Below are 142,146 nucleotides of genomic sequence, written 5' to 3' on the forward strand. Positions count from 1 at the left end.
GACGGACGACTGACTTTATAGATCACTTCGAGTGTAAAAAAAAAGGAAAATGTCATATCGTACCCCTAAATAAAAGAAATAATTTAATTTTGAATAAAAAAAAAACAAAGTACATTTTTACAACCATTATTGTAGACATACACAATTATTTTCATCACTGTATTACAGTAGTTCATGAAACCATGAACAACAATACGGTTTGAAGTTAAAAACACCTAAATAATGGATTTGTTTCATGCAGCTTTTCATTTCACAAGTCATGTGGATTACTTGTAGATTATTGTGATGTTTTTATCAGCTGTTTGAACTCTCATTCTGATGGCACCCACCCACTGGTGAGAATATTTTTAAAAACTGAAACTAATCTTAGATGGCCTAAGGACAAGTAAATTCTTTGGTAATTTTAATTTTTGGGTGCACTATTATTTTAATGATGAGAAATTTGTGGGAAATGTTTAATAATTGTCATAAAAATGATGTAATTACTCAATTTAAGCAAAACATTCATACATTTCTTATTATTTTTCGATTAAACATGATTTCATTTCTTCATGTGATTCACACAGAAGTAATTCTCAACACTGCAAAACTAGACAGACATGTCATTAGAAGAGGCTTCTGCAAGACTAAAGGACAGTCTTTATCTCTGTCTCGTAGTCCAGTCAGCATCTTCCTCACATGTTATTATGTGTGTCCTGTCATCTCTGCATCTCTGTCATGCTGTCCATCCTGCCAAACATGTCTGGCTGGTGAACAATTTTGATTTGTAAGGACTCTGCTTCCTAAATGATACCATTGGCTACTGAAAAACAGATCAGATGTAAGCCAGAGAACTTAAACTAGTAGTATAAAAAAAAAAAAAAAGGCATTTAAGTAGTCAATCAGAGCCATGTGATTTTTTAATTCTCTATAAGGGTGATGAAGTAAGCTTTGCAATTAATTAGAAATAAATATAGTTTTGTATGAGACCAAGGGCACATTTATGTTAATTAATCACACATTCTTTCTGAAATTAATCAAGATTTATCACAATTAACCTCACCTAACATTAAAGTTTTTTTAATATACTTTTACAATAATTTCACATTCAATCTTCAAACTAATGTAGAAACATTTTTAATACATGTTAATTTTTTAAATGACTGAAGGTATCACTGATACCAATACTACTGATGTCTCTATGAAATTATTTTTTTCCTAATATTTAACCATTGACTATAGCCATTCAACATTACAGTATAATAGAGAGCTATCAATTTAAACATTTATTAGACTTTACAAAATAACTTCTAAATTTAAGTGAACAATCTTCACATGAACCCATTATTTACCTGTGCCCTTTAGCAAGTATTAAATATACAGAAATTGAATAAAGTTATCAAACACTAAAATAAATATAGATGAATCCTTAAAGCTACAAAAGTTATTGATTTCTTTTTTCTGTTGTTCTTTGATTAACAGACATCACAGCAGTTGGGTTATTAGGTTATTTGGCTGCTATTACTTTAAGAGCTGCCACTACTGAATGTGGCGCGGATCTGACACGCATACTTGTAGTTTTATTCACGCTTTCTGCTACAGCCACCGTATTTGTGTGTCTGAAAACTGAAAAGTCTCCCAGTTGATGTGGTCGTATAGATGTTCTGTGACTAAATAAACACACTCCTTGTCAAAAAAAGAAAGAAAAAAAAGAGAAGCGTTTGTGAGTGGGGTGGTCAACTCTAGCCCTGCCCCTGATTTAAATATTTTTAATGCAGTTAACCTGGGAAAATAAATCATCTGCGCTAATTTTGACAGCACTAGTTCTAACCAATACAAAACACATTAAGGCTACATGAAAGGGGGGAATAATCTTGACCTTTAACCTATTTCCAACTCCCTCCTGACTCTTAGATGCCTGAATATTGTTGTTCATTTAAAACAACAAACAGAAACTTCCTGGAATTTTTAAACCAGGAAAAAAACAAATCAAGGAAGGCCAAAATGCAAGGTAGGCGGGGTGCGGTTTAAGTTATAACAATTTAATGACGCTGTTTTTTTTCTATTTATTAAGTAAACACACTTACAGATTACTGCTGGAGTCTAAAAAAGAAGGTGGAAGTGGCCAGCATTTCTGTAAAAGGAAGAGAAATGTTTTCCTTATTGAGTTTAATATTGTACTTAAATTAGTCTAGTAGCATAAATTAATCCCAGATAAGATGAGAATGATAAGAATACAGTGGCACATCCTTATAAAGTAGCATAAATTAATGACATACTGAGGTGTGGTTCTATTTGCTTTATGACAATAACTTCACTCTCAATTACAAAAACAAAGCACTTACTATGGATAAAAGAGTTTACTGTCCATATTGATGACTTGAGTTCAAAATCTCATTTTATAATATAAAAACTGGGCAACTAGGAAGAAAGTAAGTAGAAAAATTTGAAATGTTGCCTTCGCAAATAATTTGGTTCTAAAATTACTAAAATGAAAATTAAGTTTTACCACTAGTTTACATACACTTGATTTTTAATACTGTGTTGTTACCTAAATGATCCACAGCTGTTTTGTTTTGTTCTGTTTAGTGATAGTTGTTCATGAGTCCCTTGTTTGTCCTGTACAGTTAAACTGTCTGCTGTTCTTTAGAAAAGTCCTACAAATTGTTTAGTTTTTCAGCAATTTTGTGTATTTGAACCCTTTCCAACAATGACTACATAATTTTGAGATCCAGTTTTTCACACTGAGGACAACTAAGAGACTAATATGCAACTATTACAGAAGGTTCAAACACTCACTGATGCTTTTTTCAGAAGGAAAAAGGATGCATTAAAAGCCAGGGATGTAACATTTTGAACAGAATGATGTTTTCTTATTTTGCCTAAATATCATATTTGTTTCATTTAGCACTGCCCTTCAGTAGCTACAGAAGATACTTGCATGTTTCCCAGAAGACAAACTCTGTTTAGTTTAACTCTGATCTTCAAATTCAAAAAGTTTTCACCCCCATCTCTTAATGCAGTGTGTTTCCTTCTAAAGCATAAGTGAGCCTTTAACTTTATGCAATAGTTGCATATAAGTCCCTCAGTGTGAAAAAATGGATTAATATTAACATCTTCTGCAAGGTGTGTGTAAACTTTTGACTTCAACTGTACTATCTTTCTGCATGAGAACATTCCACAATGCCTTGAGCCATAAAAACAAGAGTGACTAAAGCCCGGGACACACCAACCCGACGCAGATCCATGCCTGGCAGATAGTTTTGATATACATTTCAATCACATTTACGGCACTGCAAGATATCCGAGGGTTATAAAGAACCATAAAACGTTTAATGAGAAGCCAGTGGGGGACTGAACAATGAAACTGGAGACATTTTATGATGAAGGCAGTTCTACTGGAACATACTGTCCAAGCTGAAAAATAACCGACAACATATTTTATTAAATTGTGTCCTGCGCTGTCCTTACAACCAAAATAAATAAATAAAAAAGACACCAATGTGCTTTATGCAGAAACCAAATGTCATATACAACATGGGACATTAGAGAACAGAAACTTAGAAGATACTGGTCCCACGTGTCAAATTAACAGTTCATGGAGTTCAGTAACCTCTGGAGATTATGAGTAAAAATAAATTAGGCAGCTTCTTCAATAAGCAGCCGCAAAAGCATATAGTACAGAATGTCAAACACGAGAGCTTGACTGACAAGTATGTGATGATCGATTTAACATTGGAAGAACGGAAGATGTTTCTGTGTATTTGGTATGTGTGCGAGAGAGACTGTGTGGAGATGAAGCGGTAGCTTAGGGATTTGGATGACCGGTCATTAGTTACGTAATACCAGTTCCCAAAATGTGTTCCTGTGTATTTGTGTGTGTGTGTGTGCTAAATGTGAGTCATTAGACTCCAAAGACACGTTTGCACGTGTTGCACAGTTGGGTCAATTCCACAAAAGTGAAACTATACTGACACACTACAAATACTGAATCTGAAATCTTTCTTATAATGCATTTTAGAGAACTGAACCAATTTAAAAATTAATCTCAACTGATTTAAGACTATACATAAACACAAGCATATCACAATAACATCAAAGACAACATAAACACATCCCTTTACAAAATAGAAACAGAAGAAAATAGGAAAATTATCAAATATCGAATAGTTCACACATAAATGAAATTGTGATTAAAAATGACTCACCCTAAGCAAGGCCAAGATACAGAAGAGTTTGTTTCTTCATTGGAGCTGATCTGGAAAAAATTTAGCATTACATTTTGTATTTTGAAGGAAACAATGGTTTAAAGTTAAAATATATATTATTGATGGACTTGTTTCTTACAGACACACAGCTTTTTGCTTCGCAAGACCTTAATTGATGGACTGGAGTTGTGTGGATTTCTTGTAGATTATTTTACCAGCTGTTCAGACTCTCATTTTAATGGCACCCATTAAATTAGAGGTTCACTTCCAGAATGAAAATTTCCTGATAATTTACTCACCCCCTTGTCATCTAAGATGTTCAATCATGTCTATCTTTAGTTTAAAATAAGGTTTTTGAGGAAAATTTCCCAGGATTTTTCTCTATACAGTGGACTTCAATGGGTCGAAGGTCCAGACAGCAGTCTAAATGCAGCTTTAAAGGGCTCTACACAATCCCAGCCGAGGAAGAAGGGTCTTAACTAGCAAAACGATCTGCCATTTTCTACAGAAAAAAATACACGTTTATATACTTTTTAACCACAAATGCTCATCTTGCACAACCTCGACTTTGCACACTAAGTCACATTGGAAAGGTCACGCGTGACGTAGGCGGAAGTACCAAGCACCAAACATGCAAAGTAAGTCAAATGGCCTTTACAAACAAGGTAAAACAAGGATGTTGGGCGATTCTGAAGTTAGAGAAACCAAAGTTTTTGAACCCAAGTACACAGAGGAAAAGCTAATTGTGCGTGCGTGATGTTTCCAATGTGATTAGGTAATGTGTGATTACTTCAAGAGCTAGTGCAAGACAAGCATTTTGTGATTAAAAAGTATATATATACTTTTTTTTTTTTTTTAAGAAAATGACCGTTTTTTTTTTCGTTAGATAAGACACTTATTCCTCGGCTGGGATCGTTTATAGCCCTTTGAAGCGGCACTGAAACTGCAATTTGGAGCTTCAACCTGTTGGGCACCACTGAAATCCACTATATGGAGAAAATTTCCAAAAACTTTTTTTTTTGCGACTGAAGAAAGAAATACATGAACATCTTGAATGACATGGGGTGAGTAAATTATCAGGAAATGTTCATTCTAGAAGTGAACCTCTCCTTTAAGGATCCAATGGTAAGAAAGTGAAGTTATGCTAAATTTGTCCAAACCTGGGTTGTGCCGATGGATAAACAAATGGCCTGAGGGCGAGCAACTACTCAAATGAATTTAACAAATACTAAGTATAGAGGTATTAAATGTAGGCGAAAAAGAAACAATACATGACTAAACAGATCTCCAGAAGATGACAAATTTGTGTTCAACATTTTTGAGAAGTAAAAAAAATAGATTGCGACTGTGCAATGTTTAAGATCCGGCCAACCTTAGAAAAAATGCTGAAACGTTTATCCTGTTATAGTATAGTCCAAGCAGCTTCTTTGTGAGGCATAAAGAAGTCTGTAGTCAGTTGAGATGTATACTTCAAAACAGGTGCACTGGGTTCAACATGTTTAGGGAAGTTACTGTACCGTAATGTCATTCTGCAGTCCAGCGACTTCCATGCTTTTCTGGTCAGCACAAGTTTAATGGCCTCTCTCCCGTTTTCCACGAGGTAAGACAACTGAATTGTTGAATAACATCGCCCTCTGGCGTAATTAGAACAAAATCGCAGGGTGGATTAAATGAACTACAACTACAGCGACACCATCAGGTCATAATATGTACGCCACACTGACTACATAGCAGCCGGAGAGAGAGGTAGACCACAGTACTTGCAGTATTTAAAGTTTCATCGACTTTGCTTTTATATCGTACGGTTTTTCTTCTTGTCTTTTCTAACATAGCGTATGCCTGTTAACGAAAAGTTACTTATCGACACTCTGAGGTGAGGAAAAAGATTGCCGAAACCCGGGATCGAACCAGGGACCTTTAGATCTTCAGTCTAACGCTCTCCCAACTGAGCTATTTCGGCTTGTGATGTAACGGTTTTTAGTGTTTGTATTTAAGGGCTTACAGCATATGTGCTCTTACTGGAATATACAAAATTACGATAACTAATAATATTAAGTACACAATATTCATATTCATAATATTAAGTAAACAATATTCATATTTAGTATTTTACATGGTTTGTTTGACGGAACTAGTCCACTCGTTATTTATGTGTATCTTAGTATAGCAAAACACCTTACTAATGACTGAAGGGCGATGATTGAAAGAAAATCTGATTGATTGAAATCTGTTTGGATGCCATTTTGCGTCTTTTGGTATTAATGTATTCCCACAAGAAACGTACAAGCATTTTGCAAGGGTTAATATAATAAAATAAGGCCATATGAACAAGGAAAACCAAGAGAAAAAGTGAATAAATGATACGAAAACTAAGAGGTTAACGTTTAGATACTGAATCTATGAGCAACACACATGGGAATGTGTACTTGATGCCTGATTCAGACAACATGGGATTCATCCTTCTGCTAGTTATTCCACCCACACGAATCTCTCTCTCGCTGTCCCTCTCTCTCTTTTCCTGTCCTCCAAGGTGACTTTCCCCTTGCACAGGCAGATCTTCTTTGTTCTTATGCAAGTCTATAAAAGAGAGGAGTGAGGACAGAACGAACGGAGGGAAAGCAAGGCACAGTCAGTGATAAAAAGAAGAAAGCTGATGACAGTGAGTGGAACAGATGAGATTAAAAAAGATGCATGTGTGAGAGAGAGAACAGTGAGGGAGGAAGCAAGAGAGAGAGAGATATTTTAATGAATACATGGCAGTATTTTCATGTTGCATACAGTAAGAAAAAAATATTTCCCACCCACCCTCGCTCTTCCTCCTTTCTCTGAGTGCTCATGAAGGCACACAAACAGAGGCATCCATACTAATCAGCATGCTTGAGTTTTGAAAATTAAAAGAGGAAGAGTATCAGACACAAACAAGCAGGGAGATGAGAGATGAGAATAAGATGCTGATTATACTACTTAATATGTAATATGTAAATTTGATTAAGCACATCACTTTTCCTCATTTGAAAATAAATGAATAATTCCAAATAGGTCATTTGAATGCACCCATAATAACTGCCTTAATTAGATGTGGACATATGTGCATTCTCACATTTATTTTTCTGAAATTAACTGCTGTGACTATACTTATTTTGCACATTTTGCATAACCTCTCATTTATTAGTACCTACAGTATGCATGAACACTTACTAAAAAACTATGGTATTTTAGAAATACCTTGGAATAAAGAGTACACATCTATTTATTTATTTTATTTTGTACTGCCTTTCAGAGGCTACAGAGGACACTTAAATGTTTTCCAGAAGACAAAATAAGTTTAATTTACCCTTCTCTTTAAATTCAAAAAGTCTGGAAAAACAAAGAATTTGTGGAACCTGAAGGATTTATCTGAAGAACAGCAGGCAGCTTAACTGTTCAGGACAAACAAGGGACTCATAAACAACCATCACTAAACAAAAAACACAACTGTGGATCATTCAGGTAACAACGCAGTATTAAAATCAAGGGGATGTAAACTTTTGAATGGGGTCATTTTTATAAATTCAACTATTAACTATTAAACGTCTTTTATATGAAATATCTTATTCAGGTCAGTACTAAATAAACAATAACATGCATTTTGTATGATCCCTCTTATTTTGGTAAAATAATTAACATTTAGCAGATTCTGAAAGAGGGATGTAAACTTTGGACCTCAACCTGTAGCAGATCTGTATAGGTGGAGCTGCGGAGGTGGAGGGTTTCAGTGGAACTCGGAAAGCGTGCTGCAAAATTCTCTAGTCATTTGAATGTAAAGCAGCAAGCTCATTGGCTGTGTATGCAACATGAACCAATCAGCTTGTGCCAAGTAGTTTAACACTGAATATAATCAGTTTGTGTTAATGATCTATCAGCCTGCGCAATCTGAAGTTTAATGACAGAACTTGCCATTTTTTATTCAGCAAGTTAATCTAAGGTGATGTAATGACCCAAAACAATGACACAGTATGTCCACAAAATAAATATTATAATACATATTTTCGGTGACAGGCTGATGCAAAATAATTGTAATTCAATTATGGAAAAGTAGAAGCAAGCTGTTATTGACCAGCATTAACCTGTGTGGTCAGACTTCTTCACATGTCCATTAAGACAGGCATCCACATCTCTGTGCAGGGCCCCGTCCCCTTTATTGGCCCTCCAATTATTAGGCTCCTGCAAATGTCAGCGTGTGTCATCAAACATTAATAAGTGTTAATACGATCAGACTTCACAAGTGGAGTGCAGCTTCTATCACCGATAATGAGGAACGATAGTCTACCATTCTCTACACACATATTGGCTGAAGCGCAACCAAGTCTTTAAAGATTAATAACATTTAAGGTCTCTGAATCAGGCACAGAGAGAGTTTGAAAGGCTACCATTTCACTGATTGAACAGGTACTTTATTGAGTATCTCTCATATGGCATTTGATCTTCTGTGTGAGACTGCAAACGCTGACAGAGACACAGGAGGTTCTTAATTGCCTGTTTGACTTTTATTCAACTGGGATGAAGTCAGTCAACCTTTCTCAGCATGGACTAATTGTATATATTAAAGCAGCCTGCACTTCTTAATGAACTCACGAAATGAAACGACACTACCATACACCAATTAACTTTCAAGTGGCTAGACTGATATTAGTCATTCAGAACAGCAAACTTTTTTAATCAGGATGAATCATATATACAGATTAGTTTTAACATGTTCAGTCCGGCCTAACAAACACCAGTTTCTTTGCGTGAGTCAGAATGGCATGATTACAGAATGCTTTGCCTTCACTTGTTTTAAAACAATTTTCAGTGGCAGAGAAAAACGAATAGTGTTTTCACGACGCGTCATCAATCGGCCAAATTGCCGGCACTGAATGTAAACAATGCCACTGAACCAAACAAAACTCCATATTTTGCTTATTACTGCTGATGAAAACAGTACATTTTTGTTATCTTTGGGGCTGTACTAATTGATTGAACAAAGAAAAACATTCAGAATGCTATAGACTGCCAAATGTTATAACAAGTCAAGAAGAAAAGTGCAAAAAACTGTCTGAGGGACAGTCGTTTGTGGTTGGCCAAACTGAACCAGCACTTCCAGCGTAAAAATCTTGACAACATTGGCTAATATCTTAAGAAATCTTGCTTGTACGTATCTTTACCACCTTTTAACTTTAGTTTGTCAAAATATTGAGCCTTTACCTGCTTACTAAGTCCTTCTCTATATGATTTAGCAGCTTCCACACCTTTTTCTTCATGGTTTAGACAGTATAAATTATCAGAACAACATATTCAGTAGTTCATTAACCATGCAATCCATGCTGTTGTTTACATCCAAGTAGAGACCTGCAATCCCGCGGGAGTACCGCGGGACCCGCGGGACCCAATGCAACAGAGTGCGGCGCGGGACAAAACTTGGTGGGCAAGTGCAGGTGCGGGCGGGTAGAGACTCGTGTGTGTGCGGGATGCGGGAAAATAAAATGATTCGCGGGACTCCCGCAAAATAGAAATATCTAAACATAAAATATCTAAAAACAAAAAATTGTTATTCATCTATTGCACAAAAGCAGCAAGAACAACATAAATATGCTCAGGAAGCGCAAGAATAGGCAGTTTCGATTTAAAACTTGTTTGCAGTGTGAGCAATGTAGCCATCTGCTGATTTCTGGAACGCATCGCCAATCAGTGGTGATAAGTTAAAATCCACTCACTGCTAAAAAGTATTGAACAGTGCTGAATATTGGGTGCTTACAAATTACAACACTCAAAGTGTAGACATGTATGAAAGATTAATTGTGCATAATATCCATTGTGTTTTAAGAGCTTTATGAGATCGCGTATGTAGGCTACTGAGATGTCAGCTTTAAAGAAGCTTTGTTTGCATTCTGCCGTGGATGCACGCAGTAGCTTATGTTTGCTTTTTTGTTAAGAATAACAGTGGTTTGTGAATGTTGATGCTTAGCCTAAATAACAAATATTTTATCCAGAGCGTTTATGCTGGGGTCTAGTGGAACTTACCAGATGTTACAGAACTGTTTCATGTAAATTCAATCAATGAACTGAAAAAAATCTATATAGGTTAATTTTATGCGGGCTTTTGCGGGCGGGAGCGGGATAAATCATGAATGTCGCGGGCGGGAGCGGGACGAGATAATGTATATTTCTGCGGGAGCGGGCGGGCGCGGGACACAATCTTGCGGGAGCGGGCGGGAGCGGGACTGAAAAATCGTTCCGGGCAGGTCTCTACATCCAAGTATGGCCGTGCCGCGCATCCGGGTAACTGACCAAATCGTAGCGTGAGTGCGAACACTCTATTTCCAATGGCAGAGAAAAAATAATACAAACCGGCCAAATGAACAAATATGAAATGCTAGTTATATTAAATTCAGTACATTGTATGTTGTTCATTGCATATGTTGTTTAAAAGTAATCCTTGTGCCATTATAAAAAAATTTAATAAAATAAAAAATGTGTGTACATGCTTTTCTATCCACATTTTACCTTAACTGATAAGCACAGCCATGATAGATTCTTTCTTGCTTTTGGATTCGTTTGTGTTCCATGAAATCAGATTGACAGAATTAATTAAACTGAAACGTTTTCAGTATAACTAAATATAAAATGTGTGCAGGGTTAAGTAACAACAATACAGTTAAGGAGCTGACTTGTCTGACTTGTTATATTTTCGGCTCGGAAAATATGTTAATTTGACTAGCGTTCCGCACAGCTGAGGTTGGGACAAACAAAACAAACAAGCAAAGAGGCTGAATCTTTTTTATTACTGTAATTCAGACTTATTGCTCCTCTATTGTAAAGTAATACAATAACCATCTCAAATTGAAATAATATACAGCACTGACAATATATACATACAGTATATGGGACACAAATAAAATAATTTCAACTTTGTAAAAGTAGTTTTGTCAGTATTTTCAGAAACTGATTGAACCAGTTACGCATGCCCTTGGTAGAGCAGAATTCAAATTGGCTGCAGTTTCAAACCACAGAAATATTAGTGACTATTTACATCCCTGATCATATACATTAATAAACACAAGGATAAATCTATTGCCCTCTAGACTATCAGTGAGAAGGACACTGTAAAATATGTGCACACGTATGTGTACTGCTGGATAGATGGTTACTTTTTTTACACCACACAATGAATGCCGATAAGTTGGTATTAATTTATATGGAAATCATGCGATGCAAAACCTGGATTTGGAATTTATTGCACATGGCCTCTGGCAGACTCACACCTGTAGGTACGCTCTCTCTCAGTCTCGCTCTTTTCCCCTAGCACCATGGGAATATTTGTGCTCTACTGGTTAATTAGACAGTGCCCTGTTGACCTCAGAGTTCAGTGTGCTTTAGAAACCCTGTGCTGATTAGTTGCCAATGATACTACACACTCGTGGACAATAGAGACCTACCGATGTATTTTAATTTTCGAGTCACACATAACATCTAACACATCTAACACATTAATGGTTTCCTGCACACACCTTTTTACCTACAGTCATAAATAGGCCCAGGCGGAATCTGCTGACTTTCTCTTTTTTCTTTGACATTTTCTGCACAGATTTGTGGGGGACCGTAACCACAAGTCCCCTCTGTAATTAGATATGGTCTAACCTCAGTATTAGATATCATTGATGCTGTTCTGCTGCACTCTATTACTACTCCTCTGCTTGTTGGTAGGATGACAAAAAGTAACATTTTGAGACTAGTCTGCCTTAGCGTACTAACAGCGCTCATACATGTCAAAATAATTGAGATGTCCAATCAAATCAACTTTATTGTTTACAGAAGATGAGCGCAAATTCCATCACAATGGGGGCGAAATAGTGTGAAGACTTAAGTAGCTAATAAGCTAAACAAGTAATCAACAACTGTTTTGTTAATTTCGCTGTTCTGAATTGAACATTTAGGCCATCATTTACCTGATTCATATAAATCATAATTGAATGTGACAATACAAGAAACATTAACCGAGCTGTTTTCTGCATATTAGGCAGACGAAATTAAAATAGTTTTTTGGCTTTTCACATTTCACCATGTCCATGCGCAGCCTGAATTTTGTGTCGGCGGTTGTATGTAGACAACAGCGCATATGCGCATATTTCAACCTCTGAAAAGATTATGTTTGTGTGTTGAAAGACTTGTGTGCCTTTTTGTATCTGGGCCTTGAGTGAATTTGTGCCTATTAAATTTTAAAATGAAATATTTGCAAATACTTTTCAATAAATTCTAGTTTTTTTTTGTTCCCTTAAAGGGACAGTTCACCCAAAAATGAAAATTACCCCATGATTTTTCATAGTCAAGCCACCCTATGTGTGTATTTTTTATTTTTTTTTATTTTTCAGATGAATACAGTCAGAGTTAAAAAATGTCCTGGCTCTTCCAAGCTTTATAATAGCAGTGAATGTGTGTTAAAATTCAGTAATCCAATAGAAGTCCAATAAAGTGCACCTATCCATCATAAAAATACTCCACACTGTGGATATAAACCAAAATCTCACGTATCCACTAATTGTCGTACGTGCATTCATGAGAGAGTAAGCATGTTTACGTTACAGATTTGCGCAAAACATTGGCGATATTTTATAAATGTCGATAAAAAGGTACTGTGAAATTACACCGTTTCCATTAACCAATGTTGTGCAACTAAAACGTGGCAATGGATTTTGGTGGGATTTTGACGGATTTTGGCTATATTTAATCGAAAGAGGCAAACGTTTCCATTGCAGTTTTGCAAAAGATTCCTCTTTTGAATTGCCTGAAAAACCACCTCATGCAAACCTTTTTTGCAATATATAGAACAGAGGTTTTCAACTCTGGCCCTCGAGGTCCACTTTCCTGCAGAGTTTAGCTCCAACCTTGATCAAACTCACCTGCCTGTAACTTTCTAGTGATCCTGAAGGCCTTGATTAGCTTGTTCAGCTGTGTTTGATTAGGGTTGAAGCTAAACTCTGCAGGAAAATGGACCTTGAGGGCCAGAGTTGAGAAACCAAGATATAGAAGGTTCTGCAAAATTGACACGTTTCTCGTATTTTCAATTCGAAATTTTAGTATGTGCAATTTTTTAAGCATAATAGAAACGCTGCTAGTGGCGTTCCAGCGAATGATGTAGGACGTAGCTGAAGCATAAGCTCTGGTAATTCATATGGGGGTTTCTTTTGTTCTTTTCACTATGCTTCCACATTTGTCACTTCCAAGTTTGTCAACTTGTTCGCCTATGTCCTACGTCATCCGCTGGAATGCCATTCACTTGTAAACACGCATATAACAGTTAGTAGAAGCTAGAGATTATGATTTGTAAAGTTTTAAATATATTTTTCTTATATAGATGCTTTGTTTCACTTTAGAAGGCGTTTATTAATCACCCGGGGCCATGTGGATCATTTTTTATGATGGATGAATGAACTTTATTGGCTTTTACTGGACCATTGTATGGGTCAAAATCATTGATTTTTCTTTTATGCCAAAATCATTAGGATATTAATTAAAGATTATGTTTCATGATGATATTTTGTAAATTTCCTACAGTAAATATATCAAAACTTGATTTTTTTCTCAATATTTAGATTTTTTTGCACCCTCAGATTCCAGATTTTCAAATAGTTGCATCTCGAGCAAATATTGTCCTATCCTAACAAACCATACATCAATGGAAAGAGCTTACTTATTCAGCTTTCAGATGATGTATAAATCTCAATTTAAAAAAAAAAAACTGACCCTTAAGACTGGTTTTGTTGTCCAGGCTCATAAATATGGTTACGGCCTTGGATTTAAACATGGTGAAATATGTTAAAACGCAGCTGAAAATATTCATATCAGCAGCTGAAAGCATAATACAAATATCTAAAATATTTATTAAACACGCAAGAAAATGACAGACGTACACAAGCAAATGAGCACTCAGATTCCGTGTGAGCCTACTTATAAGTCACAGACACGCAAGCACTCACTCTCGAACAGCCTCCGTCAGGCAGCGGTCAGTAGCGTCGCTGCAATCTGCCCTGTGTTTGCGGCGGATCCTGGTATTAGTGCGAATACGAGTCTGCGTGTTTTGCGGCCGCAGCCTGCGCAGACGGGTATGCAGAACCTTGCGCAGTTTTTGCCGTGTGAACGCGTACAGCAGCGGATGTAGCACAACCGTCCAATAAGCGAGCACCAGGAAGCAAAGTCTCAGGCGTTCCAGCCAATCAGAGGGCCCGATGGCCAACATGAGAAGGGGCATGATGGAAAGAGGTGCCCAGCACAGCAGAAACGAGAGAATGATGATGACGGACATGCGAAAGACTCGCCTTTGACGTTCCCGCCGATCTCGGTGGCGGCGAACCGCTCGACGCAGAGCCAAAATGGCTGATACTGATGCACCCACGCCCATGCTGGGCGGTCCGTGGACAGGGGCGGGGCTTAGCTGAGTGGTTACTGTGGACACAGTGGGCATGGGGCTCAAAGGCGCTGAGGATGTAGCAGGAGTGGGGATGTGGGGGCTAGTTATGACGGACACAGATGGGGTGGGACTCAAAGGTGTGGTTACCATTGAAGCAGTGGGGGTGGGGCTTAACGGCGAGGTTATCACAGACACTGTAGGGGTGGGGCTAAGTGGTGTAGTGAGTAAGGGAGTGTTCGTCTCAGTGTTGATGGTTACTGTTGTAACTGTATCTGAGGCGATAAGCGGCCCGGTCGAAAGCGGCGGTGGGGACATCGGTGTGTTTCTGTTCGAGTGATCCGGCGACCTTCTTGACTTTTTACGCCTTAACCACAGGCGATGCACAGGCCGTTTGCTGTCTCGATGGGGCCTCGGCGTGCGTCCGATGCGGATGCGCAGTGCCTGGAGAATCCGCGAGTATGTAAACAGCATCACAGCGAGAGAGCACAGAAACACAGGAACCTGTAGCAACAAATGAGCCTGTAGAGTTCCTCCCCACTCCGAACAAAGCACAGTGCTATTAGAGTGCACAAACAACCCCTCGCCTTGCCCTGAAACAAACCCCGCCTCAACGAACGGTAGGAGGGGCATGGCTAATGAAACTCCCCATACTCCAATAAGTAAAACTGTTGCTCTTCGAGGCGTCAGCAGACGATTAGCTGGTCGGACGCTGATGTCATAGCGATCTAAGCTGATGAGCAGCAGATTAAGTGCGGTGCCCACACTGGCGAAGCTGGCTGCTGATTCGTGGAGACAGCAGAGGAGGGCGTGGTGAGGAACCGAGGCTCCACCCAGGATGAGAAGCGTGGCAGTGATCGGCAGGCAGAGGAGACAGAGTAGCAGGTCAAGGGTGTGCAGGCTGAGCGTGACGGCATGACTGACGGACTCCAACAGGCTGCAGTGACCACAGTACAACACCAGCACGGTCAGATTGCCGCCCACCCCTAGGAGCAGCTCCAGGAGCAACACAGCACTCACTGTAGCACGGAAGCCGAGCCACGTCCCTTCCTGCTGCGCGAGGCCGGCCCCCACGCTATCTTCAGCCTGTAAGAGGGACAGACCGTGGCCCCCAGTGAAGCTGCCATCTGTCTCCATGGACACCACCGCCTCGTGCCTTCAGGCATAGTAACGCCAGCCACTCCCACTGGCCATGCTCCACCTACTCAGGTGTTTTCTTGGGGCGTTGATGAATGATTGAAAGCTCTAGATTGGGAAGACAAGAACAGAATGATAAACGTTCTTTAATGAGTGGGCCAAAATGTACAGTTTTTAATGGAGCAGGGCACAGTGAGATCCACTGTGACCCCTTTTCCACTGACAAGGTGCCAGACTTTTCTTATATATTATGTATACTTTTATTAAAAACATGTATTTTTTATAAATAATAATAAATATAAAAGACAATACTTAAATACATTTAAAATAACTGATTTATTTTTTATATTACTTTAACAAAATTATTCAAATGTAATATATGTGACCCTGGACCACAAAACCAGTCATAAGGTTAAATTTTACAAAACTGAGATGTATACATCATATAAAAGCTCAATAAATAAGCTTTCTATTGATATATTGTTTGTTAGGATAGGACAATATTTGGCCGAGATACATCTATTTGAAAATCTGGAATCTGAGGGTGCAAAAAAATCAAAATACTGAGAAAATCACCTTTAAAGTTGACCAAATTAAGTTCTTAACAATGCATATTGCTAATCAAAAATTACATTTTGATATATTTACAGTAGGAATTTTACAAAAAATCTTCATGGAACATGATCTTTACTTAATTTCCTAATGATTTTTGGCATAAAAGAAAAATCAATAATTTTGACCCATACAATGTATTTTTGGCTATTGCTACAAATATACTCCAGCGACTTAAGATTTTTTAAGGTTTTGTGGTCCAGGGTCACACATATATATATATATATATATGCATATAATTAAAAAATATATATATGTTTATAGAAATAAATCAGTAATTTAAGATTTTAAATGTTATTTTTATATTACAAATTTTTTTAATGTATTTTTACATTTTATATACAGTATAGATACATAGATTTAAATATTTTGTCAAAATAAATTACTAATAAAACTAGAAATAAATTAACAGGCATTTATACAAACAGGTATTTATATATAAACATTTTATAATATATATTTAATATAAAACATCTTAAATTACTGATTTATTATTTAGTGTTTTATTCTGCATTTATTTTGACAAAATATTTAAATGTGTTTGTCATCTGTCTATCTACATATCTGTCTATGCATGTAATTATATATATAATATACATTTTAAAATATATTTAAAACTATTTTTATAAAAATACCTTTAATATATATATATATATATATATATATATATATATATATATATATATATATAATTTATAATATATTTTATATTAAATATTTAAAACATTTAATGCTTATTACTGTTTTATCAAAATTTTGTTTTGATAAAATAATATCTGAATTTTAATATTGATGCATCCCTACTAGTATCATAGTGAGTTACGTCATCGTCACTCATTCAAGTCAGAGCAAACGCAGACTAGGACTAAGAGAGATTGACAGACGCAACCAACTGAGCACTGGCATCATTTCAGTGGAATAGGGGTATGACTTGTCCTTCTGAAGTGTAATAAGGTATTGATCTACCGAGACAGGACAATAAAGAGGAGTATGATGTACACGTGAGTGATCGTGTATGTGTGATCCTGCAAGTTTTTGTGTCCAACGAGAACTACTCAGACAGATGAATTACATCACAGAATGATCTGTCACGCATGACCAAGGACACAAACGACTGCTGAAACCTTGATGAATTTGGCTACGGACACAGTAGTGTACATACTCAATGTCTGAGTCAACGTGTTAAAGAAAGACTCATTTTTTCGAATAAACTCAAAATCTAAAATATATGGCGTCAAAACAAGCAGCTCTCAAATTATAGGCTGCACAATCACAGCAGCCTGTCATTCCTCTCCCCCAAAAAAATCATAAATATATAAATAAATAAATGAGTTCGACTTGAGACTGATCCCATTTCCAGGATGGTTGTTACTATGGCAACTGGTCTACAGTTTAAGAGTGGTCAAAATACAAAATTTTGAGTTTCTGCATCCGTGGCTGTTCAAGTGGGGCTCAGACTTTGCTTCTTGAGCACATCTGTGATAATGACCGCAGGAGGAAAGTTTTGATGGTTAACACAATGAGACTGAAGAGGGGGGAGGGCCATACGGCTGGCGTGCCGATGAGTCCCATGCCATGCTGGTAATGAAAAGAGGTCACTGCGGCGGAAATTTTGACTGACAGCGGAAGACATAGATTTAGGATTCTGGAGTATGAATAACTGAAGCTTGACATCTTATGCTCACACAAGTGAGACTGAGGCAAAAATAAGCAAGACTGACTTTTGTCAGAGATGGCAGATCACGGCGTTGCACGTATAAAACTAAAGAGTAGTGAAAGAAAAAGAGAGGGAGAGAATGAGATGAGTGGGAGGTGCAGGTGCACAGTGTGTTGTGAAATCGCTGGAGGAGTTTGTTTTTACCTCCTACCCTCTATCCATTACTGTGCTATGCTTGAGATCCATCCATCTTTCTTTAGACTAACCACGCCGTCTCAGCTCTTTCTGCCATTTATCAGACTCTATTTCATTATCGTTGTTTTCCAAGCCAATTTGGCCTGTCCACGCTGGTTTGTAGCCTGCCTGTTAAAGGAATAATTCAGCCAAAAATCAAAACTCCAAAACAGAATGTTCTGCGGAACACAAAATATGCTCTTCATGGAGCTTTTTTCCATACAATGGCAGATTATAGTGATCCTGTGTCAAGCTCCAATAGCAAAAGAATACTATAAAAGCATCCATGTAAATCCTTTGAAGCCGTATGATTGCCTTGTAATAGCTTCGTTCGACAGTTTGGGATCAGTATGATTTTTATTGTTTGTTTGTTTTTTAAAGAAGTTTCTTATGCTCCTCAAGGCTGCATTTAGTTTTATCAAAAATACTTATAAAAACTGTAATATTGTGAAATATTATTTAAATTTAAAATAACTGTTTTCTATGTGAATATATTTTGAAATGTAACTTATTCCTGTAATGCAAAGCTGAATTTTCAGCATCATTACTCCAGTCTTCAGTGTCACATGATCCTTCAGAAATCATTCACATATGCTGATATATTATCAATGTTGGAAACAATTGTGCTGCGAAATATTCTTTTATACTTTTTTCAGAATTCTTTAATGAATAAAAAGTTAAAAAGAACAGCATTTATTTAAAATTTAAATATTTTGTAACAGTGTTTACCAAGGATGTGTTACATTTATAAGATTTCTATTTTGAATAAATGCTGTTCTTTTTAACTTTTTATTCCTCAAAGAATCTTAAAAAACTATCACAGGTTCCAAAAAATATAAATTATAATAAAAGTAATAAATCAGCATATTAGAATAATATCTGAAGGATTATGTGACACTGAAGACTGGAGAAATGGCTGATGAAAATTCAGCTTTTAATCACAGGAATAAAATTATACTTCAAATATTAAAATAGAAAACCATTATTTTAAACTGTTATAATATTTCACAATATTACAGTTTTTTTTTTTGTATTTTTAATGAAGTAAATGCAGGCTTGATGAGCATAAAATGTATATCTATATCTAAAAATAATGTATATCTAGAAACACATTACAAATTTACTGATCCTAAACTTTTGAAAAGCAGTTTATTGTAGTTTTTATTTTTGTATTTTCTGTTTTCAAATTAATTTATTCTAGAGCTGTAAAACGTTTAGTCACGATTAATCAATTTAAAATAAAAGTTAGTGTTTACATACTATATGTGTGTGTACTGTGTATATTTATTATATATATAAATACACACACACATACATGTATGTTAGATTTATATGTAAAATAAGGCCTATTTATATTTACATATAATGTAAAGAATGTATATACAAGTGTTTACATACAAATACATGCAATACATACAAATATATATTTTAAAATATATACATATATGTGTGTATTTATACAAGCATAATAAATATACAGTGTACACACATAGTATGTAAACTTTTATTTTGAATTGATTAATCGCGACTAATTGTTTTACAGCTCTTTTTTATTCATCAGTTTTGTTTGTGTGTTTCTGTCATTTCTATTGTAGTTTTTTAAATATGTCTATAGTTTTTGTAAAACCAGTTATCTAAGAAATTATGCTTTGGCTAGCTGAAATAAATATTTTTTTTAAATAAATTGACTTTTTTTTTTAATGTTTAAATATATATATATATATATATATATATATACACACACATATATGTGTGTGTGTGTATATATATATATATAGTACAGACCAAAAGTTTGGACACACCTTCTCATTCAGGTGTGTCCAAACTTTTGGTCTGTACTGTAGATATGAATTCAACTGAAAATAACTTGTGAAAAAAAATTCTTTCAGGTGGTCAAATAGCAAATAGTGGAGCTCTGCAGCCACCTACTGGTAAAAGTTATTTGTAGTTTTGTTTTTTTTTACTTTTAAAACTGGATTTTCCAAAAGATGGGCAAAAATCTTATACTAAACCATGTGAAATTATCCATGTTATCCCCATGAATTAAAGTTAGAAATGTGGGTCTTTTATAAAGTGAATTTTACATAAAAAAGCAGTTTTTGTATAAAAATCCATTTAAAAAATATTTATTTATTAATTTATATATATTTAAAATATCACTAACCCACTGAAAACTGCACAAATGTAGAGTAAAAACTTTAATAAACAGAAAAATATACAGTACAGACACAAATGGACACAAACTTTTAGTCTGTACTGTATATATATATATGTATATTTTTCTTTTATTTAAATTTTCAATAGTTCTAGTTTTTGATAACTATTGCTTTTTAGTCCAAATATTAAAGCTGCCACATTAAGATCTGCCACCTGACATCAAATCTGTAAAGCCTCATCAAGATTTTTCCAAATTTCTCCACTGTTTCACAGAAAAACAACAACAACAACAACAATTTTGAAATGACACACATGTGAGCAAACAGTCACAAAATGTTCCTATTTCTTATACAACTGCACATTCATTCAAACCACACATGAATGCAACAAATTGCACATATGCATGTGATAATAAATCTGTTGCCGTGTCTCGGTGGACAAAAGGGTCCTACAGTTGTGTGGAGTCCAAATTGATTTATAATGAGCTATATTAATAGTGGAACAAATATGCAAATACACTAAATTTGTTTACAGATCTTTTGGAAATGAAAGAGCGTGACAATATGCGAAACTACTCTCACTACAGAGTGAAGAACCAAAATAACTCCACATCTAAGGAGCTAAAATAGCTGATGATCTAGATTCCTCTTTCCTTTCATACACATTCCCAGGCTACTTATATACCTGCTCCACACTCCATTGTTCCTCACTGTTGCTTCTTGTCCTAAAAAGCAGCTGTAACATTTAATCTTATTAGAAATATACACACACGGTTTCATACATCATCTTCTCCCTATTCTTCAACTGGCATCTTGCCGCCTGATCTGAAGTGCATCTGAAAATCCCTTTGACTGTAATCAGTGAGAATGTGCTTGCATGTGGGAGCAAGATGATGATGATGATGGGTGTGATGAATGTCAAATGATTGACGCAGGCGTATTTAACTTTTTTCCCCTCAATAATTTGCCGGAGTCACGTGTCTCTGAGCATGTGCATGTGTCCAGTTGTGTTTGAAAGCATCAGAGAGCCCTTATGCAAATTAAACTGTCATAATAATCAACTCATAAGCCTGGGAGTGCACTGTGACTGATAATAATGGCTGTTCAATCTAATGAAAAAACAATAATTTGCAATACAGCTATTTAAATGACATCTTGAATTTAATATACACGGGCTGACTGCAGATTACAGGCAACACATGGATTTGCTCGGTAAACAAATCGTCCGTAGTGGCGACATACCCCGCATATGACATTGCTGCCAATCTTTTTTTTTTTTTTTTTTTGCAGTGTAAGGAATATTAGTAGTCGAGATCAAACGACACTGCTGATTGTTTCTCATCATCTATTCCCAGGCGCGCTCTGCCAAAATGTACCACTTAAACAGACGAAAACGAATGGAGAGTGATGGTGAAACGGAACCGAATGGCAATTAAGTGAAAAGATCAATAGCCTCGTGAGTAGTGTGAAGATGCATCAAGGAGGTTTTTACTCACCTTGCCCCGCACGCCGGGAATCCCCGCTACATTCCACTGCGGTCCGTTCAGCGCACACGCTACTCTCTCTCTCAGCACACTCTACTAGAGCGCGAGATTCCTAGGGGCTTCAGGACAGTCCGCTGTCAGGTACGTGCCCGGAATAAATGTTGCACCTTCAGTGGTGCTAAACGGTGATAGAAATCGCCACTGTGCTTCTGTGAGTACCCATGAGTGCCGCTACCCTGTGTACTAGACGTACTGAACCCGCTCCCGCTGCGCCAACGCGCATCCACACACACACACACACACACACACACACACACACACACACACACACACACACACACACACACACACAAACTGCGTGCTTGGCGGGATTTATTAAATATGGGATCTGTGTGGACAACGCGGTATAACTGTATTCTATTATTTGAGTTCTTTATTTTATAATTCGCATTACATTAAAGGGATAGTTCAACCAAAAATAAAAATTCTGTTATAAATTACTCACCATCATGTTGTTCCAAACCCGTAAGACCTTCGTTCATCTTTGGAGTACAGATTAAGATATTTTTGATGAAATCCGAGAACCCCGACCCTCCATAGACAGCAAGGGTAACGGTCAAAGAACAGAAAGGTAGTTAGGACATTGTTGAAATAGTCCATGTGACATCAGTGGTTCAGTCCTAATTTTATGAAGCTATGAGAATACTTTTTGTGCTTAATGAAAACAAAAATGACGACTTTATTCAACTATTTCTTCTTTCCCCGACAGTCCTTAGCCATTATCGAGAGTACCATAACACGCATATGCGTGGTACTCTCAAAATGGCGCGGACTGTTCGGGCAGAGAAGAAATGATTTACAGGGGTGCCCAAACTTTGGCATACCACTGTATTAAGACACAAGTTTTAATACCCAGGGTTCTCTTTAAGAAGCAGGTCCTTTAAGGCTTGTCGGTAATTGGCCACTGTTACGATTGTCTAACCTCATTGCATAGGAAACAGTATCAACGCCCCCTTTGCTATTGCATTTTACTTACAGTTTGCAATGCAGCTGCAGTCAGATATAGTAACGCTTCATCTTTTAACAAATGCTTCTTTGTGAACTCTCCATGACACGTGTCTCGTTTATAAAAAACTAAATGCTTCAATCAATCCTCAGACTTAACCGAGATCCCATTAAAAATAAACAATCCACTTGTTTCTTACGCTGGGATCCTTCTGATATCTGTACAAAGACGTTAATGAGCTGTTTAAACCAAACACGTCAAAGCGAACATTCTTTTAATCTATTTATCCAATTGACAACCTATGGGGCCCATGGTGAGAAAATTTGTCGATCCTTTGCTCTGGAGGCAGAGTTTATCCGAATGTGCCACTGTGATGTCATCTTGCACCTCATATCCAAACAAGCCATTTTTTAGCTCTTTTTAAATAAATGCTTTCTTTATAATGACGAGGACATTTTAAGCTATGTTTTAATGGTACAAAGACCTCTTATATACCAAAAGATCCAGGCAAATGTCATGACCCCACATTACTTCTTTCAGTGCCGATTCTTTGTAATAATTTGTGAAATTTCCAAGGAATTTGTAAATGAAAATGTTTTTTTTTTCAGTGTATACATGTTTCAAGCTCAGCACAATAATGAAAGGGCAAACTGTGTTTCAATGTCGAAATCAATGTCACCCAATCTTTCAAAATGCAATTAACATACACCTTCCTTCCCAAGGATATTTAGTAGATATGGAAAGGGCAATTTAAAAGGCATATGCGGTGATCTGAGATGAATGAGGAATGCATTCACATGAAAGCTAATTTTTCCAAATATTCACTGCACTCGAGGCTTGATTAAAACATGATATAGATTAAGACATGGTTGACCTCTAGAGCACCACAGTGAATTTGACGCACAGTTGTCACTGACTGACATTACAATAAACTCATTAAAAGGCACAGTGATGGGCTCATCTGAAGAATGAACAGAATAAAAATATAGACTGGCACTCAAACAATGTTATTAAGCAGGCATGAGAATATAAAACAAAGTAACCAAACAGATGGACTGGCTAAAATGCAGTCAATGAATAAATATGAGTAGAAATGAATATGAAAACAGTGTTTGAGTGACAGCCCTGGAGGAGTAGTAATGACTGTATGTTGGCATCTTAACAAGATGGTCCAGAGTCATTACTGAATCATCAGACGTGTGACTAGGATTGATGCGCAAACAAACCCCCTACCCCACCCGCCTCCCAAAAAGACAACATAACATTAAAGACAGAATAAAAAGACTATGTAGTTCAGGTTGAAATAAACTAGTCAAATGTACATGCACTTGTTGTTGCACTTGTTAATATTCATTGTTAAAATGAGAGACTTGTTCATCACATTTAAATTGACATTTTCTCTTGTTTCATGTTTCTTTTTTCCCTTATACATTTCAATGTTTATTCCAAGCAAATACTGAACACATGAAGAAAAGATCACTTTACAATGTATGAATGTATATTTGAAAAATGAGTACTTTTATGTGCTATTACAACCGGCAGATGGAGTGTCTTGTGCAAAGAAAACTGTAAATTGCTCCAACATCACTTAAAATGAACAGGACTGTAGAATCCTTATACTATAATGGAAATAAACACTGAATATAACGAACGGAATACATGAAAATATTAAAAATCAGTCAACAATATAAAAATATCTTTAAAAATAGCACCGTTTGTCCAAGTAAACATGCAACATCTGATAATACAAGAACATTCATTCTCATTTTCAAGCAGATAAAAATACAGATCTACATTTACAGTACAATTTTGTACAGCATAGACTCATTCTACGAACAAGTCTAAGATGAATTTGGTAAGAATATTACAATGTGTGTTCTAGTTTCTGTTCTTAGCACCTGAGAAAATGTCAGTGGGTGTAAATAAGCGACATCAAGGATTAAGTGAGAAATGAAAGATAATGTGGGATGCTGCTACTGACTGGACTAATGTACATGTGTTAAAGCAATGCAGTATGCGTGTTTGTATATAACAATGTATGTAGAATCCAGATTGACAACAGATGTTTGGCAGCTCAACAGACAAAATAAATAAACAAGGAAAACCTTAAAGGTCTGATCAACATTTAAAATTTGCTTGTCCCGTTGAGGAAAAGGTGTTGACATCAATCTTTACCTTGATCTCTTGTGCATGATGGCAGTGTTCAACACTGAGGTTTAGGTTTTTTTATGTTGCCGACGCGATCCTCTATTTACAGTCAACTCTTGTCTTCAAGCTAAAACACAATTCTGTAACATAGAATAGATGGCACTGTGTGAGTTATACAATAGAGATAGATATATACAGTTGAAGTTGAAAGTTTACATACACCTTGCAGAATCTGCAAAATGACCTAAATAAGATATTTCACATAAAAGACATTCAGATATAGTCCACAAAGGAAATGACAGTTAAATTTATAGAAATGACCCTGTTCAGAAATTTACATCATTCTTTATACTGTGTTGTTCCTTGTTTGTCCTGAACAGTTAAACTGCCTGCTGTCAAGTCCCACGAATTCTTTGGTTTTTCAGCATTTTTGTGTATTTGAACTCTTTCCAACAATGACCGTATGATTTTGAGATCGATCTTTTCAAACTAAGGACAAGAGACTCATATGCCACTATCACAGAAGGCTCAAATGCAAACTGAGGCTCCAGAAGGAAACATGATGTGTTAAGAGCTGGGGGGTGAAAACTTTGAATTTGAAGATCAGGTTAAATTTAACTTATTTTGTCTTCTGGAGAACATTATCTTCTGTAGCTTCTGAAGGGCAGAAATAAATGAAAAAAAAAATGATATTTATGCAAAATCAGAAAAATGTACACACCCTCATTCCGTTCAAAAGTTTACACCCTTAGCTCTTAATGCATATGTTTTTTCTTCTGGAGCATCAGTGAGCATTTGAACCTTCTGTAATTGTTGCATATGAGTCCCTTAGTTGTCCTCAGTGTAAAAAGATGGATCTCAAAATCATACAGTCATTGTTGGAAAGGTTTTAAATACATCAAAATGTTGAAAAACCAAAGAATTAGTGTAACCTGAAGAACATTAACATTTTGCAGAGTATGTAAACGTTTGACTTTTGACAACTGTATGAATAGATACAGTGCAAAAATCACATCTTTACACATCCATTTAGAAAAATGCATTAATGCACTGTGTTAATGTACCTTCTTACTGTTGTAGACAGAGTTTCTCACATTCTTCCTTCTGTAAAAAGCGGTTAGCGTTTCCTCCACAGCCACTGTAGATAAAAGGTCTACAGACGGCCACGTCAGAGTTAAAGTACCAACGCAGAGTAAAGTGGGAACAATTACCCTCTTCCATTGGCAAGATGCAGGACTCTAAAAACACACATTATAGAAAAATAATTAAATGGCTGAATGGTAAAGGACACTCACCAATCATTTTGTTCCACAGAATACAATACTATTTAAAACCTCTACAGTATACTGAATTACTGCACCCGAACAATATGGCAAAAGACATTGCTGAAATTCACAAATGCACACAAGGCAGATTCAACTTTTAAAGTTGTCATTATGGCATCTCTCTATAGTTCAGAGTGCCGCAGAGATCTGTAGAAATGTCCAGCTATTTTCTGTGGTGGGACAGCTGCTTACAATCTCATACTCAGAGCTGTCATACAGATGAGTCAGCGGGTTGACAGCATGCAGAAGATACACAGAGAAACAACAGGAAGAGAGCACAGCAAAGAACAATAGTATGCGGCAATTACAGAGAACAAAATTATGATAATCCATCATCACAGAGTTTTGTTAAGGGTTTGAAAACAAGGACATCAACAAAAGTTTAATTCATTCCTACAGATAGCATTTTTAAAGGATTAGTTCATTCCAGAATAGAAATTTCCTGATTAAAATTGATTCACCCCTATGTCATCAAAGATATTCATGTTTTTCTTTCTTTAGTTCAAAAGAAATTAAGGTTTTTGAGGAAAACATTCCAGGATTTTTCTCCATATAGTGGACTTCAATGGGGATCAGTGGGTTGAAGGTCCAAATTGGAGTTTCAACGCAGCTTCAAAGGGCTCTACACGATCCCAGCTGAGGAATAAGGGTCTTATCTAGTGAAACGATCTGTCATTTTATTGAAAAAAAAAAATCCTGAAAAAAAAAAGTATATACTTTTTAACTACAAATGCTCATCGTGCAATAGCTTGACCTCATGCATAACGTAGGTGGAAGTACCGACCCAGTGTTTACAAAGCAAATGTGCAAAGAAAGTCAAACCGCCTTTACAAAAAAGGTAAAACAGCGATGTCAAACAATTTTGAAGTTGGAGGAAAAGTTTTTCGCCTGATCGTTTCGCTAAGTAAGACACCTATTCTACGGCTGGGATTGTGTAGAGCCCTTTGAGGCTGCACTGAAACTGCAATTTGGCCCCTCAACCCATTGAAGTCTACAATATGGAGAACAATACTGGAATGTTTTTTTTTTCAAAAACCTTAATTTCTTTTTGACTGAGGAAAGAAAGACATGGACATCTTGGATGACACAGGGTTAGTACATTATCAGGAAATAAACTAATCCTTTAAGAATGTTTCCAACAAGACATGGAAATGCAGTGAAAATGTGGAGAATAAAATCTGCACCATCAACAGTGTTATTTCCACAGTAACCATATAGCCAGGCTCCAACATACTCATGCGAAAAGATGACTCAGTGGAGTCTTTAATCTCCATGATGAATCAGGAGTGGTGGCTTACCTTCACCTTTCACCTCAAATTTTGTCCTTTCAGCTTTTACTGAATCAAAGGAGACAGTTTGACCTGCCAAAATGTCCATACATTATACTACGTCTGCACACACGGCTACAAACAAACTGTTTTTCTACAGGGGAAAAAAATGCACATACCCTGGCTGTTATTGACAGTGGTGTCATAGTCAGCAGTCTCCACCATTGGAGCATCATCATCATAGGTCTCTATAGAGTAAATGTGCTCGTAGTCCGGATCATTTGTGTTCATCACAACACGCAGCTTTTGACCTGCAAAAAAACCAAGCGTGCATGGATGCACAAAGAAAGAAATGTGAGGGCTACTGGAAAAAAGAGTTTTGAATGCTGGGATATCATACTTTGAAAGCTATTGATGTACATGTGCAACTGGATAATGTTAAATACAAGCATGTATTTAACATATCCCTCTTATGTTTAAAGGTTAAGTTTACTTCCAGAACAAACAATTACAGATAATGTACTCACCCCCTTGTCATCTAAGATGTTCATGTCTTTCTTTTTTCAGTCGTAAAGAAATTGTTTTTTGAAAAAAATATTTCAGGAATTTTCTCCATATAGTGGACTTCTATGGTGCCCCAGAGTTTGAACTTCCAAAATGCAGTTTAAATGCAGTTTCAAAGGGCTCTAAACGATCCCAGCTGAGGAAGAAGGGTGTTATCTTATCTAGCGAAACGATCAGTAATTTTCTTAAAAAATCAATATTTATACACTTTTTAGCCACAAATGCTCATCTTGTCTAGCTCTGCAATGCACATGCGTACTCTGTGCGCTCCGTTCAATACAGTTAGGGTATGTCGAAAAACTCTCATCTCATTTTTTCCTTCAACTTCAAAATCACCCTACATTGCTGCAGAAGTACCGACCAAGTGTTTACATAGTGAATGTGCAAAGAAGATCAAACGCCATTCACAAAAAAAGGTAAAACAGCGATGTAGGGCGATTTTGAAGTTGGAGGAGAAAATGAGATAGGAGTTTTTCAACATACCCTAACTGTATTGAATGCATGCGCATCACAGAGCTAGACAAGATGGGGCATTTGTGGTCAAAAAGTGTATAGTATTCATTTATTTAGGAAAATGGACAATTTTGCTAAGACCCTTATTGCTTGGCTGGGAGTGTTTAAAGCGAAGCTGCATTTAAACTGCATTTTGAAAGTTCAAACTCACAAACATTGTTGAAGTCCACTATATGGAGAAAGTTCCTGAAATGTTTTCCTTAAAAAACAATTTCTTTACGACTGAAGAAAGAAAGACATGAACATCTTGGATGACAAGGGGGTGAGTACATTATCTTTAATTTTTTTGTTATGGAAGTGAACTAATCCTTTAAGGCAGAAACATAGTTTCTGTTTAAAGAGGTAGTTTAAAGAGAAAAAATTTAATTCTGCCATCATTTACTCAGCCTTGTTTCAATCTTGTATGACTTACTTCTTTCCACAAAACATGATATTGAGATGTTCTGTAAATGCTGACAAAAAGTTAAAAAGAACAGCATTTATTCAAAATAGAAGTCTTTACTATCACTTTTTATCAATTTAACTCGCCCTATAAAATTATTAATTTTCTTCAAACAAAGAAAGAAAGAAAATAGTTACTCACCCTAAACTTAGGATTGTAGTGTATATTTTTTTACCAAAGATTTGATGCTGTTCTTTAAATTTTTAACATCAAAAAATCCTGAAAAATCAGGTATCACAGGTTCCAAAAAAATTATAATATAAAATATTAAGCAGCACAACTGTTTCCAACAATTGATAATAAATCAGCATATTAAAATGATTTCTGAAGGATCATTTGACACTGAAAATTCATCTTTGCGTCACAGGAATAAATGAAAAAATATATAAAAATAGAAAACCACTACTTTAAATTGCAATAATATTTCACAATAGTACTGTTTTTTCTGTATTTTTAATCAAATAAATACAGCCCTGATGAGCAGAAAAGACCTCTTTAAAAAACATAAAAAATCTTACTGATCCCAAACTTTTGAACAGCAGTGTATGTAAGACAACACATTAAAAAGTGTACTTCTTCAAAGCACAACAGAAAAAATGCTATGGACAGTATGCCACAAGTGCACATTCAATGCAATTAAGCACACTTTTCATTTTCACAAGTGCAAGATATTAGTTAAATCATTCTTCAACATATCTTTTGTGATCCATGTATGAGTAAATGAGTAAATGATGACAGAATTTGTATTTTTGGGTGAATTGTTTCTTTAAACTAGCCCTTTCAAGAGTCATAAATAGAAGAAAGAGTGACAGGAGTTTTCAGTTTAGAAGAAAGCAGGATAATCAGAGAATGAAGGATGAGCTGAGGATAGGACTCACCCTCCTCCTCCCCTCGGTTTAGTGAGCGTTCAGGGGACGTGGAGGAGCTTCGGTAAGTCTGCACTTCTACAGTTTTCTGAACTTCCTGAACACCTGAGAACACGCCCATAACGAATCACACAAACGCAAGACAGTAAAACCCATCAGTGAACACACTCACACAGGCATCCATGTGTGTAAAGATGTACTCAAATTTCATGCACTACATCAACAATTTAGCATGCACAAAAAACCCCAGAGTTTAGCCATGTGGACACACACCAGAAATTCTCACGAACATACTCAACAACAAGGTTTATACAGACTGAGATCACACAAGCCTACTGTTAGTGTACTGTGTGCACATGATTTGCTGATGCAATGATAGGAAAATGTCTAATGGCTATATTGAGGCTATATAAGTCATAACTTACCTCCACAAGCTTAGGGAAAAAGAGAGAAAGAGAGACAAGTGAATTCAAGGACACAGAAGAGAAATTAAAATCAATCAGCAATTGCAAACCATTTTACTTCTATATAATGTATTTCTAAGTGAAAAAAGGTTGATTTTATTCCAATTTTTAATTTATTCATACTGTTCCGTTTGACATTGTTGCCAGACCATAAATCGAGTTTGCTATTCATGTGGAGGACAGTAGTTTTTAAAACACTGTCTAAATGCTGTAGTGGATTAGTTTGATTTCATGACTTTTAAACGTGAAACAATCATTGATGATGATAAAAAAAATTGTTGCAGTAAGAGATAAATGACGATTATCCACTCACCACAATGAAGGTTCATCTCACTTCGAACATAAGTTCGAATCTCATCCTCCTTTAAGAGTAAAGAGAGATGCAAGCAGTCCTTGTGTCATTGTTACTTATCTTAAGACTCGAGCAGCAGGATAAAATATGCATGATGACATTACAATAAATCATGAAATACAAATGTCTATTTGTTCTGACCGTCATGCCTGGTTCTCCTCTGTCTCCTTTAGGTCCATCAGAGCCAATCTCACCCTGATACAAAAACACAAAGAGACACATTTAGTGATAACAGATGTACAGTATGGAGAGAAAATGCAGAGGACAAGTAGGTGTATAGAGTTACCTGTTCTCCTCGTTCTCCTGGGATCCCAGGGATGCCACGTGGGCCAACCATAGCAGGGCCTGGAGGACCTCTTTCTCCCTACAATAAATATTCAATAGCTCACATATGATGAACTAACCATGGTTACTTGTGCATATGAATCATAGTTTCCTGAAGTGCTATTCAGGCACAGCACTGCACTGCTGATGATTCTGCTGCTCTAAATCAATACAAACCATATCACAGCAAAAAGTAAAATAAAAAATGAAATAAGACTAATGAATCTGTCAAATTAATTGACAAATCAGTCTGAAAAGAACAGAGTAAATGGTCTGAATCATAGACTAAATTGGTACGACAACTCACATCCTCAGTGAATCGGCTCTGATTACTCACTTGTTCGCTGAACCACAGGTTATGACACAAAATAAGCCCAGAGCATTCCTGTGCTATGTGTATTTTTTTGAAAATGTAGAAAATTCACATTCATAAGGTTAGTGAAAGTTTAATTACTTGCTGGTTGTCCATATGGCAGCGTTACTTATGAGATACTCAGTAAGTTTACATGGACAACAATATTCTGATTTTAACGCGATTAAGACAATACTCTGATTAAGAAGCAACCATGTAAACTAATATGTTTGATTAATTTAATCCGACTAAAGTCATAATCGGAGTAAACACAAATCGAATTAAGACAGGTGGAGTATTCCTATTTTAGTCGCATTATGGAAGACATGTACACACCTTAATCACACTATTCCCCTTGTGTAGGACTTTTTGCACATTTTGCGACAGGATACACATTAATGCTGCGTTCCAGGCAGGTTTTTGAGCTCGTAAATCACCACTTCAAACCACAACTAAATGGCTTAAGCGCATTTATCATTTTTATATTATTAATAATTTGATTGCAACGTTATATTGCCCTAAACTCTATTTTTCCACCGTGTGCCACTTGCATAAAAACCACAACCCTAGAGACTGATATTGTTGTTTCTCGGGCTATGTTACGGCAGAACTCGGAACTTTGATCTAGTACGAGTTCACGGGTGGGAATTCACGGCTTTGACTGCCTTTCCAGTGCACTTTCAGGGGTAGAAGTTTGGAAAAACACGGGTAACGGGTTGCCTGGAACGCGGCATAACTCTCTCAGTTGGTCGCACGTGCATATGCTTTGGTTTCTTTTTTATTTATTTATTTTTTGCTACAACATGGGATTAATCAATGCTCATTGCTGATAAATATTTTGTCTGTTATCATAATTTATAGTTTATGGTAACATAGTTAACATTCAACCCGTTCTTTTTCATTAGTATTATTTGTGATTTTAATTTTGTGAACGGGATTTCCGCTATTGGAATGTCTTGGGATGCTTTTCACTTTTACTTTTGAATTCATGATCTTGGTTTTGCTTACATATATAGGCTACTCCAATTTTAAGATTAAAACAAACTCCTAAAAGATGGATTTGTTATTTTTAATTAAACAGCACAACAAGAATAAAACAAAACTAGCTTATATAGCATTTATTAACAAAAACTAATAAGACGAGGCATGGACTCCATCACATGCTGTGTTATATGCCGACTAAAAAAATTAATACAGGGCGCGCAAAGACTGAGCAAGCAAATTTCTTAATAAAAATAAAAGAAAGCCTCTAAAGCGTAATGTGAGGTAAACGGCAAAGATAACAGGGTTTTCAAAATGAAAACAAACAAAAAAGTAAAACTAAACTGGCTTTCGGTGACCGTGCTTGCGTGATTTTTATTTTTTATTTTTTCCTTAAAACTGACTGGCTCTGAAACTCTCACTGTAGAGCAGACGCTTTGGAGCAGAACAGCATGCACTCGCACAAATGTGACCACGGCAAATTTTAACTCACATATTCTCAAAAATGTGTTGCATATGTCAGAGCCACTCCAAGCTTTTGTAAAATTAAAACGGAAACATTTAAAAGTCTGTAACAAAGATGAACTGATAGCGTTGCGTGTCGACGTAATGATGTCATTAATCGATCTATGTACTATAACATGTACAACGGGAACATGAAAGGAATATTCTAAAAGCAACTCATGTAAACACCTTAATCATATTATTGTCTTATTCAGAATAAGGTCATTAATTAGATTACTGGTGTCCATGTAAACGTAGTCACTGTTATATAAATACATCTGCATCAGAGTTTTGGTTTAACTTAAAAACCTGTTATTATTTTAAAAAGCATGTTGTGTGCTCCAATGTCAATGACACCCCTTCTGCTAATCTTCAAATTAATGTAAAAACAACATAAACACAGTATATCGTAACATTTGATATTTTATATCTTTTTCATGACTAAAGGCGAGTATCACTGATAACAATACTACTGATGTCTCTAGGAAATTGAGTATATTACAGTGTAATTGAGAGCTATCAATTCCAACATTTATTAGACTTAAAAAAATATCAACTTCTAATTTAATTGAACTTAAAACAATCTTCACATAACACATATACAGTACTATAAAGTAAGTTTGATACCTTTTGTCCTTGCAGGCCTTCTGGACCTTTACCTCCAGCAGGTCCTTGAGGACCTGTTAGACCAGGAGGTCCATCCACTCCTCTTGGACCAGGAGAGCCAGGGATACCAGCTTGCCCCTTAAGAAAGCAAAAGGAAGATGTTTTAAAGTGGTCAGCGGATGCAAAATTCAAAACATAAATGTGTGTTGGCAGTGTGTGTACACAACCACCCTATAATGCTAAAAATCCACCCAGTGCTTTTAATTGAAAAAACTCCCAATCATAATCATCACTTTCTCAGATCAGGCTGTTCTGAGATTCCTGGCAGAATGACGTAGTTCTGCACATAAGCATTTATTGACGCCATTGTTTTAACGCCGGAGCAGGAGTAGACAAGAATGTCTCCAAAGTGATTGAGGTGTATTGTTGTTGGATGTAATAATAAACATAGTAGTCGTCATTTACTCCCGACATCCGAGCCGCTGAAGATTACTTTTTTGAAGGGAATGCCGCAGATCTGCCTAAATGTGTCTATGTTAGTGCAAATCATGCGTGATCCAGCTTCACCTACAGAAGAAGTGAGTATAAGTTTTTCTTATAAATCTTTGCAAATCGACTTTCCTAATAATGTGCTAGTTTACTCTCTTTTCATCACCCCACAGAAGAGAGGGGTGGGGTGAGCAGAGCTCATTAGCATTTAAAGGGACATGAACCGAAACAGAGCTGTTTTTGACAAGGTAAAAAGGGTGTTGTTTTACACTACCACTGAGAAATTTTAACCAAAGTATGGTATAGACTTTTCATTAAGACCCTAAAGAATCAGCTTGTGGAAAATGGACATCGGATGACACCTTTAAGGTGGAACATTTGATAAGACTCTTTACTGAGATCAGCAGTGTTGGGCTTAAAAAGCAGGGGAGCTAAAGGAGTTGGTATACTCACCCGTTCACCTTTCTCTCCTTGTGATCCCTTTGGTCCTGAAACTCCATCAAAGCCTCTGTCACCCTGGGCATCAACAGATGAACATTACATGGTTTGTTTAAAGTTAAGACCTTTGGACCTTTTTTTACTTCTTCTTTGAAATAGGAAGGATTGCAGAGTATGTAGTCCTATGTTGCAGTAAAACTGTTCATTTTGTTGTCCGCTGGCTTATTCACCAATCAATCTTAGGCAACATGTAATTGTTTTAATTATTTACACTACCAGTCAAAAGGTTTTGAACAGTACAGTTTTTATTTTTTTAAAGAAGTATCTTTTGCTCACCAAGCCTGCATTTGTTTGATCCAAAGTACAGCGAAATATTTCTACTACTTAAAATAACTGTTTCATATTTGAATATATTTTAAAATGTAATTTATTCCTGTGATCAAAGCTAAATTTTCAGCATCATTACTCCAGTCTTCAGTGTCACATGATCATTCTAATATGCTAATTTGTTAGAAAGACAAGTAGGTTAGTTTGTTAAAAAACATTTGTGTACATTTTTTCAGGATTCTTCGATGAATAGAAAGACCCAAAATCAGCATTTATCTGAAATAAAAAGCTTTTGTAACATTTCTGTAACAGCTTAGAGTCAGTATAATTTCTTTCTTTTTTTGGGAAAAGAAATTATAGAATTTAATACTTTTATTTAGCAAGAATGCTTTAAATTGATCAAAAGTGATGATAAAGACATTTATATTGTTACAAAAAAATTCTAATTCAGATAAATGCTGTTCTTCTGAATCAAAGAAATCTGAAAAAAATTCTACTCAACTGTTTTCAACATAATGATAATAATTATTATTTTTTTTGAGCAGCAAATCAGAATATTATAATGATTTCTGAAGGATCATGTGACTGGAGTAATGAAAAAAAAAGATTCAGCTTCAGGATAAAAAATCAGAAATCACAGGAATAAATTCTATGTTTAAATATATTTAAATAGAAAACAAAAATAGTTTAATTGTAAAAATGTTTGAAAAATTTTGAAAATTGTACTGTTTTTGCTGTAAGTGAGTGAGCAGAAAAGAAAATCTTATTGTAAATAAATCTATAAACTTTTTTGGTAGTGTATAATAATGTTTAGATGATTTTTTTTTTATGTGTTTAACAGGATATGTTTTATTAATTATTTCAACAAGTACAGTACAGCTGCAAATTACAATTGCTCTTACCTTGACTCCAATAAGTCCCTCCTTTCCTGGACTTCCTGTGACACCTGGAGTCCCGACTTCACCCTGAAATAAAATATGCCATCAAAGCAAGATAACAACAGGAATCATATACATGCCTCAACACATAAATAAATGCATGTGTACAAACCTGCTCTCCTTTCCTCCCTGGCAATCCCGGTCTGCCATTAGTCCCAGTATCCCCCTAAGAACAGACACAATTCTTCACTTCCAGCAAAACATGGCGACACAACAAAAAATTTTCCTCGAGCTCTCCTTATAACTCACCTTGTCTCCCTTTGGTCCACTTGGTCCACATGCTCCCTTGGCGCCTCGATCTCCCTGTAAGCCATTAAAGCTCAGTCAAACTGTCAATCACTCAGTGTTACAGGGAGCAATGACACTAGAGAAAAGCTCCCTGGGAGGGACTATTTAGAAAGAATAAAGCACCATTCATGTGTCAGTCATACACACGAGCACACAAACTCACACACACCCTTCAATTACTGTCTGTCTCATTAGTGACAACAGATAGAGGTCTATCTGGGATGCTGAAGCCAGATAAAAGTTCTTATCTGCTGTGTGAGTTTGCGTGTCTGTGTTGCCGCTGGTTGAAGGGCAGCTAGTACTGTCTGCAGCGGCCCATGTATCCCTGAGAGGAATGATTCATACGCAGGAGTCTTTCATGTGCCTCACTGCACTTGACAAATCAATTTCTCAGCACATGCACGCACACACGCGCACACACATATTCACACACAAAAACTTAATACGGTGGCTCTGAGGTACATATGCAGATGAATGTCAGACACAATGGCCTGGAATCCAGACTGTGGCGGAATTATAAGCAGCGTGATCATCTGGTCTGAAGGGCTACTCAAGGTTACCGATAAAGCTTGCAAGAGTCAGCTTGAGTTTTAATCAAAGAGACAACCATTAAAACACACACACATGCACACACCTTGAGGCCTCGTGAACCTACGGGACCAAACTCTCCCTTCTCTCCTCGCATGCCAGGCAGACCATCTTTACCAGGTGTTCCCTGTAGAGGACAGATAAAAAAAATAAGAAGTAGTCATGGGGAAACGGCTGAGTCTGGGGACTGTATGTGCCAGTCATGCGCTGATGTTATAGGCATATGAATAAGAATACGCACAGCTTCTCCTGGGACACCTGGCTGCCCTGCTTCTCCCTGCAAATGATAAGCAAATATTTGATCAATGTGACGTTCACGCACATGCAAACACTCCCAACTGTATTTAGGTATATGTATTTGCTTATTCTTGCTCATTTGTAAGAAAAGGGAGATTATTTTTACCTTCTGACCACCAGGACCACGGGCTCCTTGGAAGCCAGGGGAACCTCTCTCTCCTGCCTCCCCTCTCAGACCCTGCAAATATGACAGAAAAATCACAAATGAGATCTCTTGAATATCTTTGTCATTCCTCTCAAACAGCATTGAGAATAGAGGGGGAACAAATTGAATCTCTTGCTTCTCAGATTGTTCTGCTAAAGATAAGACCTCAAAATGTCTTCTCTAGAATTTTAGAAGAAATCGCAACGTCTGTGACCAAAAGTAAGAGATTTCAATATACTCAAACATTTCTCATCAGATTCTTTAAAGGAATAGCTCAACCAAAAATGAACATTCTGTCATTAATGCGTCGTGGTACTCTTGTGAGCGCGAGTCAAAGACACGGAAGAGAAGAAATAGTTTAATAAAGCCATTATTTTTGTTTTCTTTGCACACAAAAAGTACTCTCGTAGCTTAATAAAATTAAGGCTGAACCACTGATGTCACATGGACTATTTTATCTATGTCCTTACTATCTTTCTGGGCCTTGAAGGTGTCAGTTCCATTGCTGTCTATGCAGGATCAGAAAGCTCTCGGATTTCATCAAAAATATCTTAATTTCTGTTCAGAAGATGAACAAAGGTCTTACAGGTTTGGAGTAATTAATGACAGAATTGTTATTTTTGGGTTAACTATCCCTTTAAAGACCAAATAGTCTGAGCTAAGCCATCCACATACATTTTATAGCTCTATCCTCTAATTTTTTTCTATATGTCTGACCAGTGCTGGAAAATCAGTCAGAATAAGCAAATTTTCAAAAACGAGTTATTTTCACATTTCACATTAAAATGACTGAGCTACAGCCGTTTAAAGGCAATAGAGTCAGCAGAGCTGAGTTAAAGTTTTCTAAAGATTCCAATGTAAAATCACCAAGGAATGTTGGATATTTTCCTCCAATTCTTTTCTTAATTATAATGACTATATTATTCATTACAATATAGCTATTTTTATCTGTTATTAAAAATAAGAACAAAGATGCAAATAAACAGCAGTTTAATCAAGAGCAGCGATTCCATCTTTAAATGTTTGATTAACATTGGGACAGACGTACTGTAATGCGTGGATCTAGTATACCGTAATGTTACACATCAGATTTTTCCCCAACCATTAACTAAACGTTCATGTAAGACATAACATATAACATTTATGTGAATCTCACCAAGACATGTTTCGCAACAATGTACTTTATATGGATATGTTTAATTACTATTTGGAGCACTGGGATCACTAGAGGGGGGCCTAATGAACTCATTTTTGTGAAAACCTCAAATTCGACATTTTTAACATTTTTTTGCCTGTAGCTCAAATTAGACTGTGCGCATTTCAAATTATTTTGCCAGCACGGGTCACATTTCATTCTCCTGAGCAATTTTATGAGACATCTGAGACAAAGAGCAAACTTTAAAAGAAATTAAAAGAGAATAACCATTTTATTTATGGATGCACCAATATGAAAATTGTGGGTAATAGCAATAAAATTATATTTTTATTCATGTTAACTGACTGACTGATAACTTATAAGCAGTCCATACTATTTAAATATTAAAAAAAGGTCAAATAAGTAGCCCTAAATGCCACAAGTGATTAGAATCACAACATTATATTGTAGTTGTATATTATGTAAAAATAATAAACGAGGAAAAATATTTATTACCTGTTCTCCTGGTGGTCCTTCCTGTCCCTTTGCACCCTTTTCACCCGGGCCACCTTTAGGTCCTCGCTCCCCCTGAGGAGAGCAGCGATCAATGGAACTGATTAGCTTACATCGACCCAATAGATCTGCCTTTATCCTGTTGCTAACTGACTCCTTAACAATCTATAGATCCTGAGGCAGACACATGAATGCTTTATGACCAGTTCTCATAGGCACATGCTCTCAATAGATAAGTAGGCGGCTGCATATATGAAAAAAGAACACATAACCCAAAAAAAATTCTAACAAAAGGTTCCGCAGCTGTTTTTTGTAGTATTAGGTGTCCTTAATAACATACTAATAGTTTACCAAAGTTTGACCACTAGAAAGGTGTCATTTTCAAGATGGCGTCCAAGATGGGCAGAAAACCCTTAAAATATCCTAATTCCTTCATTATTTGACCTAGGCAAGTAATCTTGGTATCTAACCCCATGTTTTCTGGGTCTATAAATCCATTGGACTTGTCTAAATTCCACTACATACTTATGGAATAAATGATTTTGTGAGATTACTGTAAGGTTTTATCTTTGTTTGGGGTGAACCAGAGATGGAAACGATTTAGCCTATGTCATGGAACTTCTACTCAGTACGTGTTTTTGGACACAGACTTGACATTCAATGTAAAAGTTATTGCACCCAAAAATTCCTTAAATTGGAGTTGTATAACTTTGATCATAAACAACTCTGAATTAGCCCGAACAGAGGCCTGTGTGTGAACCCTCTAAAATGGTCACTCATTTCAAATTGCTTTAATATATATTTGTACTTGTAATCAGTTACAGGTGCATCTCAATAAATTAGAGTGTCGTGGAAAAGTTAATTTATTTCGGTAATTCAACTTAAATTGTGAAACTTGTGTATTAAATAAATTCATTGCACACAGACTGAAGTAGTTTAAGTCTTTGGTTCTTTTAATTGTGATGATTTGGCTCACATTTAACAAAACCCCACCAATTCACTACCTCAACAAATTAGAGTACTTCATAAGACCAATAAGGTCTCTTGTTTCTCATTTTCCTCTTGACAATACCCCATAGATTCTCAATGGGGTTCAAGTCTGGTGGGTTTGCTTGCCAGTCAAGCACACCAAACACCATGGTCATTTAACCAACTTCTGGTGCTTTTGACAGTGTGGCAAGTGCCAATCCTGTTGAAAAATGAAATCAGCATCTTTAAAAAGCTGGTCAGCAGAAGGAAGAAGCATGAAGTGCTCTAAAATTTCTTGGTAAACGGGAACAGTGACTTGGTTTTCAAAAAAAACACAGTGGACCAACACCAGCAGATGACATTGCACCCCATGCCTTGTTAAGTTCACCTAAATTCTTGAATCGATTTCGCTTGACAAGCCTCTTAAGGCTGCGATTCTCTCAGTTGGTTGTGCATCTTTTTCTTCCAAACTTTTTCCTTCCACTCAACTTTCTGTTAACATGCTTGGATACAGCACTCTGTGAACAACCAGCTTCTTTGGCAATGAATGTTTTTTGCTTACCCTCCTTGTGAAGGGTGTCAATGATTGTCTTCTGGACAGCTGTCATATCAGCAGTCTTTCCCATGATTGTGTAGCTTAGAGACCACTTTGAAGACTCAGGAAACCTTTGCTGGTGTTTTGAGTTGATTAACTGATTGGCATGTCACCATATTCTAATTTGTGGAGCTAGTGAATTGGTGGGTTTTGGTTAAATGTGAGCCAAATCATCACAATTAAAAGAACCAAAGACTTAAACTACTTCAGTCTGTGTGCATTGAATTTATTTGAGTTTAGTTGAGTTGAATTACTGAAATAAATGAACTTTTCCACAACATTTTAATTTATTGAGATGCACCTGTATCTATTATGCAAATATGCAAATTAAAATATTACATGACCAAAACATGTATCAGGCACCAGTATTCCTGGTCTAGGAGGAATACAAAGGAGTAATGGTCATTTTAAGGACCTGACGGCTGCCATTTTGAAAATGGGGCCTTTCTTGGAGTCAAACTTTGGTAAACTTTTAGTATGTTTTTAAGTACATCTGATACTACTGTAAACCACTGAGAAACCTTTTGTTATATATATTTGCAGCTGTCTAAAGAGACCTTCAGCAATCCAACCTTCATTATTAGCCTTTAATCTTTCATAAAGTGACCCAAAAGCAACACTTGACACAGCTTCATCAAAACCATTTGACTCACGGTTTCTCCTTTCACTCCTTTCTCTCCTGCAGGTCCCCCCACCAGCAGAGTATCTCCCTTAGAGAGTCAAAATCAAACAAAAACATTGAAATGGACCAATCAGAATCAAGTATTCTAGAAAGATGTCTAATAAAGAAAGCAAAAAATTACCTTTTCTCCTTTAACTCCTGAAGGACCTTGTTCGCCCTGTGAGGAATTGGTAGTTTATAAAGTTTAGTTTATACAACGTGCATGTAAAGTTAAGTTTTAAGGAAGGGACAAGTCTGAGACAGACTGTAGCACTTGACAATATGTTATACACACCTTATCTCCTCTGTTTCCTTTGCTGCCAGGAGGACCCTGTCAGTGGGACAGACAGATGAGTAGAGGATAAATCTTATTTTCCTGAGCATTTGTATGCATTTGCAGATAGAAGACGTGCAGCGCTGCAAGAGGCCTTGACTCATAATGGTTTTGAAATTGCAGCGAGTGGGAGACGAACACATCATAGCCCTGAATATAAAGTGTGACGAATACAGTGTGTTCGTACAGCTACCTCTCTGCCTGCATCAGCCTTTCCACATCTAGACGAGGGCTCAGATCAATGACACCCATCAAGAGAGACTGACTGTTACTGCCTGACTGACATCAATATGTGCAGAACACAGGATGTGGTGGGGTACAAAATAATGAGTGAATGCTGAATGTTGTGAACAGAAAGTAGGAGTATATTTACAGTTTGGCCTCTCTCTCCATCTGTTCCAGCCCGACCTTCTTCTCCCTACAAAAATCAGACAGATACACACACCATCATCACAATCTGATACGCATACAAACAAATGAACAAGAGATGGAGTCATTGTGGGCATTACCCGAGGACCTGGGTCTCCTCGCTCTCCTCTTAAACCTGGCACTCCTACACCAATTTCGCCCTGAATGTGGAGGAAAAAGAGAGAAAAAGGGTAATGACTCTGTGCGATGCAGCTCACTTCATTTTTGTCCAATAGAACCTTATTAAAGTGGCTCTGACTGCACAGAGACACGCTGGTTTCAAAGTTTTAGTTTTTTTGCCATGTTCCCAAACATAAATTGGTCTAAAACCACTTTTAATAAATGCTTTTATTTTGTATTTTTCTTTAATTACAAATTATATAATCAGTATAACAAGTTTAGGTAAATGGTTAATCAGCATGAATTTCAGAATGTCTTACTATTTGGTTTATCTCTATTTTGCTTTAGTGACGATATGCACTTGGGCCTAATATGTAGTTGTTTTCAGGTTTAAATGGGGAAAAACCCTGGACCTCAAAACCAGTTTTAAGTAGCACGGATATATTTGTAGCAATAGCCAAAAATACATTGTATGGGTCAAAATTATAGTGTTTTTTTTTAATGCCAACAATCATTAGGATATTAAGTAAAGATCATGTTCCATGAAGATATTTTGTAAATTTCCTACCATAAATATATCAAAACCTAATTTTTGATTAGTAATATGCATTACTAAGAAATTCTGTTGGACAACTTTAAAGGCGATTTTCTCAGTATTTAGATTTTTTGGCACCCTCCAGATTTCAAAATAGTTGTATATCAGCCAAATGTCACAATGCCCTATCCTAAAAAACCATACATCAATGGAAAGCTTATTTATCCAGCTTTCAGATGATGTATAAAACTCAATTAAATAAAAATTGTGACTTTTTTTACCCTTATGAATGGTTTTGTGGACCAGGGTCACATATAACATGCTGAAACACGACTGAACAGCCCTAAAAATATAGAACAAGCCAGGGCTCTACAGTGCTAACATTAGTCACCTTTGTGACCGTAAATGACTGAGATGAAAAAGAATGAGATGCACCGGTGTAACTGAACCGATTGAAGCTCATGAATAAATTAACACTGGGTAGGTGCCAAATGCCAGTAAAAACTGCAAAGACTATGACTGAATTATGTACATTCATAGTCTAACGCACTGCATGCTTCAGAGTAAAACCTCTTTGGGGTTTTCCGCAAAAATTTAATTGTTACTTAATTAAGATAAATTGTTGTAAAAAGAAACTGGTATTTATTTATTTATGTAATTTTGCTGCTGGTCAGAATAACTGAAAATATTTTATTTGTTTTATCAGAAGGTAAACTCCTTTGTCATGGCTCATACAATATTCCTGATTTCTTTTATAAAAGCTCAGTTTTCTCTTGTGCGTGACTTCAACTGTTCCTAAATTTTTGACTGTGCTCTTAAATTTTTTAAATTAGGAGCACAAGTGCTTCTAAAAATTGTAAGCCCTGCAAGCAGCACATCACTTACCTTATCGCCTTTAAGTCCTGGAATGCCTGCAGTACCCTAGAATGAAGATAAAGACATCATTAAATACCACTGAGGAAAGGGCACATTTTAATGCAAATGCTTATTCACAATTATTTGATTTTAACACGTTTGTGACTTACAGGGGGTCCTGGGGGTCCAGCAGCTCCTGGTGTTCCTGGGTTTCCAGCTTTGCCAATGAAACCTTGTAGACCCTTACAAGCACAAAGAGGAATTGTGATCATTGGATGCAGCCAAGTTCAAATGTTTTAACCTATTTCTTTATGTAGTTATAGTAATTCTAAACGTGTTGATTTTAGTGTACATTTGTTTCTGTATGTGCAGTGTCTCCACTAACCCTGTCTCCTGGTGGTCCAGGGGGTCCTGGCTGACCTGCTTCTCCTCTCTGCCCTGCCAGTCCTGGCGTGCCATCCAATCCACGTGGTCCAGGAGAGCCCAGAGGACCTGGTAAACCAGTGTCACCCTACAACAGATTAAAACTTTAATTTAATAAACAAATTGGGTTTTTATATTTCCTGTGGCTGATTATGTAGCTGTTAGGGCATTGCTATATGGTCTATTTGAGGTATAATTCATTTTTTGTCACAGAAACAGACAAAAACAGGGTTAGAGGTCTTTCAGCAACAGTTCAGTAACAACTTCAGAATAAAATTAATCAAATACCTTTAAGCCGACAGGTCCAGGTTGTCCTGGAGGTCCAGGCATTCCCACACCTGCCTCTCCTTTGACTCCTTTAGGCCCAAGGGGTCCTCTCATTCCCTGAAAAATGAATGCGAAAGAGTCTTTTTATGATGCATATATTATAGTTTATTATATTATTATATTATATTATTATATTATTATAGATGAAACAAATGGTGGTGCTGGTAGTTCTGCCTCTGAAGTGTCTGCAGGTACTCACAGTCTCACCAGGTTCTCCAGGATCACCCGCAGCACCCTGTGAGTAAATAACACTTCATATTCCATTTCTACACATTGTACATTGCCTTGTTTGTGGCACTATTCTCATAATAACACTACTCACTCTTTCTCCTTTGATCCCCGCTGGCCCTTTGTCTCCTTTTGAACCCTAAAACACAAAACAGGCACACAAACAAAATCAATATGTGAATTCAGAATTACTTTTACTAATGACATTAAAAGGATTAGGCGCTTTAAAGATTTTCTGATAATTTACTCAGCCCCATATCATCCTAGATGTTAATGTCTTTCTTTCTTCAGTTGAAAAGAAATTACATTTTTTGAGGAAAACATTCCAGGATTTTTCTCCATATAGTGGACTTCAATGGTGCCCAATGGTTAAGGTTCCAAACTGCAGTTTCAATGCAGCTTCAAAGGGCTCTACGCAATCCCATCTGAGGAATAAGGGTCTTATCTAGAGAAATTATCTGTAATTTTTAAAAAAAGTTAAAAATTTATATACTTTTTAACCATAAATGCTCGCCTTGCACGAGCTCGACCTCACGCATTATGCAATCACGCACATGTGACATGCGACAAATGTTTACAATTTTTTTTTTGTTGTAGGTGAAAATGAGATGGAGTTTATCACCCAACCCTACATTTTCAAACCAATGCAGACAGAGAACTAACCGCGTGTGACTTTTCCAACATGATTACATTGCAGAGCAAGTGCAAAATGAGCATTTGTGGTTAGAAAATATATACATTGTTTTTTTTTTTAGAAAATGACTGGTTGTTTCGCTACATAAGACCCTTATTCCTCATCTGGGATTGTGTAGAGCCTTTTGAAGCTGCATTGAAACTGCAATTTGGACTTTCAACCCATTGAGCACCACTGAAGTCCACTATATGGAGAAAAAACCTGGAATATTTTCCTCAAAAACCTTCATTTCTTTTCGACCGAAGAAAGAAAGACATGAACATCTTGGATGACATAGGGGTAAGTAAATTATCAGAATTTTTTTATTCTGGAAGTGAACTAATCTTTTAATGATAAAGCATGCATGATGATAAATATGACAGCAAACTGGGAACAAATAATGGTACATAATAAACCTCAGAAATGTAATAGAATGTATTGGACAGAAGCTCAAATACATAAGCGAAATGAGTAAGACTCACCTGTAATCCAGGAAGGCCTCTTTCTCCAGCGGTACCCGGCAATGTCACACCAGGAGGACCCTTAAACAATCATGAGCATATATGAGTTAATAATGTGGTATAATCACGTCAGAAACAACAAATCTATGGCCCATTATCTACAATCTATGTCATGGCGCAGTGCAGCTAAGCCATCCATTTCCCTCAGGAGAATTGGTACTGTACCAAATGGATGGATGCATTGACTGCCTGTGCGCTTCAGTCCTCTTTATTCCGTTCATGTATTTTCAGGAAATACTGCACATTTCTGAGAACATGCTGTACATATTTTCAGATATTATAAAGATTCCCTCATAGGTAAAACTGTGGATGGCATCTATTGACAGATTAGCTACTCCTGGAAGTATTCAGCTGTACAGTGAAAGCTGGTGAAGGATTTTGCCTGTGGCATTTAATGTGCAACGGGCCACAATAGTTTACTTCCCTGTCCCTGTCCTGTCATACTTTTGTCGATAAATGTGGTAAATATATATATGGAGCACATCAGTGCCAGTATCTAAATAAACTCACACAATAAGGCACAATTACACAGGATTTGCGTCAGACAGCTGGGAGAATGCAAAAAAAAAAGCGGGTCATAAAGTTTGCACATAAAGTTTACTCACTGTATCAGTTTTTTAAGGTTTAAAGTACAGCTACACACAGCTAAATTTATTAACTAGACACAGAAAGGCACATTAAATGATTGTTAAAACTTAGTAGCATGCTGTCAATGATCACAGACAAGGGTTTGAATCACATATGAATCGCGATTCAGTCAAAATTCAAAAATTGATTTTCTTGAATAGTGATTACAAATTAAAAAATCCTGAATTGATTTTAATTGAATCATGACCCCAATAATTGATATGAAACTAATTGTGAGGTACCTAAACATTTCCACCCCTAATTTCTAGTAATGCACTTAGAATTCTATAAAGCAAGGCATTCAAAAGCAGAAATAGGCAGCTTGAATTTTTGTTAAAGGGTTATTATTAATTCTTCTGAACATGAATGTGTGTTAATTATTTGATATGTTGTCTAAATAAAGCATTTGAGGTGGGCCTACTGTTGTAGGTGGATAAACAGAATTAAAAAAAAAAAAAATCTGGCATCACTGCATGTATTTTGTGGAAATAAGCATTATTACTGGCTTTACATAGTTTGTGTTGTGAAACACATTAAACCTTGTTGTGTTGGCAAACAATTTGGTTAGCAAACACAAAAAAAACAAGAAGTTAACACAACTAGATGGAAAATACTTAGAGATTGTCAAAAAAAAATGTCTAGACTTAGTATGTAAATACATACCTGAGGATCAAGGAAAGCTTTTTATCCTTTAAGTCATAAAATATTAGATTAAAGTCAAATAAAATAAAGCCTCTCTACTTGGATTGAACAAATTAAAGTCTGTGGCTTACTTCAATACTTTGTGCTCCTCCTCAGTTGGCATTTGAGTATGACAACACTGAGAGAAGATCTATTGAAGCGCTCGCGTACATGGCGCTCTAACATTACGTTTGCTTCAAATGAGATTATCTGTCATGCAGGTGAGACAGGTTGATCTTCACACAGTGTTCGCTATGATGTAACCATGGCAACAACTCACCATCTCACCCTTCGTTCCAGGGGGTCCGGCGACAGACTGCAGAACACAGTGGAAATAAAGGCAGAGAGATAAATTGAGCATGCTGGGAATTAAAAGCATAGTGTCAATCAAGCTACACATTACGTGCAAATCCACACATGCAGATGCACATATAGATGCACCTTTCCCGGTGGACCGCTGTCTCCTTGCTCTCCTCTAAGTCCTGGGGGGCCGACGGGTCCGGCAATACCCTAAAAGAAAGTGACAGGGAGGGATAATGAGATAGAGAGCAGCGGTTAAGTATGGAAGAAAACAAAGAAGCAAAGAGAACATAAAATTAACACGTCTTTGTAAATGTCAAGGGCATCTGATCACTCACCTGTTTTCCAGGTAATCCTGGCAGGCCATCTTTCCCTGGAACACCGTCTCTCCCTGGGACCCCAGGCTTGCCCCCCTCTCCCTGTTTATGCCATTATGTTAAAGATAACCTTGTTATTCAAACAAGTGCCAGGCCTCACAGTCACATTGAGTGAGCAAACAACGGGTTCCATTATCACTTATCAGAAACACAAACATTCTAAAGAAACAAACTAATTCAATATCTTTGTGTGGTGATATATGAGTCCTGGAGATAAAGTAATAGAATATAGTGTATTCCTATGAAATGTGTTTTATTTACTTTTTCCTTCTACTTTTCCCCTTATTGTTTGAATTAGATATTAATGTCAACATTTGCTGCTAGAAACAGCCTTCAGGGTTAGTTTATTTATTAATCAATGCATTATAAGTGTTGTGCTCGGTTTATTAAAAAAGGTTTAACAAAAACAGAATAAGAAAAATCAATATTCTGATACAAACTTCATTTTAAGAACATAAAATCTATTCATAACAAATTATTTGTGTGGACACATTGTAAACATGGAAAAAATTCAATTTTAAAGAGTAAGCTGAAAGCAACTGAATGCAAAATATAAAAATAAAATATTATTTTTGTCACTAGAATAATTCCTGTTATGGTGCAATGATATTTTCTAGCTAATCTTCAATTAGGCTGTAGTTTTGAACTAGATTGTAATCAAATAATCCACAAGTAATTAATTATGGCAATTAATCAAGTAACATGTACAATATAAATGAATGGTTTCTATTTTAATACTTTAAAATATAATTTATTCCTGTGAAGCAAAGCTGAATTTTATCAGCCATTACTCCAGTCTTAAGTGTCACATTATCCATTAGAAAAAAATCTTATATGCTGAATTATTATTAGAATGATCAATGTTTGCAACAGTTGTGCTGCCAAATCTTTTTTCGGAACCTGTGATTTTTTTTTCAGGATTCTTTGATAAAGAAAAATGTAAAAATAACAGCATTTATTCAAAATATAAATCTTTGCTATTACCTTTTATCAATTTAACACATCCTTGCTGAATAAAAGTATTCATTTCTTTCCAAAAAAAAAAAAAAAAAAGAATAAACATATTGACTCCAAACTTTTAAACAGTATTGTATATTGTTAGAAAAGATTTCTATTTTAAATAAATGCTTTAAAATTCTTTTAAAATTTTTATTCATCAAAGAATCATGAAACTGAACACTGGAGTATGATGCTAAAAAATCAGCTTTGATCACAGTAATAAATTAGACTTTAATGCATAAAAAAGGAAAAATTTTATTTTACATCATAATAATATTTTCTGTATTTTTGATCAAGTAAATGCAGCCTTGATGAGCATAAGAAACTAAGAAACTTTTAAAAACATGTAAAATCTAACTGATACCAAACTTTTGAATAGCAGTGTTATCTAAAAATGCAGAAAATTCTCTTTTTTTATTTAAAAAGTGTGGGTTACAATTAAGTTTTTGTTTTAATACTCAGCTGTACTATATAGAAACAATAAAAGACTATGGAAAGTCCCTGTTTAGCTTATTAAACGTGTATGTATGTGTATTAGTGAGAGAACAGGAGAAGAAAGATGCACTTCATATAAACTATGTCTGACTATTGCAAAGTATCTCAAAATATGATACACATCCATGCGATACATGCATCACGACATCATAATTGGATTGTGCCTGAAACAGCACCAAACGCCTGACCGAGACCAAGTGTGTCCATCCGAGAAAGTGAATTGCAATTCAGTTTCAATCTTTCTCGTACCTCATAGAAGTAGTTTTGACTGCAACTGCGAAACACCTATATTGCTTTTCAAATCCAAAGCCAAGTGCTCTCACACAGCTGACACTTTTTGTCTTTTGTTGATCGAACACTTAACCATGCACTGCCTCACCTTCGCCATTTGCCGATTAGTTGAACAAGGAAAATTGTAATAGAAGATTTTTCATAATTTGAAATGCTCTGTGACATATGTTAGACTGATATGTTTATTTACTCACCACTTGTCCTGGCAGCCCTGGAGGTCCTTGCGGTCCCTGCGAACATTAGAACATTAAGACAAATATAATCCCCCTGATCTGTAAGAACAAGATGCATATGTAAACCTCACAGGTTTTATTAAACATCAACCATACACTAATATCTAAGTGCTGAAATAGGCCTACACAAAAAGCAAAAACATTTTGCTTTCTGAAATGCAAGGGCAAACCAAAGAGAGAGTCAAGGCTAAATAAGACACAGAGAAACAGAGCATGTGAAGAGGCTCTAAGCTGAAGCTGCAGAGATTGTCTAATGACCTCTGTGGAGAGACAGAGGTCAAACTCCTCTGAGCTGTTGGAATGACTCCAATATAGCTTTTTTATCTTACTATTGCTCCTGGAGTGCCTGCAGGTCCAGGTAACCCTCTGCTGCCCTGAGGTCCAGGAGGGCCCTTGAAAAATGAAGAGAAAAGATCGAAGAGTAAGTAAACTCTGGTGGGTTACTTATGTAACTCCAAAAACACATTGCTGTGTATCAAATCGCCTGAAGGAAAGTGTTCATCGCTACTCAGCTGGAAAAAAACTTACTTGAACTCCAATGCCTGGTTCTCCTGGGTTACCCTAAACATGACACACAAACATGTGTACACACACACACACACACACACACACACACACACACACACACACACACACACACACACACACACACACACACACACACACAGTTTTTATGTTATTTGTATCTGCAATACCAAAGCTGAGGGAATCAGGACACAAATAGGGGCAAAAGAACTTTCATGCTGTTACGGGTGATTTAAAATTACTGCTAATGAATAAAATTATAGGGTCCATGTCAAATAATGCAGCATTAACCTTCACACCAGGAGCCCCTGGGGGTCCATTTCCGCCCATTGGTCCCTGAAATATCAAACCAAAGGTTAGAAAAAGGATTTTTAATTTGAGTATGTACATTGAACGGAATATACGTACAGTTGGTCCCCTTATTCCTGGTTCTCCTGGATTCCCCTGTACAAAATACACATTTGGTATGAACAGCAGGTTGATACAAATATAAAGCACACAGATACACACATGCACATACAAACAACACACACAAGCTCTGAACAGACAGACATAATGTATACTGTATTTTGACAAAGACTGTACAAACATTCAACACATACACTACTATAAAAAAGTTTGTCGTCAGATTAATAAAATACTTTTGAAAGAAGTCTCTAATGCTCAACCAGGCTGCATTTATTTGATCAAAAATCCAGTGATATTGGAAATATTATTACAATTTAAAATATTTTAAATAGTTTTCTATTTAAATTGTTATTTATTACTGTGAAATGCCCCATCTTCAGTGTCACACGAATCCAAAACCAGTCATATGGGTAAATTATTTAAGATTTTTGAGATTTGAGATTTATAAATCATATGAAATAAGCTGTCCATTGATGTATGGTTTGTTATATTTGGCCAAGATACAACTATTTAAAAATCTAGAATTTGAAGAAAAAACATTTTTTTTTGAGAAAAAAGCCTTTAAAGTTGTCCAAATGAAGTTCTTAGCAATACATATTCCTAATCAAACAGTAAGTTTTAATATATTTACGGTAGGAAATTTACAAAATATCTTCATAGAACATGATCTTTACTTAATATCCTAATGATTTTTGGCATAAAAGAAAAATGTATAATTTTGGCCTATACAAATTTTTTTTGGCTATTGCTACAAATATACCCATGCTACTTAAAGTTTTATTGTCCAGGGTCACAAATCATTCTAATATGTTAATTTGGTGTGCAAGATTTTGGTTTTTAATTTTTTATTATTATCAGTGTAAAAAACAGCTGCTTAATATATCCATGAAAATTTTCTGATAAATATAAGGTTCAAAAGAACAGCATTTATTTGAATAGAAATACATTTGCAATATATAAAATATATTAATTGTCACTTTTAAACAACCTAAAAAAAATCCTGACTCCAAACTTTTGAATGGCAGTGTACAAAAATTACAAACATTCGCACTGCTCACAGACACATAAAACATAATATATACTTCTAAACTCACTTGAGTATCAAACAGACATACATGAATGCACAAATACACACAAACAAACTACAGAGACAAAGACAGCCCTCTTCCCAATATTAGTAAAGCAGCTTACAATCTCAGCCACAGAAAACCTACCGGTCTGCCCAGCACTCCTGGGAACCCAGGCAAGCCCTAGAGAGAGGAAGGAAGAGATGGAGGGACAGGAAGTGTAGGAAGAGCAGAGGTGTGATGGTCCAAATTTCAGGTGGAGTGGAATTAGAAGTTGAAGGGAGTGGGATTACAAAAAGGAGTGGAGGAGGAAAAGAGGAAACAGAGTGGTTAGCGGATAGAAGCAGTGCTGCATTGTTACTTCTGTGTTGTTTATCTATGGAGCCTCAGGCAAAGGAAGTCAGCTAGTGCTCTTAGCAAGGCCTAGTATTCGCATCAAATCCCCAGGCTTTCCTACAACGGCAAGCCCAAGAGAGGCTGCCGTGTTGAGATGCTGTTACTCACAGGTTGGCCTGGTAGACCGGCCGGTCCCTTCAAACCCTGCTCCAGAGGAGAATAAATAAATGTGTGAGTGAGAGTCAACACTCTCCTCTTCCCCACTAATGCTAAACTCTCTTTTCATCTCCATTTCATTAGTTTTCATACTGTATGGCTACTAGAATACTATATACTTGACTTGTCTATCACAGTAAGTGATGAAAAGCAATGTGGTCTTATACTTTAATCTAGTCTTAAATTTACAAAATATTACCAGACTCTCGAATGAGAGCAAGAGATTTGGGGGACTCACCATTGTCTGGTCATCTTACCGTGGTTTGTTGTAATTACAGCAGACACATGTGCATGACTGTTTTGTCATAGGAATGCATAAGGCATCAGTGGAAGGTGATGCTTGCCTGTGCTAAAGACATTGCTATGCAGTTGGTATGGCATCTTAGGTGATTTCTAGAATGTTTTGGTTGGTTAACTTGTGGTTCTTACTGTCCTAAGTAAAAAAGCTTTTTCGAAGTCTATTTTGGTTCACAGACAAATCTTAGGTCCCTTAGTATCAGTTACAGTTTCAGTTTGTGTGACTATTTTTTTGTCTGTTTTGTCATCCACCAGGCAAAAACTGTCACATCACTTAAAAAGGTAACAGCACAATTCTCCACAGCAAGCCACACTATCTACAAATGGTGTGAGATACGTTACACACCAAAGTTTAATTTAGTGCATCTATCTAATAAATAACAATGGTTCCCTTAGCACAGATCAAACAATAACATCAAAATTAGACAGAGCAATTAAAATTAATTTTAATAATAAACTGGCAACATAGCCACTGGAATTTGTCTCTCACCGGCTTCCCATCCGCCCCTGGTTTTCCTGGCTCTCCCGGACTTCCCTAAGATAAAAGTAACACAGTTTTATTGTAAACTTAAAATGAAAAGAGACTAAGTTCTATTGTCAGTTAAGGCCATTAAAAGGGTATACTCACTGGGGAGCCATCTTTTCCACTATCTCCACTGGGTCCTTTGTCTCCTTTGTCCCCACGAGGACCTGTGTAGCCCTGAGAGAAGGACACATCACAGATCAGACTGTCAACTAAGGTCACAAACCTATTAGGCAGCATGGTGCCACACATACAAACTGTGTTTAGATTTTTAAAATGCATTAGCATTTGCTTCTTGATAATTAAGACTTTCTTGTACCTTTTAAGACTTATGGCCTTAAATTCTAAAAATAAGACTTTTTAAAGGGAACCCTGGGTATTAAGACTTGTATGGCTTAATATAACATAAATGATGTCTAACACCAAAATATGTAGTAGAAAACCTTTAAAAGATTTACATTATTTTAAAATCTTTAAAAAAAATTGAAATGTTTTAATTATTTTGGAATATTGGAGGCGCCAGGGCCACTGAAGAAGTTTCTCAGCATGGATTTCACTCGATATCCAGGGGCGTTTAGACTCTTCGTGGGGAAAATTGATGGTACAGCATTTGGATTAAGCCTATGCTTATTTCCATCGCCACCTATATACTCTTTCAGTAGCTGTGGTCATCATATCAGTATTTTATTTTGCGAGTTGTGTATTTCGAGTTGTGTTGCGGTAAAAGTAGCAACAAATAGTGGCAGTAGCTCACTGGGTGCAACCGTTTTACGTAATCAAAATAACGGCACCCCCCATTATCCAAAATATATACATACGTAAATCTTTCATGGGTTTTTTACTAAATGTTTCAGTAAGAGACATCATTTACGTTACATTAAGCCATATAAGTTTTAATACCTATAGTTCCCTTTAAAAACCGTGATAAATGTTTCAGAGAACCTTACCCTCTCTCCTGTAGGTCCAGGAGGTCCTACTGGACCAACCTCTCCTCTGATACCTTGGGCACCTGGAAGACCCCTTGGACCAGGCAAACCACTCTGAGCAGAGGCAGAATCCCCCTAAGAAATAAACACACAAACACAATATGTTAGTACAGACAAAACTGATAACATTTCATTCTCAACTTACGCTAGTGTACTACAAGTGTAAGTTTCATTTTGTTTTACCTTTGGTCCTGGAGGTCCCCCTAGGCCAGGCAATCCAGCCGGACCCTAAAAGAGAGATTTATTCCATATGAAAACAAGAAAGTAGAGTTTGAACACAAACCAAGCACTAAATTGGAGCAAATTTGTTGGAAATTACACTCCATACATGTAAAATGTTATATTAGGAAAGAAAATGCACAAAATAAATAAGTGAGAAAATGTATTTATTTATAGTATTTATTATAGCAATAGTACTTACAGTTGCTCCTCTGTCCCCTTTCTCCCCTTTATCCCCCTGCAAAAAAGACACATTTTAATCTAATTTATACAACAACTTTATATCAGGTGTTTTCTTTAATCAGCTCTTTTAGTCTCCTAAAAGATATAAAACAGCTATAGCAACAAAATACAAATGCTCTTTTTCTCTTTACCTTGTCCCCAGGTCTGCCAGCTTCTCCAAGTTCACCAGCTCGTCCTGGTACTCCTGGTATTCCTGGCTTTCCGGGTTCACCTGCCTGTCCTGGTGGACCTTCTGGGCCTCTTTCTCCAATTGCCCTGCCCGTAGGACCCTGTGGGCCAGGAGGCCCTTTCTCACCCTGCTCACCTTTCACACCTCGTTCACCCGGAAGCCCCCGTGCACCCTGATAGCCAGTATGCAAGGAAGAGAGTACAAGGTTTAAAAATGGAAAATGTGAAGAGGCTATTACAGACAGTTGCTTAATGTTTTCTGACTAGAAATACGTTTCAGCACCATGGTCAGCGCCCAGTGAGTTTTTGCATGATCTTCATTGCAAAAAAGTACTCACTGCACTCTGTTGCACATATGCACAATTTTAACTCACATCTGCTCCTGCAGGGCCTTTAGGACCAACATCTCCTTTTTCTCCCCTCTTTCCCTCCGTCAGTGAACTCAACGTTGCTGCCAGATTGCTTCTGTCATCAACTACTAGTTTCAGTTCTCTGACCTGCAATGGAAAGTGTACGCAAATAATAGAGGATAGGGTGACATGTACATCTACAGACAAACTCTGTCAATCTTGTTGATAAATTTCTCAGTACCTCAATGCCAAATTCTGACAAAGCTCTCTTCACATCCTATGACAAACCCGGGAAAAACAACATTAGTCATCTTGCTAGCCACGCATGTGTGACTCTGTGTGCGTGAGCATTTTTCTTACCACTGGAGTTCCTGGTCTGCCATCCTCTCCTGGATCTCCCTGTCAATCACAAGAGTTGAATTATTACAGTCAGGTGTACTGAGAACTGCCTTACGTCAGCTCTGAGAGCAGTGACTACAAAAATATACAAAATATACTCACCGCATCTCCTTTCAAGCCTGGTGGACCTCTTTCACCCTGCAAAGGTCACATTATTATAACTTGCATCATGATATATAACAAAGCAACATATTTACTTGCACACACACAGACAAACTTACTCTTTGTCCAGCAACTCCTGGAACTCCAGGTACTCCCTGTTTGATAAAAAGCAATGCATATGAAAGTCACAATTCAATATATGTACTTGGGCTTGATAATATAACTACACCAGATTTTCAAGTGGTGATTTTTTCTAAAAAAGCAAAAATACATGGTCTCTGTCAACTGTCTTTTATTGCTGTAGAGCCAGCAGTGGTAGATGTTACTTACAGGGGCTCCTGGAGGGCCCTGGGGGCCTGGAATAGATATTGCTGGCTCCCCTTTTACATACACAACCTGAAAAGAAAAAACAGAAAGACTGAGATATACAGCTGTTTGCATAAATTTAGCATCCTCCAAAATTCGCATGTGATTAAGAGAGTAGCAGAGTAGTTTATTTAAAATCAAACACATATGCACAAACGCACAGGTCCTGGTGGTCCAACATTTCCAGGAACTCCAGGTGGTCCAGTGGGACCTTGAAGGCCAATAGGTCCTGCAATGCCCTGATCACCTTTCAACCCATCTCGACCCTGAGCAGAGAGAAACAGAGAGAGAGAGAGGGAGATGAGAGAAATAACCATGATACAAATTAATTTCTTAATTAATGGGCATAAATTTGCACATCAAATAAACTCATCAGTGAAGAGTTTCTCCCATAAGGCTGCTGACTCATAATTACTGACTGCACTCAGCATCAAGCACAGGAAGAAGAGCATCCACGCATTTAAAATTGTGTGTGTGTATATGTTTGCGAGTGTGTTTCTGTGATTGAAAACATCCATTTAACAACAAATCTGATTTGTGCTGAGGGGAAAATTAGCTGTGCGAGACAGACAAATACCAAAAAGTGAGTCAAAAGGGCAAAGAGACATAATGACATGACTGAATCACAGAAAACAACAAAATTTGAGTACATTGAGTGAAATGTGGCCACAAATCAAAGGAAGAAAACAGCAGGTACAGACAAGGAGTACAAAATGAAACATTATCAGGTGGCACTTAGAAACAAGAACAGCTTTTACAAACCTGTTACATGCTTACCTTTGATGCCACACAGTGATAAAAAATAATAGTTTCCATAACACAGCTGTCAGAGAAGCCTTAAAATGTACATTTTAAAAGTGATTGGTGATGGACTTGTGAAAGGCACTAAGAGACTTACATCTCTTCCAGCAGGCCCTGACTCTCCTTTATCTCCCTGCAAAGAAGGCATAACCAGATTTGATCAGAGGCTAATTATCAAAAATTACAATGCAATTCTACACAAGCTTTCAGCAATAGGTGTTTTATTACCTTTCGGCCATCCTCTCCTGGCACGCCATCCTCGCCCTGAAAAAAGTTTGATAGAAATCGAGGCATCAAACACAGACATCTGGATGAGTGCGAGGCGCGTTTTCATAATTTCTGTAATCAAGACTTCCTGTAATCAGCTCTTCCTGTTTTGGTATGAGAACTCTTGTAATTTTGTGCGACTCATTCAAGCAGTAATTTCTCTTCTAAACGCTTCATGCGACACGCAGCCTCGTATTACAGATATATGACGGGTGCCATCCAGCCCAATATAGCTCCCGCAATTACCACAGCTGGTTCAGGGCTGTGATCAGTAAATCAGAAGAAACTGCAGGACGAGCGGGTTTTACGTAAGCTCCACTCCAGCGGCGTAATCTATCTGAGTCAGGTTAACCGAACATTAGTACACGGCTGACTGAAACTCCTCACATATTTTAACTAGAAAGCATTTATTAGGCAGAGTTACCTCCCACTGAAAGCTCATTAGGCTGCTAAGAGGGTGATTTATTATCAGCAGGATGGTTTAATCGTCTCGTTTATGGAGGACAAGGACTGTGGTGTGGTTACTAAACTGGAACGAGAGTTTGCATGCTGCATTCAAGATTGAGCCTTGATTAAAAAAAAGGAAAAGCTTCAAGATTTAAAGTACCAAGTGCTGGCTTAGAAACTAACACATGCAATGTATGTAATACATACAATGGGGCTGTTGAATATATCAACATGTGAGAATAGTTTACATACATACACTATCAGTCAAAAGTTGTTGAACAGTAAGATTTTTAACACTTTTGAAGTCTCTTCTGCTCACCAAGCATGCATTTATTTGATTCAAAGTACAGCAAAAACAGTACAATATCTAAATAGTATAAAATTTAAAATGACTGTTTTCCATTTGAATATATTTTAAACTGTAATTTATTCCTGTGATCAAAGCTAAATTTTCAGCATCATTACTCCAGTCCTTGGCGTCACATTATCCTTCAGAAATTATTCAAGAAACATTTTTATTATTATTATTATTATTATTATCAATATTTAAAACAGTTGAGTACAGTTTTTCAGGATTCTTTGATGCATAGAAAGATATCTGGGGGGGGATTACAAAATTTAATTTATTTAGCAAGGTAGCTTTAAATTGATCAAAAGTGATGATAAAGACATTTATAACGTTACAAAAGATTTCTACTTCAGATAAATGCTGTTCTTCTGATCTTTCTATTTATCAAACAAACCTGAAAAAATTGTACTCAGCTGTTTTCAACACAATAATAATAATAAATGTTTTTTGAAGGTTTTTTTCTGAAGGATCATGTGGCTGGGGTAAAGATGCTAAAAATTCAGCTTTGAAATCACAGAAATAAATTACATTTAAAAAAATATTTTAAACAGTAAAAATATTTCAAAATGTTACTGTTTTCGCTATACTTTGGATCAAATAATGCATGCTTGGTGAGCAGTAGAGACTTCTTTAAAAAATATTACAAATCTTACTGTTCAAAAACTTTTCACCGATAGCGTATGTTGGGTTTTCATCTACTTACAGGTTTTCCAGACAGTCCTGGTTTCCCATCCTCCCCTGCTTTACCCTAAAATAAAGCATAACATTATAGTGTTATTCCCATTATGGAAATTTAGATGGAAAAATTATTTGCACAGATTAAGCTGTGATATTACTCACAGGTGTGCCATTATCTCCTGGGGGCCCAGATGGTCCTGGAGGCCCCTGAGGCCCTCTTAGTCCCGCCAAGCCCTAGGAAACAACAATTAAATGTTAAACAAATTAAAAACCGCATTGATTTGTTGATTTGACATACGAAGAGACAGGAGTACTCACGTCTCTTCCAGGATCCCCTTGTTTTCCTGGATCACCCTACAAAACCAAAAACATTTAGGATTCAAATTGATAGAAGACCATTTGAATTTGAAGCGGATGCAAGGGTTTAGGTGATCTGACCCGTAATCCAGGAACTCCAGGCGGCCCAGGTTTTCCATCCTGACCGGGTCGTCCATCCAAACCAGCCGCTCCTCTTTCTCCCTGCACACACACGCGCACATATACAGAAACAATCAATATTAACTAGTCTGTGATACACACATACTGTAAATACATACAAAACACTCAACACTTTCAAAATCAATTAAAATTTTCTCTGCATTGGGTCGTCACTAGCTTAAATGAATAATAATGAGAATAGGTTGACTGACAGATCCAATCTTTGTCACTAATAACACCTTTCTGACAGCATCACACATATGCATGCCAAAATCAGTAGTCATCTGCTTAATGAATGTAATAAAGCCAGTCTAAAAGCCTACACAATGATTGTGAAAGGAAAAGAGATCAAATGGATAAATTAGATGAGGACCGGTACAAGTATTCGTCACAAGGATCAGACACAAACTAATTGGCTATACGTCTCTCTGACAGGAAGCAGACAGGCACAAGATGGTTTACAATATTCCTCAAGACATCAGTGGGATCTTGTTTTCTCATTTCCTCCCACTACAAAACAATTCTGTAGCACAAATGTTGAACAAAGATTAAACAGTCTCGCAGGCAGCCAATAACAAATAATTGCAGTGCTAGTGAGACCTGCTATTTAAAACCCCAAGAGGTAAAACCTGACATAATGAAGTGTGTCACAGCTTCTGCAGTATAGAGAGATCCATGACTAAGCAGTTATATTTATACTTTACACTGATTACTGCAGCCAGTTTTACCATTTCAGCCATTCTTCAACTGTCTACCACGGTATGACACTCGCTTTCAAAATACTGTCATTGCTGCACACTAAAATAGAATGATTTTTGCAGGGGTGCTTGCATCTGCTTTTGAAGAGATATTTAAGGAAGCTGCTTACTTTATAGATGCCTCATTCAAAAAGTAATTGATGGTAGAAATTGCATGGCTGAAGTTTGCTCAGACATCACAATTCTTTTTAATTAATTATTTAAATAATTTATCAATCTTTCTATACATTTATCGCAGGTTACGTCTACTTGGTAATTGCTTCTTAATAAAAAAAAAATTATATAATACTGTATACACTTCCATTCAAATGTTTGGGGTCTGTCATTTTTTTAAAGAAACTAATAATTTTATTTAGCAAGGATGCATTATATTGATCATAAAGATTTTGATATTGTTACAAAAAAATCATATTCAAATAAATGTGGTTCTTCTGAACTTTCTATTCATCACAGAATCCTGAGAAATTGTATTATCGTTTCCATAAAAATATAAAGTAGTTTTCAGCACTGATAATAATAATAAACTATTTTTGAGCACCAAATCAGCATATTAGATTGATTTTTGGTAGATCATTTGACACTGAAGACACCTCAATTTTGCTTTGCCATCACAAGAATAAACTACATTTTAGAATCATTTTAAAAGAAACTCAGTTATATTAAATTGTAAAAATATTTTACACCACTACTGTTTGTACTATATTTTAATAAAATAAATGCAGTGTTTTTTAAACATTTGAAAACTAGTGTATATCATATACAAATACAAAGCTCAGTTCCATTATTTAGACGCCTTATGATAAATGTTTTGCTCAATGGTGATTAAGCTAGATATTGATCATTGTAATTAAGGCTAGGAAAAAAATCATTACCAGGTGCATTAGAATACTTTCAATGAACAAATTATAACAATCAACAATCACCTTAATTAGAATTTTAATTTAGGTTTTTTTTTTTGTGAAACAAGTGTTGTAAAAACTTTGCCACACTCAAATGATTTTTTTTTTTTTAGAAATATGACTTTAAAAACCATTTCATGTGTCCATCTGAAGCTGGAAGAACAACAGCCTGTTCACGTCTGTCAATTCTAACAGAGAATCCTTAAGCAGCCCAAAGCTCCCACATATGTTGGAAAGGCTCTAGGTCTAATGCATGATTTATTTTAAAAGATTTGCAGCTGAAAGGCACTGTTGAAAAATGCATGCATTGAATATTGTTTAGTTATCGCATCATGATTCCCTTAATCAAAATTTAATCGTATCGTGAGGTGCCTGAAGAATACCACCCATATATAAAACTGAACCTACAGCCTTTGCATTGAGCAGTACAGATCATTACATTTTAGGATAATACAGCTTCCTGTCAGAATCTGTCACTCAAAACTTTTTTTAATAATGTTTGTTGTGCTAAACATGTATTTCATGTCTTGTGGTCATGTTAACAGTCTCAAAAATGTTTTCGGAGTTTATTGAAAATGAAGGTTGAGCCATTCACCCCTTTAAAATATATACAGCCTGGACATGGTACTCAGAGAAATAACACAGCCCACCGCAAACCGAGAAAAAAATGGCTTTCATACCTTGTCTCCTGGACTGCCCCTATCGCCTGGGTCACCCTAGAAGAAGCACAAAGCAGAATAAAATGTACAATCTGGTATTAAAAGTAATTACTTCTGGTCTGGTACTATAGTGGAGATTTAATGAAAAATCTGTTGTCTGCATGAATTCAGTTGTATAATATGGTTGTTACTGTCTTAAATTACTGTGTCCTTAAATGGGATTAAATATATCATTATATTTAGAGTCAGCATGTATGCTGCATTAGAGACAGACACAAACACATACAGATCAAAGAAATATCTACATAGCTAAAAGGCAAAAAAGCAGTAGGAGGTTCTTACTCTGGCTCCTGGTAGCCCACGCAACCCATCAGGACCCTAAAAAACAAATAGGTTAAGATACGAAATCACATTACTCTCAATTACACATACTATCTGATCAGCATACGGACTTACGCTTGGTCCTGGTGGGCCTGAAGCTCCTAGTTCACCCTTTTGACCTTTAGCACCATGCTCGCCTGGGTCACCTGCCTCTCCCTGGTGTTAGAACAAGAGTACCACAATGACAAAACCAGAATATGCATATGCAATATTGATAGACAGAATTTAAACACTATGAACATTTTACTGTACCTTTTCTCCTCTGTCACCTTTAATCTGTCTGTCTCCAGTTGTCTAACAGAAAGTACAAAGATTTCAAAAACAGGAAAAACAGGATGTGTAGAAAAAAGTACAGTGAGATGATAATGATTAAAATAAATACCCCATCTCCAGGTGGCCCAGGGGGACCTTGTATTCCCTATAATCATCCATAATAAAGACTGGAGTTAGATCAGTGTTTGTGCAGAGGTCCTAACATGAGTGATTTGTGTTATGTAAGAAGTTTCTGATATTTCACCTGCTCTCCTTTTGCACCTCTTGGTCCGGTGGGACCTGGGGTACCCTGTGCAGATCAAAGCATTGATCACATGACTATACAAAATGAACCCAATAATCTAACCCAATAGTCCATATAAAGTTATAGCAACTACAAATAAAGGATGTAAAAAGAAATTATATTTCCTGACAAAATGGGAATCTATTAAAATTCCTTTTTCACAATTAATCTAATATCTAATAATATTCCTATAAACAAATTCAGTGTAAAACAGTGATGATGTTTTTTGAGGGCGGAGCTTATTTGTTTGCAGAAAATGATGGTTCTCTTTCATTCAGTTTTTTTTCCAAAGAGAATAACAAAATTCAAACTCTGCATAAAAAATTCCAGTTTAAAAAACGAGTTAGTTAGGCGTGACCTTGCCTTAATTCTGCTAAAATACATAAAGTCAGTCGTATATCTTACATTTCGCCCATCTTCCCCCGGATCGCCCGTGTCTCCTTTTGGCCCAGGTTGACCTGGCTGACCTGAAATTCCCTGCAATATTAAAAGAGCACTGTTAGGATGTAGCTGGACCACAGAGTACAATGATTTGCGGCATCAGAGCACAAATCTGTGTACTCACTCTTAGACCTCTCTCCCCTGGTTTACCCGGAATCCCTGATTCACCCTGAGAGACAAGAGAAACACAACAACATGACATACATAACACAAACATACTCACAAACGCAGGAATGATGAAAGAAAAAACAAACTCACTGGAATTCCATCCTCTCCTTTGTCTCCTTTTAGTCCCTAAAGAAACAAAATAACAGATCAGACTTCCTGACATCTCAAAAAAAATCTCAGCTATGTTAATTATTCACTAAATAAATGGTGATACAATTCCATATGTGATGCGATCAAGGAAAACCCAATACATGGTGAAATTGTGTTTTTAGGTTTTGATACCATTTGATTAAGTAGACCAGTGGTTCTCAAACCGGGGTACACGTACCCCTGGGGGTAGGTGAGGTGACGGAAGGGGTTACGCGAACAAAATGCTGAGCTTTGCAATTTATTTAATTCTACCCCAATTTATAGTAACATTAAAACCAAGCTTGTATTTATGACAAGCAAAATGTTGCTTTTATTATTAAACAGTAAAATGGGAGTGCAGTAAACAGTCATCAAATTACTTCATCTTTTGCGGTCAAAACTGACTGTATCCACACCAGCAGCGTGTGTATAGGATGCCCGCAAGTATGCTGCTGTTTATTGTGTCTTTAAAGTAGATTTGTAGCACTTAATAGCAAAGACCAAATATTGACAAACTGTACATAAAGATCGATTTAAGAAACTATTTTCGATACAGAAACATGCCTTGTGGGAGTTACTTTTTGTTTAAAATACGAGCAAGAACGCAGATTTCTCTGAATATCCAAACGATTGCAAATGTTGATTTAATATAACACTTAACTTTGCCATCATTGAGTATTTATAGTGCTTTTTTAGTATATTAATAATACACTTAATAGAATGTTAAGAATATGACATAAAAGATGCCTCTATAAAAAATTAAAAATGCATGGGTAAATCAATTTTAAAGGGGCACATTTGTGGGGGTACTCAGAAGAATATTAAATGCCCAGGGGTTACGCCACTGTAAAAAGTTTGAGAACCACTGAAGTAGACTATGTCCATGATAAACATATGCTTTTTAACCTCAAATGCTCGTCTTGTCTCGTCTCTGCGAGAATTGTCAATTTGTTTCAAAAATAAACAAAAAAAAGACCCTTCTTCCTTGGCTGGGATCTTTTAGAGCCCTTTGAAGCTGCGTTTAAAATGCATTTTTGAAGTTCAAACTTGGTAGCACCATAGAAGTTCATTATATGGATAGAAATCCTGAAATGTTTTCTGCAAAAAACATAATTTCTTTATGACTGAAGAAAGAAAGACATGGACATCTTGGATGACAAGGGGGTGAGTACATTTTCTGTAAATTTTTGTTCTGAAAGTGAACTAATCCTTTAACATAAGAAAAAGACACAGCTTGAACTTGCGGCAATAAATCTCCATATTTCTGCTCTAAACAAGTGAATTTTGCCAAGATATTTTCAGACATGATAGATGTTACAGAATAATAATTATTGAAAACCTAATTTTGACAAAAAATTGGCATTCAACCTATTTTTCGAATTTCCTGAAAAAATGTCCTAGCGCGACATCCGACGAGTCTTCCCAGATTGCATCACTTATGTCAGCCACAAAAGCAAGTAGCTTTAAGAAAGTGTGAAGCAGAATCTGAAGAAAAGGAAGAAAATATACCCATTACCTTGACTACTTGTTACTTCGGTGAGAAGGAAACGTGTTAGAAGAAAACAAGAGAGAGTTAAATGTTAGGAAAAGCTATATTGTAAGGCTAAAATAGTAGTAGTAGCTTTCAAAACACCTGATATGTTAAGAGTATCGTAGACACACTTATCCCTAACAAAAATGTTAGTTGATGAGCATTAGTTGCAGATGAAGTTATTAGAAGGAGCTTTTAGTAAGAGTCCCGTGTTCATGTATAAATGGGTGCAGACTCTCACATCTTTCCCTCTGGGGCCCATTGGCCCTTGTGGACCAGCACTGCCTGCCTCCCCTCTCTCCCCTGCTTCACCTTGACTGCCCTATAGTCACGTAGAGAAAAAAGAGGGTGCAATGTATGACAAATTATTCAGGCTAATGCTGAGTCATTTGAATGAACATATGCTCTGGAGTCACTAGAGTGAGGAAGGGTTTACTTTACCTTCAGACCAGGTTTTCCAGACAATCCAGCGAGACCCTGTTGAATTAAATAAGCAGTATATTAAATACTATGACTACTACAACAACAGCTGATTCTGTATTTCAATTATGTGAAACCAAAGCCTAAAACTGAAGCTTTAGCTTAATACTTCCACTGCCTTATAAACTAGTGTATCATGAAGATAAACATACCCGATCACCCTGATCCCCTTTAGGTCCGGGTTGGCCAGGCTCTCCTGCTCCAGGGGCACCCTGTGAGATAGATTAAAAAGGTCCAATCATACGGTTCACACAATTTTAGATGTATCTTGAAATAAATCTTATAAATTATTTTAAATCTGAATAATAATATTACTAAAAGCTTTGATTTCACAAGTATGTGTGATAAAGTAAACTCAATGTAAAAATAAGTGTAATTTCCATTTTAAAATGTCCACACTATCACATCCAAGCAGACATTTCCCAGATGGACACCTTCATTCATTCACAAAACTCACCCTTTCCCCTTTTTGTCCTGCTTCTCCTTTATCACCTTTACCACCATCAAGACCTGGGAGGCCCCTTTCACCCTAACGGAAAAAAAAGATCAGTTAAAAAAGTTGAAGTTTTGAATGGAACTTCAGCTGGAAAAATCAGATTTGAGTGGGTTTGTCCCATTTGAAAGTCAATACAAAAAAGGACTTAACATAAGAATAAAACAGAAATACTGTTATCTGACACAGACAGAGTCTCCGCATTGTTCTCAAAAGTCATACCCGGTCTCCTTTCTTCCCAAATGAACCTTGACAGTCCTAAAAAAGCCACAGTGAACATGTCAGAAGAACTATTACAAATGAGTGAAACGTTCATATGAATTTGAAAACATACAAATTAAGATCTTACACAGCTTCCTGGTTGCCCTTTTTCACCCTCAGCACCCTTATAGAAAACAGAGACATGTATATATATATGTATAAAATACAATAAAAGCACAAGATAAAATTAAGTAGATATCAGAGAAAAATGCTGTTTGTTAAGCTGAAATCTTAACTTACCTTCTCTCCAATAGGGCCACTGCTTCCTGGCAATCCCTGAAGGCACATATAAATAATTTACAACATGCATGTACACTCATGCATTTTCACATGGCTTGTGACTTATCATGGCTTGTGCAGCCACTTACTCTCAGTCCTTGAGGTCCAGAGGGGCCTGCTGAACCTTTATCTCCCTAGCATACAAACAAAAAACAGTATTACCCACAGCTCTCTAATAAGAATACACATCAATGTTTTATGTATCTTAAGGGCACACCTTGTCTCCAGCTAAACCTGGAAGGCCTCTGTCTCCCTAAAAAACATCAGAATCACACAAAGGATGAACCAAATCAACACTGAAGTGCACAAGGGATATAGTACAAATCCAGATATATTTATACAGAGATTGAGTTTCAGATCATGCATAGACAAATAGTCACCTTGGCTCCATCTGAACCAGGTGGTCCAGTCTGTCCTCGATCACCCTGAAAAAAAAAAATGAAACAATGAAACTTCATCAGCTGATTCATAGATTATGCATTCAGAAAGCACCTTGATGACACAAGCCACAATAAAGACAAGCACTGGCTTCTGTTCTTTACCTTACTTCCAATTTCACCAGGAGGTCCTCTGGGCCCCTGAAACAAAAAAGCATGTTTAAAAGAAGAATAAGGAGGAATGTTTGAGTGAACATGAAATATATTAGTGAAAGCATTTCATACCCGATCACCAGGGTCTCCGGTGGATCCTTGGAGGCCTGGTTTACCCTCAGTACTCTCACCCTACAACACAAATCACACAAACAGACCAGGTTAAGGAAATTAATTCATGGACAAGCAATGCACACATTTAAAAAAATAATGGCAGAAAAAAACATACAGGTTCTCCTTTGGCTCCTTTTTGTCCAGTCAGTCCTCGTGGGCCCTGAGGACCAGACGGTCCGGGACTTCCCTTAAAATACACACAAATACCTTTCAGTGCATGTGATAAAAACTCAAAAACACACACTGATGTACACACATAACCAATTCACAGCAGCACTCACACAGAAACACACATATACACACGTTAACATCCATTTACACTGCCACTCAGTCATGAATAATGGAGACACTCACAGGTTCACCGGGATCTCCTTTAGCAGCTACCCCACTGCCCACTCCGGGAGGACCCTGTTAATCGAAATAGGACAGAAGAACACATTTATGTTGAAAAAATGGGACTGATTGTCTTCACAGATTGTATTAGTATGCCATTAGAGAGTTCTCACGGTGCATTAGATTACTTTGCCCTTGCTGAAACCCTTATACAACATGGGACGTTTTAATACAATTTTAGAGTACTTGCTTCTCCACATCAAGAAATAACAGATTATTGCTTTTAGATTCCCTAGAAATACATTCATAAAATTGATTTAATTTCTGTCAGTGGTGTGTGGGTGGACTTCTGAAATTAGGATGTTTTTTATCTTTTTTTTAACCAGTCTCCATCTGATGTTTATATGGATTCTGGGTTAACGGTATATGACAGACCATGTACCTTACACTTAGGACTATCAACATGCAATCAATACAATAATATTCCTGCACATAGGTTGAAAAACAGACAAAAAGCATGCTTCATGTGGTAACATGGTAACATCTTAATTAATTTTTTTTTATTAAAATAAAAAATATATAGAATTTAACATTAGTATTACTGAATCACCCTAAACATGCTTGGTTGTTGTTACACTAGCAGTTACCACAACATTTGAAGTTTTATTTCATAATATTAGTTCTTTCTTATTGTTGTACTGTCAATTATTTTTTCTCTCTTTTTTGTTTGAGAAGGTTTTCCTGATGTCTTTTGAAGAAGAGTTTATATCAACTCACCCGCTCACCAGGGCTGCCTTTTTCACCCTGCAGGAAAATGAAATGAAACACAAACAGACAGGTACATGATTGGCTGAAGACATATCTAAAACTTCAAACACGAAAAACAATGAATTTATTAATACTGCATAACAAGATCTATACAGATAAAAATGCCAGTGGCACTTTCACATATTTTCATACCTGGGTTAAAATAAGAAAACATTCACACTAAATGACATTCACACTGGTGTTTTAGGAAGCCAAACAAATTAGAATATAATAATAATAATAGCCATATATTGTAAAACAATTGCACTGTAAAATAAATGAAAATGTATATTTCATAGATATATTATTTTTGCTTTACACTACAGTAGGGAAATACTACAATTTCTACACGTATAGAGATATTTTAGAGATATTTTGAATTTGGACTGCAGTAATGTTACCCATTTAAGCTAGCTGTCAAACAAACTCGATGAAGAGATTAGGCCACATTGTGCTTTCAGTTTTGGTTCATATGAAAGATACTGTGCCAAAGCATAATTGTCCAAAACACAACTTTGAAAGACCTTTTATGTTGGAAGAAGAAGTTATATTTCAAAAAGTACACTTTTTGCCTAGAAGACCTATTGTTTTATATCGTCATGTGACCACAATTATATCGAGACATTATTTCCACATCAGATATTGCTTTCGTGATACCACAATATTGATAATACCATTACATCCCTAGTATTGGCAGGTTTTTGGTTAATTTAACTGCTGTGCAGATGTTTTGGATCATTTTTATTTTGACCTCTAACCTCGAGTTCACAGCGAACTACCCATCAGTCAAACAGGGCCAGGGACAGGAGCACACATAGTGCACATTTAGAGATATCTTTAGCAGAAAAAGCAATGGATTCTGACCTTAATAGAAAGTCCAGCAGCACCTTGCAACCCAGGGCGACCATCCTGTCCAGGCAAACCTCGTGCACCTGGCTCTCCCTTCGCCCCATCCACACCTGGACGACCCAGAGTGCCCTAAAAGGACAGAAAGACATAGAATGGACTCTGTAATAACCCTGTTGTTTACTTGATGACATGAAGTACTTGTATATGCTTCTTTCTTGTCATTGTGCAGGTAAGAGTGATTTTCTTGTGTTTCTTACAGGGATCCCTGGGATTCCTGGCTCTCCTTTACGGCCTGGCAAACCTCCACCAATAGCAGATCCAGGTTCCCCCTGTAGTAAACATAAAAAATAAAAAAAATGGAATAATTGAAGCTCTTGCTGTAAATGTTGTAAAAGTGGCTAAATAAATAAAATGCAAAATTAAGGGGTAAAGTAAAGCAGTTAGAGATTCATTTTAATATCACTCTTACCCTTTCACCTTTCTCTCCCTTTAATCCCTGAGAGCCTAAAGTGCCTGGTTCTCCCTGTAAAACAAAACAGACAAAACATTTAATAAGAATTTGTGAATGTTTGTGTCTACGCATGTACAGTATGTTAATGAGTACTCACAGTGTCTCCTCTAACACCAGGCAATCCTTGAATGCCCTAAAACAATAGAATGACATTACACAATGAACCCATGTTATAAATCAATTCATGAGATCTTTTAAGCTTTATTAACTAAGAAATAAAATAATATATATAAAGAGATTAATAGTTTTTAGCATGCATCTATATCTGATTATTATACTATCTATATGGATGTGCACTTTGTCATCCAAGATTTTCATGTCTTTCTTTCTTCAGTCATAAAGAATTATGTTTTTTGAGGAAAACATTTCAGGATTTCTGGACTTCTATGGTGCCTGTGAGTTTGAACATCCAAAATGCAGTTTAAATGCAGCTTCAAAGGGCTCTAAATGATCCCAGCTAAAGAGGAAAGGTCTTAGCTAGCAAAATGATCGATTATTTAAAAAAAAATTAATTTATATACTTTTTAACCTTAATCGCTCATTTTGTCTAGCTCTGCATGTACTCGGTGTATCCCGGTTCAAGACAGTTAGGATATGTCGAAAAACTCCCATCTCATTTTCTCCTCCAACTTCAAAATCATCCTAAATCACTGTTTTAACTTTTTTGTAAAGAGTGTTTGATCTTCTTTGCACGTTCACTAGGTCGGTACTTCTGCAATGATGTAGGATGATTTTGAAGTTGGAGGAGAAAATAAGATGGGAGTTTTTCGACATACCCTAACTGTCTTGAACCGGAACACACAAGAGTTCATGCAGAGCTTGTCAAGGTTAGCATTTGAGGTTAAAAAGTAAAAAAAATTGTAATTTTTTTTTTTTTTTTTTTAGAAAATAACGATTATTTTGCTTGATAAGACCCTTTTTCATTGGCTGGGATCATTTAGAGCCCTTTGAAGCTGCATTTAAACTGCATTTTGGAGTTCAAACTCGCAGGCACCATAGAAGTCCACTATATAGAGAGAAATCCTGAAATGTTTTCCTCAAAAAACATAATTTCTCTATGACTGAAGAAAAAAAGACATGAACATCTTGGATGACAAAGGGGTGAGTAAATTGTCTGTAATTTTTTGTTTTGGAGGTGAACTTCTCCTTTAACAGTACCACTTAATAAAACTACTCATTCTTACTGGCAGTCCAACTGCACCAGGACGACCTGGAACACCTGGACTGCCATCCAGTCCTGGGAAACCCTGAAAAAGACATAGAAAAACAAATGGAGAAGGAGAGAAAATATATAAACATTTGTGATCTGTATGCATATGTGTGTATACATATTTAAGTGCCACTTACTCTCTCGCCTTTCTCTCCTCTCACTCCCAAACCACTACCTGGTTGACCTGGCGCCCCCTCTGGTCCTCTTGGGCCCTCACGACCAGGTAAACCATCACGACCCTATTTAAAAAACACACATGCACACACACACACACACACACACACACACATGTTGGGTTTACAGGAGATTGTGCACACTTTTACTTAATCAAAAAAACTCATTGTGCATGATTTATAAGCCTGTTTCCTCATGGGGACCTGAGAAATGTCCCCACAAGGTCAAAATCTACTGGTATTCCTATCCTTGTGGGGACATTTGGTCCCCACAACGTGATGAATACCAGGTACACACATACACACACACACAATCAGACAGACATTCACTTGAGAATATAATTAATGAATCCCATAGTGTAGATGAACAAACAGAGCTAAATGTGCATTCAGATTAACGTACAGGCTCGCCTTTTCTTCCATCCACTCCATCTCTGCCCCTCTCACCCTATATAGAAACAAAAAGACAAGATGTATAAATATTTGACTAGAAAATTAAAGCAAATATGACCGCCAACAAGCCAACTTGGACTTGTAGTATGCAACAACAATTATTACCTTCAAACCAGGTTCCCCTTTAGCACCCTGCAACAAAGACACAGGTCAATCTTTTGTGATGTGCATGTGGATGTAAACAATAAATGTAATTATGTCTTGTTTTTATATGTGTTTGTATTCTCAGTACACACTTACCCTTGGACACTCCACAGTACAAGGCCCTGGCTAAAAGGAGACAAAAAAATCAAAATCAGTCTTTTCTTATGAATAAAGACTATCAATGAAGATGACTCTGGCAAGTTTGACAGGCGAAGCAAGCGTCATAATAAAAAAAAAATGATGATACGACATTTATGACAGTTAGACGGATGGATTTGATCTGACCGTGACACTAGTCCCTCGTGCAAGGCCACAGAGGAGGTCTGCCAGGTCGGGGTGGAGAGCGTTGAGCTGATTTGCGTCTTGAGCATAGAGCAGATTCTGAGTGCTGCCATCCGTCACTGCCGAACGCAGCTCTCTAGAGTCTGCACGTCCAATTCCTACCGCCAACACTGTCACACCTGAAGGACAGAGTTATTACAGTGCTAACTCACTCTTATGGACATGGGACAGAGCAGCCAGGATGGTTGCTCTCTCTGTGTGTGTGTTTTGGTTTTGCGTGGCTTACCATCGGCTCTAACAGCGGCAGCGGGCTGGCTAAGATCATCGGTTGACTTCTCGTCAGCGATAATGACAACCACCCCGGGAACATCATACCTCCGACCTGCTGGGGCGCTCAGCAAAAACTGACGTGCGTATGTCATTGCCTGGCCTACACATAAACGCAGAAAATATGCCAATTAAATGTCAAATATGTACACGTTTGCAATTAAAACTTTATTTTGGATTGAAACATGACCTGGACATGGTCATTCATGGTACACAAACATCAAAACAGCACTGCATAGCAAGTAAAAAAATACATAAATAAAACACAAACAGACCTATATTATTTCCTGGTCTGTCGTTGAATGGGGTAGTCAAAATATCCTGCAGAAGGGTCTCACTGTTGCTATGACGGTTGAGGAGAAAGCGCACTTTTGGATCTTCACTGTACATCACCATCCCCACCTGGAGTAAGGAGGTATTACAAGCACTTCATTCACACTGGACAGCTCAATGCCTCATGCACTCTGTCAGAAGAGGGCACTCTCACAACTTTTTTGAGCCATAAAACATTGGGAACACCATGACCAGAGTACTAAAAGAACTGCACCTGTGAGTCTCTGGGTCCGATGGAGGTGAAGGATCCAGCAGAACTGGCGAGCAGAGACAACAAAGGTCCCATCAGGCTGGAGCGATCACGAGACGCAGGGACAACGAAAACCACATCCAAACGCCCTCCCACACACACTGAAACATGGATTTGTTAAACATTTTAAGTAAGGAATACAGCACAAGAGCAAGCATAACAATGGTGTAATTTATTTATGCAAACATTTCTTCATATCAGCTACACAGACGAACTTTTGACTTTAAAAATAAAGCTGGTGCAAATCATCTATGGGAATGTTCAATACGGCATCAAGCACTATGTTCATCTGTCAGTCTCTGTAGTAGTGAGAGAAAAATCTCCCTGTGACTGACCAGTATAATGGTATGTTATTCATTGTACTTACATTACAAGCTATAATTTGGCTTAACTTCAAAGTCACAGTACTGTATGAAATAATTCACACAAAAGGTTTTTACCAGAGTCAGATCTGTATTTTCTTTCTAACAGTAAAAGGTTAATTGTAAATTAAATCTATTATATTTATGCTAATCACTTTCAGCACATTATGTAATTATTAGATTAAAAAATGTAATGACAGCCCTAAATTAAATATTAAAACAAGTACTTTAATTTGTTAAAATACCAATAATATTGTATATATACACTACCAGATTTTTTGATGTTTTTTAAAGAAGTCTCTTCTGCTCACCAAGCCTGCATTTATTTGATCCAAAATACAGCAAAACAGTAAAATTCTGAAATATGTTTACTATTTAAAATAACAATTTTTTAAGAAAAAAAGAAAAATTACACTGACTTTTGAATGGTATAGTGTATGTTACAAAAGCTTTTTATTTCAGATAAATTCTGATCTTTGGATCTTTCTATTAATAAAAGAATCCTGAACAAAATGTACTCAGCTGTTTTAAATATTGATAACAACAATAATAAAAAATCTTTCAGCAAATCAGCATATTAGAATGATTTTTGAAGAATTATGTGACACTGAAGACTTAAAAATTTGAAAATTTAGATTTGATCACAGGAATAAATTACATTTTAAAATATATTTAAATAAAAAATCAGTTACTTTAAACAGTAAAAATATTTCACAACACTACTGCTTTTGCTGTATTTTTGATAAAATAAAGATAATTCTTTAAAAAACATTAAAAACCTTACTGTTCAAAAACTTTTGACTGGTAGTGTATTTTTTTTTTATTATATTAAAAAAGTAGTCTACATGCACAGGGCATCTAGAGTCCTAACATGTGTTTTCATGCTATTAACTTTAACAATTAGTTCATTATTTAATTTGAACAGATTAAACATTAAAAAACCTTTTTAAATTTATCTGTAGTTGAAAGAGAAAGAGACAGAAACTGTATAACCTGTGCGTTCCACCACGCTGGTCTCAGGTCCAACCTGGTTTTGGAAGGTGGGCTGCACAGTAAAACGGTACCGGCGGCCCAGTCGTAGACCTACCACACGGTAAGAAGTGGCTGTACCGGGCAGTGTTTCAATCTGACCCGATCCTGTGTCTGAAGAAAGAGAGTTTAAAATACACAAAACATTAATCTATAATTGTATTTCTTATCCTTAAACCATGCACTACCAGTTCCTCACCTTCTTCATCTGTCCAGCGTAAATTATATCCTGTGGCTCCTGTCACTGGTGACCAGCCTAAAAGGACTGAATTCTCAGTACTGTCTGTCACACTCAAACCAGTCACAGGTGGCAGGGAATCTAAAAAAGAGAGACATAAATAATGAATAAAAGAGGATGGAGAAAGACAGAGACAAAATGTTAGAAACAATATCTTGTGTACCAGTGGTTTCTCTGATGGTGGTAGCTTCAGTCTCTTGACCGTCCACCACAGCAGACAATCTTATAGTGTAGCTCAGACCAGGACGAAGTCCATCAATGGTGTATGAAGTTGCATCGCCACTAATCAGACGACTTGATTCAGGCTCACCTAGTCAAAGCACGCATAATAACAACATAAAGTTAGCTGAGTCTGGTTTGTGTGTGTTAGTACACTGGTTTGTGTGTGCCTGTATAACTACCTTGTGAGGACCTCCAGTAGATTCGATATGAGCTGGCTCCTCTCACTGCTCTCCAGGTTAAACGGAGCCTCCCTGGGGTTGAGTCCAGAACACGCAAACCCTCTACTCTTGACCCTGTCTGTTTTCCTGTACAACAAACAACGACTCTATTAGATTTGATCTGATCTTCAGCCAAGCCACAATAAAAGATAATCACATAACACACAAACAATAATATGTGACCCTGGACCACAAAACCAGTCATAAGTAGCACTGGTGTATGGGTCAAAATGATAAATTGTTATTTTTTGCCAAAAATCATTAGTATAATAAGTAAAGATCATGTACATTTCCTACTGTAAATTTATCAAAACGTAATTTTTGATTAGTAATATGCATTACTAAGAACTTCATTTAGACCACTTTAAGCAATTTTCACAATATTTAGATGTTTCAGCATTCAATTTAAAAAAATTGACCCCTATGACTGGTTTTGCATTTCAGGGTCACATATGTGTTCATGTCTTTGTTTTGTACACTGTAAATATTTATTCTGTGGGTATTAGAGAAGCTGAGAAGCATGCTTCAAATAATGTTTAGTTCAATTTTGTTCATGCTTTTATAGAAAACAGCATAGACTAAAAGATTGGTTGCTGGGATTTAAGAATCAATATCGGTTTATCAAAATGAGAAATTTCTTTCTTTTGAGAAATTGATATTGTAAACCCAGGCCTAGAGAATAAGGGTTAAAGGAGTAGTTCACTTCCAGAACAAATATTTACAGATAATGTACTCACCCCCTTGTCATCCAAGATGTTCATGTCTTTCTTTCTTCAGTTGTAAAGAAATGATGGTTTTTGAGGAAAACATTTCAGGATTTCTCTCTGTATATAATGGATATGAATGGTGAGTTTTGAGTTTGAACTTCCGAAATGCAGATTAAATGCAGCTTCAAAGGGCTCTAAATGATCCCAGCCGAGGAACAAGGGTCGTATCTAGTGAAACAATCGGTTATTTTCTAAAAAATTTATAATTTATATACTTTTTAACCACAAACGCTAGTTTTGGTCTAGCTCTGCGTGAACTGTGTATTCCTGTTTATGACAGTTAGGGTATGTCAAAAAACTTCTCATTTTCTCCTCCAACTCCAAAATCGCCCTACATCGCTGCAGAAGTACCGACCCAGTGTTTACAAAGTAAACATGCAAAGACGGTCAAACACCCTTTACCAAAAAAAAGGTAAAACAGTGATGTCCTGGAATGTTTTCCTCAAAAAAACATCATTTCTTTACGACTAAAGAAAGACATGAACATTTTGGATGACAAGGGGGTGAGTACATTATCTGTACATTTTTGTTCTGAAAGTGAACTACTCCTTTAATGACATCTCCATTAAAGTACCTATGACTTGAAACACAGACACAAACAAACATCACAGACAAACAACACTCACCCGTAGTGACTCTGACGGAGACAGGTGGGCCCTCTCTGTTCCGGACAAGAGCCAGAACTTTCACTTCATACTGTGCCCCTTCATCCAACTGTCTCAGATCCACTGATGTCACGTTGCCACCAACAAGCTGACTCAGCTCCTCTCCACCTACAATTTATTTTACTATGATGGTTGAGGCTTTCTTTTGATAAAAATTATGACAATTGCTGACAATTGTGACCCCTGGAGGTCACAAACCCTATTTTCAATATAACATTATTTAGAAATTGGTTAGTATTAGCAGGAGTCACTCATATTTAATATCACTGCAGAAAACTGAGATATCAAGGTTGTTTCTCTCCTACAGGAAATTACACTCACCTATGTGAGGATTTACTTAAAATCACTTTAAGATCTCACCATCAGTCCTCCTCCAGAGTACTCTATATGATGTTGCATTTTGAACTCCAACCCATCTGACTCGAACAAATTCCCCTTGGGCCTCCACCACCTGTAAATCGGTGACGCGACCCACTGTGACCTGATCTGAAGGATAGAGCGAGCAGAGTCAGCCATTCAGGCTAAAAAAATACACTGACATTAGACCTTCCTTACTGCTGAAAGCTCAGAAATTACTAATCTTTAAAGTCAGCATGAAAGTGAAATTGTGGTCTTCCTCTCTTTCCTGTGGTGACATGTATCCAAGTGAAACACCTTCTCAAAATAAAAGGTGGGAATTGACTTTGTCTGAAGTAAATTGATTAGATTGTAGAATCACAAGACACATACATTTTAAAAAATAATCATATGTATAGATAAATACTTTATAATAAACACTGCAATATTTAATTAAAATTGTCTATTTAAATTTCATGGTGATGTATTTAAAGTGTTGTAAAGGTCCATGCATATGGCTAACTGAATATATTCAAATACAAAAAGACTTAAACATACACTACAGTACCAGTCAAAAGTTTTTGAACAGTATGATTTTTAATGTTTTTAAAGAATTCTCTTCTGTTCACCAAGCCTGCATTTATTTGATCTGAAATACAGCAAAAGCAGTAATACTGTGAAATATTTAAACTATTTAACTATTTAAAATAACTTTTCTTTCTATTTTAATATATTTTAAAATGTAATTTATTCCTGTGATCAAAGCTAAATTTTCAGCATCATTACTTCAGTCTCTAGTGTCACATAATCCTTCAGAACTCATTCTAATATGCTGATTTGCTGTTAAAGAAACATTTTTATTATTAGTACATTTTTTTCAGGATTCTTTGATGAAAAGAAAGATCCAAAGATCAGCATTTATCTGAAATAAAAAGCTTTTGTAACATTATACACTATACCATATAAAAGCTTGTAGTCAGTATTTTTTTTTCTTTTTGGGAATTTTTTTTTTATACAAAATGAATACTTTTTTTTAGCAAGGATGCTTTTAATTGATCAATATAGTGATAATAAAGACATTTATAATGTTACAAAAGATTTCTATTTCAGAAAAATGCTGTTCTTCTGAACTTTCTATTCATCAAAGAAACCTGAAAAAATTTACTTAGCTGTTTTTAACATAATAATACATGTTTTTGAGCAACAAATCAAAATGTTAGAATTATTTCTGAAGGGTCATGTGACTGGAGTAATGATGCTAAAAATTCAGCTTTGAAATCACAGAAATAAATTATATTTTAAAATATATTCAAATAGAAATCCGTTTTTTTTTTTTTTTTGTTTTTTTGAATTTTTACAGATTTGTCTGTAATTTGTATCAAACAAAGGCAAGCTTAGTGAGCAAAAGAGACTTCTTTAAAAAACAATTTAAAATCTTTAGACTGGTAGTGTATATAATCATGTGAACATGTTGAGAACGCTCGCTTATGATTGTGTCCAAACATTTAGTTCTAGTTCTACCTGTCCTTGCAGTCACAGTGGCAGCAGGTCCTTCCCGTGAGTTAATAAGGGCTGAGACTGATATTTGGTAGCCTGCACCTTCCTGGAGTCTCTCAATGACATAGGATGCCACATCAGCAGGTACAATCTCAGAATCTTCCACTCCTACAATGTAACAAGAAAAAAAAAAAAAATTCCATTTCCATATTAGCAAAAATGTATTCCACTAAATTTAATGTTGTCCATACCATCATTACGCCGCCAGGTGATTTTATAGTTTGTTGCTCTATTCACAGGAGTCCAGGTTATTACTATCCTTCCAGATGTTACCTCAGTGACTCGTAGCCCTGACACTATTCCATTAGAACCACTGGTTCTTGTAGAGACAGAGGCCACTTCTCCTGTCCTCCCATCAATCACTGGGGCAACACCCACAACAACAGAATCATCCGGAAGCAGCCCATCTATAGTGTAGGTAGTGGCATCACCACCCAGGACACGGGATTGCTCTGCAGCTAAGACATAAAGAAAGAGCAGCTGACAGATTAAAACCAACATAAGTTATGTGAAAGTAAAACCCATTGCATAATCAGGTCCACATACTGTTGCTTTGCCTCCAGGTAACCCGGTAGCCTGTCGCCCCAGGAACGGCAGTCCATGCAATCCTGACTCGTCGACTGTTGCTGCCAACTATCCGCAAGTTGGTCACTCGTTGTGGCGGTTCTGTTTAACATTCAGTTATCAGCAGTTGTTTTCTGACATAAGAGATACATCTACATTTTTATCCAACTTTTTCTTTTCATAGAGGTGGGCCACACTAGCACACCAGCAAATTGGTGTCTTACCATATAATTTTAATGTATTATTTTAATTACTGAACGTTGTTATTCTTCTCATTATTTCCCTACAGTGGATAATGTACCAGAAGTCTCACCCATAGGCTTACTTCCACGTTGAGGAAAAAGGTGGATAAATCAATTTATGAACCTAATACTGACAACTTAAAAAAAAAAACCTCACTTGCATACCAGAAACAGTATGTATGCATGCACACACCTGTTTTGATGTACAATGTTGTTGGTTCCCCTTCATTGGATCCAACTATTGCCTTTACATTGACAGCATAGCGTACACCATCTTCGAGGTCCTGTAGGTCAAAGGTGGTCTGGTTCCCAGGAACTCTTCTGTTCACCACTTCATTTGCTGTAAAAGATGGGTAAACCAATTCAAACAATAATTCCACTTTAATGGGATTATTTGTATTTAAAGGCATTTGTATTTAAAGGGAATAACATTCTCACATTCTGTATTAAGTATATTGATGTTGTACTGCGTTGCTCCAGCGACTCCTGTCCATCCTACTCGTATAATGTTTCCAAGCGTATCCACCACCCTCAGGTTCGTGACACGACCAACAGTTGTTTCTACAAAACACAACCCACGCAGTCTACAGTCTACAGTATGCTAGACAGAAACAAACACATTGACCATTGGTTTACACAAACTTGTTTTATGCAGCTTGAGTGCTGCTTTAGGACTATAAAAATACCTGGAAATTGTTCAGTTATCAATTTTAAAAAAAACACTGGAATATGGTCATTCCTGGGATTTGTTGCCTTTTGTGTCTCCAATAAAGATCATATTATTGCCTTTAAATTTTCAACTACATAAATGTTAAAGTTGTCTTTCACATATATAACACCATTAAACATTTTACAGCATTTTAAACCACCAAATATCACAATTTTTCAATGTCCCCAGACCTGTGTCTGCCATTTTGGTGTTTGGTATATCAGCAACAGTTCTCTCTAATGTATATATTTCCAAGTATTAAATTAATTCTAAAAAAATAATAGGGTCCCTCAAAATATTGTTCACCCTATTATATTCAACTATTGGCTCTTTAAATTAAAGTTGAAAAAAAGGAAATGACATCATATCAGATGGCTAATATTATTGAAGGGAAAACCACTGGGGAAGGAGAGTAAGAGCCTCTGTTTTGTTAACTGTCTTTTTTTATTTATTGTATCTTTTCAATTTGATGTGGTCAACTTCAACATGTCCACCCAGTTAAGGGGAATCTGAAAAAAGTAAATGCAAATTTTTATTTGTAAAAGTAGTGTATTTGACAGACCTTTAGCGTAATGGCTGATTTTAGCTCAAAATGTTCACTCTGTTAGTCTCTATCCTGTTAAAGGAGAAGTTCACTTCCAGAACAAAAATTACAGATAATGTACTCACCCCCTTGTCCTCCAAGATGTTCATGTCTTTCTTTCTTCAGTCGTAAAGAAATTATGTTTTTTGAGAAAAACATTTCAGGATTTTTCTCCATAGACTGGACTTCTATTCCAAATGCATTTGCAAATGATCCAAGCTGAGGAAGAAGGGTCTTATCTATCAAAATTATTGTTTGTTTTTTGTTTGTTTGTTTGTTTTTTTCAATGACAATTTATATACTTTTTAACCTCAAATGCTCATCTTGTCTTTTTCCAGTTCAAGATAGTTAGGGTATGTCGAAAAACTGCCATCTTATTTTCTCCCTCAACATACCTTTTTCTACATAGCCTAACTGTCTTGAACCAAAATTCAGAGTTCAGGCAGAGCAAGAAAAGATGAGCATTTAAGGGGAAAAAGTAAATAAATTGTAATTTAAAAAAAAACAAAAACGATCATTTTGCTAGATTAGATCCTTCTTCCTTGGCTGGGATCGTCTACAACCACATTTGGGATTGTTTGCTGCATTTAAACTGCATTTTGGAAGTTCAAACTCGGAGCACCCTAACAAAATTTAACATAACAAACATAATTTCTTAACGACTGAAGAAAGAAAGACATGAACATCCGGAAGACAAGGGCTTAAGTACATCATCTGTAAATTTTTGTTCTGGACGTGAACTTCTCCTTTAAGTCTGGGTGGACACATTTAGTAAATAGATGCTTAAATGTATATACCTAAGTTTGACCAAAATTATATTTTACATATTTTACATCTCCCTATCATAATCACACAAGAGGTTATTTTTTTAAAAAGTGTTTAATTTTTGAAGTGCTATGATGTATAAATGATCCATGGAAAATTTGTGATATTTGTTGGTTTAAATTGCTGTAAAAAATGTTTTAAATGTGTTAATTTGTAAATTTTTTGTTACTCATGTCAAAGACAACTTTAAAATTTATGTTGTTGAAAATTCGAAGGCAATAACATCATGATCTTCACTGGAGACACCCAATCCCAGAAATGACTCAATGAATTTTGACCCAGTGACCCACTGTTTTTTAACTGCAATACTGAACTTTAAAACACTATCATATTGTATTCCATCAAAAAAAAAAAATCTGACCTGGTGATATGGTTGAAAAGAAAGTAGCTTCCTCTCGCCCATCGTAGAGTGTGTATAGAGTTATGATGTACTCTGTGTTCGGCTGCAGATTTCTGATCTCATAGCTGGTGGTGCTTTGTGAGAACTCTTGCTTCTGAACTCTGCCTCCTATGGTCAGCAGAATCACATAAAGATCATAAAATATTATAAACTATCTAGAAAGTATGCAACATTGCAACCACTGGATTCCCTAAACTTTTTAAAGAGTAAATTTCCCTAAATTACCATAATCATCCAACTAATGCATGTGGTTGTTTTTCGGTTCATTTATTGTGTTATGACAGAAAATAATTTTTACAGTGTGTTTGTGTGTTTTACTAAGCAGTTTCATACTCTCTCCAGCTTTCCATTCCAGTCTGTAGCCTCTGGCGGCCTGTATGAGGTTCCAGTTTAATCTGATGCTGGTGGGTCCTGTAGTCGTGGCTCGCAGGACCTGTTGCTCTGAGCGCTCTGAAAGCCAAATGCATTAAACATCTTTTAGCTTTCTCTCCCCTCCTGTCCCATAAAGTATTAAAACAATGACTTCCATCTTTCTGAACTCTGTCCTGTTATATTTATAGACAGTTACTGCCTCTTTCCTCTTAGTCTCTCGCTCTAACATGTATGCGCATATACAAACACCATCACGCATTCGGATTACTGCAGTCTGTGAGTCATAATACAAAAAACCAGTTCTTCTCTTCTGATCTAGCAGACAATGAGTCAATGGCAAATTTGAAAACGAACACCTCACTGTCTGTGTATGATAACTGTGTGCAAGATGGAAAAAGAGCACACATCTTGTTTTCTGTTATACTGTCTTAAATTTATTCTATCTCTCACGCTATTCTTAACTCAAGACCATCTGCACATCATCTACTAAATACAGCTCTTCAAAAAATATGTACCATTTACTGTAGATGTGTCTATATGTGTATCTGTGTACCTATTTTAAAACGTGCAGTGGCTGCTGGTCCTTCATCTTCTCCGTTGTACAGGGGGATGACTGTAGCAATGTACTCTGTGTCCGGTCTCAGATTCCCCAGAGTATAGGATTCACTATCAGCTCCCAATTCTACAGTCTCCACATCACTTCCTGAAAGAGACACATATAAAAAGACTCTTTTGATACAAACAGAATGTGAAATCATATCTGACCTAAAGCACTCACAGACATCCTCATTGGGTGATACATTACTATATCACCTTGAAGGAATAATTTTATTAAAAATAGCCTCTTAAAAATTGTACTGACCTGTAAAGGGGCCCCAGACAACTCTATATCCTCTGACCCCCGACACTCCCGTCCAGCGGACTCGAACGCTGTTGCTTGAGACAGTGTCAACGGAGAGCTGCTGCACTCCTTCTAAACGCACTACAAACACAGGCACATCTTTATATATGTGACCCTGGACCACAAAACCATTCTTAAGTAGCAATAGCCAAAAATACATTGTATGGGTCAAAACTATCAATTTTTCTTTTATGCAAAAATCATTAGGATATTAAGTACATTTTGGATGAGTAAGAACTTAATTTGGACAACCTTAAAAACGATTTTCTCATATATATATATATATATATATATATATATATATATATATATTTTTTTTTTTTTTTTTTTTTTTCAAATAGTTTTCAAATAGTTGTAACTCGGCCACATATTGTCCTAGCCATCAACAAACCACACATCAATGGAAAGCTTATTTTTTTCAGCTTTCAGATGATGTATACTGACCCTTATGACTGGTTTTGTGATCCAAGGTCAAATATTAGCATAAACACTTTAGTGATGCAAGAGGAGAAAATAGTTAAAGCAAAATTTGTAACATTATGAATTTCTGTCATTTTTAATCAATTTACTGCATCTTTGGTGAATAAAAGTATTAATTTCTTTAAAAAACAGTAGTATATGAGGACTCACATGTGCGGGCAGTCAATGTAGCTGGTGAGCCACTGTTACGCGGAAATAGTGGGTACAAGTTGATCACGTATTCTGTGTCTGACTGAAGGCCGGTCAAAGTCAAAGAGGTAGAATCTGCCCCCACAGATTGTTCCATCAGCTCTGTAGCAGGCTGATCTGTTAACCAATCAATCAGGAAAATCAATTAGCATACGCTGAATGAAAAATGAATGCATGAAAAATGACTAACAACTAAACTATGACTTGTGGTGTGGAAATGCTGTAAGTCGGTTGTGCAAAGTGCAAGCATGCTGGTGCATTTATGTAATATCAGAAATATGCAAAATATATGTTTTGGTCAAATTGAAATTCAGGATTTACCCGTTTAAATCAGTCGACAAATCATTCAATGTCGCTGCACTCATCCATCAGCATGGCTACTTACTTAGGTAATGACTCACTAAGCTGCAAGCTCAACGTCAAAATGCATCCTTAATTCAATGAACCATTGTGATGACACATTTGTAAATGACTTTTTATTTAACGTACAGTTGCAATTGAAATTATTAAACCCCCATGACCTGCGAGACTTTTTGTTGCAGAACACATTTGAGCAATTCTGAGATTGTAAATTGATGAAGAATGGAAAAAAAAAATCTAATTGGCTCTAAATGTTCACGTTCAACATTATTCAACCCACAAAAGTCAAATTTGGTGCAGAATCTTGGTGCAGAATTACCAATAAATGCTCTTGGAAGCGCTTAGAAGCTTCTGTCAATCTCGGCCTATTTCTCACCTGAGGAAAATTTGTCAGATCACTGATGATCTTTGGTTTTCACTTTGCCACTACTTTTTTCAAATTCAACCAAATATTTTCAATGAGAATTAAATCTGGAGACTAAACAGGCCACTCAAGAACATTCTATGACTGATCCCTGAAACAAGCATAATTAAATTTGGAAGTATAATTTGGGATAATTGTCCTGCAGGAAAGTCCATTAATCATTAGCTTCAGTCTTTGCACCAAAGGCATCACAATTCTTGCCAAAATGGCCTGATACTTCAAAGAATGCATGATGTCCTACATATAGTCATGATTTCCACTTCCTGTAACAGTAAAACGCCCCTGTAACAGGACTGATCCACCTGGAGATGATGTTCTTCTGCTCATAAGTTTTGCACCAGACATACCGCTGAACCATGGGTCCAAAAAGTTGATCAAAAGTTGATCACTCCATAAAACATTCTTCCAGAACTCCACAAGTCTATCTAAATGAATTTTAGCATATTCAAGTCAACGTTTTAGGTTCTTCATGATCTAGAGTGGCATTTTGTTCCCCATCATACAAATAAGTGACTAAAAACAGCAATGTTGAATAGGGGTTGAATAATTATGACATAGTTGTGTCTTTAAAAAATATTACATTATATATCGACATTATCACTTTTAATATGCCGGTAATCTGTTATAGATTCTTTTTAATAAGCCCTGGATCTTCAGAAAAGCTTGTATTTGAAAAGTAATGCAGTCTTTGGGAAGTTGAATAATTTTGATTTTAACTGTACATTTATGTTATATCGTGTTACCTCAGGATTAAATTATTAAAAAAATAGTTAACACTTCTGCATAAGTGTTTCCAATATTGATGAGTGTCAGAGGTGAACAGAGAGTAATAGCAGATGTGACATCTTTCTAACTAACACTAACACAATCAATATCTCAATATTTTAAAAAGCAAAAAAAACAAAAATGGTTTGTAGATTCATTAGACTGTTCTTACTTGCCTTAATGCATTATCTCCTTATCTGTGTACCTTTTCACAACTTTTCATAAGTAACAAATGCATTTTGTCCCATATTTCATTTTAAAATGTTTTTGGTATATCTCCAAATTGATAAAACCTAGCATGGAAAAACATGGTTTGGGGGTTTGGTACAGTGGTAGCTCATACCAGCTGGCCAACCAAACACAGCATATCATCAATACATGAGTCAGTTAATGACATAGTATAATTTTAAATCACAGTTCTCACAGCATCTATTCATTTGTATGCAACATTGGGCTGAGACGGGCAGGTTGAAACACCTTCCTCTAGCTTCAAAAAATAGCCTGATTAAACATAGGGCCACACCTAATCTGACAGCTCTGTTCTCTGCCAGCTCACACCTGGATACCAACCAGGTAAAGCAAACTGGCACTCCTTTAAGTAATTGAAAAAAAATACCTTGGGGAAACAAAAGCGCACTCTCCCACCTCCCCATCTTCCTTTGATCAAACTGCTAAAATCATTAGTTAGTGGTGCTTACTCACTATTACTCTTACTCACACTTAAAATTAAGGGTTTGCTCAAATTCCTCAAACTTTGTATTATAGTGGACTGTATAACAGACATGACACACATATATGACACATATATGTGTCTCCTTCACTACACATACAGTGGTAAATATTCAAAGAAAAAAACATTACTGATAAATTCAATTATGAATTAGTATCCATATGGTAGTGTGTCTATCTCACCTGCAGGACCATAGGTGATTCTGTAACCCTGTACTTGGTCAGCCGGAGTGTCCCAGCCCAAAGCCAGAGTAGAAAACCCAGCCTGGGTCAGTCGCAGTGTAGTCACACCCCGGAGAGGCTCTAGAGGGTAGTTTATGGTAAGAGAGAGTCAGAGTGTTTTTAAGAGATGTTAAATTAGGTGACACATATGTGATGCGTTCTGGGAAAACGAGTCGGATGTCGAGCCAGGGCGTTTTCGGGAAATTCGAAAAATAGGTCGAAAGTCACTTTTTTGTCAAAATTAGGTTTTCATTCGATAATTTTTTAAAATAACATCTTGTCAATCATCTCTGAAAAAATTGTGGCAAAATGTACTATTTTAGTGCAGAAAAATAGCGATTTATTGCAGCAAGCAGAGATGACTGTGTCTTTCTCTTATGTTGAGAATGTGCTGTACAGGTGCTTTCTCCGAACACCACAAAAACAGTTAACCAAGAAAATAAACCACATAACATATTTAATAAAGGGGTATCAATGCACGTTCCCCACCAGTCTTGTGTAAACTACGGCATGCAAAGTTTTATTTATTTATTTATTTATTTGTAATATCGTGATATAGAGGAGCGCAACAACACAGTCTAAAGTACTATAGCTCCTTAGCTCAACAACCATACTTGTTTTAAACTGCTTTAAAAATCTTGGCGATGTCAGTGTCCTAAACGATGTTATAATGGACGATTTCACATCCAGAGATGAAGGATTGGATGATGAAGTTACTAAAGAGGAGGAGTTTGATGATCATCTGTTATATGTAAAGGTGCACGAACAGTTCCGCTGCACTCACTTTTCTAAATATATAACCTATAAGGTACACTATTCGTGCTGTCTAAACATAAAAGCGGTGATCAAAAGTCCAGAGACTATGCGCATGATAAACAAAGTTAGTCTGTTTGTGTAATGATGCAGTATAGCGCTCCTGACTTGTCAGACAGCTCTCATTAAACCCGGGAAGTGAAAGTAAAACCCGTCTCACTTTAAACCCGTTTTTCTCAAAATCCTATTCCTGAAAACCATAGCTAACAGCCAACTTAAGATAGCCATAACTTTTGTTACGTTCAAGCTAAACAACAAAATAAAAACAGTTTTGGAACAAGCTTGGACCCTGCTTTCATATGGTATCAAAACCTAAAAAAAGTTAAATTTCATCATGTGTTTTTCCTAGATCGCATCACATATTTCTGTTGTGTGTAGTTCTCACTTGTTCGGGCCTTGCCAGACACTGACTCTCCCAAGCTGTTTGGATACTGAGCAATAACAGTGATCAGGTAGTCTGTGCCTGAACGCAGCTCTCGTGCAGTGTAGCTCAGTTGGTTGCTTGGTGTTGTTTCCTGCAGGGAAAAAGATAAAGGCTGAAGTTCAGTGGAGACCATTATGCTATACTTTGTGTAATTCACTGTTGCTGTTGTCACTGCAAATTAAAACTAAAAGTATGAAAGTCATTTTGAGTAATTGAAATAAAACTAAATATTAAAAGTAATATTTTTTTCTTACCTGGCGGAGCTCTGCTGTGATTGGCTGACCCAGGGCAGACAGGGGCCTGTACTGAACCACATAGCCACTTACAGGCCCTTCTGCAGATGTCCATCGAAATCTCAGTGAATTGGTGGTCTCACCTGAAAACTGCAAGTCTGATGGTCCACTGTAGGATTCTGATACTGAAACAGAAATACAAATCAAAGATTTTAATTTAGCAGGAGCGAAACTAATATAATTAACAAATATAATTATATTCTTGAATTAAATTGCATTGTGCATCTACTGTATATCAGGCTTACCATCACTTGAGTAAGTGCCTCCACATGTGGTACACACACGTCGAGACACTAGGGGCAGCAAAGAGTTGAGAGCTCTGAAATTCCCAATCTGAGAGGTGAATTCACTTTGAGGAGGAGAGGCAATGAGATTCAGCTCAGCTGGATCTGCACTCTTTATACCTGAGAAATTCCAAGAGAGAAAGTAGCAACTATAAATTCAACACAAACAAAATATATTTTTAATTTGTCCATACTGAATCCACAGCCCACAGATGCTCAAAAAGTCTCTACAAACAAACTTACAATGGTGGCTAAATACTTTACATAACACAGTTCTTACCCACTGCAAATATTTTGACTCCTAGGCTACGTAGTTTCTGTGCAGGATCCTGCACACTGTCCTGAGATTTACCATCAGTAATGAGAATAACAATCTGAAACAATCAAAGACAGTATGATGAGTCAATAAAATAAAACACAGTATGCTACACTTAAAGGAGAAGTTTACTTCCAGAACAAAAACTTACAGATATTTTACTCACCCCCTTGTCATGCAAGATGTTTATGTCTTTCTTTTTTCAGTCGATAAGAAATTAAACATTTTAGGATTTCTCTCCATATAGTGGACCTAAATGGTGCCCATGAGTTTAAACTTCCAAAATGCAGTTTCAATGCAGCTAATGATCCCAGCCAAGGAAGGGCCATTTTCTAAAAAAAAAGTACAATTTATATACTTTTTAACCTCATATGCATGTCTTGTCTACCTCTGCGTGAACTCTGTGCATTCTGGTTCAAGACAGATAGGGTAGGTCGAAAAACTCCCATCTCATTTCCTTCTCCAAATTCAAAATCGTCCTAAATCGCTGGGTTTTTTTTTTTCATTTTTTTATAAAGGGCGTTTGATCTTCTTTGCATGTTTACTTTGTAAACACTGGGTCGGTACTTCTGCAGCGATGTATCATGATTTTGAAGTTGAAGAAAATGAGATGGGAGTTTTTTGACCTACCCCAACTGTATTGAACCAGAATACACAGTTCATGCAGAGCTAGACAAGACGAGCATTTGACGTTAAAAAGTGTATAAATTGTCAATTTGTTTAGAAAGTGACCAATCCTTTTTGGCAGATAAGACCATCTCTTAGAGCCATTTTGAAAGTTCAAACTAGCTGGAACCATAGAATTCCACTATATGGAGATAATTCCTGAAATGTTCTCCTCAAAAATCATAATTTCTTATCGACTAAAGAAGGAAAGACATGAACATATTGGAAGACAAGAGGGTGAGTAAATGAATCTGTAAATTTTTGTTCTGGAAGTGAACTTTTTTATTTAACATACACAGAATTATTCTTACAAACATGAAAATTAACATACACTACTGTTAAAAAGTTTGGGGAGGTAAAAGTATGATTTTTTAATGCTTCTTAATACGGCATAATATCCAGCTCACCTTGGGTACATCTCTGATAGATGTAGGGCTAAAGAAGTTGTCTGCAATGTATTTGAGGCCAGCCCCAGTCCGCGTGTTACCACCTTTATAGTTGATATTCTCTACGGCATTTATGAGCTCTGTTCCATTCAGGTATGTAGTAAATGTAAACTCCACCCTGAGTATCATAAAATACATTATAACTATAATCAACAAATGTCCCAACACACAAACATCCATGAACCATTTACTGCATGTTGTCATTCTTCTTGTTATTTCCCTATAGCTGGAATTCTCGCCCATAGGCTTACTTTAGAGTTGAAGAATAAGGTGGATACTCAACAAACTGCTAACTCCTGTTATAACCTCCTTTAGTAACATACTTCAAATAAACCAATAAAGTACAATACGAATATAAATATTCCTTCTTATAATGTCTCTGGTATACAAGCACAGACCTGGCAGTATCACTGTACTGTACAACTCCAAAACGGATGCCACTGGGTCCTACCGCTCTTTCAAAGGGTCTGACAATCCCTGCCATGAAACTCTTGACCAACATAAAGTTGGCTCGGCCAATACTGGATGATCCATCTACTAGGAACACAATGTCTGCTGCAACAACATTATAGCACTGGCCTGTGAACAGAAAACAAAACAGTTAATACTGACACAACGACTTGCATAAATATGCACAACTGTGAGCTCTCCACTGTAAAACAGATATATTTACAAATATTTAGAGTAGAAGTCTTTTATGTCTGGATATGTGGGTTTTCATTAATACAAATACAACTGCTTTCATCAGTGCAGCCAAAATTAGATTAGCTTTATTAGAAACGAGTCACTAACAGTAATAAATATACAGTACAATACACAATACACAGTGCTTATACTGTTTATGCATATTCTTCTTTTCATAAACTTTAACTCTTTTAATTTTTGCAAATAAACATTAACTTCTGTGTATCTAAGATACACAGTCATGAGGGCTACACAAAACATTTTATTGTGTACCACTGTGAATGTGACAAATAGAACTGTGAACTTGAACTTTTTCCTTAAACATTCACATCTGTGGTCTATTCAATTCATGCATTCAGTGACAGATTAGGGAAGGATCAGGGGAAGAAGACACACAGGAAATGACCATCACCACCCAGACTGCAGACATTTCAAGCGCACAAAGCATCTGGGCCCATTTAAGCATCTGGTGTGCCATCTCTCCGTCACACACTTCAGTAAACTGCCAGTCATCAGATCTGTGGTTGTGTATGACTCATCGGCTACATGAATGAATGCCCTTAAGGTAGCAAACTAATTAACCTGCTGTGTTTGATTTGATCAATGAGTCACTGCATTTTTATAGGGCATGATGGGAAATTGCCAAAATGATAACTATCTATGTGAGTATTATGTACAGTATGTGCAGCATTTAAAATTAGGGATGCACTAAATACTGGGTCCATGGTCACTGTTTTTTTTAATTTATCTAAAAATCTTAAAAAGTGAAAAGGATTAAAAAAAGTAACTAATAATTTTTATTTTGAATACTACTTTGTTTTTCATTCAATTTATTTGAAATGATTAATAAGCATTTTCTTTCATACTGTACTGTTACAATACTGTTTTGTGCGTGTTTTTTTTATGTTTTTAAATATTATACATTTTTAATATCTGCCATTTTTCGATTGTTGGCCATTAAAATAAATCAACAGCTTATCAGTACAAGTTTTAATTAAATAATAACATTAAAATATTATTTAATAACAAAAACAATAAAAATAACAATAATAATGTGCTGATCTTTGTGTTAATGCAAAATATATATATATATATATATATATATATATATATATATATATATATATATAAATAAAATCTATTATTTTAAACCATGTAACTAAGAACTTAGATTATTCTGAATGTACATTATGTGTCATTCAAACAGACTTTTTTCTTTAGAAAATTTTGAATATTAATAAACAATTTAGTACCATTGTAATGACTAGGGCTGGGTGATATGGCCAAATAAAATGATCACGATAAAACTTTTCATATCAGCTAATATTGGTAATTATCATGATAAATGTCAAATCTTTATTTCTTTCAAGTGTAAAAGCAAATTTACTCTCCTGAGTGAAAACTGTAGAAACCAGGCATTTAATTGTGGTTTTGAACTACTCTTTTTATATCCGAACATGATAAACACTTCCCATGCAGGTAAACATTTCACAAATCTGAGGTACAATATTCAAAACAATATTCAAAAATCAAAAATCTGAGATACACTATTCAAAATATTTATAAAATGAATTTTTTTTTGGAAACTTAAGTAAAATCCTTTTTCAGCCTTTCTCCCTTAACAAAATTCTTAAATTAACAATGAAATGAATTTCTTAGTTTCTGCATGTTTTAACAGATGATATTATTTCAAATAATGAAAATAGGGTTTGTGTTCTCTGACTTTTGATGGCAAGATGCATATGTAAAAATGATAAAAACCTGTATACATTTAGTATAAATATATGCACAAATGCTATAGCTCAATAACAGCCATTACTCCTTTGATGCATTTAATCTATGTCTACATGATTAATATAATAAAATTCCATATGAATATCTCACATTTCAGCCACAATATCATGGTGTAGTTAGATTTACTACAGTAAATCCATGTGAAATCCATGAAAAAGCCTTCTAACAGGATTGTTCATGGCACAGTATTTCTCATGTACGCCAGCGCTGTCGAGAACATCAGTGCCGTTTAATCTAGCTTTAAACTAAATCACAGAGACATTTGTGCTCTTTGCTGAATTCAAGCATTTCTCACAGCACTGGTAGTGTGATCAAGGCCAATCAGCAAGTAAACGCATCTGCTCACACTGCTGTTTGAGCCGAGCTGATAATTGGTCCATGTGTGGTGTCATTAACGCTGTTTCGTTCTGCTTTTGCAGCATAAAAATTACAAAGAACATTTATCAAACACATGTTATCGTGATTATTACCATCATCAGATTATCACCAAGCTCTAATGTTGACAATAAATCTTAGTTCTTAGCATGTATTATTTATTATTTTTTTAAATAGTAGTTTTTTTTTATAACATAAAAATAAATCATTGGTATATTAGTATTTAAAATCTAATATTTAATAATAATTATAAAATAAAATAAATGATAAAACATAATAATATTTAAAATATTAATTATTTACTATATTTTTTACTATTACTACTGTACAGATGTCTTCATTTTCATCAAAGAAGGAAAATTCTGTGAACTGATATTATTAATTATGTATTATTAATATGATGATTAAATATACTACATGAGAACTGCACATGCTGCAGGTAAATATAGCTCTGCTATACGTGTTAATTTGAATGGTACTTAATGAAAAAAAGTACATCCTTACCTTGAGCTGTAGATTGTGATGGAAGACACAGCAACACAGCAAGCAGCAAACTTGTCCATTGTAGAAAACACCCCATTTTCAAATTCTACACACAATGACACACAAAAAGAAGAAAACGTGCTTAAAAATAGTCATCTAAACAAAAAACTGATTATTCACAGTTAGCAATCTGCACTGTGTACAGTTTAAGCAGCAGTAACATAATGTTCCTCCTCCAGGTGAACTGAGTGCCCAGATACCATGAACATCTGGCAGAAGCTCAAAGACAAGAAACTAAAAGAAGCAAGGTGGGGCTTGCACCATCACCACCACATAAAATAAAGAGCAAAGACTCAGGATGATGAGCTTTTGCAGTTTTGAAAAGCAGCTCTATTATAGGCAACACAATGAAGAATGCGTTTTTCAAGAGATAACATTTGTTTAGAAAAGCATTCCTATTATATTGCTATTATGATTACAGAGGTTACAGACTGTTGTTGCTCAAAATAATACGCTATTGTATAATTCAGAGCCATAACAGAGTTGCACGCTTAAACACACGCTCATGCTTGCTCTGGTGCTGAAATATAGCTGATCACCTCATATACAGATATTGTCTTACACTAGCAGTTTTAGTACTTTTCCATTTGCTACTTTTAATGAGGGAAAACATGTGGGATCGTGCTGTTCCTTCTCAACGGAAGTGATCCAAACATGAATGTTTGTTGCATATGCTAAGTGTCACTGCCTGTGCTTTCAAAGATGCCATTTCTTAAATATATTACCAGCAGACGGGTCTGTTTTTGATTTTATAAAAAGAGGAAATCGTGGTCCACATTTGTAGTCACGCTGGTTTGCTCTCAACAATGAGTGCCCTGGAAAATGTCCTGCCTAAAAACAAGGTTAAAAACTCAGACAAACAGAGACGGATATAAGACACACACATGGACATCATTAAACCTTCAAAGACGTGAGTCAGAAACACATAATTCAGTACGTATTGGTTTATTATTCTGGTGTTTCCTACTGTCTAGGATAAATAAGAACTATTTTACCTTTATTTACCTCACTGAGGTGATGAGTTTTAATTGGCAATTAAACTCTCATTTCAAATCTCAAAATGCCACTACAACCACTTTCAGAATACCCAGACTCCCACAAAACCTTAAGGATCCCAAAAGACATGTCTATCTGGAACACATAAATACACAGACAGACTAAACACCCATCTAAACAATCAAACCTCCCACATATGCACATGTGGGAATTTTTAAGTGAACTTGTCCAATGACTTTTTATTGTGCCATTATTAAACTGTGTGATGTAGTTCCTTTAAAAAAGTCTTTTACAACAGTTTTCTTAAATCCTTATGGCAAAACATAAGCAGTAGCACACAGAATATGGCATACAATAAGGTCACATTATTGATTACTGTGAATATTTAGTTGAAGTCATAAGTTTACATACATACGAACATGGTAAGATATGTCACATAAAAGACGTTTACATATAGTCCACAATGGAAAATAATAGCTGAATTTATAAAAATGACCACATTCAAAAGTTTACATACACTTGATTCTTAATAAAATTCTTTGGTTTTTCAACATTTTTGTGTATTTGAACCCTTTCCAATGATGACTGTATGATTTTGAGATCCATCTTTTCAAACTGAGGGACTCATATGCAACTATTTCAGAAGGTTTCAAATGCTCTCTGATGCTGCAAAAGGAAAAACAATACATTAAGAGCTGGGGGTGTAAACTTTTAAACAGAATAAAAATGTGTACTTTTTTTTTATTTTGCCTAAATATCATGTTTTTTCATTTAGTACTGCCCTTCCGAAGCTACAGAAGATACTTACATGTTTCCCACAAGACAAAATATATTAAATTTACCCTGATCTTCACATTCAAAAAGTTTTCACCCCCCGGCACTTAATGCCTTGTGTTTCCTTTTGGCGCATCAGTAAGCATTTGAACCTTGTGTAATAGTTGCATATGAGTTCCTCAGTTGTCCTCAGTGTGAAAAGATGGATCTCAAAATCATACAGTCATTGTTGAAAAGGGTTGGAAAGTACACAAAACATGCTGTGAATCATTCAGGTACAAATCTAGTATTAAGAATCAAGTGTATGTAAACTTTTGAATGGGGTATTTTTTATAAATTCAACTATTATTTTCTCTTGTGGACTATATGTAAACATCTTTTATGTGCAATATCTCATTCAGGTCAGTACTAAATAAAAAATAACATGCATTTTGTATGATCCCTCTTATTTTGGTAAAATAATTAACATTTTGCAGATTCTGCAAGGTGTATATAAACTTTTGACCTCAATTTTCTCAATTTGATATTTGTCTATTTAACTCTTTCTCTTTCGATAAATCTGTCTCTGTTTCTCTTGGTGCTGTTTGCATTTATTATAAGGAAACAGTCATCATTATGTGGTTCATGGAAGGTTAATTATAGCATTTATAAGTATCCTGACTGAACCACATTAGAGATTGAACTGCCAGATTGTCTACAGCGGCCTCTCCCTTCCTCCATTTACACGTTGTGCATTCCGTCGCTCTTGCACTTACACCTGTGGTTGCACTGAATTTTTTGAGGTAGCGTCATTGCACACCTGGGGTCAAGAAAGCGTTGCTATGGAGCCATCATTCAGTGCAATACTTACATATCACATGCAATAATATGTGTTTGAGTTTTAGTACATGAACCCAGTTTAAAAAATCAGTCCTGACTTTTTCAAGCAATAAAAAAGACTATTTACTGTGCGGCTTAACATAAAAGACTAAGGAATTAGAGAGACATTCTTGAGCTCTATAAAGTGAATGCTGGGAGAAGAAACAACAGCAACAACTACTCGCCGGCTACTACACCACAAATACCAAATACACCAACTAAAATGTCCATTGTTACTGTCAACTCATCCCGTCCCACTGGAAATGCAATCAAACTAGACTAATACGTTTCTGACTGATGTTTTTAACGGTATCCAATCATGCATAATCATATGTGGTAGAAAAAAAAACCTTTATTCTCTATTCTTCTGAAATGATTATTCACAGAACGTTAAGCTTCCTAAACCTCTAGTATAGTATAGCTAGTATAGTAGAAACATATCCTTATAGGATAGTAAGCCAAAAAATGAAAAGACTGCCATTATTTACTTACCTACTTATGTCATTATAAGCTTTCTTATGCGGAAAATTACCTCATAGCACCACCTAATGCCTAAGCAGCGGCACTACCTGTGTAGTCCCTTCGACCAGATTCCGCATCACTGAAAATTGAAACACTGTAGTATGTCTATGATATATGTGACCTACATTTAATATTATAGAGCCAAAGTTTTATATATGAACAGCAGTTGCTGTATTGACACCTACCACACACAAGTTTACTCAAATTCTAAAATACAGATTCAGAATGATAATGTTTTTATACATGATAGCCATTGTCATGTTAGGATTAGGGTTAGGTTTATTTTTAACAAGTGATTTATTCTATGTGGGTGTTATTCTAATTCCCCCCTTTCAAATAAATGCTTCATGCTTTATGAGTCAAAGCCTTCATGTTTCAAACAGATTTAGAACAAGAAAAAGTTCATGGCCAAGAGAAGATGTCCCAAAAGGAACAGGAATGAAATTAAAAACATTCCTCCCCCTGACATGATGACTAGAGCTTATCCTCAAAATATTAAATTATAAAAAGGTCACTCCTTCTGAACACAAAAGGAAAGTGGGTGTCAAAGCTGTCTGCTCTATTTCATTACAGTCTGTCTCCCACACACCAGAACAAAAAATAAAAAGAAAGAGGGCAAAGAAAAAACAAACAAACACATCTTCTAGTTAGGGAGGGGATTTTAAAAGAAAGAAAGAAAACAAGCCAACTGACCAACCAAAATACAGACTAAATATTTACTAGATATACTGTAAAAATACTGGCTTTATTTATTTATTTATTTAAATGATTGAAGAATGATAATGCAAATGGAAAAGGGCATTGCCATTTGTGACCCTAGATCAGAAAACTTGATCTTGTCATTTTCACAAGGGTCAATTTTTTTAAACTGACATTTATATATGAAAAGCTGAATAAATAAGCTTTCCGTTGATGTATGTTTGTTAGGATAGGGCAATATTTGGTCTATTTAAAAACTATTTGGCAGCAAAAAATCAACATATTGAGAAAATCGTTTTTAAAGTTGTCCAAATGAAGTTCTTAGCAATGCATATTACTAATCATAAATTAGGTTTTGATATGTTTATGATAGGAAATTTACAAAATATGTTCATGGAACATGATCTTTACATAATATCGTAATGATTCTTGGCATAAAAGAAAAATTGATCATTTTGACCCATACAATGTATTTTTGGCTATTGCTACAAATATACCCATGCTACTTAAAGGAACACTCCACTTTATTTGGAAATAGGCTCATTCTCCAACTCCCCCCGAGTTAATAAGTTGATTTTTACCGTTTTGAAATTCATTCAGCCGTTCTCCTGTTCTGGCGATATCACTTTTAGCATAGCTTAGCATAAATCATTAAATCCTATTAGACCAGTAGCATCACGTTCAAAAATGACCAACGAGTTTCGATATTTGTCCTATTTAAAACTTGACTCTTCTGTAGTTATATCGTGTACTAAGACCAGCGGAAATGTAAAGCTGCGGTTTTCTAGGCCGATAAGATTAGGAACCACACTCCCATTCCGGCGTAATAGTCAAGGAAGTTTGCTGCCGTAACATGGCCGAAGCAGGCGCAGTAATATCTGCGTGCCTTTCTGAGTACAGACACCAACCTGCACTTAACATCTCTTGCACAACCTGGAACATAACATTTATTTATAGCCATTTTCGCTATTGTCCTCACTTTGTGTTTTCACAATAGCCTACCCGCAGAACTCCTGACGATTCGGCTATGCAAATGTTGGGGGCGTGACTATTAATGATCCCGAAACTATAACGTCATAGTCTGTGTTATGTTGGAATTGGCCTCTTTTTCAGTTTTTCAGTTGCAGATTTATATAAGAAGGAGGAAACGATGGTATTAAACTCACGGTATGTCATGTCCATGTACAGAACTGTTATTATTCAACTATGCCAAGGTAAACAGTTTTCCATTCTATGGCACCTTTAACACATTTCATATTTAAATCTATCCAATTTTCCCCAATAATCAGTTCAGAAAAATGTGCAGTTCACAAATTATGAAATACAATACTATGACTATCCAGACATAAACACATGGCATTTCCATTCACATGCTACACCATGTATGTGTTACAGTCCAATCAGGAAGCAGAGAAGCTATGGAGGCTGACACACAGATGTTATTGGTTATGTGCCCCAAATGTTATTCACGCATATGTGAGAAATCTTGTGCGAGCAAACGTTTTCTACTGTATATTAGTGAAATAGTATATTGACATCTAAAGAGCCGATCAAGTAATTAGCAGACTCAGTGACCCTTTAAGGTGTTGATTTATAATTGTTCTTGAAATGATTATTGAAATCTTGGCTCAGTAAGAAGTTGAATATCTTGAGCGAAAGACTACTGAGCATTCCAGCTGTTCTTAATAAGGACGTGCATACTCTCTTATACAAGAAAAAGCCCACACACTAACATGCACAGTCTGTCACGATAGTCACTCAACACGAGCAACCCCTCAGCCATGCTTGCATGCTCGGCAGGTGTCCACGGTAACCTAGACACTCCAGCCCTGCCTACTGAGTGTGAGATATCTAAAGTGACGAATCACACAAGTTCAACTGAGGTCATGCCCCGCCCCCTCTGCCAGAAAAGGCATTTTGGAAATGTTATGATGCTGATGTGGAAATATCGCTTTTCCACTTTCATCACGTCAACATCCCATCATTTTCTTATTTCCTCAGAGCAGTTGTTTATAAAAATGCCAGCATTTGCACATGTGGTCGAATCATGAACTGTGTTGTGATTCCTTTCATCTTGTTTCTTCTCTTTTAGTTCCTTGTAACCTGCATCATTTAACAAACATACAGTGTAATTTGAATTAGCCTGAATGATAATGAGGTTGTAACGCAGGAGCCAAGGACACCCCAAGCACTTTTGTACACATAAAATATGCAGTGATTATGTGTTTTAACACATCTCATGAGAGCTAGATGAATAAATCTGAAGTATCTGAAGCACATCTGTTCTGTTAAATAAGAATTGTGGTATTTTGTAAGATATCAAGCTTGTATCATGCCAGGGATCTGTAATATATTTATCAGACCTGCATCACTGTCTTTACGATTTTGCACCTTTAAGCTGTTTTCACTCTAAATTGTCAAACAAGGTAAGATGACATTCCATAGCTCTCAGAATTACTTCCATAAATCATTATTCCTTCAAACTCAAGAGTCACTACTCTATCCTGACGCTTCTCTCAACCCAAGCCTAGAGCGTTTTATCACTGACCCTAGAGAACTCTGTCAATGACCTCAGGCCTTACAACTGATCACCAAGCATTGCATTACTGACCCTGTAGCATTCGATCACTGAACTGAGTGTAGAATCACTAGCCCCCAACCCTTTTGACTTCAAGAGCCCCACACTGTCCTGAAAAATAATCAATGGCCCCATGATTTTTTCCAGATTTTTCAAATAAATCACAATTTGAAACTGATAGAATGTTTATAAACTAGAAACTCCTTGAGATTTAAGATTTTATTGAATGCACTTATTAAACAAGTTTATTTCAATGTTTGTTTGTTTTTTATAGTTTGCCATAAAATGGTTTCAAATAATCATAATCTAACTTAATTAAAAAGTTCAAGATTAGGATCAACTTTACAATAAGGTTCATTTAGTTAACATTAGTTAACTACTTTAGTTAACATGAACTAAGAATTAACAATACTTCTACAGAATTTATTAATCTTAGTTAATGTCAACATTTACTAATGCATTATTAAAATCAAAAGTTGTACTTGTTAACAATTAATGCACTGTGAACTAACATGAACCAACAATGAACAACTGTATTTTCATTAACTAACATTAACAAAAATTAATAAATGTGACCCTAGACCACAAAACCTTACGGGTAAATTTTTACATCGTCTCAAAGCTTTGCATTGATGTATGGTTACTATTTGACAACTTTAAAGTTCTTAGCAATGCATATATTCCTAAAAAAGTTTTTTATTTCAAAAATTAAGTTTTTATATATTTACGGGAGGAAATTTACAAAATATCTTCATGGAACATGATCTTTACTTAATATCCTAATGATTTTGTCATAAAAGAAAAAGCTATCATTTTGACCCATACAATTTATTGCTGGCTATTGCTATAAATATACCTGTGCTACTTACCACTGGTTTTGTGTACCAGGGTCACAAATACTCTAATAAATATATTGTTCATTGTTTGTTCATGTTAGTTAATACATTAACGAAACATTAACTACTGGAACCTTATTATAAAGTGTTACCAAGATTTTTATCATTTCAAATGTACTCTCTCTGCAACTGCTGTTTCTTTTTTTATTATTATAGAAGAACATAGTTGTTCAGACTTATGGAATCAAAATTAACCTCGTTAATCATTTACTTTAATTGACTCCTTTTCTGTTTATAAAAAGAACAAGAAGTTTCTGCATCATAACACGACAGAAAACACCTAAGCCTAACTTACATTGGAAGCCTTTGAAACTGGTTTCTAACAACGAAAGACAATGGAGGTCAAAAGGTTGAGAATTACTGCCCTAGAGCGTCTGACCTTATAGTGCGCTGTATAACTGACAGCGCACAACGACTGATCCTAAATCAGTTCCAATCAGTGACCCTGCAGCGTTCAATTGGTGAATAGAATTCCATCACTGACCCCAGAGCGCTCTATCACTTTATCACAATTCAACGCAAACGGACATTTACTTACCGTTAAAAACGGGTCACTGAGGCAAAGCAGTCAACGACGTTTTTCTAATCACACATGTTCTGACAATTCCCTTCAATGAGACTGTATTTGTCCAGAGAATTACTCTAAAGAGTTTAGTTTTATCAAACTGCTCCTTTGAGATGCTTGCGCATCTGCCAACCTGCCAACGGACTTTCCCTCGTCAAAACTGTGCAGCCTGCAAAAATCCTCTAATTAACAACGAGCAGAGAAATAGAGTCATATCTCCTTGGTTGTGCTGTTTGCTGCAGTGAAAGTATACTGCAGCCCAGACTTGTTCAGACGCCCGCAGCTAACTAAGTCCATCCCAGGACATTCACTCTCTTCAGGCTCGTCTTTCAGAACTGTGAACGAGCTGCCCGCCTTCTCACATTACAGCCAATCAAATCGCGAGTTAGCGGTGCTCGCGCGCTCTATGCTCGTGCCTGTACCTGCACAGGTAAATTGCACGTTCATAATCAAATGTGTTATTTTTCCCGGGGCCGAGACATGCGTCTGATAAAAATAGAGTAGGCGGGGCGGGACACAATTATTACTTATATTTTTCATACCAACATTAGTTTCTGTTATTTCCCATAGTTTAAACATGATTTGAAAATGTTCAAATGAGATTCACGAACTGAGTGTAGTTTTAAATGATTGCAGGTCCAGGGTCAAAAGTTTAGAGCATCAAGTTGAGGCAATAACAAAGGGACTATCAAATCAGTGTTACATTTTGGTAATGTAACATGTAATCTGTCATGTTAGCACATTGCTTAGCTTTGGTTTACATTACATATGCTCCCTCTCTCTCTTTCTCTTTTCCTCTCAATCACACATACATGTACACTTGTGGCACACCCAAGCATCTGTCCACACTCATCTGGAATCCAAGCCTAGAGGGCATCCATCCTTTTTAAGACATAATCTTAAACCTCAATGGTTTTCCCTCTCTTTAATCTAAATTAATATATATTTGGAGGTGTTTCAACTGTTTAGGGTTTCATTGGGGATTTGTTGTGCTAAAAAAAGAACAATAAGAAGAAAATTGCCATCAGATTTTCTCTGAGGGCAGGCTTAGACTTGTGCTGGGGACAAAGGTCTGGGCAGGGTGACAATGAGGTGGTATTTGGGACAATTATGTGTTTTAAATTAGGCAGCTGTTTATGTTTGGAGCTTGAAAGGGAGTGGTAGCACTATATATATATATATATATATATATATATATATATATATATATATACCATTGCAGTCAAAAGTTTACATACACCTTGCAGATTCTGCAAAATGTTAATTATTTTACCAAAATAAGAGGGATCATGCAAAATGCATGTTATTTTTTATTTACTGACTTGAATAAGATATTTCACATAAAATGTGTTTAGTCCACAAGAGAAAATAACAGTTGAATTTATAAAAATGACCCAAAAGTTAGCATACACTTTATTCCTAATACTGTGTTGTTAATGTGTATGCTTCAGAAGAAAACACAGTGCATTAAGAGCCAGGGGTGAAAACTTTTTGAATTTAAAGATCAGGAGCATTTGAACCTTCTGCAATAGTTGCATATGAGTCCCTCAGTTGTCCTCAGTGTGAAAAGATGGATCTCAAAAGCATACAGTCATTGTTGTAAAAAGTTAAAATACACAAAAATGCTGAAAAACCAAAGAATTTGTAAGACCTGAAGGAATTTTTATAAATTAAACTATTGTTTTCTCTTGTAGACTTCTCTTGTAAACATATTTTATGTGAAATATCTTACTCAGATCAGTAGATAATAAAAATTAGCATGCATTTTGTATCATCCTACTTATTTTGGTAAAATAATTCACATTTTGTAGATTCTGCAAGGTGTATGTAAACTTTTGACCTCAACTGTATATATAATGCACACATTAGATTTGCATTTGCATTCATGCACATTATATATAAAACAGTCATGTACTTCTATGCATAATTATTAGACAAGTCATACAGTACGTGGACGGTTTAGCTGAAAATAAAGAGGATGCAGGATGCTGTTCCACTATATGTTAGTGTGTGAGAAAAAAGGGTGGGGAGTGCACTGACCCCCACACAAGCATATACACATTCCTTAAGGACAGGAATGGGGAACAGGCTCATTCAGTGTCAGCTGGGATGCTGAAAGATGAGAAAGTGAGCCACTTTGGGCAAATATGATCTGTCTGCAGCATCCCTCTGTTTAGGTGAAGGTGAGTGTAGTATGGCTTCAGCATGTTTTACCTGCTTAAACAGCACTAACAGGTACATATGAGCCTCATACACCTGGAAGTGCATTAAGGTTAATGCTTTCTCATGGAATGCTTTTCCATTTCCCTAGGGGGTGAGAATTTGAGATTTATTGTAATTTAAAAGATTGAGTAGATTGAGATTCTAAGTAGAGATACTGTACATATACAGTTTATCAACAGCGCTGTAATCAGATCAACATGGCAGGAGAACAGGACTGCACATGTTCACCAGGTTTAACGCAAGTTTTAGATACTCCTGCTCAGTTGTCCACTAAAATCCAAGGAAGCTTGGGGTGTTTTTCTTGTCATCTGTTCATCACATGTAGACAGACTATATTTATGCCTCTGATGTAATGCAAAACTTCTTTCTCTCCTCATAGGACCATTTCAATCACAACAAAGATCCTTGTGCATATCCTGCCTGCTCTACATTAATAACCTAATTAAATGTGTCTTTAAAATGTCTTTTTAGTTGAATCACACTTATCGTCACCCATTCTAATAGAAATATAGTGATGACTACGACCATTCCTTTGTCCCGCAACAGATGACTGAAGAACCAACCATGCACATGCAGCATTCAGGTACACACAACTCACACATGCCGCACATATTGCACATACATGTGTGTTCATATTTTGCGATGTGGTTACAGGGCAGATGGTAATATGTTGAAGCTGATAAATCACTGAGCGTTCCTATGTCACTCAGAAGAGATGACGTCCCAAAACTGCTGACTTTCAATTACTTTTTAAAGTACACTTAAGTACGTTAATTGTTTAATGTTTTATTGCCATGCAATATTGACATTCTGAAATTTAGGAAAAAGAATCAGCCTTGACTCAAACTTTCCTAAACTCTTCCTAAATAATAAAAAATAATAAAAAAATAATAAAATATAATAAAAAATTTCTCATGCTAATGAACAACCAATGTTAAAAATGATCAGATGACATTACTGATTATACATGATAAGCAAGCATGTTAACCAAACTGAACAATTCTCCCCTACTAATATCCTGCTCATTTATACTTGTCAAGTTGTCGTTTGCCTCCAGGGCATGTGGTGTGCAAGTGTGTAAGAGGCTTAAGATGTTATTTTAGAGTCTCGTGCTTCTTTCTTTTATAATTTAAACCCATTGCTCCCAGCTATCTGTTTCTCTCCTGGTTTAATCATGCCATTTAGTTACAGCTCAATGGGTCACCGACCTGGAAATCCAGTCTTTTATACTTCCCATGCAGCACTTCCAAAGAACTTCTGTCAAACCATCATGGAAGACAGTCAAGAATCTCTGAGGAAAAGCCAAAGCAGAGAGATGACATTTGCTGATTGCTTGGATTATCAATCAATCAGCACAGCGCTAATAGTTGAGCTGTACTTAGAAAAGTAAGACAACCTTCTAGGAGTGTTAAAAGATGTGTACATACATGCCCACTTTTTTTCTTTTTTTTTTGACTCTGTAATTACTTGTCAAGATTTGCATGTATGAGATACTTAAATGGAACTGCAAGGCTTACTGAAACATGAACACATTTCTCTTCTCTATAAATTAATACAGTATGTCACAAAAGTGAGTACACCCCTCACATTTCAGCAACCATTTTAATACTATAGAAATGAAACTTGGATATATTTTAGAGTAGGCAATGTGCAGCTTGTATAGCAGTAATGCTGAGATTTATTGTCCCCTGAAAATTACTTAATTATTATTGTCAAAAAAGCTGGCAACAAAAGTAAGTACACCCTAGTGAATTTGTCCAAAGTGTCAATATATCGTGTTAGCACCATTGTTATCTGGCACTGCCTTAATCATCCTGGGCATGGAATTGACTAGAGCTGCACAGGTTGTTGCTGGGATTCTCTTCCACTCCTCACGGAGCTGCTGGACATTAGACACATGGTGCTTCTCCACCTTACGCTTGAGGATGCCCCACAGGTGCTTAATAGGGTTCAGGTCTGAAGACATACAGGTATTTGGCCATCCCATCACCTTCAGCTTCCTCAGCAAGGCAATTGTCATCTTGGTGGTGTATTTGGAATCATTATCATGTTGGAAAACTGCCGTTCGGTATAGTTTCTGGAGGGAAGGCATCATGTTCTGCTTCAGAATGTACAGTATAATAGAATCCATGTTTCCCTCAATGAACTGCAGCTCCCCAATACCAGCAGCACTCAAGCAGCCCGGGACCATGATGCTACCATCACCATGCTTGACTGTAGGCAAGACACAATTTTCTTGGTACTCTTCACCAGGGCATCGCCACACATGCTGGACACCATCTGAGCCAAACAGGTTTATCTTAGTTTTATCAAACCACAGGACATGGTTCCAGTAATTCATGGTTTTGGACAGGTTGTCTACAGCAAACTGTTTGCAGGCTTTCTTGTGAGCCAGGCTCAGTAGAGGCTTCTTTCTGGGACGACGCCTATGCAAACCGACTTGATGCAGTGTGCGGCGTATGGTCTGAGCACTGACAAGCTGAACTTCTACTCCTGCAACCCTTAAAGCAATGCTGGCAGCACTTATGCATCTGTTTTTTAAAGCCAGGTTCTGCACCTGACGCACAGAACGAGTGCTCAACTTTGTTGATCGACCCTTGCAAAGCCTGTTCCGAATGGAACCCATCTTGGAAAACCTCTGTATGACCCTGACCACTGCTGAAATGTGAGGGGTGTACTCACTTTTGTGAGACACTGTATGTAGGCCTATACATAATTAAAATGATTTATTTAAACAAGGTAATTGAATTCCGTTGAATAAAAGACTTAGAAAGTGTTTGACCTATTTAAAGGGTTGACCCAAAAATTTAAATTCTGTCATTAATTACTCACCCTTATGTCATTTTTTAAACCCGTACAACCTTCGTTCATCTTGGAAACACAAATTAAGATATTTTTGATGAAATCAGAGCTTTCTGTTGATGCCTCATGGTACTCTTATGAACGCGTGTTGAAGACTGATAAAGGACACAAAAAGTATTTCTCATGGCTTCATAAAATTAAGGTTGAACCACGGATGACACATGGACTATTTTATCAATGTCCTTACTACAGTACCTTTCTGGACCTTGAATGTGGTAGTTCCGTTGCTGTCTATGCAGGGTCAGAAAGCTCTTTGATTTGATCAAAAATCTTAAATCTTAATTTGTGTTCTGAAGATGAACGAAGGTCTTAGGAGTTTGGAATGACATGAGGGTGAGTAATTATTGACATTAATTAATGCTGAATAATTCATTCACATTGTTGGGTGAACTATGAAAATGAAATGTGAAAATGTATGGGTCTGAATGTGGAACATATGTATGACGTAAGTATCACTAGAGATTTTTATGGCTGTGGTTGGTTGTGCATATTAGTGCCTCTGTAGGCTACACAAAGTTCACAGATGCCCAACATGTGTGTGACAGAGTAAGTGGTGCGTCTAAGAGAAGTGAGTGAGAGAGAGATGTGTTTGGTTGATTTGCTATCACATTCTGTCATTTTTTCTTTTGAGGTTTGATAAATCTCCTACCTAGACGTCTGACATCAGACATACAGGTATATAATTAAGGGAAATGCTTCCATGCTTATTACAGCATATATTGTAGCCATTAATGGCCACATTTTCTTGAATCCATGAAAAGAAGCTGAAAACGCTTTGGAAATACCAGGTATGGTTTACTTGTTCCAACATTTGAACAGGATCTGTTGTTAGCAATTTGTTGTGTGCTCAATAATGTGTCTTTGACCTTCACTGTGTATATTTTGATTATACTGTGTTGTGAATAATAAATCAAAACCCCCTTACTTGCCTCACAGTCACAGTCACAGTGATACTGAAGGCCAATTAGGGGAGGGCCCTTTGTTTTTCAGGTGTGAATCACTAAATATTCATGGACACTGTCAATCCTTCGCATACACCTTTTTTAACATGTCTTACAAAAGTTAAATCAATATATTGTTTCTGTAAATGATTGATGAGGATTGTATGAGTTTTATGGCACTATTTCAGCAACTTAAAAATGTTAGCTTTTCACTAACCAAACAAAAGGTTGTCTTCTCAAAAACACAAACATGTAGATTCTTGCTGCTCACATATTATTGTAGCACAGTTTGTGATGAATACAGTGCAATCAGAATAGACATGAATATGTTTTAAAAGAAAATGAAAAAAAAAAAAAAAACACAAATGTGGGCCCCGAAATCCTCTCAGACACCAAAAGGGTTAATAAACTATTACTGTGCTATATTACAGTATAGACACAATAAAGTGATAAAAGGAAAACAAGTCTTTTGCCATGCAATAGCATGGTGGACAGTGGTAATTTTACATTTACAAGATAATTCCTTCATAAAGTACTTTAGATTTTAACTACATGCAATTCCTAAACAGACAAAAATCTTTTGAAGATCTTGAGATCTGCTGAAAGGTAAAAATGAGTAATATTTCTAACAGTATCTGCTAATGGGTGTGTGTATAAAGTGAGTGTTTGTTGATATTAAACTTTTCAGCATGTCTCGATTTGCTTGTGTTTGATTCTGGAAAGGTCTTGATATCAAAGTATGTTAATGGGCAAAAGAAATGCTGAATTACAGTCTTAATTTAGTCTTTTAAATTTCTTTGAATTACAGTCAAAGGCAAACATACTGAAAATGATATAAATGTATCATATGTAGAATAAAAACCACAATAGAGACATAAGTGAGTGATTTCACTGAGTTCAAGTGCTCCCTTTTATTGTAGATGATCAGGGTGATCAAGTTTATGCAAAAATACAAAAATGTCCCTAAAACCCTGTCTTTTTGACATTTTGACATACCATACCGTATTAACACATATTATAACAAATCATCGCATGTAATAATACTACATTATGTAGACCCACATGATAAACACTGACAAAATTAAGATTAAAAGAATGAATGCTACCTCCATCTAGTGGTGAGTTTGGTTAAAGGTTTGCCATCATAATAGTGCAAAATATAGTATATAAAAATCTTATTTTCACTTCAAATTGCATAAAAATGTTACAATTTTAAGAATGCCACTAGTGTTTCCAATCAGTAACACTTTCAATGAACAGCTCATGAGGAAACATACTGATTATTTCATAATTCAGCACCATTACGCTTAATACTACAGGCAAGTTCCTCAACTTGGCATTCCATAATAGTACTGTATATCTCACATAAAATTTCATGCATTATGTTAAAGATGTGTTTTTGGTTGTAAAACAATCTTAAAGGGATAACGTAGATTACCCTAAAAGCTGTTGTATGGTCAAATGCACAATATTAATGGTGCTTTTTGTTATTTTCTGGACCTTAACAGGCCTAGGCCAAGGTATGTTTCCATTAGTGATGCGCGGGTCGTCTCATAACCCGCGGGCCCCGCGGGTAACCCGCGGGTCGGGTTGGGGCGGGTAAAGAAACTGTCACTTTATTTGCGGGGCGGGTTGGGGCGGGTCATTAAAAACAAAATAAAATAAAAAAAATCAATGTATGTTGCGTGCAATTCCCTATAGCCTATATTACATATTTGGGAATATCTATTTTCATATTTTATTTAGTTCTTTAATAAGGTTATCAACACGTCACGTCACGAAAGCGCCAAGCAGCTCCCGCTGCCAGCCACAAGCGCATCAAGCGAACGCACATTCAGCTCTGCAGGCCTGGTGCTATGCGTATTTAAATCTCCTCTGATGCGCATTATCCTGCATTAGCCAAAATCATGACAGTCAACCACATCCAGTCATATGTGAATGAATGTGAATATTCGCTAAAAACACACAATAAAGACAGCAATGATGTAGTCAGGACTGTGGCGCCGGCTTGCTTTGAAATGTATTTGGTGATTGCGCCCGCTGCGTCTCCTGCACCCTAGTCATTTTAAACAGTACATAATAACGAAAGCAATATCTTACAAATAAAAAGAAGCAGATTTTCATGATCAGAACTTCCTTAAACCAGTGAACCTTTAAACCTTTCAGTCCAAGGATCCAGTAAACGAATGCGTTCAAATAGAAAGTTCAAAACGATATTCATAAATGAAGCATATATACCCACATTTCTTCCGGCACCACTAACGTTACACCACTGATTATCTTGTTATTAATATGATTTGATTTATGGTTCATATTCATAATCGTACAACAGTATTGTTGCCAGTTTAAAGGGCGAAAAGCACTTTCGGTTTTCAATTGCATTATGCATAGTATGTCTATTTAATTGTCGCGGGTGCGGGGCGGGTTGTAAAAATAGACACAGTACTGCGGGGCGGGCTGGGGCGGGCCAAATAATTTCATAATTGACCTTATGCACGGAGCGTTCTTTAGAACTTCCGCATAAAGATAAGCCAGCTCATAAACTTCCGCTGAAGCTCATTTTATATGTGTTATATATTAGGTGGACACTCGTGAGACTGATCTACTGCCTCGTTCTTATCAGAAACTGAGAAAAAATATAATTGCAACATTATAAACAATGTTAGCGGCATGAACATTCAGTTTCATATTATTTAACAACATAATTTAAATAGCTAAATAATTTAAATGTGGAGCCTGGCAATCCCGTAATCTCCGTATCTGCATAGTTGTACATTTAAATGCTGACAGCTAAACACCATCATAATGTGTTTATGCTAACGTTAGCTAGCTAGCAATATTTCTCTTCAAGGACATCTTAATCATATTTTTGATAATCACTAACTTGCCTTCATAGTCATGAACACATTTTTAAAATCTTGCAATATTTTAAAGCCTTTATTATTTTCTAACTCTACAGCTGTGAAATAAAATGTACTTCAAGGACTCACTTTCCATTCATAAAAACGGCATCGGAAAAAATGACTTTTCACGGAAAACGTATTTTTTTGGCTAAAATAAAGTGGAATTACCGCTTATAACCAATAGATGGCAGCAGAGGATTATTTATTATTACTGCCTTTCAAACACCCTCTATTTTCAAGACGTCTTGCTTTTCGATTTATTATAAAATTACTAGTATAATAAATTGTAGTACTTTTACCGCCCTTAAGTATATAGTATAGCAAGTGCAGAAAGTCATTAAGCTCACACACAAACAGCCTATAAGGGTGAATTATTTAAATACTAATATAGTTCACTACAAATATGTTAAATGTTTATGGGATAATAATTGAACAATGCACTCAATATGAATCGATAGGAATTTGAAATACTTTATAAAATTGAATCTTTTAAAAATGTAATCTTTTTAGTAATCTTTTTATCTTTTGAGTTTTATCTTGAACTGTAAAATCTATTAAATAGCCTATATTTAACCAGCACATACTTGTTACTGCTGTAGTTTTGTTACTCTGTATTTAATCTGAATCATTTAAGCTCTTTTTTTGACATCAGATAGATTGTCAGATGTTTGTCCGGTTATTACTGTCAATCATAGCAATGACTCGCGCATATTTAGCCGATTTACTCGCGAATTTTTTTAAATTGGCATTTGTCATTCTTGAAACGGTATATATGGACGTTTGGTCCTCTTAGATAAACAACACTTTTCTTCGATTGAATCTTGAGTGAATGTATTATGTAGAGAAAACGAACAAAGTACGCTCATATTACGGCACAGTACAGTTGACCGGAAATGACTGAGCTGGCTTGACTAAACAAGGAAGTATTCCGTGCATAAGGTCAATTGCGGGACCCGCGGGTTGAAAAAAACCCCGACCCGCGCATCACTAGTTTCCATTATATGGAAGAGAACAGTCAATATTCTGCATAAGATCTTGTTTCTAATTTTAAATGCACAAGTACAGTTGAGGTCAAACGTTTACATACACATCTACACTGTAAAAAATGACTGTGAATTTAATGGTAAAAAACTGTAAAAATGCTACGGTAAAAACCTGTGAAATGGTTAACGGTAAGTTCCCCTTCTATATACGGTGAAAAACGTCTCAGGTTACGTATGTAACCCTAGTTCCCTGAGAATAGGGAACGAGACACTGCGTCCTCTAGAGGGCGCTTTTGGGGAACGCTGCAGCGTGCCTCGAGTCTGAAGAATGCATAGAAAAACTACATGAAATGGCCGGCGCCAGCGTATGACGTCACCGCGGCGCGTCAGTCGCTGCCGTTGCGTCACTACCGGGCGACCATAACATAAAAGAGGCGCCCGTGCAACACAATACATCTTCAAAGTCTGAAGCTTTACCGTCCGAAGCATGGCGAGGAAGCCTAGAGGACGCAGTGTCTCGTTCCCTATTCTCAGGGAACTAGGGTTACATACGTAACCTGAGACGTTCCCTTCCGAAGGGAACTCTCACTGCGTCCTCTAGAGGGCGCTTTTGGGGAACGGTATACCAACACTGCCATGCTGAGGGGAGTGCATGCTAAGCCAGCGAGCACTAAGCAACAATTCTGAGAGGAATTGCCCCTACTAGGACGTGGTGACGGCTGTCAAAACGTTACCCCTCCCGGCCAGAGGCCTGACCTGTTACCCACTTACAGACTGGGTAGAACCCAGGGCACAGCTCAGGCTTGGAATTATAGTAATTCCTTCTGAGGGAAACGGCTAAGCTTCGATGGAAACTTAGACTTGTCAGAACCAGAAACTACCGCAACATAGGGCCTAGTTCCCTCAGGAACTGGCTCCCATAAGAGGGCAGAAACCTGTCCTGGGTCCGTTCAAAGGGCCACTAGTAGTGGCGCGCCCCAATAGTGGATGGTCAGCAGACATCAGCTAAGATATCAAAGGAGTCGAACCCAGGGAACCGGGGTTGTAAGCCGACTTCAATAGATGGGAACAAGGCAAAGCGTGTGACCCATACCAAAAAGGATTTAAAAGAGGAACTCAAACTTGGTGGGAACCTACCAACACGTGGATTTTATAGAAGTGCCCCAGGTGTGTGTGCACTTACCACACTTGTGGTTTTAACTGGAAGACGCCCAGGCATAGCGTGGGACGCTTACCGACATGATCGGATTTAAGGGGAGTGTTTTCCCAGGGGGTTTCACTATCAGCTCCATGCCGTCTGAAGAGACAGAAAGGGTATGACCCAGATGGTGAGGGGATTGCCACACTAACCCTCCCCTGGACAGAAGCTCGCAAGCTATCTGTCAACAGAGATGAACATGGAGCTGAGACCATCCTGAAATGGTGGACGATAGTAGAGGACAAAAATCCTGACCCTGATCCACAGGGAGGATCGCTTCTCCAGAAGGGGGCACTGCTGTCTTTTAGGGAACCCTTAATGAAAAGGGGGGAAGCGTGCACAGCCCGGTCCACGCGACCTGTATGAAGGTCTGGCAATCTCACGAAGGTGGGTTGGCGCTCATAGAAGACCCTTCCCAGAAGGGGAGCTGCACAACCGAACAGGAGCGAATGCTCTCACTGTTACCCTTCATAGAGGGGAGCATACATCCAGAATAAAGGCTGGAGAGTAGAAACCTGAAGCATGAAGGTCAAGCTCCTACCCTGGGAAACAGGGAGGAGAACTTGGCCACCAAGGAGTGGTGCTTTTATAAGTGAACCCTGGAAAGGGGGCACGCCAACATCCTTGTAGCAGATTCATAACTCTCAAGGGTCTGTCCCTGGTAGATTCCTACCCTCAGGAGGGAGGAAACATTCCGTCCTAGGAAGTTGCTCTGAAGGAAACCCTGAATTAGGGGAGGTCAGGTCCGTTCCAGCAATCCTGCGCACAGGGAGGAACGCGAGCTCTTAACCTTAACAAAACCCATTCCTCAGAAGGGGGAGCACTCAGTCCTGGGAAGTTGCTCTGAAGGAAACCCTGGATTAGGGGAGCTCAGATATGTTCCAGCAATCCTGCGCACAGGGAGGAACGTGAGCTCTTAACCTTAACAAACCCTTTCCTCAGAAAGGGGAGCACTGTTTGCCTTGAAAGTTTCTGGGAAGCTCCGGAATGAATAAGGGCAGCTTCCTAGTTCAGACACTTCGTAAACCTTTCCTCAGAAAGGGAAGTGGAACTAGGCCTGGGGGGCGAGAATCGATCCTAGAGTGACGGCTTTCTAAGGTGTTAAACACCGAAAGATGCTCAAACCCTCTGTAGGGGAGACATTCGTCAGCCTGGGTGTAGATCCTACATCAAGTGCTGCCTCAGCCCTCAGGCTTAGAATGAGGCGACTTGAAGAGAGTCACAAAGTGGCACTCAGATTTACATAAAAACCCCTTCCTCAGAAAGGGGAGCGCACACCAAATGGACCGAGAATCAAGACCCCAGCTGGAAAGCATGTCACCAGGTGGAGCTCAAATAAGAACCTTTTCCGCAGAAAAGGGAGCAACCAAACCTGCTCCGGGTTCGCAGCGAGCACTCCGGTCTGCTGCACTCCTATTCAAGTGAACGCCTGTCTCAACAGGTGTAGACACTCAGTTTCCATGGAAACCGTATTTAGGAGAGGACACGAAGCGGATCCTCGCACGCAGGCCGTCTGCAACAGAGTTAAACATACTAGTGCAATCTTAACCATAAATATCTTAAGATGCTTACCTAGGGAGAAAGGAAAATTTCCTTTTGCTCGTTTAACCACTGAAGGGGGAAGCCTGATAGTGCTGGAACAAGTGTTGTGTAGACGGACACCACCATACAACCGTTTGAAGGGAGGGGTGCTCCGTCGAGATGTTTCCACCTTTTTCTGAGGGAAAAATACAACACGCAACCTAACCCTGCAGGCAACACGCCTATCCAGCCATAAGGGGGGCGTAACTAGGGAGTTATGCTCCTGTCTCAATAGGGCATAAGTCTACACTAGGCCTGCAAAGGACAGCATAACCATATCAAGGGCAAACCCAGGAAAGACTTAGGGAGCTTACCTTGAAGAGGACAAGGTCCTATGTGTAATGTATGCTGTAAGGGTTGGTTTACCGCACAGCCTGTGGAGTGGAGAGGGCAAAACACTGCCGTAACCTTAATCCATAGGATCAGAGGGGGGCGTCTGCCGTAGACTCGTCGTATTTCTTCTGTGGAGAGAGAAAACATACACAGGCCTGAGACAGTATGAAGTTCCTTCAAAGTAAAAAACGGATCATACTCACCCATTTAAGAGCATCCTGCTTCGTAGAAAGAGGCGGGACTCTCCTCAGAGACCGCCTGATTCCAGACCATCAGTAAATTAGGGTTCTATACAGGTAGAACCACCAAAGAACATCATAGGTCCGGGGAGTGCAGGAAGCTTAAATGGCGACAGGGGAATTAAAATGGCGACCCGACTGGCCCGAGGGAAGGAGAGGTTTTATTAGGTATTACTCTGACCCCTGCGAGAATTTTGTCTCGCTTGGATGACTTCCCTTAAATCCTGTCTGCCACCTCTCGATCCGCGTCGCCTCCTAGACCTGCTCGCAGGGGGAGGAGGAGCGCGGGATGCAACACTAGCCTTCTGCACCTGCCTCTGTTCCTCAGAAGGAGGCGGCGCAGGACCCCTGTGGTGTTCGGGCTGAGACCTGGGCCTTCGAGGGATAAAGGACTTGAAGGCAGCTGAGCGCGTCTTCGCTTCTCTGAACTTTTCAACCACCGTCTCGACGGAGGCACCGAAAAGCTCAGATGGCGAAACCGGTGCGTCGAGAAGAAAGCCCTTCTCTTTCCTCCCGACATCAGCCAGGTTCAACCACAGATGTCTCTCCGTAGCCACCATAGCCCCCATGGCCCTGCCCATATGGGTAGCGGCCTGCTTGGTGGCACGGAGAGCGAGATCCGTGGTGCGACGGAGCTCAGCCACCTGGTCAGGGGAAAGACCCTGACCGTTGTCCAGGTCTTTCAGCAGATCGGCTTGGTAGGCTTGGAGCACTGCCATGGTGTGCAGTGCACCCACCGCCTGACCTGCTGCTGCATATGCTCTGCCGTTCAGCCGGGATGTTAATTGCAGGGCCGGAGAAGGCAGAGAGGGAGTCTTGAGAGAGGAGGCCCGCCCTGTGGAGAGATAGCAGGCTAGCGTCTCTTCCACAGGGGGCATCTTCTCATAGCCGTGGTCACGCAATCCCTCGATATTAGCATAGTTCGCCATAGACGAACTATGAATGCGCGCCGAGTACGGCTTTTTCCAGCCCTTCTCGATCTCAGTATGAAGATCGGGAAGGAATGGGAGACTCACCGGAGCTGGGTGGTTATGGCCTGAAAGATACCGCTCGTCGAGGCGACCCCGCGGCGTTATCTTTCTAGCCCGCTTCCACGGCAGGTCGAGCCTGGCCGTGGCGCGGTCCATAACCTCCAGCAGCTCTTCATATGCAGGGCAGGAAGGTAGAGAGGATTCAGCCTCAGCGTCTTCATCCATCTCTAGCACTTCCTGTTCTTCTTGGGTGGAACCCAAAAGAGCACTTGCTCCTGGATCTGACGACGTCAGCGATAACGCATCATCATCAGCTAGGAGCCTGTCATCGTCTCCGGCTGGCAAGAGAGAGAGACCCTTCTCAAGTTCGTCAGCCAGTTCCACTTGCGAGCCCCACGAGCTCAGTTTCCTCCGTGCCTCGGCAACGGCAGGACCCGAACCGCGAGGGGCAAGTGAATGCTCATCTTTCCTCAGAAAGAGAGACAGACGAGACCGGAGCTTCTTCATAGGGAAGCGCTCACAATGTACACACAATGCCCCCTCAAGGACATCGCGTGTGTGCTCTTCGCCCAAACAGAATACGCAAAGCTCATGTGTGTCATCAGGTGTCAAATAACGAGGACACGGATGAACACACCGCTTAAACGACTTGCTAGTGCTTGCCATGATAGTAGTTTAAAGAAAGGATTCTTACCGTTTCTTCCAATGCACATCCAAACCGGGAAAGCTGAAGACAGCGAAGATGTATTGTGTTGCACGGGCGCCTCTTTTATGTTATGGTCGCCCGGTAGTGACGCAACGGCAGCGACTGACGCGCCGCGGTGACGTCATACGCTGGCGCCGGCCATTTCATGTAGTTTTTCTATGCATTCTTCAGACTCGAGGCACGCTGCAGCGTTCCCCAAAAGCGCCCTCTAGAGGACGCAGTGAGAGTTCCCTTCGGAAGGGAACTGTGTTGGACATTGCATGTAATTTTACGGTAGTATACCATTTTTCGAAGTGAAAAAGAAAGTAAAATGTACAGTGAATAACTGACATTCCCAGAATTCCCTGTGTTTAATTTTTTTAATTGAATGTTTTTTTGTTGAAATAACTTTTTCTTCTTAGATTTTTCTTGGCAGTTTTGTACATTAGGGTTGTATGTTACATCTAATGTTGTTAAATTAATGTTTTTTGCATTATTTCAGTTCTATGTGTGTTACCATGATGGTGTTTACTGTTGGTGTGAATGACACTGTGCACCTTCTATATATATTTTTATTTAAAACCTCCTTGTGATGGGCTTTGGTTCATCATGTGATATAGTTGTCATCACCTGCTTTTGGTGTTAATCAGTGTATTACAAAGGTACAAAACAGATTTCAGTACTTCAAAATGTTGGTACATATCAGTTAAAAAATTCAGAAACTACAGTATTTACCTGTACATTTAAGTGAAAACCGTGTAGAATAACAGTAATAAGCCGTAATTATAGGATAAGAAATTACCTTTTTTTTTTTACTGTTTTTTAATTTTTTTTTTCCTGACAGTATTTTTCCGTTTTTTAACAGACATTTTCTGGCGCCCCTGCTGCCAGAAAATTACCGTTTTTTTTTTACAGTGTACAAAATGTCAATTATTTTACCAAAATAAGAGGGATTGCATGTTCTTTTTTATTTAGTCCTGACCTAAATAAGATGTTTCACATAAAAGATGTTTATATATAGTCCACAACAGAAAATAATAGTTGATTTTATTAAAATGACCCAATTCAAAAGTTTACATACACTTGATTCTTAATACTGTGTTGTTACCTGAATGATCCACAGCTGTTTTTTGTTTTGTTAGTTTAGTGATAGTTGTTCATGAGTCCCTTGTTTGTCCTTGTTTGCTGTTCTTCAAAAAAAACCTTCAGGTCACTTTTTTTTTCAGGATTTTTGTGTATTTGAACCCTTCCAACAATGACTGTAGGATTTTGAGATCCATCTTTTCACACTGAGGACAACTGAGGGACTCATATGCAACTATTACACAAGGTTCAAACACTCACTGATGCTCCAGAATGAAAAACTATGCATTGAAAGAATGACAATGTGTACATTTTTCTTATTTTGCTAAGTTTCTTTTTTTTCATTTAGTACTACCCTTCAGAAATACTTACATGTAGTACTTAGAAGACAAAATAAGTTAAATTTACCCTAATTTTCAAATTCAAAAAGTTTTCAAACTTTTAAACAGGGTTATTTATATAAATTAAACTATTATTTTCTCTTGTGGACAATATGTAAACATCTTTTATGTGAAATAACTTATTCAGGTAGGAACTAAATAAAAAAATAACATGCATTTTTGCATGAATAATAATTAACATTTTTCAGATTCTGCAAGGTTTGACCTCAACTGTAAATGATAACAGACAAAAAGAAATGACTGTGCTCAGGAAAAAAGTGCTAGAATTCTCTTCCTCAACTAATATCCTGTTCTCTTTCTTATTTCTGACAGTAGATTGATAGGGTATATGTGTATTGAATACAGTGCATTGAATGATAAACTCACAATACAACTGATGCAATCTAAAACGTATTCATTCCTTTTAGGTCATATTAACTCACAAACATTTGTTTGAATGAAATCATGTTCTCCCAAAGGTTCCTCAGGATGACTTTGGGCCTTCTCTCTCTGTAAAAGTTTCCATGGCCCGTCTATGATTTAGCGACAGGTATTTCTGCATGCGTAGGACTGGATAAGATATATTGACTGTGTGTATTTCATGTTTGTAGCGATTGGAGGTGAGCGTTTGTCTGGGTCGTATATTTATTAGATCCAGTGATGGGGATGGACGATAAAGGGACGGAAGATTGCTGCGTGTCCTGTGTGTGGGGGAATGAACAGGCTGGGTGTGTGTGTGTGAGAGCTTTTGGGGATGTAGTTCTGCTGGGCTAGGAAGGACACAGCAGGTTGAGGGCAGGACGAGTCTGTGGGGACGTTTCCTCAGTTTAGGTTGAAAGATCAAAGATTTGTCTAACGTGACTTTACGGGAAGAAAGGGTAGGCGAGGCCTTCTTTACTTCTTCTGACTGATTTTCTTTACCAGAAATGCAATGGCTGCTTATGAGTGAAGACTTGTGGGTGCTGGATTTTAATAATGGAGCAGGGTGAGACTGAATGAGAGGCTTGTAAACAGGGGCTCGAGGACGCCTGATTGAAGTCCCCTCTATCAGAAGATTCACTCCTACATACTGAGGAACTTCTACTGCTGCCTGAAGACAGAAGAAAAAAAAACTAAAGAAGTAAAAACTATATATTTTGCATATAGAAAATAGTGGTTGACTGATGTGTCTTTTATGATTTTATATACAGTCAAATCAAAAATTATTTAGACACCAGATATAAAATCTTTATAGACATTTTTTTACTAGCGGGTGCACTATACAGTAGTTTGTTTATGTAAGTGAGAATAGCAAAATAAAGTAAACTGTGACAAATTATACTCAAAAATTCTTCATACAGTGGACTACCAGTAAAATTGATAAAAATGGGGACCAAAAATTTGATTTGACACTTTGACCTGACCATGTTTTGTTATATACCTTTCTATCACAGTTATCTGACATTATCAAGATGAATTTGTTCTGACACAGTTTAACTCTTGACTTCTTGTCATATTTTATTACTATTTTCTAAACTATAGCGAATAAACTGATAATGTGAGAATGTTGAACGTGTCTGAATAAATTTTAGTGTGACTGTGTATGATATGATTTTATATATTTTTTTAGGGCCGATGCTAATACCGATTATTACAGATTAAGTAGACCGATAACCGATAATTTAGACCAATATATATATCTCTGGAAAATTAATGTCAAAATTAAGAATAACAAGAGCTCTGACAAAAAATTTTCTTTAAAATCGGTTTTGAAAATGACTGATACCGATAACCATAAAAATGCTTAATTTTGGTGCAGATAATTGGAAATAAAAAATAAAGTTAGTTATTGGGACCCAAAAAGCTATTAGATTTTGTGTGACATTTTCAAGACAATTACATTTTACCCTCATTGTTTAAAATGTATCAATTTTAAATTAATTAAAAGCAGTTGTTTAATTATCAAATGCCATTAAAAGTTTGGATTCAGTATTTCTTTTTTATTTTTATTAAATATTAATAATTTAATTTAGAAAGGACACTTTACATTGATAAAGTGACATTAAAGATATTGTTACAAAAATTCTATTTCAAATGAATTTTTTTTTTATTTTAATTATTTTTTAATTTTTATTTACATTTGCATTACTAATGCATTATATGGATCAAAATGATCAATTTTTCTTTTATGCCAAAAATCATTAGGATATTAAGTAAAGATCATGTTCCATGAAGATATTTTGTAAATTTCTTACCGTAAATATATAAAAAAGTTTACAAAATATCTTTTTTATTAAAAACGTAATTTTTGATTAGTAATATTAATTGCTAAGAACTTCATTTGGACAACTTCTTAATATTTTGATTTTTTTAGCACCCTCAGATTCCTGATTTTCAAGTAGTCGTATCTTGGCCAAATATTGTCCTATAGATGATGTATAAATCTCAATTTCAAAAAATTGACCCTTATGACTGGTTTTGTGGTCCAGGGTCACATATATGATTATTGTTGTTTTTTTAATTTGGTTTGGTGATCCTGACATTCTGCATGTTTACCTGTTTATATATCAGTTGAAAGCCACCAGTGTGAGAATAGCGGTCACAACGTCGATCCAGCACCACCCGCAAAGTGTCTTCCTGAACAGCGGGGCAAAGTCGAGCTGTGACTCCTGTGGAGGGTGCCATGGTGGGGCTGGCATTGATCTCCAAAAGCCAAGGTCGCAAATCCCGTCCCAGCATGAAGTCAGCACCATAGAGCTCAAAACTTGCTTTGCGAGGTTCCACACTGTCCTGCGCAGTCAAGAGAGTTTGGATAACGGCCTTCTGCATACCTGGAATCACCACCCCTTCCCACAGATCACCTTGGCCTGAAGCAGCCAACCAGGAACGAAACTGTGAACATGACCACATGCACTCAGCAGGCAGAGAAGGATTGCGATCTGGGCTTGGTTGAAAATGCTTCTGGATGGAGTTGTTGCAAAGATGTACAGAACTGAGGGTGGAAGGTATGGAAAATTCTTAAAAAAGATGAATTGAAGCCTAATAAATAATCTCTCTTATAGGAATAGTTCAACCTGAAAATGGAAATTCTATCCTCAACTACTCACCCTCAAGTTGTTTCAAATCTGTATGACTTTGTTTCTTCTATAGAACACAAATGTAGTTCTATCATGACAACTCTCAAGATTTTAGCATGGTAATAGATATGAAATTGTTAATGTATTTGGTCTTGGCGGAATAGATCTGCTACGCTGTTGAATTGCTGCTGCTGTTGGTTATTGCTGTTTTGGTAGATTATTGCTGCTGCTGCAAAACAAGTACAGGAACTTGCTACTGCCAATACACAATTACGAAATGCTGCACAAGTAGCATATAAAATAACCCGTAGCAGATCTATACAGGTGGAGCTGGGGAGGTGGAGGGTTTCAGAGGAACTCTGAAAGCGCCCTGCGAAGTGCTCTAGTGAATGTTAATCAGCCATTTAAATCTATAGCAGCAAGCTTACTGGCTGCCTATGTAGCATGAATCAGCTTGTGCCAAATGAATGAATGTCATCAGTTTGCATTGATGACCCATCGGCCTGCAGCCTGCACAATCTAGAGTTTCATAACAGAATTTCAACAGTTTTTGCCCTTACAATGAAAGTCAGTGCAGTCCAAATCAACACTGGACTTCATTGGCGTTCACTGTATTGACAAAAAAAGTTGTCTTTTGTTGTGCTTGACAGAAAAAAACAAGTCATACAAGTTTTTAACAACAATATAAATGTTTTCATTTTTGGATGAACTATTCCTGTAATGTTTGCCATTTGTATCTCACCTGTCCAATGTATGAGTGGAGTAAGGTTGGGTAGAAAAGCGGAGGTAGCACTCACGGTAGAACCACATGGTAAGAGGGTTCCAGTCTGTGACCAAGAACCACTGTCTTACATCAAACTTAGTGTCATGCACGAGGAGAGGCCGCTCCAAGTACTTCTGTACCACCCACTTACTATCCTTCATGATGCCGTGGTCTGTATCTACTAAACTCAATATCTCATCCAGTTTGTTCATGCATATTATACCTACAACAGTAAAGTCCACAGTAAATTAAATAGTTTTGATGTATTTTACATCACTTTCCTTCATTTTTTACAACCTCACCTCTGCCTCGTGACTTAGCCCCAGGTTTAATGATCCAGATGTTGCAGAGTCCATCAGTCTCCATCTGAGGGCAAACATGACGCATCTGCTCCAGCATGCATTTACAACGCTCCACGTAATCTTCACAGCCCTCTATCTTCAGTCCTTCACTGCAAAGAAAAAAAATAGCATAGCATATGGATAGTTCACCCAAAAATGAAAATTCAGTTATTAAGTACTCAACCTCATGTCGTTCCAAACCCCAAAGACCTTTGTTCATCTTTAGAACACAAATTAAGATATTTTTGATGAAGTCCGAGAGCTTTCTCACCCTGCATAAACAGCAATGCAACTGAAACATTCCTAGGCCCAGAAAGGTAGTAATAACATTGTTAAAAAAGTCCATGTAACATCAGTGGCCCAACCATAATGTTATGAAGCTACGAGAATACTTTTTGTGTGCAAAGACTTTATTCAGTAATTTCTTCTCTATTTAATCAACTTTCATCAACATCGCATAGACTACTTTATCAATTGTCCTTACCACGTTTCTGGGCCTTGAACATTTTAGTTGCATTGCTGTCTATGCAGAGTCAGAAAGTTCTTGGATTTCATCAAAAATATCTTAAATTGTGTTCTGAAGATGAACAAAGGTTTTATGGGTTTGGATTATTTCATGATACTTTAAGTACACTATAAATAATAATAATTTTAAAAATCATACTCACTGAATAACTAAATAATAATTCTGAAGAAACACCTTCCACTGTTGCTCTGAGAGAATAGGGGTTGTTTCCAAAGTGATGTCTATGTCACAGTGTTCTAAACCGTTTAGATACTCCTGACATACTTGCAATGCATTGTCAATTATTGAGGTTCCAACCCTCTCATTGGCATGCTGTTTACGTGACTTGCTCAGACCTACAAAGGAAGGAAGATATGTGAATATGTTTGAATTCTAATGTGGTTCTGTGTATGTAAGTGTGTCTCATACCATGAGATTTAGCATTATGCACCTCTCCAGTTCTCTCCCACTCTGAATCCCCTCCATACTTCTCCAAAACATACAACAGTAGACTTGTGCATGCAGTCCGTCTGAAGTCCTCTGTAAAGAAACAGAGCAAAATGTGACCCTAGACCACAAAACCATCAATAGTACTAGCACAGGTATATTTGCAGCAATGGCCAACAATATATGGGTAAAAATTTTCTTTTATGCCAAAAATCATTAGGATATTAAGTAAAGAGAAGATATTTTGTAAATTTCCTACCATAAATATATCAAAACTTAATTTTTGAATAGTAATATGCATTGCTAAGAAGTTTAGGACAACTTAATTAAATGGCGATTTTCCTAATATTTAGATTTTTTTGCACCCTCAGATTCCAGATTTGACCCTTAAAAAATTGACCCTTATGACTGCTTTTGTGGTCCAGGGTAACAAACAAATTTCTTGCAGAGGATAAAATCTGATAACAGAAATATTGCAGGTTCAATCCAAGGATAGGGCAAACTGTGAACAGTTACAGAGAATATATGTCACAATTGTGCCTGTGAGCAACACATTTAACACCCAATCTCTCCAGGGAGACAGTCCAGTTCAAGTGGTGTAAATCACTTTGGGCCAACATAATCACGTTAAATGAAAAGAAAACAAGTAGCCGATGGGGGACAATAAGGATTAAGAGCACTGACCAATAAAAGCATGTTTATCATCTTCCGCCCCCAGTCTGTAGCAGCGTGGGAAGAATGTATCAGGATCTGCTGCATCAAACCACTGCAAATTTTTCAAATTCATACACAAACCAACCTAAAAATAAGAAAGAGAAAAAGATTTTATATAGAAGAAATGTAGTTTCAAAAGCTTCAGTTGTCAAATTTGTGATGAACCTTGGTAGTGAAGGATCCGGCCTTTGCGTAATGATTGGTCATCTGGTCTTTACGTAAAGATCGACAGTCGATTGAATCCCTCCTTGTTGTCCAGTAGAAATATGGAGTCTCATTGCGAACCAAACGTGACTAGGGATTTAGAATAAGAATCAGAGACTGTCCACTGTTGACAAATCACATTCAACTTAGCTGCTATGGCAACTGTCATTGAAATGGAATTCCATAGCTTCTAAGCGTACCATTAGGTCGTACAGATCATCTGCCTCATCGTCCCTCTCTCCCTCCTCTCCTAAGTCTGCATAAAGAAACAGAGAAGTTTGTGTGACAGTAGTCAAGGGACCGAATGAGTGATCTATGTCGCTGACATCTGCTTGTTGGAATGAGTGGTGTCAGGTTAGCTACTTAAACTATCATATCAAGCTTTAGATTACAGTGGGTCATTAACTAAACAGTTACTCAGGATGCTCCAAGCATAGCATTTACAGTGTATTACACACACACACACACACACACACACACACACGTGTTTAAACTGTTATTTTGTTATTTAAAAATTTAGCGTTGGTAAGATTCATTAATGTTTTTGAAAGAAGTCTCTTGTGTCTCTTTTTACTCTTGTTTATTTGATTAAAAATACAGTAAAAACTGTAATATTGTAAACTATTATTATAATAAAAAAAATGTACACTACCAGTCAAAAGTTTTTGAAGAGTAAGATATCTTAAAGTTTTTTAAAGAATTTTCTTCTGCCTACCAACTGCAAATATATTTTAAAATGTAATTTATAGCATAATTTCTCCAGTCTTCAGTGTCAGTTCAGAAATTATGATTTGCTGTTCAAGAAACATTTTATTATTAATTATTACTATATTATTATTATTATTACCAATATTAAAAAGTACATTTGTAAAAGTACAATGAGTACATTTTTTCAGGATTGTTTGATTAAAAAAATGATCAGCATTTATCTCTTTTAAAAATTATAAAAATTTGAACTTTAGTTTAGCGAGGATGTTTTAAATTGATCAAAAGTGATGATAAAGACATTTATAATGTTACAAAAGATTTCTGTTTCAGATAAATGCTGTTCTTCTGAACTTTCTAATCATATTTTTCTATTTATATTTTTCAGAAACCTGTAAAAAAGACTACTCAGCTGTTTTCAACATAATAATAATAATAATAAATGTTTTTTTTAGCAGAAAATCTGAATATTAGAATGATTTCTGAAGGATCATGTGACTGGAGTAATGTTGCTAAAAATCCGCTTTGAAATCACAGGAATATATTACATTTTAAAATATATTCCAATAGAAAATGGTTATTTTAAATAGTAAAAATATTTCAAAATTGTACTGTTTTTGCTGTACTTTGGATCGAATTGAATATATGCAGGCTTGGTAACAGACTAAAAAACATAAAAATCTTACTGTTCAAAAACTTTTGACTGGTAGTGTATTTTAAAATGTAATTTATTCCTGTGATGGTAAAGCTGAATTTTCAGCAGACAGTCTTCAGTGTCTCATGACCCTTCAGTAAGCATTCTAATATGCTGATTTGGTGCTCAAGAAACATTTATTTTTATCAATATTAAAAATAACTGTGAAAACCATTCTTTTTTCAGAATTCTTTCATGAATAAAAAGTTGAGTTTAATTTTTTTATATAGATTTATAGGTTTAGATTTAACATTGTAAATGTCTTCACTGTCACGTTTGATCAACTTAATGTGTCCTAGCTAAATAAAAATAGCAACTTCTTTAAAAAAAATTTACAAAGTAATATAATTACTTCCAGGGGGTAGAAACAGGAGTCCTAAGTGTATTGCTGATTGGCAAAAGTGTGCGAGACAAAGCTGATATGCCTAACAGAAGGTTGTGTCAGAAATAAGTAACGTCTGGGTACAGTTTTGTCCCCTGTGTATAGCTAAGTAAACCCGCACACACACAGAAACTGAACAGCCTTATCATGTGTCTAGACAGAGTGATGGAAAGGGTCTTGGTTCTGTCAGATACTCTCACCATCATCATCACTGCTGTCACCATCATCTGTGGCTTCTGTTTCAAGATCATGTCGACGGGGCCGTGGAACAGAGGGCCGTGGTAGTCGCCGCTCCACCCATCCTCTTGCACGTAGGCCCGCGCGAATTACAGGATATGGACCATGCACAGAGAACACTTTCTTTTCCTACATAAGAATGAACAAAATAGACAGTGTATGTTCACTGAGATCTCAATGTCATCATTATTTTCTTTTAATTAAAGATCATTTGGAGTTCTTCCATGCACTGCTTCTACTATGATTTATTAGGATTTTAAAAGCCTAACCTTTATTGCCTTGTCCACTAGAGTTTTAGCTGTCTTCAGTCTGTCTCCATTAATCATAGGCAGATTTACATAATTACAGCGAGCTCTTCCTTCCAAAGGTGGCACTGTGACATACAGCACATAGAAATGCTTTACAACAATGCTGAAATAAATAAATAAATAAATAAATACAAAAATAACAGGGTTGATGGTTATTTGAGGTGTAGGTTATTAATAGTAGGTTATTAATATTAATATTTCAGTTTAAAAATCACGATGAGAGTGCCTCACTGATACACACTACTGTTCATATGTTTAAGATCTTTCAGGGGTACCCTGCTGTAACTGTTAGGATGGCCAAGGATCAGCAATCTCCACGTAAAACTGTTCGGGCAGACCAAACCGAAAGTCGCTGGAATCATTGGATTTGTTTGTTCGGCAAATTTTTTAAGTATTTTGCATTTTTTGGAAAAACTACTTTTGTAAACTTGTCCTAGTTTTTTGCCTGATCAGAACCAAACCAGTGCAGGAAGATTCTCTGGAGAGTGAATATCAAACATTATAAAAAATGTAGTTTGAACTTTCGACCCTCCGTCACAAAGAGACGCCAAAACGTTTGAAGGGGTCAGGGCCACTTTTTACTAAAACAGCTATAACTTTTAAATGGAATGAGATTTTGCAAAACTCTCAATGCGCATGTAAGAGCTCAATCTAAGGTCATGTGAGAAAAGTCGAAGAACTCGGCCACTTGGTCGTGTTATAAGAGGAAAAAAAACATAAAAACATAACTACACACCCGTTTGTCCTGTCGACATGAAAATCTTTGAGCTTTGAAATTTGAGCACCTATTAGAAAAGCTTAACGGAGGTCGATCAGAACAAAACTCTGTGAGACTATTTGAACTCGGTGGGCCTGTTTGACTAAAACTAAAGCTCTGTGAGAAATTAACCATTGGGGGGCAATATCACATTTTCCAAGGGCATAAACTATTGTATATTGCACGGCTTTTCACACATATGCACGATATATATAAAAAACCTACTTTTGCAAACTAGTCCTAGGTTTTTCGCTTAATCTGGAAAAAACACTGCAGGCCAATTTTCTGGCCTCTCTAGGTTGATAATTATCAAAAAAAATAAATTTACCCTTTGGGAAGCTATAACAGGGTCATTTAGGAAAGGGGCCTTTCCAAAAATGCTCAAACCCCGCCTAAATCCTAAACAAAAGCTCAAAACTTCACAAAAAGGTGCGCACATGCGACAGGTGATTCTAAACAAGCATGCAAAGTTTTAGGGAGATTGGACCACAACTAGCGCTATAACTGTCATAAACATTTAAAAACATCTTATTTCTACGGTAAATGACCAGGATTTGCAAAAATGCTTTTTTAATCATCATTTAGATGGTTTATTTCATCAAAAACTACAGTAAAACTATAATATTGTGAAAGAGCATCAGAACTGAAATAAAAAAAACTATTTTATATACATTTTTCAGATTCTTAGATGAACACAAAACTTCAAAAGAACAGTATTTATTTGAAACAGTAATCTTTTGTAATATTTAAAATTTCTTTACCCTCACTTGCTGAATTATTAATTTCTTTTAAAAAATGCTGACTCAAAACTTTTACTTTTAGCTTCTAAGGTATCTGTGTGTGTATGTTAGGTAAAATAATGAAAACTTGTGTGTAAGTATAAAGTGTGTATATACTGTACCTTGCATATGTTGGTGCATGTTTGAGTTAACTTTCACATCACTCATAAGATTCAGCCTTTCCCTTTTTAACCTAAGGGTCAGAATAAGATTAATGCACATTGTTCATTCTTTAACTCTCTCACACACGAATACACATTAAACTGGACAGGTGACTGCTCTCGGTTACAATAATAACCATGAGGAGTGAAAGCCGCACGTACAATGCATCAATAGTTGAACACTATCATTTATGAGTGCCTGGAAACGACTTTACACAAAAACTCATGCTTGGATTCAACACAAAACAATTCAATGCACATGCCTCCCTAGCTCAGTAGAACAGCACTGAGTAAATACAGAATCACATCACAATATTTAATTTAAAACTCAGTTCACTGGTTTGATTCACTTGACATTATAAAAACTTAAAAAATAACAAAAACACATGCTCCGCAGGCCCGTCCACCACACTGATCTTGAGAACCTGAGCAAACTCACCTGGATTGCGACGTTTACCTCTGGATCTCACACCCGCCAGAAGCCGTCTGTTGAAATCGATAAGGTCACCGGTGCGCCCAGCCAGCCCGGTAGAGCTGCGGAGAAACGCTCGTTCAGCACATGCGCACTGCACACATTCCAGCTCCAGCCTGCTGTTTACATCACCCCTAACAACTGTTTCCTGGAAACGGATGACGCCGTGCTGCAACCCAGCCGGAAAGCGCAATGCTACATTTGTACACAGAGGAACATTCAATTTTACAATATTCAGACCATGCTTAAGCAAAGGCACTTTTATGAAATATTCAATTAGCACTCCTTTATTATACTCTTTCGGCTCTATACATTAAAGACCAATAGTCTTCTAAACTATTACGCACATCAGCGCTAAATATAGGCTAGACTGTTTCAGAAATGTCTGGGGGGTTGAGTACAACAGCCTCATTATATAGGGATCTCCTCGGGCAGCACAATCACAACAATTAGCTAGCTAACATAAATGGGCTAATGATATTTTGTCTATTAAAAGTATCACAGTCGCTTTGAAAGGCACCTGGATATGTTCCATAACAGATTGATTGTTTAAGCGTCATATCAATTGTCATGTCTACGTGATCTTTTAGCCTGGCCAAAAATAACACAATAACATGCACATCACTATTTAGGCTATCAAATGCATGATTAAACTTCCCCAATAGACACTGCGTGGGTTGCCTCTAAAATATTTATGTTTATTTGTGATTAGCTGTCCTCAGTGTGGGAGGTAACGCATTACAAGTAACGCAAGTTACATAGTCAGCTTACTTTTCCCCCAAGTAACTAGTAAAGTACGCATTACTTAATTTACAAGAAGTTACTTTTTCAAATAAGTAACGACAGTTATTTTCCCATTTATTCACCGACAAGTCTCCTGTCCCTATGTTGACAGAAATCGGAAGTATAGAATCTGTGCGCTATATCCTTTATGTATTTAATTACATGTTATTAACCAATGCCTGTGCTGATGAGCTTTGATGATCGTTTCCTCTATACTAATAATCAAAATAACTTTAGATAAACTAGCATTTGAACTTAATTGTTTGTTTGTTTTTATTTATTGCTGAAGAGTGTTGAACCTCCCCTGCATAACTCATTACTCAGAAAAAGCAGCTACCCAGCAAACAGGGGACATCCCCCGGACTTTGCGAACTTCCGTTTAGATCCGCAGTACGTCCGCTTAATAACGTTCGCTGACGGACGTTTTGGGGATGTCCGGATTTGGTCCGCTTTGTAAGGTTCGCTGGCGGACGTTTTGGGGACGTCCGCTTTGTAACGTTCGGAGGACGTCCGGATTTGGTCCGCTTTGTAACGTTCGCTGACGGACGTTTTGGGGACGTCCGCTTTGTAACGTTCGGAGGACGTCCGGATTTGGTCCGCTTTGTAACGTTCTCTGACGGACGTTTTGGGGACGTCCGCTTTGTAACGTTTAGAGGACGTCCGGATTTGGTCCGCTTTGCAACGTTCGCTGGCGGACGTTTTGGGGACGTCCGCTTTGTAACGTTTAGAGGACGTCCGGATTTGGTCCGCTTTGTAACGTTCGCTGACGGACGTTTTGGGGACGTCCGCTTTGTAACGTGTTCGCTGGCGGACGTTTTGGGGACGTCCGCTTTGTAACGTTCGGAGGACGTCCGGATTTGGTCCGCTTTGTAACGTTCACTGACGGATGTTTTGGGGACGTCCGCATTTGGTCCTTTTTTTGACATTCGCTGACCGACGTCGGAGGACGTCTATTTTTGCATTCTTTTTATTTGTTTTCTATTTATTATATATTAAACAAAAAGGCCTCTGAACTTGCTCTATTCATTTTCTATTCTATCTGTTTTCTATTTATTATATAATTAGCAAAAAAAAAAACATTACCACATATACTGCGTAAGGCTAACTGAGACTTGTCATATCACTTCCATATCATTGCTCTTTTGTTGATTTTGATTTTGTTGATTTAGCATCTGCTAAATGACTAAATTGTACATGTAATAGATTTGAATTAATTGTATGATTAAGTTAATGTTAAAATTTAGTAACTTTCATTTTTGGAAAAAGAAAATAAGAGTGGCTTCTGTAATTAAAGATGCCATCAAATCATGAGTGTTTTTAGCAGTTAGGCTGTGATAACATCAAAAATATTATACCCTTCAGTATAATTGAACATAGGCTACAATTAGGTTGCTCTAAAAGTGTGTTATAGAGTGATGAATGCAGCCAAGAAAACATGAAGAATGGAAAAGAAAGTGGAAAATAACACAGGTAAGACAAATAAATTTATTCTATCTATTTACATATCAAACTGTTAGCCTAAAAGTAAAATAAATTGACATCCAGAGAACTTAAAGTGAAAGACCTATTTTTGGTAGTTGGGTAAATAATGTTACTTTTTAGAGAGTAACGCAATATTGTAATGCATAACTTTCCCCAACACTGTCCTTGAAATGAAGTTAGTCTATGACTGCCTGTACATATGAAAAGCCACTAGATGGCAATGTATGCTGTGGTTTAAACAAAATTTATGACTCAGGATTATGAGTTGGATGATCTTAGTTTACGCTTCATGTGAAACAGGAATTTAAAACACTATGGTGTTATATGTCTTTACATGTATTTCCCATGGCAGACAAAGGGAAAGTAATGCTAAATTGCTTTATTTAATTAAATAATGATTTTACGTATGTAGACATATTTGTAGAGCAAAAATAACTGAATGAAATTTCAGCGAGTAGCCTTGATAACAACATTTGAAAGTAGTCACTAAATCATGATTTTTTCTTTAATAACTCGCGTATCACTATACGACATGACCTCATGTAAACTTCACTTGAGATGCTGCTCACATTATTTTCGCTCTCATGACTTGTACAGCCCCTATAGCCTAAACTATTTCTGGCACTTTCCTGTATAGGTGCAAAACCGCATCAATCGAATTACAGCTTCAGCAACAGTCCCATTTCGAGCTCTCTGATTGGCTGAACGGCATATGATGCTGCCACAGTACCTCTTTCCAAGTCCTGGAGAGCCTAACAACAGCATTAAAGTATAGACAGCGTGAATGCGCGTGTAGATGTCAATGTTAGTTTGAGAAGGGATTAAGAGTGCTTCATGTCTAACCGTGTATGCATCAAGTGATCTGGAGTTTCTCAACGGGAACTGCGAATCTGATCCGCGTTGCTGTATTCTTTTAGTGGAAGCTGCAATCGACGCACCTTTAAACTGGAGTTAACCATGCCTGCCGAAAACAGCGACCAGGAGAGCATGCTGAGCTATCAGGTAGTTAAAACGATGCGTACTTATGTTTACTGCATTAACTGATAAGTCTGTTTATTTGGTTTAGTAACTAAGAATAGGACATCTGCTGTAGGAAACTATTATTATTATGTCATAAATAACCATCTATATAAGAGTGGCTTTTAATTTTACAATTCTTGAATGGAATACAAACACATCCGGGCGCCCCATTAGTGCAGGGATCAATAGTACTGTGTGTTCCCTCTCGCCCCCATTGCCACAAAATATCTTATCGACGCTGCACTTTCGGTCTATAATTGTATCCCGTTAAAAGCGGACCGTTCCCTTTTCTTCCAAACACATTATTATGCTTTATTACCTCACTTGTGCACCGCGAGTGGATGTGTATTATTGCGGCGTTACAGGCACGTGTAGCAGCAGTATTCCTATTGCCAGGGACAACAGCTCGCATCATTCGTTTATTATCCGCGTCACTGACGGTGTGCTTGCCGGTATAGCAGTGTTTTGTCAAGGCTGATGGGCGTTCTTGCAGAGGGATCCGCACTGTCGTTTTGTAATGGGTTTAGTATGAAAGCGGGAGACCGAAATAGCACATAATGTATAATTTACTATCCATTACACCACTGCCGTAACGCCATTGCTTTGGAAATTTGATGCTGTTTTATCAACAGCATTATTGTGCAAAATATGGCTTCCTTTGGGGAGCGCGCACTGTCAGTGTACCCCGTTACCCTCAAATGACCTTGACGCCATCCTCTTACCGAGGGTCCGTCTTTAGACTGCAACAGAGCTATTGGTGCGGCTTTTCAGTGTCAAAGTAAACGCTGATTGCTAGAGTAAAATTCTCGTAGCTTGTGATATGACATGTTAGGAGGAAACCTGACTCCTGGCTCTTTTTGAGTAGCTATGCTTCCTGTCATTAAAGCTATGAAAGGATTAATGCACCCAATAATAAAAATTAATCTTGGACTCACCCTTTTGTCGTTCCAAACTTGTCTTGATTTATTTTATCTGTGAACACAAAAGGAAAAATTAAGAATAACAGATTTGTCACTCTTGTACATTACAACTATCAGGGGTTATAAACTGAACTTGAGCTTTAAAGGAATAGTTTTTTACTCTGAACAGATTTGGTGAAATTTAGCATTACATCACTTGTTTATCAATGGATCCTTTGCAGTGAATGGGTGCCGTCAGAACAAGAGCTCAAACAGCTGATTAAAACATCAAAATAATCCACAAATCAGCCCGTGAGTTATTGTATTTTAAAGCAAAAAGCTGCATCTTTGTAATAACCATCATTAAAGGTGCCATAGAATGCATTGATACAATATTTTAAATTGTTCTCTGATATCTACATAGAAGGTATATGACATAGGAAAGGGCAAAAATTCTCCAGAAACAGTTTTACAGGTCCATTTACAACCCTAGAGTTTGTCCCTAGAATGAAATGGTCTGTTATTACCTTATTTGGAAGGTTTATGAATAATAGTGATGAGCTCTGCTCTGATTTGCTGTCTCACAGAGTGGCTTATTTAGCAGCACAGCAGGAAGGAAACACATGGAGGAAAATATATATTTAATCATGGAGCCCGAGTCGCTATTAATATGCGGGTCGTTGAAACTGCCATTTTGAATGCATGATCATTTTGCTTTCACTTTTGATTTGCGATTGCCGAGCTCTGTGTAACATTATACTACAGCGGCAGTACTTACCACATATTTTACAAGTTTAGATGCTTGTTAGTGATGCTCAGAATCTGTAAATCATTCGCCATCGTCCGCTCAGTCATCTCTCCTTACTCTGCTTATGTGGCAAGTGAAATCTTATGTACAGCAATGTAACAGACTCCCGCTTGCAAGAAGCTAACTGTGTCCCTTTAGTGGCTCACTTTATTTGTTTTCCGTGCCTTTCTCAGTACAGACACCAACCCATTCCTGCACTTAACATCTCCTGCACAACCTGGAACATAACATTTATTTTCGTGATCTGCCATTTTCGCTATTGTCCTCGCTTTGTTTTTGTTTTTTACAATAGCCTGCAGAACTTCTGATGATTCAGCTATGCAAATGTTGTGGGCGTAACTAATAATGATCCCGAGACTATTACGTCATAGTTGCTGTTATGTTAGGATTAGCCTATTTTTCAGTGGTCTTTTGCAAACACCAGTTTTATATAAGAAGGAGGAAACAATAGTGTTTAAGACTCACTTAATATGTATGTCATGTCCATGTACGGAACTGTTATTATTCAACTATGCCAAGGTAAATACAGTTTTTACAGCACCTTTAAGACATTTCTAACTTGTATCCATTAAATACATGCATGCATAAAAATGCTTTCTCTACACTCCATGAAGAACCTTAAACATCCATGGAACCTTTCAAATGCAGAAAAGATTCTTTATAGCTGGAAAAAGTTCTTTAGATTTTTAAACTGTTCTTCAAAATGGTTCATTTAAGAACTGTTCACTGAAAGGTTCTTTGGGGAAACAAAAATTGTTCTTCTATGGCATCACTGCAAAAGCACCCCTTTGGAATCTTTATTTTTAATTAAAGGAGAGAAATACGCACTGATTACTCAATGTTTACGAGCAAAAACTGTTCAAAACAAATATGTTTGTGGATTTTGATGTAAGAGGACTTCTAACATCTGAATGGATTTCTTCACTGGAAGTGTTATTATGAATTATGGAAAGTTACAGTTAAAATGCTTTAATGATTTATTTCTTACAAACCTCTTTTCGAATCACAAAACCTTAACTGATAGACTCATTCTGACGGCACCCATTCACTGCAGAGGATCTATTGGTGAGCAAGTGATAATGCTACATTTCTCCAAATCTGTTCCAATGAAGAAAGAAACTATCCACATATTGACATGGACTTTTTTTTTTAATTTAATTTTTATCGTGAAAGTATCATGAAGGTCATTCATATTTGTGACCCTGAACCAAAAATCCAGTCTTAAGTAGCACGGGTATATTTGTAGCAATAGCCAACAATACATTGTATTGGTGTAAATTATCAATTTTTTAATGCCAAAAATCATTAGGATATTAAGTAAAGATCATGTTCCATGAAGATATTTAGTAAATTTCCTACCGTAAATATATATAAAACTTTTTTGATTAGTAATATGCATCGCTAAGGACTTCATATGGACAACTTTAAAGTTGATTTTCTCAATATTTTGATTTTTTTTGCACCCTCAGATGCCAGATTTTCAAATAGTTGTATCTCAGCCAAATATTATCCTATCTGAACACACCATTACACACATTAATGGAAAGCTTATTTATTCAGCTTTCAGATGATGTATAAATCTTAATTAAAAAAAAAAACAAAACAAAAAAAACTTACAACTGGTTGAATCCATACAATGGCTTTGTGTGAGTGACAAACAGACTGAACAGTCATTATTCACTGATTATTTTCCACTCAAGTGAGTTGTTAACAACTACTGTACAGCTGGATCATTGAGTAAAACGGAGAATCAGATCAATCCACTTCATGAACAAGGCATTCAATGGATAAACTGATTCATTGATAGATATGACTCAAAAGAACATTAGTTTGTGAATTGGGCATTGCTGCTTCACTCATGAAGCCCATGTGCCAAAGGAAGCTACCGTGATAGTCATGATTTTGAGGGAATAATGACTTAAAATCCAGCAGTCAGCATTTTCATTTTAGGTGAATTATTATGCTTAATGGACTTACTATCTAAAAAAAAAACAATAACATTACTAGAATTAAATAGAGTTTAGGTACTATTAAACATATATGAGAAAACTTTATGATCCAGTGGATAGTGACTGTGGAGAGAAAGGACATGTGTAAAGCCTCTCTTTGTCAGGGAAACCGATCAATAGTTTTTCCATTTGTGGAGAAATGTGTGTTTATTCAGACACTCAGTATAGAGAGTGAATGTGAGGGAACCATTAAGAACTGTCTGCCTCCTTTTCCAAACGTCTGAATAGCTCAATATGTCCATTACATTAATGGCGCCTAAAACTTTTCATTTCAACCCAGATTTAATTTCATACCTTGGTTGTTTTTCTAGTCAGATACGGTCTCTCTATCTGTGATCCTGAGAGGTTTATTTAATGTATTTTCAAGACCATTCTGATCAATGATTAATCATAAAGAGTTTTAAAAATGATTTTTGTGTGTTGAGTACTAAGCTAAATTACTAAAAATGTCCTTTTCATTTCATTTATGATGAAACTACATCATGCCCATTTTGTTAAAATAATAAACATGGAAATGTTCACCTGTGGAAAATTGTAAAAATATGTTTTCGTATCTTTTTCTGTTATGTTCCGGCTTAGAGACTCATTACCTATAATGTGCTTAATTTAATGCCTTCAACATCTCTTTTTCTCATTTAGTTTCTGACTGTCATTTTGAAACAGATTTCAGAGAGCATGAATAGTTACATAAGGTACTCTGCCCACATCCATTCAAAATTGTTAGCCAATAAAAGGCAGTCTTTGTGCAGGGTTATTATGTTTAATTAATAACATGAATGGATAATAATAGTTTCACCTTCTTTAATTGCAGTATATAGTGACACAACAAGGGCATTAGTCTCTTTAATGTAATTATAGTATAACAGAATAGAATATTTAATGTTATAATGTGCATAATAAAAATAATAACATCTTTAATATGGTTATGTATAGACTAAATTGTAAGGTTCAACCTTCCAGCAGCATATAGAATTTTCTCTGAGACTGACCATTTTTTCAACAAAAGCCTTGTGCATCTTGAAAGAAAAACACAAAAATATGCACCTCATGAAGGCTATGATGCTACTGTGATAGAAAGAGTGAGTTGGCAATGAATAGAGAATGAGTCACTCTGCCAAGAGTAACAGGTAGTACTTCAACTTTTTCTCTAACCACAATTCTTGACTCCAAGTCTGAACACTGCAGTGGGTTGATCATCTCTCCCAAAATGATGCTTTTAGTGGTTTATTGAAAAATGAAAAGTAATCAATAATATACACTCAACCCTCTACGAAAAAAAAAAAACATAAAAGCATTCACTTCAGAGTCGAAATGATGTTATGATTTGTGCATGCGTGTGTGTGTGTGTGTGTGTGTGTGTGTGTGTGTGTGTGTGTGTGTGTGTGTGTGTGTGTGTGTCCGCGTGTGGCACTGTATCTGTTCAGGCCGACGGGAGCATCTGGAAGTGGCAGCGGTAGTGGTCTGTGTCAAGATTACTAACATAACTGTCAAAGCAATGTGCTGGAGACCGGGAAAGAAAGAGGAGGAAGGGCAAAAAAAGGCCCATGTGACCTTTGAAGGCAAAAGGCCAATATTCATGTACTGGCGGAAAGACTGAAACTTAGCAGTGACCTCCATCTAAACAATCTAAATTATTTATTAATGTTAATATTTCTTCCTCAGAGATCAAAGAATTGAAACATTAGTAATTGTGAGAAAGAGTAAAAAAATAATAATAATAATAACTAAAAAAATTTAAAATAAAAATAAAAAGTAGAATACAGTCACATTGTGAGAAATAAAGATATACATTGTTCAAAAGTTTGAGGCCTGGAAATATTTTTAATGTACTGTGTTTGAAAGAAATCTCTTATGCTCAACAAGGCTGCATTTATTTAATCTAGAATACAGCGCAACGGTAATTTGGGAAATATTACTGTTACTGTTTTATTCCTTATTATATACTATTTTAGTCAATTTTTAGCATCCAATACTCCATTCTTCAGTGTCACATGGTCGTTTGGAAATAATTTAATTATGCTGATAATAACATTTCTTCTTATTACTAATGTTGAAAAATAATATTTTGAACTCCTTAATGTCACGATACACACTAAACACACGAACAACGACGGGGTAAAAGTGAAGGTATTTAATAATCCAAGGGAAGCAGGCAGATACAGGAACACAGCGTGGTAACATTTAACGATCGACAAGACATCATTGAAAGCACACACATTAAATAGACAAGGGCTGTATCCGAAATCGCCCCCTATACCCTCAAATAGGGCACTATTTGAGGGGACAGCCATTTTAAGTGGTGTTCGAAACCATAGTGGACGTTCTCGAGTGCACTCATTCAATCCCACAATGCACCGCAAAAACGAGTGTACAACCGATGTACGCTCAATAGCTAGAGATAACCCATAATGCACTGTGAGAGTCGCGCGCCGACTGAATTCCCGCGTCTCTCCAGACGATGGCGCCCGCAGCTGAATCATCCATCTGTTCATTTTACAACGCGCTCGTCCACTGCGTAATGCAGCGTACAACACAGGTACAAATTTGTTGTAAATTGATTATTAAATTGTTTAACCAAGGTTTATACATAAACTCCTTGACATAGTTCAAGATAAATCCTTTAATCTTACTACTCGAACTGTCCGTTTTAAATGATTGTTAAACAGTATAGCAATACTATGCAAAAGTGGCAGTCCTTCCGGTGCACTTAGTGTCCGAATTCACTCACTCGTTTTCATTCACTCCTTCAAGTGAACTGTACGAGTGGACTAATGTAGGGAATAGTGAATAGGGTATAGGGGGCGATTTCGGATACAGCCAAGGTGATTACAAACACAGGTGTTGGCAATGATGGGAACAAACCAAGTAACAGAAAACAGCGGGGGGAAATGGATGGGAGAAACCAACTCAAAGTCCAGGGGTGTGACACTTAAAGGTGACATATCATGAAAATCTGACTTTTTCCATGTTTAAGTGCTATAATCGGGTCCCCATTGCATCTACCAACCTAGAAAACATGAAAAAGGACAACCCAGTAACTTTTTTTGTTTTATTAAGGCTTTTTGTGCAAGCATGTGAAAAAAAACAAGATCTTAGAAGGAGATATTATTACAATATTACCCGTCATTTTGTTTTCACAAGCCACAACAGTGTACCAGTTCTAATGCCATAGCAAATGTTCAAGCAAAGCTTGCTAATTGTTCTGTTGTTGGCTGCACAGACAAGCACAGAACATTATTTAGAGTCCCAGCCTCAGAGGAGACAAGAGAGCAGTGGATTTATTTATTTATTTACTATATATTACGCTTCTGCCACACAGATCTAATATAAACATTTGATTTCTTTCCCAGCTGTTACCTTCACAGACATAACCGACTGTTTTTGTAACTCCTGTGTGTTTTTAACATAAACTTGTGTGTATTTGACAGGTTAAGCACAATAAGACATGAAAGAGAACTTAGTTTAGTAGTCACATGCCATGTGACAGCCGCTTTCTGTTGGATGTGTGCACTCAGAAAACCATATATCAGAAGTTTAAACTAAGTGATGTTTTATTAACAAGTTTCGGGAGGAGCTCGCACAGATAATTAACACGGCCAATTCACCCTTAGCGATCACTCTCCCTATCCATTCAACATAGGAAAAATCCCTATAAATATCACAACATTCCTACCTTCATCATCTCTTGTCTTGTTAACGCCCCTCCTCCACCCCGTTTCCTCACCTTCAGCCCTTAAGGGGGAGCGCTTATAGGGTTCGGGCCAGTGCTGAGCTCAGACCCCTCCCCCTGGGCGGGGGAGAGCCCTGGGCTCGGGAATGACTACCGAGCTCGAGGCCCTCTCCCGGACAGCACGCCAAATACGCACAACCTTTCGTTCAGTTTATTATCCGTAAGAGGGAACTCGTGAATATGGTTTAAAATGCATGATTTCAGCACAACAGACGTGATAATCAAAACAAAACAGATGTTTTTTTGGCAGAGTTTCTGAGGTACAAGCTGTAAAGGCACAGTCCTATTCTGGAAAAGGGGGTGGGGAGCAGCAGCTCATTTGCATTTAAAGAGGCATGCATGAAAAACAGTTTGTTTCTGCTTTCACTCAAAATAGGTATTTTGTAATAAAATGATGTAATAAATGATCTGTGGGGTATTTTGAACTGAAACTTCACAGGCACATTCTAGGGACACCTTAGACACCCTTAAAAGGGGCATAATAGGTCTCCTTTAACATTTTTTTCTAAACTTGGGTAGCATAAATTTGCAGTTGTGACAAATAAAGTTGTATTTGATATCATTTTACACTGTGGCCTATCAAAAGTAAAAATTCTGTGAAATAAAGTCACAATTATGAGAAATCCATTTCTGACTTTCCATCCCATAACTGTGATTTCATAGCTCACAACTGTGAGATAGAAAGTAATGATTAAGAAAAATAAAATTGCAGTTAAAGGAGTAGTTCACTTTTAGAACAAAAATGTACAGATAATGCACTCACCCCCTTGTCATCCAAGATGTTCATGTCTTTTTTTCTTCAGTCATAAAGAAATGATGTTTTTTGAGAAAAACATGTCAGGATTTCTCTCCATATAATGGACTTCTATGGTGCCCCCGAGTTTGAACTTCCAAAATGCAGTTTAAATGCAGCTTCAAAGGGCTCTAAACAATCCCAGCCAAGGAAGAAGGGTCCTATCTAGAGAAACGATCGGTTATTTTCTAAAAACATTTACAATTTATATACTTTTTAATCTCTACACAAGAGTACACACAGAGTTAGACAAGACAAGCATTTGAGGTTAAGAAGTATATAAATTGTAAAAAAAAAATTTCCTCGGCTGTGATAATTTAGAGCCCTTTAAAGCTGCATTTTGTAAGTTCAAACTCGGGGGCACCATAGAAGTCCATTATATGGAGAGAAATCCTGAAATGTTGTCCTCAAAAAACATAATTTCCTTACGACTAAAGAAAGAAAGACATGACCATCTTGGATGACAAGGGGGTGAGTACATTATCTGTAAATTTTTGTTCTGAAAGTGAACTACTCCTTTAAGGTTTCCATACAAAATAGACTTGTCTTGTGTGTATGCGTGCTTGATCAGGGACTTTGCAAGTGTTGCCTGGTAATAAGGAAAGGTAAGAAGAAGCCATTTTTTGTAAGTGGAAAATCTCCCTTTGTGAGTGACACACACAGATACTGTACACACAAACGAATACCTAGGTGACACAGGAGCAGTCTAGTCAGCTCAAGTGTTTTGTTATTATTTTAATTAGGCTATGTGCTCATGTCAGACTAATAAAGAGAGAAAGACAAGGAGAGATAGAGAGAGGAGTAGGAAAATAGTAGCATAAAGCAGATGATGAAAAATTCATCAACTCTTCCACATGATTAGCTCTATCTCTGTTTTCTCCTTCTTGTCTTGTGCCACTTAAGTATTAATTACATAAACAGCAGAATAAAACAAATAATTACTAAGTAACTGTTTTAAAAACCAATAATTCGATTAGTGATATAGTCATATACATTTCTATTTTTTTTTATAAATCCCCTTTAAAGCTTTAACTCCAGAGCTATAAACATTCAGGCAAATGCTGTTTTTTTTTTTACCTAAAACAAAACGTCTCAGGTTACGTATGTAACCCTAGTTCCCTGAGAATAGGGAACGAGACACTGCGTCCTCTAGAGGGCGCTTTTGGGGAACGCTGCAGCGTGCCTCGAGTCTGAAGAATGCATAGAAAAACTACATGAAATGGCCGGCGCCAGCGTATGACGTCACCGCGGCGCGTCAGTCGCTGCCGTTGCGTCACTACCGGGCGACCATAACATAAAGAGGCGCCCGTGCAACACAATACATCTTCAAAGTCTGAAGCTTTATCGTCCGAAGCATGGCGAAGAAGCCTAGAGGACGCAGTGTCTCGTTCCCTATTCTCAGGGAACTAGGGTTACATACGTAACCTGAGACGTTCCCTTCCGAAGGGAACTCTCACTGCGTCCTCTAGAGGGCGCTTTTGGGGAACGGTATACCAACACTGCCATGCTGAGGGGAGTGCATGCTAAGCCAGCGAGCACTAAGCAACAATTCTGAGAGGAATTGCCCCTACTAGGACGTGGTGACGGCTGTCAAAACGTTACCCCTCCCGGCCAGAGGCCTGACCTGTTACCCACTTACCAGACTGGGTAGAACCCAGGGCACAGCTCAGGCTTGGAATTATAGTAATTCCTTCTGAGGGAAACGGCTAAGCTTCGATGGAAACTTAGACTTGTCAGAACCAGAAACTACCGCAACATAGGGCCTAGTTCCCTCAGGAACTGGCTCCCATATGAGGGCAGAAACCTGTCCTGGGTCCGTTCAAAGGGCCACTAGTAGTGGCGCGCCCTAATAGTGGATGGTCAGCAGACATCAGCTAAGATATCAAAGGAGTCGAACCCAGGGAACCGGGGTTGTGAGCCGACTCCAATAGATGGGAACAAGGCAAAACGTGTGACCCATACCAAAAAGGGATTTAAAAGAGGAACCCAAACTTGGTGGGAACCTACCAACACGTGGATTTTATAGAAGTGCCCCAGGTGTGTGTGCACTTACCACACTTGTGGTTTTAACTGGAAGACGCCCAGGCATAGCGTGGGACGCTTACCGACATGATCGGATTTAAGGAGAGTGTTTTCCCAGAGGGTTTCACTATCAGCTCCATGCCGTCTGAAGAGACGGAAAGGGGATAACCCTGAAGGTGAGGGGATTGCCACACTAACCCTCCCCTGGACAGAAGCTCGCAAGCTATCTGTCAACAGAGAAGAACATGGAGCTGAGACCATCCTGCAATAGTGGACGACAGTGGAGGACAAAAATCCTGACCCTGATCCACAGGGAGAATCGCTTCTCCAGAAGGGGGCACTGCTGTCTTTTTAGGGAACCCTTAATGAAAAGGGGAAGCGTGCACAGCCCGGTCCACGCGACCTGTATGAAGGTCTGGCAATCTCACGAAGGTGGGTTGGCGCTCATAGAAGACCCTTCCCAGAAGGGGAGCTGCACAACCGAACAGGAGCGAATGCTCTCACTGTTACCCTTCATAGAGGGGAGCATACATCCAGAATAAAGGCTGGAGAGTAGAAACCTGAAGCATGAAGGTCAAGCTCCTACCCTGGGAAACAGGGAGGAGAACTTGGCCACCAAGGAGTGGTGCTCTTATAAGTGAACCCTGGAAAGGGGGCACGCCAACATCCTTGTAGCAGGTCCATAACTCTCAAAGGTCTGTCCCTGGTAGATTCCTACCCTCAGGAGGGAGGAAGCATTCAGTCCTGGGAAGTTGCTCTGAAGGAAACCCTGAATTAGGGGAGCTCAGGTCCGTTCCAGCAATCCTGCGCACAGGGAGGAACGTGAGCTCTTAACCTTAACAAACCCATTCCTCAGAAGGGGGAGCACTCAGTCCTGGGAAGTTGCTCTGAAGGAAACCCTGGATTAGGGGAGCTCAGGTCCGTTCCAGCAATCCTGCGCACAGGGAGGAACGTGAGCTCTTAACCTTAACAAACCCATTCCTCAGAAAGGGGAGCACTGTTTGCCTTGAAAGTTTCTGGGAAGCTCCGAAATGAATAAGGGCAGCTTCCTAGTTCAGACACTTCGTAAACCTTTCCTCAGAAAGGGAAGTGGAACTAGGCCTGGGGAGCGAGAATCGATCCTAAAGTGACGGCTTTCTAAGGTGTTAAACACCGAAGGATGCTCAAACCCTCTGTAGGGGAGACATTCGACAGCCTGGGTGTAGATCCTACATCAAGTGCTGCTTCAGCCCTCAGGCTTAGAATGAGGCGACTTGAAGAGAGTCTCAAAGTAGCGCTCAGATAAAAACCCCTTTCCTCAGAAAGGGGAGCGCACACCGAGAATCAAGACCCCAGCTGGAAAGCGTGTCACCAGGTGGTGCTCAAATAAAAAGCCTTTTCCGCAGAAAAGGGAGCAACCGAACCTGCTCCGAGTCCGCAGCGAGCACTCCGGACTGCTGGTACTCCTATGTAAGTGAACACCTGTCTCAACAGGTGTAGACACTCAGTTTCCATAGAAACCGTATTTAGGAGAGGACACGAAGCGGATCCTCGCACGCAGGCCGTCTGCAACAGAGTTAAACATACTAGTGCAATCTTAAATATAAATATCTTAAGATGCTTACCTAGGGAGAAAGGAAAAATTTCCTTTTGCTCGTTTAACCACTGAAGGGAGAAGCCCGATTGTGCTGGAACGAGTGTTGTGTAGACGGACACCACCATACAACCGGAAGGGAGGGGTGCTCCGTTGAGATGTTTCCACATTCCTTTTCTGAGGGAAAAACACAACACGCAACCCAAACCCTGCAGGCAACACGCCTATCCAGCCATAAGGGGGGCGTAACTAGGGAGTTATGCTCCTGTCTCAACAGGACATAAGTCTACACTAGGCCTGCAAAGGACAGCATAAACATACCAAGGGCAAACCTAAGAAAAACTTAGGGAGCTTACCTTGAAGAGGACAGAGGTCCTATGTGTAATAT

The 142,146-nt window shown here is 37.1% G+C and overlaps 3 protein-coding genes, 1 long non-coding RNA gene and 1 other non-coding gene across 5 annotated transcripts in view; all 5 read right to left on the bottom strand.

The window, feature by feature from the left end:
- Positions 1–6,074: 6,074 nt before the first annotated feature.
- Positions 6,075–6,147, bottom strand: trnaf-gaa (transfer RNA phenylalanine (anticodon GAA)). The gene has a single exon. It is a non-coding gene; the product is annotated as a tRNA-Phe (tRNA).
- Positions 6,148–13,785: 7,638 nt separating this feature from the next.
- LOC141346926 (G-protein coupled receptor 22) lies at positions 13,786–22,128 on the bottom strand. Its single transcript, XM_073851887.1, has 2 exons — positions 21,900–22,128; positions 13,786–15,852 (listed from the first exon to the last, which is right to left on the bottom strand). The coding sequence occupies exon 2, from the start codon at positions 15,742–15,744 to the stop codon at positions 14,176–14,178; it is 1,569 nt and encodes a 522-aa protein (XP_073707988.1). The 5' UTR covers positions 15,745–15,852; positions 21,900–22,128; the 3' UTR covers positions 13,786–14,175.
- A 2,094-nt stretch (positions 22,129–24,222) lies between these two features.
- col7a1 (collagen, type VII, alpha 1) lies at positions 24,223–91,881 on the bottom strand. Its single transcript, XM_073852564.1, has 118 exons — positions 91,806–91,881; positions 88,847–89,027; positions 88,410–88,566; positions 87,301–87,394; positions 86,982–87,140; positions 86,698–86,855; positions 86,405–86,534; positions 85,168–85,287; positions 82,668–82,823; positions 81,995–82,118; positions 81,690–81,835; positions 81,098–81,214; positions 80,726–80,872; positions 78,686–78,808; positions 78,441–78,587; positions 77,988–78,107; positions 77,633–77,899; positions 77,406–77,549; positions 75,909–76,034; positions 75,504–75,656; positions 73,638–73,757; positions 73,403–73,552; positions 72,012–72,148; positions 71,740–71,866; positions 71,424–71,567; positions 71,141–71,316; positions 70,952–70,981; positions 70,817–70,843; positions 70,662–70,706; positions 70,223–70,324; positions 70,060–70,122; positions 68,973–69,008; positions 68,834–68,887; positions 68,622–68,693; positions 68,380–68,493; positions 67,486–67,512; positions 66,730–66,783; positions 66,491–66,562; positions 66,334–66,393; positions 66,214–66,249; positions 66,052–66,096; positions 65,889–65,924; positions 65,761–65,805; positions 65,633–65,668; positions 65,481–65,516; positions 65,354–65,389; positions 65,096–65,167; positions 64,791–64,850; positions 64,600–64,635; positions 64,400–64,480; positions 62,589–62,624; positions 62,455–62,499; positions 62,295–62,366; positions 61,851–61,895; positions 61,716–61,751; positions 61,586–61,627; positions 61,409–61,489; positions 61,295–61,330; positions 60,974–61,009; positions 58,598–58,678; positions 58,478–58,513; positions 58,322–58,393; positions 58,185–58,229; positions 56,647–56,682; positions 56,516–56,551; positions 55,797–55,883; positions 55,582–55,647; positions 55,371–55,406; positions 55,252–55,287; positions 55,111–55,149; positions 54,992–55,027; positions 54,775–54,897; positions 54,364–54,573; positions 54,192–54,227; positions 53,954–53,998; positions 53,732–53,845; positions 52,890–52,961; positions 52,752–52,796; positions 51,917–51,952; positions 50,346–50,381; positions 50,229–50,273; positions 49,941–49,973; positions 49,742–49,804; positions 49,374–49,409; positions 47,356–47,436; positions 47,159–47,227; positions 46,998–47,033; positions 45,371–45,430; positions 44,310–44,354; positions 44,187–44,222; positions 43,949–44,044; positions 43,623–43,748; positions 43,408–43,479; positions 43,268–43,303; positions 41,829–41,888; positions 41,693–41,737; positions 41,281–41,316; positions 41,128–41,163; positions 40,978–41,034; positions 38,764–38,835; positions 37,074–37,145; positions 36,912–36,947; positions 36,717–36,797; positions 36,044–36,097; positions 35,907–35,960; positions 35,759–35,821; positions 34,545–34,607; positions 33,624–33,740; positions 31,122–31,199; positions 30,977–31,030; positions 30,797–30,845; positions 30,441–30,453; positions 30,293–30,312; positions 30,032–30,124; positions 27,814–27,945; positions 27,665–27,727; positions 26,106–26,279; positions 24,223–25,181 (listed from the first exon to the last, which is right to left on the bottom strand). Exons 1-117 carry the CDS (start codon positions 91,879–91,881, stop codon positions 26,110–26,112), a joined length of 9,078 nt encoding a protein of 3,025 aa, XP_073708665.1. The 3' UTR covers positions 24,223–25,181; positions 26,106–26,109.
- A 24,443-nt stretch (positions 91,882–116,324) lies between these two features.
- ttll3 (tubulin tyrosine ligase-like family, member 3) lies at positions 116,325–126,147 on the bottom strand. Its single transcript, XM_073851490.1, has 12 exons — positions 126,129–126,147; positions 124,432–124,535; positions 124,126–124,291; positions 122,345–122,400; positions 122,106–122,234; positions 121,911–122,025; positions 121,209–121,319; positions 120,943–121,135; positions 120,236–120,384; positions 119,913–120,156; positions 118,650–119,085; positions 116,325–117,204 (listed from the first exon to the last, which is right to left on the bottom strand). Exons 1-12 carry the CDS (start codon positions 126,145–126,147, stop codon positions 116,599–116,601), a joined length of 2,328 nt encoding a protein of 775 aa, XP_073707591.1. The 3' UTR covers positions 116,325–116,598.
- LOC141346575 (uncharacterized) overlaps positions 126,148–142,146 on the bottom strand; it is a 23,593-nt gene continuing 7,594 nt past the window's right edge. The window contains exons 2-4 of the long non-coding RNA XR_012357227.1: positions 130,860–130,896; positions 126,607–126,701; positions 126,148–126,199 (exon numbers count right to left, since the gene is read on the bottom strand). This is a non-coding gene — a long non-coding RNA (uncharacterized lncRNA). The remainder of the gene's footprint in view (positions 126,200–126,606; positions 126,702–130,859; positions 130,897–142,146) is intronic.

The sequence above is a fragment of the Garra rufa genome, chromosome 12 (genome assembly GCF_049309525.1).
Source record: "Garra rufa chromosome 12, GarRuf1.0, whole genome shotgun sequence".
Lineage (NCBI taxonomy): Eukaryota > Metazoa > Chordata > Actinopteri > Cypriniformes > Cyprinidae > Garra > Garra rufa.

Excerpts from the sequence above, each read along its gene's own strand:
- ttll3 (XM_073851490.1), bottom strand. Across the intron at positions 120,385-120,942 it reads AATTATTATTTAGTTATTCA|TGAAGGACTGAAGATAGAGG; the intron begins GTGAGTATGATT and ends TTTTCTTTGCAG. Across the intron at positions 117,205-118,649 it reads TTCAACTGATATATAAACAG|GCAGCAGTAGAAGTTCCTCA; the intron begins GTAAACATGCAG and ends TTCTGTCTTCAG.
- col7a1 (XM_073852564.1), bottom strand. The coding sequence starts at position 91,881 with ATGGGGTGTTTTCTACAATGGACAAGTTTGCTGCTTGCTGTGTTGCTG. Across the intron at positions 52,962-53,731 it reads CTGGACCTACAGGAGAGAGG|GGCTACACAGGTCCTCGTGG; the intron begins GTAAGGTTCTCT and ends TCCTTCTCTCAG. Across the intron at positions 26,280-27,664 it reads ATTTGAGGTGAAAGGTGAAG|AGTCCTGCATCTTGCCAATG; the intron begins GTAAGCCACCAC and ends GTGTGTTTTTAG.
- LOC141346926 (XM_073851887.1), bottom strand. The coding sequence starts at position 15,744 with ATGGAGACAGATGGCAGCTTCACTGGGGGCCACGGTCTGTCCCTCTTA.